The sequence below is a fragment of the Girardinichthys multiradiatus genome, chromosome Y (genome assembly GCF_021462225.1).
Source record: "Girardinichthys multiradiatus isolate DD_20200921_A chromosome Y, DD_fGirMul_XY1, whole genome shotgun sequence".
Lineage (NCBI taxonomy): Eukaryota > Metazoa > Chordata > Actinopteri > Cyprinodontiformes > Goodeidae > Girardinichthys > Girardinichthys multiradiatus.
Window position 1 is genome coordinate 24,543,882 of NC_061818.1, and position 144,179 is coordinate 24,688,060.

The 144,179-nt window shown below is 38.3% G+C and overlaps 4 protein-coding genes across 5 annotated transcripts; 2 read left to right on the forward strand and 2 right to left on the reverse strand.

Moving 5' to 3' along the window:
* Window positions 1–17,082: 17,082 nt before the first annotated feature.
* LOC124864779 (dexamethasone-induced Ras-related protein 1-like) lies at window positions 17,083–18,474 on the forward strand. Its single transcript, XM_047359686.1, has 2 exons — window positions 17,083–17,571; window positions 17,677–18,474. Exons 1-2 carry the CDS (start codon window positions 17,301–17,303, stop codon window positions 18,195–18,197), a joined length of 792 nt encoding a protein of 263 aa, XP_047215642.1. The 5' UTR covers window positions 17,083–17,300; the 3' UTR covers window positions 18,198–18,474.
* An 86-nt stretch (window positions 18,475–18,560) lies between these two features.
* Window positions 18,561–20,764, reverse strand: LOC124864677 (mediator of RNA polymerase II transcription subunit 9-like). Its single transcript, XM_047359549.1, has 2 exons — window positions 20,622–20,764; window positions 18,561–19,232 (listed from the first exon to the last, which is right to left on the reverse strand). Exons 1-2 carry the CDS (start codon window positions 20,699–20,701, stop codon window positions 19,007–19,009), a joined length of 306 nt encoding a protein of 101 aa, XP_047215505.1. The 5' UTR covers window positions 20,702–20,764; the 3' UTR covers window positions 18,561–19,006.
* Window positions 20,765–35,522: 14,758 nt separating this feature from the next.
* LOC124863754 (ubiquitin carboxyl-terminal hydrolase 22) lies at window positions 35,523–78,342 on the forward strand. Of its 2 annotated transcripts, XM_047358221.1 has the most exons (14): window positions 35,523–35,983; window positions 36,743–36,775; window positions 53,064–53,196; window positions 57,707–57,820; window positions 57,926–58,027; window positions 61,027–61,193; window positions 63,144–63,303; window positions 64,592–64,697; window positions 65,616–65,774; window positions 66,597–66,723; window positions 67,213–67,304; window positions 68,111–68,173; window positions 76,331–76,480; window positions 76,568–78,342. In XM_047358221.1, the coding sequence occupies exons 1-14, from the start codon at window positions 35,864–35,866 to the stop codon at window positions 76,608–76,610; spliced, it is 1,569 nt and encodes a 522-aa protein (XP_047214177.1). In that variant the 5' UTR covers window positions 35,523–35,863; the 3' UTR covers window positions 76,611–78,342. The 2 variants fall into 2 exon arrangements, with proteins under 2 accessions (XP_047214177.1, XP_047214178.1); XM_047358222.1 differs by lacking the exon at window positions 36,743–36,775.
* A 3,571-nt stretch (window positions 78,343–81,913) lies between these two features.
* Window positions 81,914–87,185, reverse strand: LOC124864632 (somatostatin receptor type 2-like). The gene is made up of 2 exons (XM_047359482.1): window positions 86,824–87,185; window positions 81,914–85,374 (listed from the first exon to the last, which is right to left on the reverse strand). The coding sequence occupies exon 2, from the start codon at window positions 85,335–85,337 to the stop codon at window positions 84,225–84,227; it is 1,113 nt and encodes a 370-aa protein (XP_047215438.1). The 5' UTR covers window positions 85,338–85,374; window positions 86,824–87,185; the 3' UTR covers window positions 81,914–84,224.
* Window positions 87,186–144,179: the final 56,994 nt, after the last annotated feature.

A 144,179-nucleotide genomic window follows, 5' to 3' on the forward strand; every position in this document is an offset into this window, starting at 1 on the left:
CCCAAGGTCACAGTCAGGGCTACTGTATGGTGGATGCACAGAGTTGCTTTAAGGGGATGATGATCACTATCCTGCTCTGTAAACATAAACATCGCTAGGTAAATTAAGATATAAAAGATGGACTTAAGCCAGCAGCTGCATGAAGCAGGGTGAAAACAAGGTCTTCGGCTCCCAGGTTCAGGTGGGAGCTCAGGTAATAAAGTGCAATGAGGGTCAGGTACTGCGTGTGCATGAGTTCATTTAGAGATGTGTTTTGTTCAATGCTGTACGGTCGCCGGCTCTCACATCTTTGTCTAGTCTCACATTACAGAACATTAGATTTTACATCACAGACCCCCTTGGAGCCATATTGCCACTCAGGCACCCAAAACAGTCTGTACCAATTAGACATAATTTACTCGGTGCAGAGACCAGGCTACCAGGCAGCCAGTATTGACAAAGTCTGTCTCTGCCAGTGCACTCTGTGTGCGCCTTTTGTTGGTAATGGCTGTATCTGAGCAGTTAGGAAATGACACACAGATAGTAGAACATTGCCTTCTATTTTTAGCAATAGGAACATGAGAGGACATTCTATTCTAGTAAGTCCAAAATGGAAAATAACTAATTTTAGCTCGTTTCCCAAGCTAACCTACACTGATGGCACCTGTAGTAACACTGCATTTTTTTCCTGAAACACATATTAAATCTGTATGTGTTCAGTCCTTGCTCCCTGCATTGTCCTTGAATTTATCAGCAGGCCAAGATAAATAGATGACCAAGAGAAGGAGAGAGATGCATAGATGACCTTGTCTTTTTATCCCGCAGCCCAGTCTCTCTTTCATCGTTTGGCTCCAATATTTTGCAATCACCTCCTGTTTATTCATGTAAAATAACTTTAGAAAAGTTTCTTTACGTGTTCATGCATTGTTGTAGATAGGTATCAACTCCCACATGACCATGCATAGGACTAAACAGTTATTAAATTTCAATTCATTTAATTTGGTTTATTAGTCTAGCACTAATTTACATTAAATGTGATTGTGGAGCATTTATGAGACAGGTCCAGTTCATATGGAATTACAATCTGTTTCATGCAGTGCAGCCAGATTGAGTGGTTAATAAAATGCATTTTTAAAACGTTGTATATCTTGAGCATGGGTCTACAACCTTTACAATCCATTATAATATTAAATAATGACAAGACATCTCTAACCCAATGAAAAGAAAAATAGATCTACAAATATTACTGGTACTTTTAGTATCATTCTGTTGTGGAAATTAAATCATTTATTCACAGAAAACACTGTTAAAACCTGTACATCACCGGAGCAGGTGCTAGAAAGACAAGTTATGCCTTGTTAGAAAGGTGAGTGTCTATAGTTTGTTATGATATGAGACATGTGGGGGTGCTGCACAAAGAAAGGTGTTTTTTGTACCATTTTGTGCACAGAGTCAGCCATGTCTGAGGGACCTTTAAATGTCATTGCGTGTGTTTAAATTGCTTTAAAACATTAAAAGTATTTGTGCCAAAATAATTTTAGGAATTGTTTTGTGAACATTAAAGCCTACTCTTGCGAGGGATTTAGGAAAAAAAAAACTTGGCGGTGTTTGACCGAGTTTCAGAGATGGTGAAAAATGGGCCTTCATATCGGTACTGGTATGCTCTGGCCTAGGGGTTAAGCCTAAAATTATCCATACCTCTAGCAGATTAAGGTATAAAGTAATTTAACATTACTTTAATGTTACTTTAATATTTTGGAGTTGCCCAGCCAAAGTCCATATTTGAATCTGTCAGAGAATCTGTGTAGGGAGCTAAACATTATGGTAATGGCAAGGAGGCCTTTTAACTTTAAAGACTTGGGGTTCAATACACAGGACAAAAATACCAGTGGAAACATGCAGAAAGATGAACAGCAATTATAAAAATGTGTCCAGTTTGGGTGGTAAATGACTCATATGCAGAGCAAATAAAAGTAAGAAGTTTTAATAGAAAACAACACAAATGAAAAGAACTTACAGAACTCAAGCAGAACTAGCAGGAGGAACTGGAAACATGGAGAAATCAGGAAGAGAGCAGAGAAACAGACCGAATGGCAGAAAAACGTGCCAATGAGGAACAAAGAGAATCGGTAAATATATTTATACTGAGGCAGGGGTAGAGAAATGAGAAGCAAATAGAATAGCTAATCAGAGGGAAGGAATTGCAGCTGAGGGAAAGAGAAGGCAGAGCAGTCAGAGGAAATTTAGAGCAGCTGAGACAGAAGGAAAGAGCAGGGCAGGAAAGAGGAGTAAAGACAAATAACATGAATGGAGCTGAACAAAAAAGAAAGGAGTAAAAAAGAAGAAACCCGAGGGAAAATACCAAACTGAGATCTAACAGGAAACAATCTAAATGTGAAAGAATCACAAGAAAACACAAAAGAATGAACTCAAGAAATACACCTAACAATAATGAACACAAGGAATGAATAAATATGGCAAAACTCAAATGGCAAAAATAGAAGTGTATGGCAAGATATATAGAATATAACAAGATAAATACTGAAAAACATGAACACAAATACCTGTAGTGGTATCATAGATTAGATCCAGCTTTAATACTTAATAGAGTTCAATTTGCAAAATCTTTAAACCAAGAGAGGGACACAAAGATTAATTAGAGGAAGACGAGTGCTTGTTTATGTAAAAAACAGGAGATGAACAGATGATTTACAAATTCAGCTATGATACATGTGACATATGTGCTACTTTCGGGGGCTTTGCTGGGGAGGCTGTTGTCAATTATACAGAATTTTATGCAGTGCTGTAACACAAGACACACCTTTAAGCCTGAGGAGGGCTGTTGGCAGAGTGATGGGCAGAAAAGATGGGGCTGGTATCCAAATCGCCTACTTGAACTGGTTCATTTGGATAGCAGGATTATTGGTGTGAGTCTCTTCAGAACGATGTTTTTAGAGACCAACTGATTGTCAAACAAATTGTTATAAAACCAACAAGTTTAATCTCAAAGAGCTATTAGCTGAAAGCTTGGGAACCAGTGGATTTTCCTTAAATCTGGGTTCATTTCTAAGCATGAGACTTTGTCTTGTATCTTCTGCTTGTCTTCTATCCTTATTTATTGATCACACACTGCAGAATATGCTATCATAAGGAAGGAATAGACAGGAAATCATTAAAAAAGCAACCTAAAGTCTAAAGAAAAAAAAAGAAGCTTGAGATATTAGAATCACTACATCTCTAAAAACTAAAATGATTGCACAGTAAAACATTGAAAACTACTGTTTTAAAGAAATAAAACGTTTTACACATGAACAGCTTGCTATGTTGATGCAACACTTGTCTATCAAAATTATATCAGCTGTTATCAGCTTGAAGCCCTCCTGAAGCATATTAAGCAAAAAGACAAAAGCTTTTGCTTTTCATGACATGTGTTTTTAAAGATTGGTCCTTTAACCAAATTGATTTTGTCACAAGAAAAGGAAACCTTTGATCACAGTTATTTTTTTTTTGTTCTTTTTTTCTAGAAAAGGTCAAGTGCTTTGTTTTCAGTTTAAACCAGTCATTAATAGTTCACATCTGCTCTATATACAGGTCCTTCTCAAAATATTAGCATATTGTGATAAAGTTCATTATTTTCCATAATGTAATGATGAAAATTTAACATTCATATATTTTAGATTCATTGCACACTAACTGAAATATTTCAGGTCTTTTATTGTCTTAATACGGATGATTTTGGCATACAGCTCATGAAAACCCAAAATTCCTATCTCACAAAATTAGCATATTTCATCCGACCAATTAAAGAAAAGTGTTTTTAATACAAAAAACATCAACCTTCAAATAATCATGTACAGTTATGCATTCAATACTTGGTCGGGAATCCTTTTGCAGAAATGACTGCTTCAATGCGGCGTGGCATGGAGGCAATCAGCCTGTGGCACTGCTGAGGTCTTATGGAGGCCCAGGATGCTTCGATAGCGGCCTTTAGCTCATCCAGAGTGTTGGGTCTTGAGTCTCTCAACGTTCTCTTCACAATATCCCACAGATTCTCTATGGGGTTCAGGTCAGGAGAGTTGGCAGGCCAATTGAGCACAGTGATACCATGGTCAGTAAACCATTTACCAGTGGTTTTGGCACTGTGAGCAGGTGCCAGGTCGTGATGAAAAATGAAATCTTCATCTCCATAAAGCTTTTCAGCAGATGGAAGCATGAAGTGCTCCAAAATCTCCTGATAGCTAGCTGCATTGACCCTGCCCTTGATAAAACACAGTGGACCAACACCAGCAGCTGACAGGGCACCCCAGACCATCACTGACTGTGGGTACTTGACACTGGACTTCTGGCATTTTGGCATTTCCTTCTCCCCAGTCTTCCTCCAGACTCTAGCACCTTGATTTCCGAATGACATGCAGAATTTGCTTTCATCCGAAAAAAGTACTTTGGACCACTGAGCAACAGTCTGCTGCTTCTCTGTAGCCCAGGTCTGGGGAATGCGGCCCCTGTAGCCCATTTCCTGCACACGCCTGTGCACGGTGGCTCTGGATGTTTCTACTCCAGACTCAGTCCACTGCTTCCGCAGGTCCCCCAAGGTCTGGAATCGGCCCTTCTCCACAATCTTCCTCAGTGTCCGGTCACCTCTTCTCGTTGTGCAGCGTTTTCTGCCACACTTTTTCCTTCCCACAGACTTCCCACTGAGGTGCCTTGATACAGCACTCTGGGAACAGCCTATTCGTTCAGAAATTTCTTTCTGTGTCTTACCCTCTTGCTTGAGGGTGTCAATAGTGGCCTTCTGGACAGCAGTCAGGTCGGCAGTCTTACCCATGATTGGGGTTTTGAGTGATGAACCAGGCTGGGAGTTTTAAAGGCCTCAGGAATCTTTTGCAGGTGTTTAGAGTTAACTTGTTGATTCAGATGATTAGGTTCATAGCTCGTTTAGAGACCCTTTTAATGATATGCTAATTTTGTGAGATAGGAATTTTGGGTTTTCATGAGCTGTATGCCAAAATCATCCGTATTAAGACAATAAAAGACCTGAAATATTTCAGTTAGTGTGCAATGAATCTAAAATATATGAATGTTAAATTTTCATCATGACATTATGGAAAATAATGAACTTTATCACAATATGCTAATATTTTGAGAAGGACCTGTATTTACTGCACAAAAAGCTTTTTTTAAAAAAAATAATACATGGTGTTCAATTTCTGGTTTGATTTTATACATCAATGTCCCTTGGAAACATCCATCAGTTTTATAACTCAGCGGGTTTTTTTTTTGTTACATTTCCAAACAAAACCTTTTAAAAATAAGTCTTTATGTAAATAAGAAATTGCAGCATCTTTCTTTGGTGAAACTAATGATGAATCATTACTGAAAAAGATAGCTGCATTAACGTTAACTGCCTCTCTTATATAAACAAGTATTTTGATATCCTTGTGATGCTTTCCTATTTAGACATTTGATAAATCAGAGACACAGACACACTCTGCAGATGTCAGCAGTCATTTCAAAGGCTCAGTCATGTTTCCAGCATGAGGACCACCAGTGTAGCAACCATGCCTGTGCATGTGTTCTATGTAATTATTTGAATGTAGCATGCATATATGCCTTTTTAGCTGAACAGCAGGGATATCTGTGTTGGCTGCTGTGTAGCAACTACCTCAGCGGTTTGCAAAATTAGAATCAATCAGGGTTAGAATGGGCACCAGTTACACAACATCAAGGTAAACAAAAACAGAAAGGATGGCCCAGTACAGGCAGGGTGTGATATTCATCTTGTGTTATAAAATATTCCTTCTGCTATGTGACTCATGTCATCTAGGGAGACATTCTCCCATACATGGAGCATGAAACAGTTAAGATTATTATTAATTTAGTCAGAGAAAGAATGTTTTCAGATTTACTACTTTTCATTTTATTAAATGTTATTAAATTTGATCATTTCAGGGTGTATTACCAATAAGCGTCACCCCCCACAAAAACCACGCTGATCAACAGTATAGTCCAGAGAGTAATGACAGAAAAAACTGAGGCCTAAATAGGAAGGAAAGATTGCAGAAGGCAAGGATCAAGTTACCCCAATAACCAGAATTCATACTGTCTTCATGAAATACAGTAATTATAAAAATAGTAATGGAAGGAAGGTAAAACATCCTGAAAACCAACGTGGCAGACTAACTGAAAGACAATAGATCTCGACACTCAGGCAGGGAAAGCAAACATGGTAAATAAAGTTGTCTGGTCAGATGACACCAGAATGTTATTTTTAAGCCTACATCCAAAATGTGAAGAAAAGTGTGAAACTTACCTTGCACATTACCCTGAACACACCATCTCCATGGTCAAACATGGTAGTGGCAGCATCATGCAGCACCAACTGCCAAACATTACAGTCTCTGTACATTCCCCAAAAGACTTGTTATTGTAACTAAGACAAAAGGTGATCCTACAAAGCATTGACTCAGTGAAACTGAAGGAACACCACAATTTTCAGATTTGTATCTGTGAAATTGTTCACAATTATGCACTGTTTTCTTTTTTATTGGTTTGGTTTGGTTACACAGATTTCCAGTTTGTGGCTGTAACATGACATGATATAAAAGCAGTTTAGGGGTGTTAATATTTATCCATGCATAAATACTATACCAACTTTTTCAGGTACATTATCTGTAATTTCCCAGTTGAAGATCTGACATGATCATAGAACATTATCTGGAATATGGTAAACCATGACTAGGCTCTCATCAGTATTAATCACAGCAAGATGTATGTGATAAACCATGATGCAGCCCTGACGCACAACATTTGGTGACCCATAAACAGCTAATTCAGTGTTAGACGGGAATAATTTTAAATGCCATTTGGTCTCTGATGTAATCAGTGACCACGCTTTGCATTTCGTGACACACAATCCATCCAAAACTAATTCAATAGCCAACTGAATATGCTGTTAATTTGAAAGTATTTGACATCCACTTATTCCATAAAGAAACCCAAGAGTATCAAAGGCTGCCATAACAAGTAGATTTAAACATGTAAAAAAAAAAAATAAAAAAAATGTATGTATTTTTCTTTGTTACAGTGTTTTCTTTGGAGTCTCTTATTTCAGAGTTTCAAATGTTTGCTTCCAGTGAGAGATTTATTTTTCTGGATGCAGTTTTTGACTTTTGCCTAAATGAAAAGCAGTTGAGTCTTGACACATTGTGCAATTCAGTCTGTTTTTCACATTATAGGAGCTCAAACAATTTTTGGGGTTGTAAGTAATTCTTGTGCAAATGTCAAAGGATGAAGAAGGTGCCACCGGGACTTAACTTTTTTAACAGATTTTTTTATAAATTTTTGGTAACAAAAGCCTGTTCACATTTGTGCTTGTCAAAACAAAATAAAAATATTTTTTCCTTTTGCTTCCTTCTTTTCCCATTTGTTGGCCAAACCATTGGTGTTACGTAAACAGAGCTGCAAAGGGCAGCAGCTCATTGACGTCTATAGTTGAGCTTTTATAAGATCACTCAGTTGTCGCCATATTTACTGATGGCACTACTCAATGAAGTACGCAGAGTTGAAGGTGACTGTTCCCACTTTCACAAGTGAGCTAAATGCTTAGTGGAAATAAATTAGAGCAATTTTCCAATAGCATTTTACTGAGTGTCTTTGTCTGCAGACTTGCATTCAGCTGTGTATTAATTTCATGGTCCATTTGTTACTGTTTTTGACAGTGCATTTCAGGACAATGTCTTATCCAAACTTACCCTGCTCACGCAGTCTTGCTTTCTCTTACTCTCATCTTTTGCTTGTTGTAAAAGAAACACATCATCCATTTTCTCCACTAAAAAAAGTAATAGGTTACGATGGCCCAATATCTATGCACACCACCCTTTTTTAAATTTTTATTTGTGAAAATGAAACACTTAGCAAAATGTTTTCCACTTCATCATAATTCACTACATGGTGTTGGTCTATCTCATAAAATCTCCATTAAACAAATTTGTGGATTAATTTTGTAAAATGTGAACAAGATCAAAGAGAATGAATACCTGGTTTAATGTGCACCCTAAACGCCAAACTTACTTTGCTGCAGGCTAAAACTTACAATCTCAAAGGAACCTTCACAAAATCACTGGACATCATCAAAACACAATCTGACAACTGGACAGCCCAAACAGATAGGTGGCTAGGTAGATTTATGACCAAAATACCACTGTGCACATAAAAAAGTCTATTTTGTCTAAATGTTTTTAAGGAAGGGAACATGAATATTGATCTGACTGATATCTTTCCAGCGGAGACTCTGGGCCTGGATAATGAGATGAATTTGATCAGACTGCTTGTAAGTCCATTATGAAAATAACCACCTGGCAAAAACAATTCCTAGTCAAAAAGGTCAATTGAGGCAAACCCTGTGAACTGCTGTTTGTTCAGTGCAAGTGAGGTTGGTAACCCCAGATTATCCTAAAGGGGGTTTGAAAACTAAGGGCTCAAACATATAATGTTGTCTGTAACAATCTTCTACCATAAGAACAATAAAAGATAGTCTTATGGAGATGTTTTTTCTCACATATTTACAACTTCATGCACCATGCGTAAAACCACGCTCATTTCATAGATAAAAAAACACAGCTGACATATTGTCAGACTACCAAAACACACAGGTGTTTGGCAAACTGAAGCCTGGCTACAGACATTGAGCTGATTGGCTCTGACTTTTTAGGCTTTTGTCCTGGAAATCAAAGAATCATGCTTCATTCATCGGATTCTCTGCAGCGTAACTCTCCCTGACACGCAACAGACTGAGAGCACACGCCATGTAAACACACCACGGAGCGGCCTTGTCTGATTTCTCCAGGATCTCAGTGAAAACAGGCAGGCCCTATCTCTCTATATTCAACTACTTTACTCTGACTGTAGATTTCAAAGCTGAAAGTTTAGACTTACAGTGTAGAACATAGTCAGATTTTTTCAGAATGTTCTTTTTTTTGACAATACAAACACATGACCAAGGTTATTGGTCAGATAACCTCTCATTACTTTATTATCTTTTTTATCAAAACATATGCTTGTAGACGCAAGTGTAAGAAAAATGTATCAATATTTTTTTAAAGAAAGGTTTTAGCAACTATTTTTACAAAGGAAGAATCTGTCCATTGTGGACATTTGACTTTTCTTTCTGCAAAGGACTTCCCAGTTCTGTTACTAGCTACCTAGTGCTAATAGTTCTTTGTATACCAAGTATTTATTTCACAATATTTAGTTCAGGGGAAAGTGATAACAATAGAAAACTTTTATTATATTCATGAAAACATGCACCAAAATAGCACTTCACCAGCATACATGAACAGTCAAATGAACTTATTCCATAAAACACACAGTTGCTCTCAAAACTGCGAGGCTTCTGAGATATAAAGCAAATGGGATCATGATATATAGTTTCAAAATTTTGTCCATCTTTATTGTGAAACCTCTTTTACAATTCCAATGAAAAACAGATAAACCAGCTAGAAGAAAGGTAAAAAATAAATAGGTGCAGCAATCTGTTGCATAAGTATGCACACCCTCAAACTAGTGCTTTGATGAACCACCTTTTTACTTAATTTCAACAATCAATCATCTTGTGCACATAGTGAATCTGATTAGCCAGAAATAAGCTTAACTGTAAATTTAGACTCTTCCTGACAGTTGCACATTTGTTTCCTTTAGCTAAAGGTGTTATTTGCAGAGACAAAGACAATTTTATATAAATGTAAACACATGCACAGTAAATATACAGGTCCTTCTCAAAATATTAGCATATTGTGATAAAGTTCATTATTTTCCATAATGTCATGATGAAAATTTAACATTCATATATTTTAGATTCATTGCACACTAACTGAAATATTTCAGGTCTTTTATTGTCTTAATACGGATGATTTTGGCATACAGCTCATGAAAACCCAAAATTCCTATCTCACAAAATTAGCACATCATTAAAGGGTCTCTAAACGAGCTATGAACCTAATCATCTGAATCAACGAGTTAACTCTAAACACCTGTAAAAGATTCCTGAGGCCTTTAAAACTCCCAGCCTGGTTCATCCCTCAAAACCCCAATCATGGGTAAGACTGCCGACCTGACTGCTGTCCAGAAGGCCACTATTGACACCCTCAAGCAAGAGGGTAAGACACAGAAAGAAATTTCTGAACGAATAGGTTGTTCCCAGAGTGCTGTATCAAGGCACCTCAGTGGGAAGTCTGTGGGAAGGAAAAAGTGTGGCAGAAAACGCTGCACAACGAGAAGAGGTGACCGGACCCTGAGGAAGATTGTGGAGAAGGGCCGATTCCAGACCTTGGGGGACCTGCGGAAGCAGTGGACTGAGTCTGGAGTAGAAACATCCAGAGCCACCGTGCACAGGCGTGTGCAGGAAATGGGCTACAGGTGCCGCATTCCCCAGGTCAAGCCACTTTTGAACCAGAAACAGCAGCCTGACCTGGGCTACAGAGAAGCAGCACTGGACTGTTGCTCAGTGGTCCAAAGTACTTTTTTCGGATGAAAGCAAATTCTGCATGTCATTCGGAAATCTAGGTGCCAGAGTCTGGAGGAAGACTGGGGAGAAGGAAATGCCAAAATGCCAGAAGTCCAGTGTCAAGTACCCACAGTCAGTGATGGTCTGGGGTGCCGTGTCAGCTGCTGTTGTTGGTCCACTGTGTTTTATCAAGGGCAGGGTCAATGCAGCTAGCTATCAGTAGATTTTGGAGCACTTCATGCTTCCATCTGCTGAAAAGCTTTATGGAGATGAAGATTTCATTTTTCAGCACGACCTGGCACCTGCTCACAGTGCCAAAACCACTGGTAAAAGGTTTACTGACCATGGTATCACTGTGCTCAATTGGCCTGCCAACTCTCCTGACCTGAACCCCATAGAGAATCTGTGGGATATTGTGAAGAGAACGTTGAGAGACTCAAGACCCAACACTCTGGATGAGCTAAAGGCCGCTATCGAAGCATCCTGGGCCTCCATAAGACCTCAGCAGTGCCACAGGCTGATTGCCTCCATGCCACGCCGCATTGAAGCTGTCATTTCTGCAAAAGGATTCCCGACCAAGTATTGAATGCATAACTGTACATGATCATTTGAAGGTTGACGTTTTTTGTATTAAAAACACTTTTCTTTTATTGGTCGGAAGAAATATGCTAATTTTGTGAGATAGTAATTTTGGACTTTCATGAGCTGTATGCCAAAATCATCCTTATTAAGACAATAAAAGACCTGAAATATTTCAGTTAGTGTGCAATGAATCTAAAATATATGAATGTTAAATTTTCATCATTACATTATGGAAAATAATGAACTTTATCACAATATGCTAATATTTTGAGAAGGACCTGTAAATGTATCTGTCAGGAGATCAGCATAAAACAGCAAATGGTATATGGCCTGTACGTGTATAGCGCTTTATTAAATCAGAGGACTGCTTTACACTACAATCAGTTATCCACCCATTCATGCACACTTTCAGATATCGACACTAGTAAGCTACACCGTATCCACAGCTGCCCTGGGGCAGACTGACAGAAGTGAGGCCGCCATACAGTCGGTGGCACTGAGCCAAAAATCTCCTGTTTTCTTTGTATGTCTGGACAAATGAGTATGGCTGTTAAACAGAAGTCTTGTCTTTCAAAAAACATCCAGGACTGGCTAAGGTTTTCAAAAACCATATGAGATGAAATGAAAATAGAACCCTATTGAAACCTAAGCTTTACACAAAAACAACAGTGAACATAACCAAAAGAGCACCGTACCCACAGCAAAACATGATGGTGGCAGCATCATGATGTGGGGTTACTTGTTTCAGATTGAATTTAAATTTTTGTCAAGGCAGATTATCGTATGAACAGCTTCAAATGCCAATCCTTAAAAATCCTTAAACCTTCGGGTGTTGACAAGAAAGTTAAGAATGAAGAGGAATTCTGTTTTTCAACATTCCAGGATGTCTTATCATACATTCAGGTGAAAAAGGAAGAAAATTTCAAGTTTTAGAACAGTTTAGCTAGATTCCAAAGAAAAATGTAACAGAAAATTAGTGGGTTCTCTAAATCAATCTGATCAATTTCAAAATCTTTTGAAAAGCAGAGGGGGTAAATATTTTCAAGTCAGGTGAAGGAAGTGAGGAAAGCTAGCACCCCAGTAAAAAAGAAGATTGGATGCTGTTTTTGAATCAAAATGTAATTCAACTACTGGTTAGTATGTGAGCACTTATGCAGCCAGGGTATTGCACCTTTGATGTTTTTTCTTTCTTCCTGAAAGATTTGTTTGTTTTTCAACTGAGCTGTGCAAAATAAATGTAACAATGTATGTGGGAAACGTTTTGAAATGATTTATTGTTTAATTTTTTACACCAACCTGGCATTTTAAAAGTTGCTCTATGTTCAGTCATATTCAACAAATTAGAATAAGGGTTCAAATTAGGCTCATTTGTTAGATTAAAGTACCTTTTGTGAATAACAACCTTTAAGCACCTATTAAACATACTTTTCATTTTAGCCCACGTTTCAGTGTTAAACATTTTCTTTTTATTTGTATGAAATAATATTCGAATGTTTAATGCTATGTTTTATTTAGCTGTAAGCAGAAAATCTTCATAATTAACAGACATAAAGGCTTGAAAACATCGGTCTGTGTGTAATTAATCGATATAATGTGTTTCACTGAGTGAAATGAGTTACTAAAATAAATGAACCTCTCAATACTATTCTAATGTATTTATCATGACTGTACAGCCATATGAATAAATGCTCCTACCTGCTGTTTAGACTTGTCACTAACTGATTGTGTGTTTAATATCTTGCAAATGTCCGACATTGAAAATAAGAGCTGCCTTCATCAGGAACAAAGATGATGACCTGATGTCAGAAAAGTAGCTTTTATGACATCAGGTAGTAGTCTGAGTTCTGCAGCCTTTCTCCATTTAACTTAAAAGCAAATTGTGTCACTGTTGTTTGTTAGACAGACAATGCAAAGATATGTTTTAATATCTTCCTTTAGATTTCCACTCTCCAAAAACATGAGTGTTTAGTTAATTGGTCTCTCTTAATTGCCCTGTGTGCATGGACTGGTGACCTGTCCAGGGTGAACCCTGCCTCTTTACAGGTCAACAGCCCATTGCAGAGACACACAGTGAAGATATGTGCTGAAGGAGAGTAATGCAAAAGAAGTGTAAGATTATCTTTAGAAGGATACATTACTTTTTAAAAAGTCAAAATATTTGAAACCTTGTGACATTTTTATCCCCCAGTGCCACCACTACCTGGGGACATGTGGTTTTGGTGAGAGGCTGTGAAAGGGGTAACTTGAACAAAACAAAAGCAAACAAAACATGTTTCCACATCAGCTATGAAGCATTTTGTCCTCCATATGAACTTCATAATGTTGTCTTTCAGGGCTTATCTGTCCTCCTTGCTAATTGGTAAAAGCAAACATTGCTGAGAAGGAAATTAGTATAAGGTGTATAATTGTTCATGGCGTAAGTGTGCTGCCACCGGTGTGTTTACTCTGCTGGCCCACGTTGCCAGGATGGCATGTGTGCAGAAGCCCATATATTTACAAAAGCAGGCTGAAACTAGCTAAGGCACAAAAACATGTTCTAAGAGCCTGAGCATGAGGACACAGTATGCTACAGTCTGTCATTGTATACCATGTGAGGCATGTAAGTCTTTGCAGATAAAATCCAGATTTGATAAATGCATAAAAAGCGTTCTACCACCCTTTATCTAGGCTAATACTAAGCATATGTAAAACTTTGATTCGAGGCAAATGGAAGGCACATTTCTGTTTCTAGAAATAAGCCCCTGTAACATTTTTATGGAAACAGCATCATGCTAATTGTGTTTTTCTGCACGTGATATGTTTTATGCAACTCTGGGAAAAAATTGTCCTGAATTTAAACCAATAGTCAGGGATGTAGCACAGATTCACTCCACCCTGCTTGCACAAATCCATCGCCGAGACTTTGAACAACCCTGGCTTAGGTGTACACCTATCCGATTTCAACCTGTTGCCCCACAGAAGGCTAACAAAGGTCACTGGTGTTGGCCAGTATAAGGTTTCACAAAATATGACGATGTAAACACAAAGCATTGTGGATAAAGATCTTTGTTTTCTTATTTTTGGAGCGGTTACAGGATATTTGTAGAGAAGCTGATATGAAACTGGTGCTGAATATTTATGATGAACAATATCAATGTTTTGAACCTGGTTGACATTTGTATTGCTTCAATATAATAAAATAATGACGTAGGTTTGTAAACGCAGCAGGTTGACCTACAAATTACTCTGACAATTGCTTGCAACACATGGCATCTTTTGCTAAATTAAAAACATGTTGGCTGTTGTCTTGACCTGTTACAGTTCCCGATCAGCAGCCTCAGATCATCCTGTTCATGGTGTTGTACATTGCTCTTTTAGTCAAACTGATTTGTTGGTGTTAAAGAACCTTTCAACAGTACTTATATCCCTGGGTTGTTTTCACTTTTAATTACATAACAGCTGCAAACCTAACTATTTCATCAGGATTTCAAATGATGTTATATGAGATGTTTTTTCAGCCTCTAACAAATTTTTCTTTAAGATGCCTTCAGGTTTAGCCCTTCTCTTATTAACCGTGACACAAACTTTGCTGAAGGAAATTATCCTCACTGCTTGATGCTACCACCAGCATGCTTCACTGTGGGGGTTGCTTTGTTCTGGGTGATGTGCAGTGTTAATTTTCCACCACACATAGCTTTTTGCATGTGGGCCAAAATGTTCAACGTGGCTTGTGGAAAATTGAATGAATTTTTACTGACAAATTACACACAGATTAGCTCTATTTTCTCTATTTACTGTAAGAAATGAATTGTGCTTCTGGGGCGAGATGTCCTTCACATTTACATTTACTGCACATTTATAAAAGCAATAGAGAAAATGTTCAGGGGACATTTTTTATCTGGTGCTCATGCGCCATCCTTCTAATGCTGCCCTGGGCAACTGCCATACGGTCCATATATATAAAGAACCTATGCAAACCACAAGTTTCAGATTTATTTTTGTAAAAATTAAATTACCTATATTGTTGCTTCCACTTCACAATTTTACTCAGCTATGTGTTGGTTCATCATATGAAACCCTAACAAAATATACTGACATCTTATGTTTAAAATTTCGAAGGGTGTGAATACTTTTGTGATACACTTTATCTAAAATGTTGTCCTATGCCATATGTTGAAGCTGGGTACATCAGATGGTGGAAATCACACTATGTGATGAGCTAAATCTTACTAAAAAGAAGAACTGCGTTCTAGAAGAACAACACTTAAATCATATTGAAGACTTTCCCGTTTACCATCAATCGTTCTCTTCTCCACACTGATTCACAGGTGAGAAGATAGGTGAAAGGTGATGAGTGTTTAAACTGGGCAAAGTGGATGAGTTGAGTCTGAGTCACAAATGGCAGGATCTATCTTGGGCTACCTTAATTAATAGGCCATATGAGAAAGTCGATACAGATTGGATTGAATGCCGTGCAGGCAGTAGTTACAGCCAGCTAGACTTCTCCTTAGATTTTTTTTTTCCGCACTTTTACCCACTTTGATGTTTGCTACCACTGTGCATGCATTCTGACATTTTGTCCAAGCAGTACAAATGATGAAAGTGATAACAAAAGGGATGTGATGAATAATTGGGGTTGTATTAAGGCTCCTGAAATACTTCCTTAAGCCTGCTACATTGCTTGTATTTTGTTCCAGTTCTTTTAAAACGGGCAATATGGCTTTTTGCTCAGGGTGGTGGTACACCAAAAGCCGATGCCAAAAAGGGTAAAAAATGTCAATCAGTTATACTGAGAGGTTTTCTTTTACTTATTTGCATGTTCAGTCCATGGTAATGTAGGAATGGGTACACCTTCTGTGATGTGCACAGTGTAAGTATTCTAAGAAACTATTGCTGTGGATTATGATGCCGAATTGGTGTCTGATTGGCAGCTTTTCATTCAGAACTATAAAAAAGAGGCCATTTTTATGTTCTTTCAGAAAGATTTGACCATCTGTAGTTTAACATTTTACATATTCAAACTGGTCAGACTTCAGTTGGATAATTCTACATTTACCAAAGAGTTGTTAAAACACAGTTTGAGATTTACAACACCTTCTGTCTATGTGCATAAAAATACCATTTTAAATGTTTTTTGGCAGAAGGACCAGATTAGAAAAAGACAAGAGTGAAAAACACAATACATAGACCGAACAAACCTGTCCTGAATTACTTAATAGTGATTATGGAGGCTTTAAATTTACTGATAAATTTAAATCAGCTAATGTCAATATGTTTTAGCTCCTAATATTGCTGGTAAGCTAATTTTTTTATATCCTCTAAATATTTTTCAGCTCCTTACTCGTCACCAAGCAGCTTTTCAGTCATACCGGAAACCCAGGAAGTACAGTATTAAGCTTGAATGCTGGTTCAGTTCTTGATTTTCTTTCAGCTTTTTAAAGATACACTGTCTGTAATTTATGTGTTGTATGTTTACATGAAAATTAAGGGCACACCATATTTTGCTTGGTATAACTTCCTGTCTCATAAAATTGTAAAACAATACTTGACAGGTGAATAACCATAATTAAAATACCAGTGAAAAGGTGGCCCTTGAAGTACATAATCCACTAAACATTGAATGAGTTTACCTTCATAATCCTCTCAAGGCTGGCTTTTTCCACCAGTTTTTTTCTTCCACTCAACTTTCCATTTATACGTCTGGATATTGCCTTATCTGAAAAGCTAGATTCTTTAATAATACCCTGTTTGTCAGTGACTATTTGCTGGACAACTGTCAAGTCAGCAGACTTACCCATGATTGTGTTAGTCTTAACATATATAACATTTCTATCATTTTTAGAATTGGTCTTAACGTTTTAATTTTCTGAACAAAAATAAATAGTAAATAAAATCGTAAACATTTAAAAGAAACAAATGGAGTAAACAGTTTTTTTTTCCTAATTAAGTGACAAGCATATGAAAATATAGGCATGCATCTGACCGGTTTGTTTTTTGATATGGACTTGGAAGAACTGACGCACAATCCCGGCTTCACTAGAAATTCTGATTGCAGATCTCTACTCCTGCTCCCCTGTGGCGCTGCAGGGTGACGCATGACGCAATGGAGGCGCGGCGATCTTCCCCAATAAATTCTCAGCCAGCAGCCCTCACAGCTTCAGACAGGGCGCGATCAGAGCTTTCCCTTCACTCCTTGGATTTAAAACTACCCTCACACTGACAAGGCACCGCCGAAAACCTGGTGCAACTTGCTGCAGTTATGATTAAGAAAATGTCCTCATCCGAGAATGACTTCGACATTCCGGCCAAGAACTGCCACAGGATGGTGATTCTTGGCTCCACCAAAGTTGGGAAGACGGCCATCATCTCTCGGTTCCTCAACGAGAGGTTTGATGACCAGTACACACCCACTATTGAAGACTTTCATAGAAAGTTCTACAGCATCAGAGGAGATGTTTACCAGCTGGACATCCTTGATACATCTGGAAACCACCCGTTCCCTGCAATGAGGAGACTTTCAATCCTCACTGGTAAGTTTAGCTTCGAATCAAAGCCCAAATTACGCGCATCGGTGGCTCCAATCTAATTTTCTCTTCTCGATGTAATATTAAACATGTTTTCTCTTGTTTTAACAGGTGATGTTTTCATCCTGGTGTTCAGTCTGGACAACAGAGACTCCTTCCAAGAAGTGCAGCGGCTGAAACGCCAAATCCATGAAACCAAGTCCTGCCTACGCAACAAAACTAAGGAGAAAGTGGACGTTCCGCTCGTCATCTGCGGCAACAAGTGCGACCGGGACTTTTACAGGGAGGTGCAGGACGAAGAGATAGAGAAGCTGGTCGGAGAAGAGCACTGTGCGTACTTTGAGATCTCTGCAAAAAAGAACACCAATGTCGATCAGATGTTTCAGACTCTCTTTACCATGGCCAAGCTGCCCAACGAGATGAGTCCCGACCGACACTGCAAGGTTTCCGTGCAGTACTACGACGTTTTGCACAGAAAGTCCTTCAGGAACAGGAGGTGCAAGGATGGGAACGCGTACGGGATAGTGGCACCATGTGCGCGCAGGCCGAGTGTGCACAGTGACTTAATGTACATCAAAGAGAAAGCGATAGGTGGCAGTCAGGCCAAAGAAAAAGGCTGCGTTATTTGCTGACACCATCTTTGCAAAAGGGACTACCCAGAGCTGTTGCAGCCTACAAATCAGCCGGCCTGCAGAAAACGAGACCAAAAAGAAATGGAACCAAATAGGGGCGCTGCGGTAGATGCTCTGAAAATGCTGTAAATGTGATTCTACATTGTCTCTTCAAGAGCAGCATTAAAAGGAAGAAATGTTTAAATTTTGCCATCATTCTCAGTTAGAATGGCACTTTGAATGTTTGTGTTGCAGAATGAACAAAATGAATGTGTATTTATCATGTCCTCATTGAGATTTTGCATAAAGAAAAAAATAAAACACTTGATACTTTCATAACATCGGTTTCGCTTGTGAATAATTTCAAGCATAACACTCATGGTATGTGTTTCATCATCTTTTTATTTTATCTAAAAACCATTAATATAAAAACGACAATATGTTCAAGAGAGAATTTCTATTTGTTTCAAAACAAGTCTGCTGCCTTTATTAACATATAGGCACCTTTTTTTTTTTTTTCAAATTTGACCTGTTAAGTTTGTGACATCAGTGGATTGATTCCAAAACAATATAGAAACACATACATGGCTGCATATTCTACTAAAAACAACATCTAGGTAAGGTTTTGAAAAGAAATTTAATACAAGAAAATAAGATACAAAAGAGCAACAAACAAAATGTACAAATTCAAACACGCACAAAACAATTCATGATCCTGAAAAACATCTTGCATTGCTGGAAAAATCCTGTCTATACCATGTCCTTGACCAGCATGACCTTTTTTTTTTTTTCCTTTTTCCGCTGGTCAGTCTAGTGCTCATCCACCCTTATCATGATGCTTTGGGTACATCAAACATGCACAAGCTTTTGTATTTCTGCAGCAGTTGGTTCTTGGTGCGCACCTGTTCTCTCAGAGTGGCGAGTTGCTGCTGCTGCTCCTGTGGACTGCTGTCTATCCCAGGCATGTTGGAGATTTGCTCCCGAGCTTTCTGGATCTTTGTTTTCAGTTTCGTCAGCTCTTGATGAACATCCTGGCCGTCCTTGTCCTTATCCATGCTTAAACAGATAAAGACAAAAGTAAAAATAATAAATACATAAATAAATATTCTGTTGTGTACTTAACCACATCCTCATGAGCAATTCTTGGGGGGATAACATCTAAACATCTGTCCACAGAGCTCTATGCGGAAACTAGACTACATCTGGTCTAAAAATTAACATTTTGTTGAGGTATCAATAAACCTGTGGACATAGCCTGGATCTCTAGGCGCTGCCAACTTATTAAAACATATAAAATAATATTATAGGACTAAGAATCATAAATCTTTGGGGTAGATAACTTCTTGCATTTACTTGGCTAATTTGTCAGCTCAAAGGTACTACCAGAAAATGAGAGTCAGGGCTATTGTCTGTATCTTAAGCACATTGGAAGAAATCATATTATGTCTTTTGTTTTTATCTGTGTCAAAGTAGAATGTATTGGAAATAAACACATTACACAATTTGAATTTATTTTATTAGCCAATATAATAGTTTCAGTTTGTTTTAATTGCTTGATCTCATGTTACTCATGAACCAGCTGGTTTAAAAAAGAAAAAAAAAGACACCTGATCGGTAAACCAGTTCAAGAAGTCTTCTTTGGACATCTGATCAAGCTGAATCAAGATGAATTGCAGCCTTTTCAGTCTCACCCATAGACTTTGAAAAGCAAGTGTGATAGAAAAAGTCAATTCATGATCTGACACTGGAATAATTAGTAACATTGTGATTGGAAACTGAAATAAAAATGTACATTTTCAAACTAATATACATTCAATAAATTAATTAGATTCAAAATAAATACAGCAATAAATATTAGCTGATTTCATCATGCATACACGCTCTGAATAGCAGTAATATGCTGTTCAATTATGCGTGCTGTTTAATGCAGCAGATAGATAACAGGTCATCTTAAGAGGCAATAACATATTCAGCTGAAGTTGATCACAAACTGCAATGCCGGACACAGCAGCTGTAGTCACATAACCTGGTGATTCACTACCTGACGTCTATGTTTGCAATGGACCCAAAGCAGCGGTTATATGCCGGGAAACTTAATTGCAGCAATCCACTACAAACGTTTATATTTTCCTGTGCAGCCTAATAATATCGTCGTTACACCGTAGAAGTTGCGGTTTTCAATGGTTTGTTTTGTATGTTAGACGATCAGGACTAAAACGCTTGGATTAAAACAAACGGTCCAAATTAAGCCAGAAATATTCAAAACTAAATGAGCTCTATGACGGTACTCAAGTGTAAAATCGCGTCTATGCATTAGTTGTCCTTTATGCGCTACATTTCCAACTGAGAGGCGAGTTATATGTTAGCTTTAGCTGACAGGTCACCAATATGCTCCATGACGCCGCCTAAAAGGGGCTGAACAAGAACACATGTATACATACTTACCATTTTATTATATCATGAACTAAAGGCAAAAGAGAGGAGTCTTCGCTGTCTTTCTCAAGCTTCGGTTGAGACACCGCCATTGCTCTTCGTGGTTACGGCGCAGCATTTTTACGTCACACGCCGGTCTGCTCAGATTAGTGATGAGAATTCCGTCTCTTTTTTAAGATCCTGATCATTTGGCTCAGCTCACAAACGGTTCTTTCGGCTGCTAACGGCTCTACTTCTGGTGTGTTTGAATGTGTCAAATCTTACATAAAAAATTATACGTAGATATATAATTACTGAAAGCAAACATGGTAAACGCTATATATTTTGATCCAATGATTTTCAAAACGAGCTTTATATATTACACAAGGGTTATGAGCCATACATCAAAAGGTGAAACAATTTACCGTTTGTTTATTATAATCTGTCCTAGGAAATAATAAAGATCAAACTAATTTACCGTCAAAGCAGAATTTAGTATATTTATTCAGACAATAATTTAAATAAATCTGGTTTTTTAAAGCTGGTTTTAAATGACTCCGTTTGTGATTGTGGTTTGTTGCCTTCATTGTATGCAAACTCAGAAGCAAGGTGTCAAGCACCAGTTTTCACTAATAAAATCGTCTAAAACACAAAAACTAACAGATCAGAAAAATTTAGGTCTGGAGATGTTTGCTAAAACGTGCAGGAGTACAATGGTTTCCTGTGCTCTGATTTAATATCCAAACCTAAGTTTAGTGATCAGAGGATAAAAGCTAATTACATCTGCTAAACGGAACCCATGGAGGTATCTTTATTATGTGCTCCACATTTTGTTTTGGAGTTGACACAAAAAGTAGATTTTCACCAAGCTATCTTTGCATTTCTTTAAGGTTGGGTTATAATGTGAGCATTATCCAAGACCTTAAGTGTAAAAAATGACTAGCAACATTTATTAATATAATTTTTTTCTTTTTGAAAGTCTTTAAATAAATAGCTCCACCTGGGACCCTTGAACACAAACATACTATTTTAAAGACTGATAAAATATTATGTATAAAGAAATTTTTTTAAATCAGTTTTGAATGTGAAGTTTTGTTTTCACCTTTCATAATGAATGTTCCTGAATTTACTAAATGTAGTACCCCTTCTCTGTTTTAGTGAATAAAGTCTCTACTCAAATGTAATGTTTTGTGCCATTTCACATTTTTAAAAACATATTGCTCTCTTTAGTTTACAAGGCATTCGAAAGACTTGACGAACACAAAACAATAAAAAGTAAATAATCCTGTTTAATTTTAAACTGCTATTTAAATTTTTTTGTCACATTAACCTTCTTTTAAAGGATAGCCAATGTTTCACCTGAAATAAATAGGCCAATAACTATTATTGAACTGTGAATGAGAAGTGGAACATCAATGCCCCATAATTTGCTCCCTGGCAACCTTATGTACTTGTACCTAAAGCCAGTGAACAATGTTTACATGTTTGTCACATGGCATACATATAGAGTGAAACAAAGGAGTCTGTGTAAACATTAGCATGTGTTAAAAGGGCAAATATGGTCTAATGGATGGCACTACAACGTACTATATGTGTGTTCTAGAGATAATTGAAGTGATGTATTTAGGTCATGCTTCTGTGTCAGAGAGCACCTCTGTTGATTTCTTCTTTGCACTGTTTTCCTGAATGGTAATCAAATGAGTTTTAAAAACTGACCCTACCATGTGCAAACACAGTAGATGATACAGTGGCTTGTAAAAGTATTCACACCCCTTGAACTTTTCCAGATATTGTCACATTACAACCACAAACATATTGGAATTGTATGTGAAAGACCAACACAAAGTGGTATACAATTGTGAAGTGGAATGAAAATTATACATGATTTCTTTTTTTTTCTTTTCACAAATAAAAAACTGAAAAGGGTATTGTGCAAAATATTAAGCCCCCCTGAGTCAATACTTTGTGGAACCACCTATTACTGCAATTACAGCTGCAAGTCTTTTATGCTATGTCTCTACCAGCTTTGCTCATCTAGTGACTGAAAGTTTTGCCCATTCTTCTTTGCAAAACAGCTCAAGCTCAGTCAGATTAGATGGAGAGTGTTTGTGAACAGCAGCTTTCAGATCTCACCACGGATTCTCGATTGGGTTTAGGTCTGGACTTTGACTGGGCCATTCTAACACATAAATATGTTTTGTTTTAAACCATTCCATTGTAGCCCTGGCTTTATGTTTAGGGTCGTTGTCCTGCTGGAAGGTGAACCTCCGCCCCAGTCTCAAGTCTTTGCCAGACTCCAACAGGTTTTCTTCCAAGATTGCCTTGTATTTGGCTCCATCCATCTTCCCATCAACTCTGACCACCTTCCCTGTCCCTGCTGAAAAGAAGCACCCCTAGAGCATGATGCTGCCACCACCATGTTTAACAGTGGGGATGGTGTGTTCAGAGTGATGTGCAGTGTTAGTTCTCCGCCAAACATAGCATTTTGCATTTTGGCTAAAAAGTTCAATTTTAGTCTCGTCTGACCAAAGCGCCTTCTTCCATGTTTGCTGTGTCCCCAACATGGTTTGTGGCAAACTGCAAACTGGACTTCTTATGGTTTTCTTTTAACAATGACTTTCTTCTTGCCATTCCTCCATAAAGACCACATTTGTGCAGCGCATGACAGTAATTGTCCTGTGGACAGATTCCTCCACCTGAGCTGTTGATCTCTGCAGTTCATCCAGAGTCACCATGGGCCTCTTGGCTGCATCTCTGATCCGTTTAGGTGGGCAGCCTTGTCTTGGTAGGCTTACAGTTATGCTATACTCTTTCCATTTCTGGATGATGGATTGAACAGTGCTTTGTGAGATGCTCAAAGCTTGGGAAATATTTTCATAGCCTAAGCTTGCTTTAAACTTGTCCACAAATTTATACCTGACCTGTCTGGTGTGTTCCTTGGACTTCATGATGGTGTTTGCTCCCCAATACTCTTAACTGACCTCTGAGGCCATCACAGCGCAGCTGTATTTGTACTGAGATTAGATTACACACAGGTGGACTCTATTTAGTTGTTAGCAATCAGGCAACTTCTGATGGCAATTGGTTGCACTCAGAGAAAAGGGGGCTGATTACTTTTGCAACCCACACTTTCAGTTTTTTATTTGTAAAAAATTTTTAAATCATGTATAATTTTCAGTCCACTTCGCCATTATAAACAACTTTGTGTTGGTCTTTCACATAAAACTCCAATAAAATATATTTATGTTTGTGGTTGTGATGTGACAATATGTGGAAAGGTTCAAGGGGTATGAATACTTTTACAAGCCACTGTATCTCTATATGGAGTCATCACACTAATAGGAAAAGAAATATGGCACATTTACAATGCAACTTTTAGTTATCAGGCTCCTCTCCTGTGTAACTAACTCCCAGTTTCAGTCCGTAAGGCAGTCACACTGTCTACTTTCAAAACAAGAATTAAAACTTTCCTTTTTAGTAAAGCTCATTGTTATACTGGCATAGATTATCCTGAGCTTTCTCTGTAGTTATGCTGCTATGGGCTTAGGCTGCTGGAGGACATTATAACCGCTTTCCTTTACTCTGCTACACTCTTATTACTCTCCAATTTTACATTATTTGCTGGGTTTTCAGCTTTTAACTTTATGTCGTCTCTCTGGCTGGTGTTCTGTTTAGCTGTGACATCGTCCTGAAAGGGGTCAACGGCTGAGCTACTGCAGGTGCAATCAACTTCGTGTTCTCCTTCTTTAGATGATACATTTGGCCCTGTCTCTCTCCTAGACATAGCTACTGGCTGAGATTTTACTGCAACTAACTTTATATGCTGTCTTTCATCCCATAGACCTTAAAACTCTATCAGAGTTTATCTGCTTAACTGTGTTTTTCTCCTAGATGAAGCCACTAAAGGCGCCACTACTGCCATGAACCTTGTACTTTTCTTTAACATAGAACATTCCCCTGAATCAGGGCTTCTGTGTCTTTATGTGTATGCTCAGTCTTCTACACCCCAAGACCCCAGTCGGTCATGGCAGATGACTACTCACACTGCAGGTTCTCCTGGGGGCTTCTTCCTGTTAAAGGGAAGTTTTCCCTTCTGCTATCTCTACATGAATGCTCGGTATGAGGGATTGCTGCAAATTAACAACACAATGCAAGTGACTGTTAACTGTCGCTACATGCTCATTCAGAAATGAATGCTGCAAGTCAGCGACTCTAATCAATCTGCTTGGTTAGATAGAAAATGTTTTAAGCAGTTTAAATAATAAAATGAAGTTGACTGCATTGTTTGGTAATGGTCATTTGGAATGTATGTGCTTGACTTGGAATCTGTTTGTATGATTTTAATTATAAAGTGCATGTGATGACGTGTTATATAAATAAACTGAACTGAATTAAACTGAACTGAATCACAAGTATTACCCCAGTCTTGTCTATTTTTAATCTGTTTTCACTGACCTACATTCCTCAGGTGACCATTCTTATGGCATTAAAATTCTGTTCTTTGAAGGCTATTGGTTTCACTGGACTTTATTTAAGGGCATCAGAGCGCCTTTGGTAAGACAAATGCATTGTGTTCCAATTTGTATCACACAGATTCCTTACTGACACCCACTGAGCACCCAAGACTGGTATTAGTCCCCACAAAAGAAAGGCTACCATCATCACAATCACTGTAAACATCTAGTTTAGTTAGACTACATTCCAGAATTGTATATGTGACTAATTAAAATAAATACTGATCATGCCACCTGGTGAAATGGGTATTAGTGATATAGCAAAGCAAAAATTAAGAGTTCACAGTAATTTTTAGTATAAGTGTGTAAAATACTGCTCAAACTACTTTGAAATTACTGAACTTACTACTTTGAAAGATTTTATAGGGTCTTCTAGATTTGAACATAGCTATACATACTGCCCAAGATTTTTAGTCATTAGAACTTTTTATACAGTTCTGTAAAAAACATTTGCCCCCTTACAGATCTCTTCTGTTTTTGCTGTTTTTGTCATACTTAAATTTTTTTGTATCATCAACCAAAATTTAATTTGAAACAAAATACCAAAGTAGAAACAAATGCATTTTTCAAATTTGGATTTCATTATCAAGAAAACAAAATACCCAAAATAACATGGCTGTAGTTGAAAAAGCAATTGCAAACGTCTGGAGGTATGACCCTTCCAGCTACATTCACATGGAGACTAAAATTTTGCCCATTCTTCTTTGCAAAGTAGCTCCGGTTCAGTCAGATTGCATGGAGAGCATATGTGAAAAATGTTGTCCAAATTCTCAGTTGGACTATAGTCTGGACTTTGACTGGGCCATTGAAACACATGAAAATGCTTCAATTGTTGCTCAGGTTGAATGTTTGAGACACTTCTCTCAAGTCTTTTGCAGCCTCTAAGACTTTATCTTTCAGGATTGTCTCCAATCATGTTCTCATCAACTGTGACCAGTTTCCCTAAATTTACTGAGGAAAACCGTCCTAGTCTGTTCGGTGTGCTATGCAGAGTTACATTTTCTTCACATGCAGCATTTTGCTTGTAGGTCAAATAATTCTTTTTTGATCTCATCTGACCAAAGTACCCTTTCCCACATGTTCACAATCTTTACAACATGTCATGTGGCAAACTGCAAAACAGACATTTGGCACAATATTATTTATTGTGCCAACAGCAGGCTTTGCTCCTCTGTCCAGTTTGGTTTTCTCCACCTTTTTTTCTCCATTTTGTTTTGGTCAACTTCCAATGGAAGCTGTGCCTGATTTTATTTTGAGGCATTGGATTAAAAAGGGGCTCAATACATACACGACAGACCAAACGTTTGGACACACCTTCTCATTCAAAGAGTTGTCTTTATTTTGACTATGAATATTGTAGCTTCACACTGAAGGCATCAAAACTATGAATTAACACACGTGGAAATATATACTGAACAAAAAAGTGTGAAACAACTGAAAATATGTCTTATATTCTAGGTTCTTCAAAGTAGCCACCTTTTGCTTTGATTACTGCTCCGCACACTCTTGACATTCTGTTGATGAGCTTCAAGAGGTCGTCACCTGAAATGGTTTTCACTTCACAGGTGTGCCCTGTCAGGTTTAATAAGTGGGATTTCAAGCCTTATAAATGGGGTTGGGACCATCAGTTGTGTTGTGCAGGAGGTGGATATAGTACACAGCTGATAGTCCTACTGAATAGACTGTTAGAATTTGTATTATGGCAAGAAAAAAGCAGCTAAGTAAAGAAAAACGAGTGGCCATCATTACTTTAAGAAATGAAGGTCAGTCAGTCCGAACAATTGGGAAAACTTTGAAAGTGTCCCCAAGTGCAGTCGAAAAAACCATCAAGTGCTACAAAGAAACTGGCTCACATGAGGACCGCCCCAGGAAAGGAAGACCAAGAGTCACCTCTGCTGTGGACGATAAGTTCATCCGAGTCACCAGCCTCAGAAATCGCAGGTTAACAGCAGCTCAGATTAGAGAACAGGTCAATGCCACACAGAGTTCTAGCAGCAGACACATCTCTAGAACAACTGTTAAGAGGAGACTGTGTGAATCAGGCCTTCGTGGTAAAATAGCTGCTAGGAAACCACTGCTGAGGACAGGCAACAAGCAGAAGAGACTTGTTTGGGCTAAATAACACAAGGAATGGACATTAGACCAGTGGAAATCTGTGCTTTGGTCTGATGAGTCCATGTTTGAGATCTTTGATTCCAACCACCGTGTCTTTGTGCGGCGCAGAAGAGGTGAACGGATGGACTCTACATGGCTGGTTCCCACCATGAAGCATGGAGGAGGAGGTGTGATGGTGTGGGGGTGCTTTGCTGGTGACACTGTTGGGGATTTATTCAAAATTGAAGGCATACTGAACCAGCATGGCTACCACAGCATCTTGCAGCGGCATGCTATTCCATCTGGTTTGCGTTTAGTTGGACCATCATTTTTCAACAGGACAATGACCCCAAACACACCTCCAGGCTGTGTAAGGGCTATTTGACCAAGAAGGAGAGTGATGGGGTGCTGTGCCAGATGACCTGGCCTCCACAGTCACCGGACCTGAACCCAATCGAGATGGTTTGGGGTGAGCTGGACCGCAGAGTGAAGGCAAAAGGGCCAACAAGTGCTAAGCATCTCTGAGAACTCCTTCAAGACTGTTGGAAAACCATTTCAGGTGACTACCTCTTGAAGCTCATCAACAGAATGCCAAGAGTGTGCGTAGCAGTAATCAAAGCAAAAGGTGGCTACTTTGAAGAACCTAGAATATAAGACATATTTTCAGTTGTTTCACACTTTTTTGTTCAGTATATAATTCCACATGTTAATTCATAGTTTTGATGCCTTCAGTGTGAAGCTACAATATTCATAGTCATGAAAATAAAGAAAACTCTTTGAATAAGAAGGTTTGTCCAAATATTTGGTCTGTACTGTATGCCCATTACATTTTTTCTTTAATGTTGTGAAATGTTTAAAACATTTTCTTTTTTCAATCAAATGCTACTTTTTGTTGGTTGTATAAATGATAATGATGCAGCAGAAGTTCCCTTATGAACACACATTGCCATAATTTATGTCATATTTATAATGAATATTGCTGTAGTTTCTTAAAACCCTTTTTGAAAATCATACTTTCCATGATTCCTTTTCATTTATGTTTCGGCCCCTGACAGAATTTCCTATACTTGAGTGGAAATTAAGCATCTTCCTGGAAAACCGCTCACATGCACCCCAGGCCTTATGACTAACTAGGGAGTTTTAGATAACGTTTTGGCCTGGGTGACGTTGGGAGACTTCCATTTAAACCCATCCACAGCACTCCCCAAGTGACTTGGCTTGACCTGCCCACCCCTTGCAATGACGTGAAAGAGCAGCTGACAGTTTCCAACAGATGGATCATAACCCAGCAACTCTGGCTCAGATCCAACAAGATGCAGATGTCCTGTCTGACGATATGCCTGCTAAACTTAGCACACATCTCCATATGAAAGACACAGCTAATTACTGATGTTATAAGCTATTAAAATCAATGTTTAAATTTAGTTTTTGGGATTATTTCAAGGATATTTATTCTATGTGACAAATTAGACACAAGAAAGCAATTTGGAAACATTTGATTACAGATAAGAGATTAATATTCCTTTGTGTGAATACCCACTTTTATAGAATATTTTAGGCTTTATTATTTAACAATGTTCTCCACTAATTCACATTAGTGTTCCTTTAGACACAACATGTATGTACTGAAAGACAATAACGAATCAAGAGAAGGGATTCACTCTTTTCATTATTGTCTCCTTCATTTGACCTGCACTTTTTCCCATATACCTCTATTTATCCATTCACTGTTTGTGATCACTGCAGTCTGTTGAGGCACCCCTAAATATGTCCAGTTCAGGCAAATGGAGTTTTGATGAAAATTCATTCTGGAAAAACTCACCTCCATCCCCTGGCCCTCCTATGACTCCACCATGCGTCTCCCCTCCATCCAATCAGCATCAGATCCACACGTGTCTTCAATCAATCATCCTCCAAGGCTTCGCTTTTCAGGACCTCCTGTCATGGATTCCCCACTCTTCAGCTGAGCTTCAACCCTCCTCCGCCCCACCTCCACCATCTCCCTTCCATACTCCTCCCAGCTTCCTCACCTTCTTAGGCCTCCACTCCACCACCAGTATCGGGTCCCAAGGGGGGGAAGACTCATATAATTCTAAGCCTCAGACGTTCATTCAAGCTCATGTCATTTTCAGCATTCATGTCTTCCTCTGGTGTCCGAGCCCCAAAGATTAATCGCCATCTTTGTGTTTCTCATTGTGAGTCTTTTCAGTTTGAATTAGCTTTGCAGCTGTCCTGCAAAGGCCTAAGAGGTTTGTTTAGGAACATTAGTGAACAAACAGTGTTAGGACGACCAGGGAACACAGCAGACAGGTCAAGAATAAAGTGTGTGAATAGCTTTAAAGGAGAGTCAAGTTATAAAACGATACACCATGTTTAAAGCATCTTACGGACAACTGTTCAATCCATTATCTGAAAGTGGAAAGACTATGGCATACCTACAAACCTTCCAAGATATGGCTGTTCAAACTGAACTAAGAAGAAGCAAAGTATTTAGAGAAACACCCAAGAGGCTCAGGGTAACTTTGGAAAAGCTGTGGAGATCCAAAACGCAAAAGGGATGTTCCGTTGACAATATAACCATTAGTTTTGCACTCAACAAAACTGGCATTTATGGAAGAGTGGCCAGAAGTAAGTCATTGTTGAAAGAAAGCCACAAAACCATGGTGGTTGAATGAGGTTCTTCTGAGAAGATGCATTTTCTAGGAGGAAGGCGATTGGAGTGCCAGAAAGCTCTAAACATGTGGAGATGTAGGCAGGTTTTAAAGGAATATTCTCCCCATTACCCAGAGGCATAAGGGGATAGAAGTAAAGTTCTGTCACAGTTCTGTTGGGAGACAGAAGCAATGTTTTGAAATGGGACAGAAGCAGAGTTCTAAGGAAGTGTTTCTTCCCCAGGGAGAAACATTTGACTTTTTAACTTTATGGTAATAAGTGTGAAACTACAAGCACCGAGTGCATTAATCAATGGGATAAAGAATTACATTTTTCCAACACTGGGATTGTATAGCCCCAAAATATCAAAATTCATTAATTCTAGTCTCTAGTACAAAATTTCTTTACTTTCCTTTATTAAGCCACTACAATTTACTTTGTATGTTCTTTTTTTTATCACTGCAAACTTTGAGTTGTCTTGTTGCTGAAATGTGCTATATAAATAAACTTGGCTTGCTTTACAAGAAATCTCTTTAGCGTTTTGCTGCAATCCATACAGAGGACACAGCAAACATGCTGAACTAGTTGCTCTAGTCAGATGTGACTAAAATGTAACTTTTTGACCCACATAACACCATGCCCATGGAAAAATGTGGTTGTAGCAGCATCAAACTGTGGGTGTGGTTTTCTTCAGCAGGGACAGGAAGGCAGATCAGAGTTGATAGGAAGATGAATGGAGATGAACACAGGGAAAACCTGGAAGAAAACCTGTTAGAGGCTGCGAACGACTTAGGACTGGAGCTAAAGTTTACTTTCCAGCAGGTTAATGGGTCCTAAAAATATAGCCTGAGCCACATTAGAAAGATTTAGATCAAAGTTAATCTATGTATTAGAATAGATCAGTCAGAGTTCAGACCTAAATCCAAATGTAAATTGGTTGGAAGAATTGAAAGTTGTTGCTCACAGAGACTTTCTATCCATTCCTAATGAGCATGAATTGTTTTACATAACAGAATGGACTAAAGGTTTGGTCTTTAGATATTCAGAGCTGGTAAAAAACTACCCTAAAGAATCACCCCAAAAGACAGTTGTAACTTAGTCAAAGAAAACCACCATTGTCCTTCCACATCACAATTACACACCATTTTGTGTTGATCTATACATAAACTCTTAATGAAATATATTGAGGTTACTGATGTAATGTGACTATATGTGAAAAGTTTCAACTGGTAAGGACACATTGCAAACATTGTATTTCCAATATAAGAATTTCCAGTATTTTTAGAATGTAGATGTGTTTAAATGGACACATTCCACTCTAAATGAAACTCTTTTGTTCATATACAGTCAAACATTTATTAAGTTTTTTGGTTCAAAACTTTGTTTATCTCTTGTGTTTCACTTAACTCTTCTTTGTAAGACATATCCACCAGTCTATGAAGAAAATCTTTCCCAGAAATATCTTAGACAGGAACAGATTTGTCTCCATCCAATCAGTACTGAGGTGTGTAATTCCAGACAAGCAAAAATGACTGACTAGAGGGTTTTAGTCTGTAATCCTTCCTGGAAAAACACAATGAAAAACATTACATATAAGATTCATCAGGTTTTCCAGTTCATTCAACGTTCTCCTAACCCCTAACACAAACCCCAACCTCAAGCTCTGGTTTCTTCTTACACAGTAAAAAAGCATGTTTCCCTCAGAGCAAAATTTTGTTAACAGACGTGAAGCAAGACAATGTCAACTTCAATCCAAACAATGTACAACTGTGTGTGTAAAGATGTGGAGGTTGATGAAAACATTTTTATTTAGGTTAGAGTTGCAGAACACAGAGGTTTGAAAGTATAACATGTTTAATGAAGTTTCGTGGAATTAATATGGACAATGAATAGCCTATATAAATGTGAGCATGAGCATACAGTAATAGAAGGGATGCATAAAAAGTCACGTGTCCAAGCAAAACAAAGTAGCTTTTCAGCTTGTTGCTCCAAACGGTCAGATATTTACGAACTATAAAGAATTGTCATTAAATAACATTTAAATGCTTTTTTTTATTATTTACTATGCTTTTTCTTATGAGGGTTTAGAATTTAAACTATGCTTACACTGCCCCCAAGTAAAAAAAACCTAGAAATATTATAAAATGTATGGCAATTTTTCCTTTTCTATTCTTTTCTTTTCTTTTCTACTCTTTTCTTTTCTTTAAACCAAATTGTCACTCTTTGACATGAGCATTAAAGGCATAATTGTGAAAGAGTATGGGATAGTTGAGAATTAAATGCAGGCCATCTGTTTCCAGTAGGATGTCATCGTCAGTATTCCTAGTTTAGCCTATTTAAATCAATACAAACTGTCATATTCCCCAGGAGACTGTTATAAACCCAAACTCAGCTAAGTTGTGAACAGTAATCTATTCACTATTGCAGCTAAATATCATATAATCTACAGTAAATTCAGGTTCACTCAAACTTAGCACTTCTTCACCACAAGACTTCAGAATTAAGGTTTAAGTGCTGGTTTCATGCAAGTTATTGTTGAGACAGATATTACTGCTATTTGGGATTAACTTGTCCACACTTACAGTACAGACCAAACGTTTGGACACACCTTCTCATTCAAAGAGTTGTCTTTATTTTCATGACTATGAATATTGTAGCTTCACACTGAAAGCATCAAAACTATGAATTAACACATGTGGAATTATATACTGAACAAAAAAGAGTGAAACAACTGAAAATATGTCTTATATTCTAGGTTCTTCAAAGTAGCCACCTTTTGCTTTGATTTCTGCTCTGCACACTCTTGGCATTCTGTTGATGAGCTTCAAGAAGTAGTCACCTGAAATGGTTTTCACTTCACAGGTGTGCCTTGTCAGGTTTAATAAGTGGGATTTCAAGCCTTATAAATGGGGTTGGGACCATCAGTTGTGTTGTGCAGGAGGTGGATACAGTACACAGCTGATAGTCCTACTGAATTGACTGTTAGAATTTGTATTATGGCAAGAAAAAAGCAGCTAAGTGAAGAAAAACAAGTGGCCATCATTACTTTAAGAAATGAAAGTCAGTCAGTTCGAACAATTGGGAAAACTTTGAAAGTGTCCCGAAGTGCAGTCGCAAAAACCATCAAGCGCTACAAAGAAACTGGCTCACATGAGGACCGCCCCAGGAAAGGAAGACCAAGAGTCACCTCTGCTGTGGATGATAAGTTAATCCGAGTCACCAGCATCAGAAATCGCAGGTTAACAGCAGCTCATATTAGAGAACAGGTCAATGCTACACAGAGTTCTAGCAGCAGACACATCTCTAGAACAACTGTTAAGAGGAGACTGTGTGAATCAGCCCTTCATGTTAAAATAGCTGCTAGGAAACCACTGCTGAGGACAGGCAACAAGCAGAAGAGACTTGTTTGGGCTAAAGAACACAAGGAATGGACATTAGACCAGTGGAAATCTGTGCTTTGGTCTGATGAGTCCAAGTTTGAGATCTTTGGTTCCAACCACCGTGTCTTTGCCTGGTTCCCACCGTGAAGCATGGAGGACGAGGTGTGATGGTGTGGGGGTGCTTTGCTGGTGACACTGTTGGGGATTTATTCAAAATTGAAGGCATACTGAACCAGCATGGCTACCACAGCATCTTGCAGCGGCATGCTATTCCATCTAGTTTGCGTTTAGTTGGACCATCGTTTATTTTTCAACAGGACAATGACCCCAAACACACCTCCAGGCTGTGTAAGGGCTATTTGACCAAGAAGGAGAGTGATGGGGTGCTGCGCCAGATGACCTGGCCTCCACAGTCACCGGACCTGAACCCAATCGAGATGGTTTGGGGTGAGCTGGACCGCAGAGTGAAGGCAAAAGGGCCAACAAGTGCTAAGCATCTCTGGGAACTCCTTCAAGACTGTTGGAAAACCATTTCAGGTGACGACCTCTTGAAGCTCATCAACAGAATGCCAAGAGTGTGCGGAGCAGTAATCAAAGCAAAAGGTGGCTACTTTGAAGAACCTAGAATATAAGACATATTTTCAGTTGTTTCACACTTTTTTGTTCAGTATATAATTCCACATGTGTTAATTCAAAGTTTTGATGCCTTCAGTGTGAAGCTACAATATTCATAGTCATGAAAATAAAAAAAAATCTTTGAATGAGAAGGTGTCCAAACTAATGGTCTGTACTGTATTTCAAAATAAAACGATCCTGACCTAAGTTATGTCATTTATGCCTCATTATAGCGACCATACAGCAAACCTCCACTAGGTGTCAGGCCTGAATTAGCTAATCTAAGCGTTTTACCTCCAGCAGGGTATGCGGGTTCTGTGTTTGTTTTCTTTAAATTTGTGCCTCTCAAAGGTTTGATATCCAGTTTTTACATATCAGAAAAGCAGAATGCATTCATAAGCTGGTATTTCTGCCCAAAGGACCTGTTAATGTTGAACTTGTTCATTAATGAAAAATAACATCTCTATCCAGGGTTTATTCAATGAAACATAGGTTTTGACAGGGTAACTATAATTATATAGGGTTACATCTTAAAAATGACAATTGGTTAGACTAAATAGTCTATGTGTAAAATAAAGGAAGAGTCTTTTGGAGCTACAAAACATAATTATTCAGAGTAAAAGATGTACACAGTGGAGTACCTAGCATTCCTGTGAGTAGTGGTATGTGTGTGAGTGATTTTGCATAACACCTCTTACACATTTTACAAGCTCTGGTGTCTTTTTCCATGTACAATATTGGGATTTTATCTTAATTTGACGGTTTATTATCAAGAAAGAAATAAACAAACAAGTAAGGACATTTAAGGTTTCAAGGATGTGGGGTGTTTTTTTCTATTAGATTTGGCCTGCAAATATTGCCCCAATAACAATTGTAATTAAATGACTAAAGCTAAAACATTTAATAAACGAAAGCAAATAATGAATTAAAATAATGTATAAATTAAAAAAAAAAAAATATATATATATATATATATATATGTAAGTTACCACTTACATTTTATTTGTCACTAAAAGTCAGCAGTAAAAAAAACTTATCAAAAGAATGAATCAATAAGCAGTTTATTTAATCAATTGTTTATGTGTATTTATTAATCACAAATAAATGTTTCACAGAAGGGAGAGCCATTGTATTCAGATCTGTTTAAAATTGCCACAGCAAATATATCCCGTAACTTAACAACACAAGCAATAAAAAAGCAATTTAAATAAAAATTAAATAAAACAGGGGGCAAAAATATAATTTGAGTTACACTTATCCTATATATCATGTAACGTGTCTTACACGTCTGGCTACATTTGAATGCCTGGTTTGTAAGTTGTGCAAAATGTACAAAACAAATACAACTAATATGAAGAAACCACACTCTATTGTTAGATTTAATGAGATAATGATTAATCTGCGGTACGACTCTTACATTAGATGGAGCACACACTTTTACTCGTGGAAGCACTTTATACCATTCAAGAATAACAGTTACAAATTCCTGATTGTCCATATACACCCGGTTGTCCTGAATGGGAGGTGTGTTATTTCTCCCGACGACAACATCATTGATACAATTCCAAACTCTAAAAGACGGGACACACTGGGCCAGAAACCCAGCGCACCCAACGTGCATCAAACTTGGACGTTGTGACGTCACCTCTTTGTGTTGACAAATCATGATCCACATGGGCGGGCATTGTAAAGCTATAGTTGAGAGTTAGCAGGCTAACTAATCGTGAGTGTGGAAGTCGAGCTAAAAAGGAAAACACAACTGTCAAATGAGCAAGGATAATAGGGGTCTCAGAGGACTCGGGATTCTGTTAGGTGGCTACATGAACCGATTTAGAGTTAGCTGAAAACGACCGAGTTTATCAGATGCCTGAGGAGCATTTTGGATACTACGGCGATTGTCCCGTTTCCAAACGGAAACCGTTTCTGGACACAGACTAGGTGCTAGGTAGCCTAGCTGAGTGAAGAACCCAGGAGACTCTTCATTGTCACCTCAAACTCCATCCTGAATGTTTTGTCTGTCATGAGTCCGGCCGGGTGCTCCCATGTGAACGGTTATAAGGTGGATAATTGGAAACAAAACCTCCGAGTCATTTACCAATGCTTTGTTTGGAGTGGAACTGCTGAGACCAGGAGACGCAAGGTAAAAAAAATAAAATAAAAGTAAAACACACAGGAACTGCAACGTTTGCCACTGAAACGGAAAGGGGGTATATTTTATTTGGCACAGACACGCGTAGAACCGTGGTGTCCCGCATGAAGCACAGGTCACAGCTGAACAGAATTACGGTCTAACTGGGACTGTTCAAGTACCTAGCTCTACTGTTAGCCACCGGTAAGTTAGCTGCTATGGGTCTGAACTGCGGGTGCCGGTTGATAGTTTGCAGCATTAGAACTTAAAAGTCTTCAGTTTTCCTTTGTGTGCTACAACTGAATCGTTTTTAATTTCATTGAGTGGTGATGTTTGTTCTATAAGTAAACTTGGGGTTTAAACAATTGTGGCCACGGGCTAACATTACCTCACCAAATATGAACCCATTGTGTCCCCCTCTTCGTCTTCCCCACACACAAGTAGAGTGGAGTTCTCCCTCTGGTCGGCGTGGGTCAGAGCTCTTTCTACCCTGTCCCTCCTTCATTTTCCTCTATTAGAATGAAGGAGGAACCTTCAGTTGATTACCTTAGTCTCAGTTTGTTTCTGAACCCGTTGGCCTTCACCACTCCCTGTAGCTCTCGACATTATGATGTCACTTCATCAGCATTTCTCTTCTTGTCATTTGAAATATAACTTGTTTTCATTTGGAATCCCGTCGTTGTATTTATTGTAGTGATTTGTTGATTGTTACACCACAACCGTGCTTCTCTTATGAGTGTTGTACATTTTTATGTCGTTGTGATAAATCAGGTGCTTCAGAGCGATGCAGGATGGACATATCTGGTGAGTTGAGGCTGCTATCCCCCTCATCTTCACTGACATGATGCAGGTAGAGCAGATGCATATGAGCAGGCTTGCTCTCTCTCTTCCGAAGCTTACCCACCTTATTCAGTGCCTCTTCACTGAAAGGGAAAAAAATAGGTGTAACCCAATGTAAGCAGGAGGCAGGTAATGTAGGTATCTTGGCAATAATCTCGAGAGTTGTGTGCCAAAAACATTATGTATGAAAGAGCATTTAAAAAAAAGTTTAAATGATATCAAGATTGTGTACGTAGGTTAAAACATAAGCTGAGGTATCTTTAAAAAAATTTTTTATTGTGATGGAATATGTATATAAAAAAGGGAAATAAAAATAATTTTTTTTGTAAATATGTATATATACATTGTTTTTACAAAAGAAAAACACACGGTTGAATAAATGAAAATATGCACGGTATTGATTTGCATATTTGCACTGATATGCATATGAGTGCATATTTATCAGAGAGACAGCCTGAGGGAAGAAACACTCTGTGGTGGCTGGTTTTTGCAAATAGCACTCTGTGGTGCTGACCTGAAGGTAGAAGTCTTAACAGTTTGTGTCCAGGGTGTGTGCGGTCTGCAGAGATGTTAGCAGCTCTCTGCTTGACCCTAGACCTGTACAAGTCCTGGATGGAATGAAGGTCAGCCCTAAAGATCCTCTCTACAGATTTAATTGTTCATTGCAGTTTGGACCTGTCCTGTTCTGTCGGTGAGTTAAACCAGACAATAATGGACGAACACAGGAAAGACTGAAAATAATGGTTGTGTAGAAGATAGCCAGCAGCTACTCTGGATGGTTATACTTCTTGAGTTGCCTCAGGAAGTACAGTGTCTTTTTGTGAAGACCATCTCAGGTTCCAAGAAAGAGTGGTTAGTAGGAAGTGGAAGTGAGACACAGTGCTGTTGAGGATATTGGGGGGAGGCAGTGTGCGGGGTGTTCACTTGACGTCCACCGTCATCTCTACTGTATTGAGCAGGTTAAGCTCCAGGTGGTTCTGACTGCACCAATGGACCAGCTGATCCACATCCTGTCAACAGTGATGTCTTGTGAACTTCAGCAGTTTCACAGACGGTTTGGTTGGTGCAGGATGTCTGGGTTGATGGTGTTTAAGGCCAATCTGAGGTCCACAAACATGATCCTGTTTGAGGTGATGCAGGATGAGGTATAGTCCAAAATTGGGGTGTCCTCCTGTAGTTAGTAATGATTTTCAGACCTTTCCAAGCTGCTGTTCGGTCATCAGCTGAGAAGCTGTTTTTTAATCTTTTCACTGTGGCTTCGCTTAGAGAAAGGCTTCATTTGATGATGTTTTGGATATTGCTGTGAGACACACAAAAAACACATTTTGATGAATGTTCTGCATTTTAAGTGGTTAGAATAAATGTCAGTTAATTTACTTACAACTGTCCCTCTTTTCAGGATTATTTGCATTTCTTACCGTTGAATATTATACTTTCCCTATTAAAATCGCTGGCAAGAAAATGTAGAAATTCAGCCTGCATTTCTTGTAAAATGAAAACAAACAATTAAATTCAGAAATTACATTTTTACTACTTTAATTGAATCCAAACCTTCCATGGTAGCGTTGCACAGTAATGGAAGCTCATGGGATTCTGATATTTGTAAATATTACGATAAATCAATCTTTTTCTCATCCCTGTGTATTTCATCTTTGCTTCCAGTGCTCCCTGTGAAGTGTAATCATTTAGTGCAGTGAGAGTCCAGCTGGCTGAATATTACAGTGGCATGCAAAGTGTGGATTTAGGCCACCTCTAGAATAATCAACAATTATTGCATTGAGGGTCTGTCTTTGCAATATCAGTTATGTGTACATTTATAATGCGTTACAATGTATTTGCAATCTTGTGCCGCCATAATGGTAAATGGACTGAACTTATATAGTGCCTTTCCAGTCATACAGACCACTCAAAGTGCTTTACACTAGAGCCACATTCACCCAATCGCACTCATTAATGCTCACACATTCATACACCGTTACGCAGATCGGTAGGCAACTTGAGGTTAAGTGCCTTGCCCAGTGGCACATCGACATATGACAGGAGGAAGGTGGAATTGAACCCACAACCTGATTGCAAGACAACTACTCTTCCTACTGGGCCACAGTCGCCTCAATCAGCAAGCTAATTTAAGACATGGTAATGTATTAAACCCAATGAATTTTGATATATTGATTGAAAACATTAACAGACCATTGGATTGATTTTAGTTTGTCAAACATTTCAGTAATAGACTGAGAATTGAAAAAAAAAGAAGAAAAGCTAAAATATATTCAAGGTATTTTCTCTTGTCATAGAAAGTTTACAATACGGCAACCCATAACGGTGACTGTGTGACAGTGTAGAAATAGAGTGCAGACCAAGAGGGAACTCTTGGTCTGCACTCAAAGTGCACTCAGAGTGCAGTAGAGGGGCTAGGGACGTACAGGTTACACGATACGGTTGGAGATGCTCTCTTAAGAGCAGAGTCTTTAAGAGTTCCTTGAAGATAGACTGGTGTGAACCTTTTTTGGTACCCCTTGATAGGTCATTCCACCGTTGTGGAACGACACATCTAGGGAGTCTGGATTCTCTTGAGTGCAATGTAGGCACCTCTGACCGACGACCAGACAAGACAGGCTGGAAGACCAGTTAGGAGGGCATTACAGTAGTCAAGGCAGGAGACATAGACTGCACCAGAAGCTGGGTGGTGTGTTAGCTTAGGTATAGCCTGAATTTTCTTGTTTAACAATGCGAAGTGCCATGATCGAGCGACAGAGGCAAACACAGCTTTTAAATGTCTGCTGGTCCTCAATCATGACATCCAAGTTTCTAGCTACCTTTGATGGAGCAAAAGATGGTGATTCAGTTTTCATGCAGGTATTGTGGTGTGCAAGTACAGTTGGTTTAGCGGGGAAATTAAGCAGGTTAGTTAGTTTTAGTTATGTGCATTTTGTGCAGATTGTTATCCCTTTTTATTTTTTGCGCTTTATCGAGTAACACATGTATAACAACTTGATATTGGCATGTTAATTACTTAGGCTCTCTGCTCAGGGAGCTAGACTACAGTCAGCTGCTTAAGCTTTTAAACAGTGCTACCTTACTAAGAGCGATGGGTGGATTTCCTTTGTTTCCACACGACGACTGTCCAAGTGAAACACAACATTACACAACAACCGTTGCGGGAGAAGCAGTATTGCAGCAAACTTTAGTCATACTTCCACTTTCTCTTGCATCTCATTATGAGGACTTCTATCTGCAGGAACAGTAAAACTGAAAATGGCAGCGGTTGTGAAACTAACTTTTCAAAACCTTGGTGTACCCTGATACAGGTAATGGGCTACTACCTAATCTTGTGGTTTTTAGGGCAAATTATCATCATGTTCTGCTTCCTGTGCACGTCACTCAGCCCACACTTCACTCTTTTATTTTTTGATTACATGCTAAGCATGCGTGTCTAGCCTTTTTAGTCTGGGTAATATGTGGATGTAAATATTTAGGGATTCTTGGGATTTAATTTTTTTTGGAAACATGAATCCTTACATTAACTGATTTCCAGACAGCTGTCAAGATTCTCAAGGTCATCTTAACTTAAAATTCCATAACAGAGGATCAAAGCTCAAATGGATGAACAGACCGTATTTGCTGTACTCTCTTTGGCCTTCCTGTTATCTCCTGAAAATAAAGTGTGTTTATTAGAAGACTTGGATCCAATTCTTCAGCTTCGGACTCTACTGTTACCAGGTGGCGTCAATCAACCTGAAATGTAGCAGGTTTTTCCATTAAATTTCTATCGCAAACTTTGGTGAGACATGTTTTGCTCAACAAAAAAACACCTCTGCACATTCTCCAATGTCTATACATGCTTGTCCTTGCAGGCTCGCTGGTGCCTGTGGTCCATGAGTGAGAGGCATGGTGTACTCTCGACAGTTTGCTAGTCCATCACAGGATGCGCTAGGGTTCATATTTTGCTCCATCAAAGGTAGCCAGTTCATGAAATTTGTGATTGCATTTTTCAGACTATTTCAAATAAGCACTAGTTTTTAACTTAACTAGATGCTAAATAAAAAAAAAGAAAGCCACACTGTAAGTTTTGCATGTGCTTTATTAGCAACATATGTTTGCTGAGATAAAATGAGACTACTATCATATAGGAAGACATTGAAGTTGGGTCTGTTTGAATCCCATGTGACAGAATCAGGAGTCTTCTGCTTCACACCCTCTCGCTGAGCCTCTTAGCTGATGTGATATTCAGAGCAGCAGTCGTGCTGCATGCAGGCAGTTGTTCTCGAGAATCGAGGCATTGATTTATTTCAGCCTTGAGCTTCAGTTTTCTGGTATCTTCTTATAAATGCATACACCAAACCTGCATCTGTGCTTTCTGCCAAATGTGAGAGGAATGGATTACAGTGGCATGAAGTGTTATGATCACAGTCTGTTATTGAAAAAACGAGCTTATCGCCGAGTTGCTCACTCCTTATTCACCATTCAACAATGGCACAAATGAAAAGCGGCTAAAATTTAGAGCTGCTTTCTCCACGGTGGGATTTTAAAATACTCTTTCAGTGATTTGTCATTTTATTACCTTGTACCTTAAATTGCAGTTTTTCCATGTATTTGTTTTTTTTTTTCTCGTTTAATTAGTTTTTTCTCTGAAAGTTTGTTCTCAGCTGCTGCTGTCTCTCCCCAAGCTAAAATCAATTTCCAAGCAATGTGCAAGAGCTAATCTGTCACCTGCTCTGTGTTCACAGTCAAAAGCCTGCTTGGGTGACATGGATTCACTGGAAACCTAAAGTAACTGAAGGGTTTTATTTCTTGGCCTCTGAGTGCATTAAACCTGAAGTTTTCATTGTAAACTACAAACTCTGTGCTTGGGTTTATCATTATTGAAAGGAAATCACTGCATGGTGTCAAAATGTTGAATATTACAGGCTTGAACGATTAGATCTGAATTGATTCAAAGCTGATTGTAATGCTTACATAATTTTGGGTTGTGCTTCATTATGTTTTATTCTGCTCCCTGAAGTTAAATGGCATGGCCTATCAGACAGTCAAAGGTCTCAACTTAGTCATACCTGATTGATAGAGAGCCTACACACCCATGGTTTACCACAGATGGGTAAGGAGAAGAAGAAAAATCCAATAACCATTTTGTCCTTCAGTCCTACCTTTTTTTTTTTTTCTTTGATGCCATTCATTTGTAAAACTAGTGTATCTCAGAGTACAGGCATCTAATATTGTGTTGAGATTGCTGGGCTTTTGGACAGAAATGTTTTTCTACCAAAGCAAAAGAGTTATTTCTACTTTAACATTTGAACAATTCAGAACATTATGACTGCAAACCTCCATGTATTTTTATAAATTGTAAAGTGGAAGAAACATTCAGTTTTCAATGTGTAGAATCACTTTTCTTCTTCTTTTGTTGCAATTATAGATGTGAGTCTTTTGGAGTATATCTCCACCAGCTTTGCACCTTTAGTGACAAAATAGCGTAGCATAAAAGCATGGATAAACAAGAAAATTTTAAGTCTTGCTAGAGATTTGGACTTTGATTGGGCCATTTTCTGATTATTCCACTGTAGCTCTCTATATGTTCATGGATTGTTTCATTCAAGACTGCCCAGTATTTAACTCCAACCATCTTCCCTTCAACTCTGACGAGCCCTATTGTGAAAAAGCATACCCACACCATAATGCTACTACCACTGTTGTTTATGGTGATGTGAAGGATAGATTTGTGGGCTACATGGCTAATGGTTGTCCTGCCAACAGAATGTCTCACCTGAGCTCTGAATCTCTGCAGCTCCTTCAGAGGTACCATGGACCTCTGGGCTGTTTCTCTGATTTAGACTCTCCTTGCTAGGCCAGTATGTTTAGGTGGACACCATGCCAAGCACACGAGGCCTTCACAGAACAGCTGCATTTATACAGATATTGAACTACACACAGATTAATCTTAGGAACGGAGTTCTGAAGGCTGCTGGTTGCATTGAATTTTATTCAGGGATTGAAGGGAACTGAAGATGTATGCACCCCACACAAATAATCTACAGTTTTCCTTCTACTTCACAATCATATGCTAATAAGTAGTGTCAAATAACATAAAATCATAATTGAATAATAGAAGTTTCTGGTAGTGACATGACAAAATATGGAAAAAGTGAGAGGGGTACGAATATTTTAGGAAGCGTATGTAGACCTTACTGCTTTCGGAAGGATCAGCTGTATTAACTGTTTTGGCCAATGATGCTGTCAAATTAAAGATGCACTTAAATCATAGGTATTGCGTTGGCCTGTATATGTATGAAACAAAATGAAAGTGGGTTAACTGGTATTGGCAGTATTTAATGTCATATCTAGCTTTGAAGAATTTGCTGTCACTTTGATTAAAGCAGTGAGGTTTATGATTATAGACCTCTCTGAACTAGAAAGGAAAACATCTCCACCCCCAACCCTCAAGTGCTCACCAAGATGCAAGGCACAGCAGGAATTGTTAGGTGTAGAAAATGAATATTTTCTTAAGGATAAAACATTTATGTTGCTCCTTCCCCTTTTACTTTCACTTGGCGCACAATTCTTAAATATAAATGCGACGAGGCATGATTTAATCCACAGAGTGGTTGGTTTTGCTGCTGTGAGCAGATCTTTGTCAGATCCGTCTCCATCACATTGCAGGCCTCCTGCTCTGTGACTCATCCGCATACATTTGGAGCAGCGAGATGTATTCCTATAGACTGTTCATGCTGTTTGCTTGTTCCTCTTTTGCCTTCGCTCCCACATCGCTGCTTCCTCCTTTATTTTTTTACCCCCTGCTTTCATTTTTTTTTTTCATTGTCAACCTAGTTAAAGCCATGATTCATTTTGCTTCCTCAATATCTTATTGCAGATTTGAATGCGGAAAAAAATAAATGTTCATACGGCTCACGTTTTAGTAAATATATTGTAGCCACAAAATGAAAAAAGGCTATTCCTAAATGTAAAAGATAGGTTTGTGTATGCTATTCTTTTGTTTCTCTCATGTCTATGCCTTGTAGACAACACTCTGTAGTTGTAGTGACACTCCTGTCTTGTCTGATGTGGCTTTTGGTTCGTCAGTCCTAACTGTGGTGAAATGACTCAGTCTAAACTAATGTAAAGTCCTCCAGGGGTAAACGGTGTTCTGATAAGTCACCTTGTGCTGTCCCGATTGCCTCCCAGTTCTTCAGCTCCAGATATTCCAGCATAATATGGATCTATATTCAGCAGAGTCTTGCAGTTTTAAGTTACTTTGTTTTCTGTGACTGTTGGTTCTGTTTGTTTCAGTTTTATTATGTTAAAGTCCTTTTAGAAAGGATAATAATGGACATGTCACTAAATAATTGTTTTTATTGGTTGGTATTTTGCAATGAGCATCTTTTCATGAGTCCCAGAATAAGATACGTGTCTAACTGAAAAGGCGAGCATAAGCATCTTTATCTAAGGCAGTCAAACCTGCCCAACATCTGTTTGTTTTGTTTTTTGTTCTCTTTGCTTCCCCCAACTTAAAATAATCCTCCTGATTCGATTGTTCATCCATCTTTGGAAAGGCATCGTTGCTACAAAACATGGCGGTCATGGTTTGAGCCGGTCCAAGGCAGCCATCCAGCCCCCCTCAGTACTACCATCTGGCTAATGAGCTGTCCATCACTTCTCGGTGGCTGTCCAAGCCCAGAACCTAATGGCAATCAATCTTTTAGTGTGGACACTCCGTTATTCCATACTGGTAAAGCATCGAATGCAAGTGACAGTCTTTATATAAGCCTTAATGTTAAGAAATTGTTCTGTCTCTGTGGAAAAATGAGAATAGATGGCAGCAGACTATTGAAAGATAATTAATTAAATATGTCTGCTTTTTCACTTTTACCCGCATTGTAGGTGGCCAATAGCCCAATCGTGCCTTTACACTGTAGTGCTCATAGATGTTGTAGAAGGTAATGGCTAACGCTTGGTTGATCCTAATTGGTACCATGGGGATAAACATAGGATCTTATTCGGGCCAATTGCACCTTTGTTGTAGGTCACCTCAGCAGTCCATCTTTTATTTGTGCGGCTGAATTGGTGTAATTGGTGGTAGCTCACCAAGGTGTAGACATATGGGAGTTGTTGTTTGCTGTAGATTTTGTCATTATTTTGTTTTTGACAGTCATTTTATTTACAACCTTCTCAAGCGTGCCAATTAATGAACCAAGCGCAGCTGGGCATGATGCTGCTGTGTGATAGGGCTTTGAGAAGTGACCTTTTTAAGGCAACGTGGCTGATTTTAAAGCACATATTTGCCATGTATTTCATAAGATCTCCTTACAATACAAAATACTAACTAAATGCCAGCTTGCAGCATAAACAATTTTTATTGCTTTACTTTTGAAAGATTCGGTTTGCAGCTGCTCCTTTATCTTTTTTGAAAGTTTAATTCGATATAGCCAATTCATTTGTAATTGCGTGACTATTTATTTAATTTAATTTTGGCTATATAGTTACACATCTATCATGTAAATCAGCTGCATACACCTCCTGGCCTGCTATATTTTATACTCTTCACAATGCCTTGCAAAATTACTCACGTCTTCTCGTGTTACAACCACAAACTAATTAAATTTTTTTTGTGGGGATTTTATGTGATACACCTACTCAAACTAGCACATGTTTTTTGCAGGTAAAATTCTAAAAAAATATTAATGCAATCTAGAAACTTTTTTTGTTTTTGCCTGTTCTTTCCATAACAGATTGTATGGAGTGCTTCCTTGAACATTAGTTTAGGTTTTTGACAAAGTTCCTTAATTAAATTTAGGTCTGGGATTTACTGGTTTTCACAAAAACCATTCCATTTTAGCTCTGTCTGCATGTTAGCATCATAGTCCTGTTGGAAGGTGAACCTCAGCTCCCATCTTATGTTTTTCTGCAGCCTCTAGGCTTTCTTCTGGGATTGCCTAGCTTCACCTTCCCAGCTGAAGAAAAGCATCTCCACAAGATGATGCTGCCACCATCGAGCTTCACTATTAGGATGGTGGGTTCAGAATTATGTACATTATTAGCTTTCTTCATCATAAAAAAGTTTTGCATGTAGGCAAAAAATTTTAATTTTAAGAGTTCCTTGCACTGGGTCCTATTCAGTGGTATCAGATTAGAAGGGGCTGAATACATATAAATAAAAGAAAATCCCTGTAAAATATATCGGAATTTGTGGTTTGAATTTGAGAAAATGTAAAAACGTCATTGAGAATGAATAGTTGTGCAAGGCAGTGTATACGACTTCAAACCCTTTTGCGTCGAGAACCATTATTAATTCATTCATTCATCTTTTCCAAGAGTTACCGAGAAGCTTTACTTTATAGGTGGATGTTTAGGGTTTAGCTATAATGTCCTTATAGCACTGTGTGATGATATGAGGATAACACACTCCAGAAAATCCCTCACGTCTCCCAACTCTCAGATTCGTTTGGATGATGTGGAAATGCGTTCTCCCATAAAGCCACACACATTGTCAACAGAGATCACAACGAGCAGATGGAAGGCAGACACACAAAAAAAAGGAATTGTATTGAATATTTGTGTCAAGGGCATTTTGCTGGCAGTGTATATTGAAGACATTTTGTGAGGGGAGGAAAGAGGGGTACAATCCTGGTAAGGCACTGGCACAAACTGTCCCCATGGGGTCAGCTGGCTGCATGGAGCATCACCACCAGATTCCCCGTTCTTTTGTTAATAATGAACATAGATTCAAAGAGTGCTGTGTGTGCTGGATGTCATATTTATGCTTGGACACTCCCAACAAACATCTTACCGTGTGGACTTTTTTGTGGAAAGATTTTGTAAGTGTTTGTAGGCCTGTTAACCCATGCATGCAACATTTCAACTGGATGCATTGTTAATTTAGTTAAAGGTTGAGTTTGCGTGTTTTTGCGTACATTCAGAGGGTTTTAAATGCTGGGCCAAGTGGTGAGTCACTGTTCTCATATAGCAATGCGCTCCAGCCTGTATTGACTCTTTCCTCCTCTCCACCCCTCCTGTCTGTGTTTTTTGCAGCAGCTGGAACGTGCGCAGTAGATCCAGACCTTCGTTCACAATATAACTGTCATTTGCTCTCCTCCTTAGTTTCAGCGCATCACATTACTGCCTACATGAATGCTTTAAGTTGAATACAAAGAGGAGGGTGTGCCTGTATTTAAAATGCAGGCAAGAGCAAAAAAAATCCAATAGTCAGGCATTAAGGGTGCTTTTAAATAAATGGATACGATGCTGAATTTAGAACATTGGATGATTTATAGATTTGCACCCACATCGTCTTAGCCAAGATCACTCATAACCTCATTAGACCTTTATTCTTTTTTAATGTAACTGAATGATATAATCATTCAAATAATGCATCTCTTATTGTGATGCTCCAGCAATTAACACCTCTGAGTCTCTATACAGTGCCATGCAAAAGCATTCACACCCTTTGAGCTTTTTGTTGTTTTGCTTTGGTACAACAACAAACTTCAATGTATTTTATTGGAAATAAACATGGTAGACCAACACAAAGTAATGCATAATTGTGAAGTGAAAGGAATATTTAGAATACTTGTGAAAAGTGTACCATGCTGTTAAATCCTCTTCCCCATTTTCTCTTATACCCTTAAATAAAATCCAGTATACCGAGTACTTCATGGACAAGTGGTAATGGCAAGTCACTGTTAAGTTACGGCCATAAGACGTCCCAGTTGCAGCTTGCCCCAAAGGCTTATAAGGGGCATAACAAATGTGTGGAAGAGGCTCTGGTCAGATTGGCCTACAGGCGCGACACTGTGCACATCACCTTAAACATGCTATCACCCTGGTGATATATGGTGGTGGCAGAATCGTCCTTTGAGGATGCTGTTCTTTGACAGGGACAGAAATTCTCTTTAAGAAAAGCACAAGAATAAAAATCACAGTGACGTAAAACCCAATAAAATATAACATTTGTGGTAACATGGCACAAAATGCTGAAGTGTTATGGTCTGCAAGAGCATTCTGTAAGTTTATTTTTCTGATCTTGAAGCAAGCTATATGGCCACAAAGAGAGCATTTCGAGTGGGATGCAGAATAACAGAGTATGTACAGTAGTTTGCTACGTTTGTGACGTTGTCAGTAATCTGAGCCAGCGGCTGATCAATGGACAGTCTAATAGAACATTTAAAGGCCCCCGACACAGGAGAGGCAAGACTGCTGAAACTCAGGAAGAGAGAGCCTCTGAACCATTGTCTGGGGGAGAAGGCAGAGAGATTTTCTGCTCTCTGAAGAGGTGAAAAGGCAGAGGATGGTGAGAAAGAGGGCTAGGCGTGATACTCACTGGCTTTGTTGTTTTTGTGTTGGACTTGTGGTGCATCAAAGGGAAAAGGGATGAGCAGCACTGCTGGTTTGGTAGGATGTGCTTAGAGAGGCAGTTGAAAGCACCCATTTATGATTTTGCGGTTTTTAATTTTTTCAGATGAATGCATGATTAATAAATATTTTGATATCATTCATGCAATTCAGTTTTTTTTTTTTTACTGTGTATTTGTTTTTAAAGACCAAGTGACATTTTTATTAATTCTCTCTGGTTCTTTTAAAAAAAGAAATTCAAAGCTGTCTGGCACTCCAACCAATTTCAATAAAACAGAGCTTAGTGTTCATGAATCTAAATATCCCCTTGACTGCAGTGCCATCACAATCCAAGCCTCCTACTGCTCAGCCAACATACAGACTTGATTGGGAGTTTTTCCTGCCAGTCTCAGTGAATCCAATAGTGTCCTAACACGTAGTTTGGTGAGCCGTTATCTTCGATGCCATCAACTGAGTTGCAGCATTCGTTTTAGACTGCTCTCATGCAGGCAATTATTTAAAATAATTGTGCAGCAATTGACTGTGTCATATTCTGCTGAACACACTTCTGTTTGTACATTAAATTTTACAACAGCGTTTCTCCGGAGGTTTGACGTAGTGAAGAGCAGCCATGAATTTTGACACATCCAAGTGAAGTAGAGCAACCGTGTGAATGGGTAGCCAAGCACATTAATTTGTTGAGAGAAATATGATAAACCGTAATTAAACAAACAGTCCAAACTTTCTTCTGCCGTAGGTTCAGCAATGTTACCTGCATTTATCATTTTGTCCACAGCGTCGCAGCCAAAAAAAAAATAAACCTGGTTTAACACTTTCAGATAGAACTCTTCACTCATGTTGGTTACTCTGATGAACTGATAACGTTGGTAATGTTGTTTCTCATGTGTTCTCAAGGTTTTAGGAAGATCTAGATACAGAGGGGAAATCTCTTTTTAATCTTTTCAACGTAAAATAAGGGAAAACAAACAAACTTTTGTTTGGTAAAGCATGAAAATGTTGCTTAAAGGGCAAAGTAGTTCAGCCAGTCTTACCTAGGTGAGTTAGTAGTAGCCTGTTTACACTACACACTGCCCACATCAGATCTCTATTAGTTTGACAACACTCTGGAAATCCCCAGAGAGATTCCCACACTTTATCTTTCAGATATTCAGAGAGCTAATATCACACTAACAAAAGTGTACTTGTTTTGATTAATTTACGTTGTAAAATGTCTGCATAACCTAACATTAGCTTTCCTCATTGGAGTGATGTAGAGTAAATGGATTCATCTTCTGTTCACATAAAACGTTTTTGCATTTGCACTTTGGCTATATGATACAGGAAAACTATGTGACTTTGATAAGGATGTGATAACAAAATCTGTTACAATACATCCACATCTTTGCTTCTAACATCTTCAGCCAATAGGCTGAATATTACTCAGGCATAAAAAGCTTGAATCCATGACTGATTTTGGTGGCGCTCTTTACTTCATCCGTCCAGAATATTGACTGCTTTAGTGGAGTCACCTCAGGTCACTGGGTAGTCCTTGTACATGGAAGGGCTGCTGTCTTTCTCCTTGTTTTTGCACTCTGAGTGGCTCTGAAGTTGGCTCAAAGAAGGCTAAAACACATTTCACATGTGCACAAGAAAAACCCATTTGGTTGTCTGGAAATACTTCTTAGCACAATAAACCAGGTTGTCGTTTTTCAGAAAGCAGTGCCGGCCATCACTTTTTAAACTATAGTGGGCAAGCTATGACTGGCCTGTTTACTGGCTGATTGCAGGCTCTATTTGAACAGATAGCATGACTAATTACCCAGCTATTATAGGCTCTTTATATTCGTGATATTTTTTTTATAAAGAGTAGAACAACAAACATGTAGAATATTCCACATATTTACCATTAAAACAAGTTGATTCATTTTGTGTATGTTTACTTGGTGTTCTTGCTTAGGTCTATGAAGATCTGTCAAGATAATGATAAATAATAAAGGTAATATTATTAGTTATTAAAAAATAACTATCAATCATTTATTTTGTTTTAAATACAATTTTGTATTAGTATTACTAAGTCAATACTCCCACACCACAGAACACATACACAAACAACACGAACATAGAAATAAACATTGGTAGTTAAGATCATCCCAGTTGTACTTATAGGACCAATAGGATATGGTAAAATGACTAACATCGACTGACACTAATCTTAGTATTGTGCTTATTGATCGCGCTATTATCAATGTTTGCTATATTCTACATCTTTAATTTGCTTTTCATTGAAAAACTGGTTTTGGTGTGCTCTTGTAACATTAGCAAATAAAGATTTGGAGAAATAATGACGTAGAGCCTGGGCTAACAGAAAATAGTCAATTTAACATATACAAGATATTTTTTTTACCCAGATTTTAGTATCAAATCTAAACTCAAGAGTACAAAAACTGCCATATTATTTAATAAAGATACATGAAACCAAAATGGAAAAGTTTGTGAAAAACCAAGTTACCCTTAAAAACCCTAGAAAATAAAATTAAAGAAATTGTGGAGATGATATTTCTAATGTTCAGAATACAATGTTCCTACATTCCGGATTAATACAAAAATGTATCGTCTTAATAATAAAGGATTTATATTAAAATGAGACAAGAATTGTTCTCCAGAACAACCCAAAGTCTCTGTGTACCACTGATCTACTAATACAACAAAATCCTCTAGTCATGAGATGGAAGCATTGGTACAAATAAAACTCAACAGAAATACATCGTATCTTCTTTAAAAGACAGATTATACCTTGCTTACATTTTTGCACAACTCAAATCATACAACTCTGAAGTCTGTTTAAGTGTCAGTTTGAAATAACAGTTGACACATTGCTGTAGAAAATACAATTTCCTTTCTATAATCTCCAGACATCTCTTCTGCATTTGTATGTTATTGTGAAAGATGATTATTTGGCTGTGTTGGTAAACTTTCTGAAGTCACTAAGATGGAAAAAAAATCATTTCAAATGGGGTGAAAAATATCCCAAAACATTGGAGTTGGGTCTTTAGTTCTTTATCCCGGGAACAGGAAATTCTTGGTAAAATTTGTTTTCCAAAACATATACAGCTGATATTTTAGATATATTGAGGTTTTTGCTAATACGGATCATTATGTGTTTTATGAATGCCAATTGCTAATAGCCTATCTTAGAGGCATGTCCTGTGTACAATTACATGCCCACAGAGCAGGATGAAGAGGATGACTGTTTTTCTTTTATACCAAGGTTTGATGCTTAGTTGGTGTTTAGTTACACTATTGTATCGCTAGACAAAAGTGAACAATATGTAGACAAGACTGTACAGGTTCACTGAGTTCATGTTAAAAAGCTTCAGATATTTTGGAGTGTGCAAAATCATGTTAAGCTGAAGTTTCACTTGGTTTATTAGAAATGGGTAATTGATGAATTGCTGCTTTCTGAAGATTTTTTCTTTCCTTTTTATCCATCTTTACCTGCTTTACACCTACTTTCCTTCAGTTCTAATCGTCTTTATGCTACCCCTATAAAGCTAAGGCTGGCTCTACCTCTATGATCCTTAATTTAAAGTGACCTTTTTTTATCTTCAGGGGTCTCTTTATTTGGCTTGCTCAATGCAGAGCAAACATTTTACCTTTCCAAACAGTTTAATACATTTTTATATTATCACACGCCGTGTTAAAATTGTTGGTTAAGATATTAAAAGCTGTTTACTGCATCAATAAGACTTTAGCAATGTATTTCTATCTACTGATCGTTTGAGTAGTTTTCCCAATGGGATCCTTTATCTGTTAGATGGATGGGTGGGTGCTTAGGCAGGCTAGCCAAACAACTGAAATGTTTTTTTAAAATATTCTACAGTTGATGTACAGATTGTAAGATGGATAAAAACTAGCATCACACTTGATGTAGCTAGCATCGTGAGACAGCCTCTTACCTGAGCAATGAAAGGGTCCATCTGTGGCTTACATTTGGATCTAACTTATCTGCCATCCACCATATCAGTACAGTTTCAAATGATATGTACAAGTTATACATTAATAGCATACATCAAATATGTCATGAGAACCTACATGTACTCCAGGGGCTCAATATGTGGCTTTATTAGTCGAAGGTTCCGCATGCACAGTGCATGTAGGGGGCATAGCTTCAACAGCCCTGCCAGTAAACTGTGTGTTATGTGTATGATATTGAGAAATACATTCATCATGTACTCAAGGGTACTTGCATGAAATCAGCGTTTACATCTAGGTTATGATCAATACAATGAATATATCCCAAATCCATATAAAACAAATTTTAAGAGAAACTTTAGGTAAGGTTGTTCAGTCTTCTACAACATTTGCACATGCTGTATTTACAGTTTTACCGCTGAATGTAATGGGAACTGGTGGACCTTGGACCGGCTGTTTGCCTACTTGCCAGTAGTGTTAAGCGTTCGGATGCAGTTTTGCAGATTGCTTCACAGATATAAGCCAAACCAATTACACACACACACACACACTGCCGATGCCTGTGTGCCTCAGACAAATCTTGCGCGTCTCTTCCAGTGCTCCTGCCAAGCAGTAAATCCAATCACTGACTGTGTGTGTGTGTGTGTGTGTGTGTGTGTTAGGGAGTGAAAGATTCTTTGTGGAAATATGTTGTTTTTCGACTGTATTTGATTTGTCGACAGGCAGAGCAGTCATCAGTCTGCTTTCATGTCAGGTTTATTCAAGCAATGTGTTCTCTGAAGTGTTTACGGGAGCAACTGGAAGATAGAAATCTGTTTCAGCTGGCAAAGAGTTCCTCTCTGTATACTTCCCACTCACCACGAGTGTTCTGTTATCTCCTTCGCTCTGTCTCACTAGCTTTTCTCCCTTGTCCTCACCAAAACCCCCATCCTCCCTGTTTTTTTTATTTTATTTTCTATTACAGGCCAAGTCGTGCATCTGTCACATGTGTGGCGCCCACTTGAACCGACTCCACTCTTGTCTCTACTGCGTCTTTTTCGGCTGTTTTACAAAGAAACACATTCACGAACACGCAAAAAACAAAAGACACAATCTAGGTAAGTAGCCCATTGTTTCAGACATAGTATTGCAACACATATTTTTGAAGCATTTGTCCTGATCTAGTCCATCTGCTAAATAGAGATTTAATTGATCCAGTTCAATGTTATGAATGCTTAATAATTTAGTTGGTTCCACTAAACTCTGAGTGAAGCTGTGTTTGTTCCTTAGCAACCTTATAATGTCTCCAGGTGGTCTGCATATAGACGTACAGGTGCAAAAGTGTATTTCAGTAATTCGATTCAAAAAGTGAAATGTTTTATCGAGATGCATTGATATATTTCATGGCTTCAGTTCCTATTAATTTTGATGTTTACCAGCCCAAATTCAGTTTCTCAGAAAATCAGAACATCACGTGACCAGTAGATTTTTATTTATTTTTTAATACAGAAATGTTATGTTATGGCCATGGGTAAGAATGCTAACTTGACATATTTCCGGTAGGCTGTGAATACCACCTTCCACAATGATGGTAAGATACGACAGTTCATTAGCCATGTTTACATGGACCTAAGTATTTGGGGTATAAAAGGCCGAAAAGGAATAAAAAAAAAAGCGTAATGTAAATGTGCCAGTTGGAATATTCTGATTGGATTCGCCTCGATTGAAATATAATTGTATTCCGAATTAGAGGGGTGGTTTATGCCAATTATCAATTCGAACAGCGGGCACGTAAACACTTGTTTGGATTATGTCCTTCTGATTATGGCACACTGACCTGACTGAGCATGTGCCCTATGTCAACGCAACACATTTCTGCCCTTAGTAGCAGGACGAATAATCACATGGAAGCAACTGGTCTGTTGCCACATTAAGCCCATAGCTTAATTATGGAAAACAATAAAGCATCAACTGCTCTCAGAACCTGGTCTGACTCCATTCTGGATGCTCAGAACACTCAAAACTAACACACTATCGCGTTTTTTTGTGTGTTTTTTTTTACAGCACAGGCGGAAGTATAACTTATTGTCCTGCAGTTGGTTTAGGGAAATCCGACAACTCTGCGCATGCCAAAGTGCTTCTATTCAGAGTAAAGAGTGATGCTTGTAAACACACATCATGATCGGATTTTTTAATTTTGTGCCCATATAAATAGCATAATCTGATTTAATTATTTGAATCTGATCATGAAACTTTGTGAATGTAAACATAGCTACTCTTAAAGAAGTTGGATGTTGTAGATGAGTGCTGTATCCAAGCGTGTTAATGAAAAGGCGGGAGGAAGGGAAAAAAGTTTGTATTAAAAAGGATTACGAGCAGCAAGGGTAACCATAACCTTGAGAGAATTGTGAAGCAAAGGCCTTTTGAGAGTTTGTGGAAAATTTCCAAGACATCAACTTTGGCTGTAGTCACCTCACAGACGTATCCAGTACGTAGACTATAACTGTTGAACTCCTTGTGTTGTCCCACTTATGAACCAAAAACATAGGAAGCATATATCTTTGGCTTAGTTTTAAGAGAAAAAGGACTGAACTTTTGCTCACCAAGTCCTCTCTTCTGACCAAAGTAACTCTTGCGTTTTGTTTGGAAATCAAGGTCCTCAAGAGGACAGAATCCAAGTTGCTTGAGGTCGAGAGTTAAGTTTTCATAGTCAGTGATAATTTAGGGAGCCATGTCATGTGCTGGTGTTGGTCCATCAAGTTTTGTTAAGTCCAAAGTCTGTGCTTGTTTTGGCAGGAGCCTTGCCTGACGTTAAACCCGATAAAGAATCTAAGGGGTATTGTCAAGAGGAAGATGAGAGACACCAGATCCACCAATGCGTACAAACTGAAGGCTGCTATTAATGGCACCCGGGCACCTCAGCAGAGCCGCAGGCTGATTGCTAGTGTAGTACACGGACATACCTTTTTGTAAAGTGACTACTTTATTAAACTTCCTTTTCATGGTCCTAAGTTAGTATTCTGATTTTATGAGAAAAACAAAACTTCAACAAAATGGGTCAGAAATGTCACTTTTAATGAAGAAGATAAAATGATAACTATTCTGTTTCAAAACTGATAAAAAAATAACAGAAATGGGCAATCATATATTTTACAACAGTAATAATAGTTTTTGTGCAAATCTGTGCTAACTAATTTAATAGTATCACTGTGATATTCACTACAGTGAGCCTTTTTTCCACTGCACACCTTTTCAAGACAAAAACAATAAGGTGCAACCTGCGTAAAGTTCTCTTCTCGCATCCCCCCACCCCATAATGCCGCGACGCCGCACCCCACAGTTTGAGAATGAATGCCTTAGACACTCGTGGTTAAAGTTAAGTGGTACTCACGAAGAGGTGGCCAGTACAAAAGTCCTGATTTGCATCTATTAATCTAATGTGTTTAATTTGGAAACATATTAAAACTGCATTAGCACCACAAGTTAAAAATATTTTTATTCCCACTTTAGATTTGTTGTAGCGTCTTTTGAGAAGGACTTAATGCACATTTGATATTGCAAAGTTGTGCTGACCTTTACTCACTTTGCTTGCATGTTAGTTTAAAGTAGGTATTTTTTTCCTTATTTGGAATACAAAACACTCAAATTAATTGACATATCTTCAGTGTGTAATTATTCCAGTTATGGTTTCTTGAATTAAACACAGTCAAAACTGAGGTCTTACTATGTATTTACTTTGGTATATGTTTGGTATATGTAAACCTTTGTGTTGTAATCCTTTGTTTTTTTGGTTGGTTTTTGAGATATTGCTTTTATCATGTCTTGTTACCATATTATATGGTGTAATCATAAAATCTTATTGTCTTAACCCTCATTTGTTTTCAAAATTAGATTTAATGACAATTTAAATAGAACAGAATTTTACTTAAATAACCCTTACAAGATGCTAAAAAATATAATTCCCAGTTTAATTTTAGGAAACTCTTCTGCTTCTAAACATTTAGGGCGTCAACCAACTCTCACTGGATGACATTGCAGTTTTATTGCGACTGCTAAAGTCAGTGAAGTGCTCAAGTTACTAGACCTCATGTTAATACAGCAGGCGATTAGTGAAACCAAACAAATCCTTTCAAAGGCCTTGCTTCATTCGAACATGCTAATTACTTAAAAAAGATGCTAATGTGCAAGATTTAGATGATACCCTGATGTAGACAAATTAACACATAGGGGCGATACTCTTACTTTGTTGTCTTAATGGCTTGAAATGAATGAATGGAGTTCAACAGTTTGGTTTAGCATATATACCCAAGTGAACGGCTACAGTGTTAATTAGCTTGGAGCTACACGGAGCTGCTCTGACATCGGCCCTCTGCTCAGTTCTGCTTCAAATCAAATTAATCCAAACTCCCCTGTGTGCTAAACGGCCTGATGGCAAGCTTCACTCTGTGCTCCTCTTATGCTTTCTCAACCGATTTGTGCTAAACAGTCTCGCTTTTAGATCTTACTAGATCTTCGTTTCCTTCCCTGTCATTTTCATTTGCTGTTCTAGTGCTTCACTCAGGTGAGGAAAAGTGATCAATTTCTGTCTATATCAGTGAAGTTCTGGTGTTCACCGCCACTTCACTGTGTTGAATTTTTTTCCTTTCCTAAATGTAAACGTTATACTACTGAAAGGTTTCTGAATAATGCTGAAGCTTACTTTCTTAGTGTGGGTAGCGCCAAGCACAGAAACGCGTCCAGTTCAACTAAAAATAGGTTGTCACGGCAACAGAGCTGCGGTATTGTTGCTGTGGACTTGGAGGGTGGAAGATAGTGGTGTATGTGTTAGTACATGGGTGGGTGAGGTGAAACAAGTATGCCTATACAATCACTGCTTTGATTGTATCTCTCCTACTTACTCAGTTCATTTAACAGTATAATCACAAATAGAGATTCTGATGGTAAAACATTTCAGAATTGTTTTGGTCACTATTAAATATTTCAAACTGTAATTTATTAAGTTTCAAAAGTTGATGTATTTAATGCATTTGAAGAGTGGTGAACTGCCTTGAACATAAGATTTTCCCTGATTCGTTCTTCGTTGAATTCTCTTTTAAAATAACTGATAAAGTGTACATTCAAATATAGGATGAAATCAAGTAAAATCAGCAATATAGCACGCTGCAACTATCTCTGGGAAGCAGATTACTGAACTGAAAATAAATTACAAAATATATTCAACCCCCCCGCCCCACTCCAAGAAGATTTGACAAAATGAATAATACATAAAATAAGAATATTGTCATGAATAATAAGATCACATGATCTAAGTGCAGCTAATAAAATATGCTATGACTTTAAAAGTGTGATAAAATTGTATTCAATAAATTTGAGTCACTTTCTGTATTGGCTAATTGCTAATAGAAACGGGTGGGGAAGGGGGGTCCTACTCTTTGATTTAAAAAAAAAAAAACAACAAAAAAACTGGTATTTCATTCAAAGAAGCTTCATTGAATTGGGACTGATTGTTAGCAGTTTTGAAACTTTGATCTTTGAAAAACGGTGGTATTCTTTAGAGAGACAGTTTCTCCTGCAAAAATATATTAGTAATACTCTGTAATTAAACTTACATTTTTTCCCTCCTTCCAGCAATAGACTTATTATATGGTGGAATATACTGTTTTGTGTGTCAAGACTATATATACGACAAAGACATGGAACAGATTGCCAAAGAGGAACAGAGGAAAGCCTGGAAATTGCAAGGTATAGCATTCTGCTTCCTGTCAGGAAAAAATTACGGCAGCATTTTAAGCTGCTTCGTCTGACATCTCGCCGCTGTCACATTTTCATTTATTTTTTATCCAACAGGCATTGGGGAGAAATACACGACGTGGGAGCCGACCAAGAGAGAGTTAGAGTTATTAAGACACAATCCAAAGCGAAGGAAAATCACTACAAACTGTACCATAGGTAGGCAATAGAGTGCACTTTTCAGCCTGTATGTCTTAATCAGAACAGTTTTTCATCTTCTGACAGTTGTGGGTGTTTGTACTTTTGTGCAAGCGTGCTTGGGGTTAGTCGTGCATTTAAGTACAATACTCAAGGTCAGCTGCACAGAGCAGCCCCACAGGCAGAGCACAGCAAGATGTAGAGCGCACTGTTCAGAGCAAGATAGATGCACAACATAAGCTTGGTTGTGTCTCTCTCTCTGCTCTTTTTGTTGTCTGTTTGTACCTTTTGTCTCGGTTATTCATCAGATCTTCAGACAGATTAACTGGTCAGCCTGACTGACTGATAGATTGTGTGGTTGCCTGCCAGGACCAGTGTAAAGTGTTTAATCTCTTACTGAGCGCCCTCTCCCAGTACCAAACCTTCCTCAGTTTGGATTGTACCCAGGAGCTGGCTGTGTTCCACCTGTTCAACTGGCCATCAGACTCTAAATGAATTTGTTCACAGCTTTGTGGTCTTCTCCAGGATTCACACAGTGTGCTGGCTTGCACGTCTAAACCAAAACATTGGCCTTAAATCTCAAGTGATTTATTAATAAATTCAAGAAATATTCAAACGCACTTAAAATGCAAATGTCCATCTAGGTGACATCCACGTAACGGATAAAAGGTTGGTATATAATAGACTTGGCAATGGAAAACAGTGCCTTGCAAAAGTATTCATATCAAATTCCACTTTTTGTCACATTACAACTGCAAAGGTTTTTATTAGGATGTCATGAGATGGACCAACACAAAGTTGTGCAGAAATATGCAATTGAAAAATATTTTTGCAAATATAAAAAGTGTTGTGGATTTGTCTTCAGCCTCTCTGAGTCGGTACTTTGTAAAGCCACCGTTAGATTATCTTGACTAATACGTGGCAGATGGTCACACCAGAGTTTTTTGTCCATCAGAGTAAAGAGGGCTCAATAAGAGTTGCCGTATATCAGGAAAACATGCGATGTTTGTAAATGTCAGGAAAACGAAATGACTTGCAATAAATAAACTTGTAATTCAGCTTCATTGCAAACATACCCCCCAGATAGTGAGGTGTTTCTCCAGCTCCTGGAAAAAAGGAAGTTCATTGTTTGCATCTCTGTGACAAGATCTGCTGTTTTGGTAATGAAACGACTTGTAGTTTCTTAATAACTTTAACAGAACATCTAAAGGCCCTCTTAAAACATGTTTCTGCTGCAATAAAAAAAAAAATCAAGGACTAGCATAGATTACTTATATAACTAGCTATTTTTAGTGCAATCCAAGCAGTTTTTTGCTTATAGTGATATAAACAGTTTTGTTTGTAGGAAAATATGAAAACTGATAATCTCTTTCCCTCTACCCCACAAGTATGCTCTACATGGGAACTAAAGTTGGTTCTAATAAAATCCTATTTATATACATTGAATTTTTAAAAAAAAGAATTAAAATAAAATAAAAAAAAAAGCTGTGTGAATATTTTTGTGCAAGACACAGTATGATTAGTTACAAACTATATAGTACCGTACTAAATTGGCTGCTTGAGTGATCTTTTACAGAGATGAACATCTCTACAGCAATGCCGTAAGTAAGGCCTTTACACCAAAGAGGCATTATATTAAACTCAGTCAGTCATTTTCTACCGCTTATTCCATAGTGGGTCACGGGGTAGCTGGTGCCTATCTCCAGCAGTCTATGGGCGAGAGGCAGGGTACACCCTGGACAGGTCGCCAGTCCATCGCAGGGCAACACACAAACAACCATGCACACACTCATTCATACACCTAAGGGCAATTTAGAGCTACCAATTAACCTAACAGGCATGTCTTTGGACTGTGGGAGGAAGCCGGAGTACCCGGTGAGAACCCACACATGCACGGGGAGAACATGCAAACTCCATGCAGAAAGACCCCCGGTCGGGAATCGAACCCAGGACCTTCTTGCTGCAAGGCAACAGTGCTACCAACTGCGCCACCGTGCAGCCATTATATTAAACTAAATTCCTAATATTGAGTCAATCTTTTGTAATCAGATGAGATCTGACCAGAACATCTGGGCTTGTCCTCTATTGTCTTCCAGCAAAATCCTAACTATAATCTCCTCGTCCTATGAGTTGGCATTTCTGCATATTAAACCAGCTTCTAACAAAAGCTTGTAGGTGGCATTAAATTGGTATTTTTGGAGTTTGGAGGCTCTCTGCACTTTTTAGACTCCTGAGATTGATCTTTGAGACTTTAGTAACCACAGCTCACCACTGCTCTGCTCAGATGAGTTCTAAAGCTGTTGGGGACTTCTATTCCACTGTGGGTTTATAAGTGGGACCTCAAACATGTATATGTTGGTGATAAATTAAAATCTATTTAAATCTAAACCTGGAGCAGTGTTACTCAAGTTGCCCATCAGGGGTCCTAATGAACGGCAAATGTGGGTTCCTACGCATACTTGAAAGGTCTAGAAAAGTATCCATTTTTATTTTTCCAAGTCTGGATAAGTATAGAAAAAGTTTGGAATTCCTGTGTTCCTTCTTTTAATATCAAGAAGCTTGTACAAAATGTTTTCAAAAGCATTATTTCACCACATTTTTGGCCTCTAGACCTTCATATGTCAGGGTTTTAAACTGGCTTTTCAGTTTTAAATGCCATATCATCTTCTAATATTGAGAGTTTTTACAAATAAGGGGTCACAGATCACAAATTGCTTTATAGATTATGTATTCAGTAAAACTAATCCAGTTGACATTTAATAAATCTAATAGTTGTAGATTTGTCATAGAGCTGATCTCCATGGACCCAGATGCCAAAATAGCTGTGAAATGGTCGCTTACCACACCGTCAACTTGATCGCCAGCCTCCCCATCATGTTTTTCCTAATACTGCCCAATTAAAAAAAAAAAAAAAAATCTTAGATTAAAATCTCTTCTTCGCCAGCAGTATGAAATAGAATGTGTGCAACTTCCCCACCATGTTGTTCTCACTCTTCTCTCACTGTCTTCTTGTCCTGCAGGTTTACGAGGGCTAATAAACCTGGGCAACACATGTTTCATGAACTGTATCGTCCAGGCTCTGACACACACACCGCTGCTGCGAGACTTTTTTCTCTCCGACAGACACAAGTGCGAGATGCAATCAAACTCTTGCCTGGTGTGTGAAATGTCGCAGCTTTTTCAGGAGGTATGATGCACAGCTTGTTTTTAGGATGTTTTATTATTATTTTTTTTTTTTTACTTGAATTTCAGTAAGTAAAGAACATGTTTTTTTATTGACAAGCAGCCATAATCTGGGACTTTTAATAACTGCAGTGCAGATTTTTTTTCCCTTTAAATATAATCCACTGCAAAAGACTGAGTCACAAAACCCAGAGAGGGGGAAGAGGAGAAAGGAATGCACACAGTCACTGAAATGAATGGAAATTAACCTCTGTTAATAACAGATTTGTAATTAAATGTCAAGTAATTTTTTCCAGTAATTTTACCAAACATTTTCTATTTGATATCTACCTTTTGATGTTATAATCTAAAAGCGTTACAGAACGGGTTGCTGGACTGCTCCCACACGGCCTCACTGCCTTCCTACATCCTCTCTCTTTGCATCTGACATAGAGGCCCACAGATGGCAATGGCGCTCTAAAGTATTATGAGTCTATTTACCACCCCCAACCCAACACCTTTAGCAACACAGACTAGCCGATCTCTGTCGTGTCTCAGTTGGCTGATCTGTTAGGATACATATGAGAAAGGTGGGGATGGAAAGCAGTCTTAAGTTCAAATTGTATTGTTTATATCACAAATCAAAGCTAAATGTTGTTGTGTGACTAGGTAGTCATAAATGTAAACCGATTGGACACATTGAGATTTTGCTTGCTTTAACTCTTTTAGGTTTTTAAACGTCTTTGCTGTCATTTACTACTGTCAAACTGCAGACAAAGGAGAAGACTCTGAAAGATCCATAAAGTTGTCATATTTTCCTCTTTATAACTCAGTCCTAATTCAAAGATTACAGAGAACGTAGCTGCATCACAACATCTAAAAATGAAAATCTTTCCTGGGATTACTCCTAGCGTTTTTCTTATTAGTTCTGTATCCTTCTTTCCCACATATCATCCTAATGTGGCTCACCAGTCACTCCACTTCCAAAACCCTTATGCCGTTTAGATAATATTTAATGATTCTTTCTCCTGTCTGATCATGGTGGATATGTGGCCCTAACAGAGGGTGCCCTTACTTTGCATTTGCATAAGTGAAATGAAATCTTCTGTGCAAATAACTTACATCTAATAGCGCAGGAGCATGATATTTGTGTTATTTATTGTGTCCATTAATAAATTATTAATTACAATAACAAATCAAGCAATGATACCGATGGTTAGATAAAGCAGATAGTACCATCTCCCTGATTTTTTTTTTTTTTAATATACAGTGCCCAATAAACAACATCCTCAGTGTGAAACATGGTGATGGCACCATCATGATGTGGAGATGTTTTTCTTCACCAGGTATGGGCAAACTGGTCAGAGTTGATGGGAAGAGGATGCAAAAGACCTGATACTGGGCCAGAGTTTCCCCTTCCAGCATCAACCAACACTAGATACACAGCTGGAGCTAAAACTGATCGCTTTAAATCAAAGCATATTCATGTATAATAATAGACCAGAGGGAATTCATTTACTCATAGTACCAAATAGCAGCAACTTGCAGCTGGACAGGACCAGGCGCTCCCTCCTCCATGCCTCCATGTTATGGTTTTAACAATTAAGGCGCTCACACGCTCCGGACATCAATACCGCTGGAATTACTTCATTTTGTTATTGACGGTTCAATGATACGGGGCCTGGTTAGGGACCTCTACCCTAAAACATGTTTTTACAAGCGACTTCTCAAGGCAATTGGTCGAACCGGATTTTATTTTGCGTTATCTAAGTAAAGGAGGTGACTAATGCCTGCCACACGTTTTAAAACCATGCCTCCTTCTCCTTACACTTCAGTTGTATGCTAGTTGATGTAGCTCTACTGCATTAAAATCCATTAACGTACACAGAAGTTTGAAGTTGTAACATGACAACATGTGATAAAGCTCAAGAGGTACTTTTGCAAAGCACTGTACATCTTTTCTTCATGTCCTCAGTTCTACTCGGGCCACCGTTCGCCCCACATTCCCTTCCGGCTGCTGCACCTGGTGTGGACTCATGCACGTCACCTCGCGGGATACGAGCAGCAGGATGCCCACGAGTTCCTTATTGCAGCATTGGATGTTTTACATCGGCACTGCAAAGGAGACATGATAAGTAAGCTTTGTCCGAATCCCTGGGATCCTTCTTACAATAGAATATTATTCTCAGTTGTTAGGTGAACATCCTGAAACACTTCTTTCAGAGAACGGTTTGCATAGAAAATTGTATAGAAGCGGTCTTAAAGTGAAAATAAACCCCATGTAAAAGCATAACCCCGGTCCCCTAGACAGATTTTGAAAAATGCCACCCAAGTGGGCAGCGCCAAGAGACACTGAGGGGCACGGCCAAGTGTAGGAGGGTTTAGCAAGGGTGTGGTCAGGAGGATGAGGGAAAGTGGCAGCTTTCATATTGAAATATGGAGAGTGAGTAGAGCGACACTGGTAGTTTTGCCACCGATACGTATTTTGAGGTGGATGATTTTTCACTCCTTCATAACCAGAGGTTAAGGGAGGCTTTGTGGAGCCCTGAGGTCCTGAACCTTATCAGTTCGAGCCGCTGGCTGAAGGCGCTGACTCAGTGATGCCCAAGCTTGCGCTGCCAAGACAGTGGAGGACAGAGTGGGTCCAGTTTCTGAGTGGAAAAGTAATTTTAGCAGCATTATTGCTAATATTCATAGCAGTAACAAACTTTCAGAAAGTTTACTTGTAGATGTAAATTCACATGTAAATGTATATTACATATTTATATTTTCTCAAGTAAAGGATATGATCAGCGGTATAAAGCATAAAACGCTATGATCAGTGCTCACAGTTCCAATTCCTGACTCACTATGGGGGCATGTCTGAGTGTGATGGGTTTTATACCCAAACTGAGGGTAGACATGTACCAAGCTTTACTGTTTCAACCAATAGAAAAATTCAACAGCAGTTGCCACCGTTCAACCCAAAGAGGGCAGCACTGAGACAGTTTCAGGACAAATATTGCAGAATTAAACAAATTAATCTATAATGTAAAAGATTGTACAGTAACATAAAGATAGCACCATTAAGGTCCAATTTATACAGTTTATCTGCAAAAAAAGTTGATTTGGGGTTTAGTTCCTCTTTAAGTGTAAGAGAGGTTGTACCTGATACTGTTGGAAACATACATAAGGAGACTAACTATGGTAAATCCCAAGGGAAACGGGTAGTAAGCAGTATGAGGAATGTAAATACTCCCTGCTGCAGTGTGGTGACGGTCTCACGCACCTACAGACCCAGCAGTAAGGCTTTTCCAGGTTGGCTAGAGAGAACCTTAGCAAAGCGATACTACTACAGGTGAATGGTAAAGTGAGAAAGAAAACCACCTGGTTTTTCAGATTTGCCCTGTGAGTGTGTTTACATCATTTGTCTGTTTTCTGCAGGAGATGACAACGGAAAGAAGGCCAACAATCCAAATCACTGTAACTGTATCATTGACCAAATCTTCACGGGGGGCCTGCAATCTGATGTTACCTGTCAGGTTTGCCAGTAAGTTTCTTTGTGGCTTGTAACAAAGGCTTGTCATTCCCTTGTATTATCTCATCCATCCACCTTTACCTAGCTTTCACCCACGGGTTGGTCAAAATGGAGGCAGCCCGTTTTCACATGGTGTTTAACCATGTATCTCTCCTTTTCCTATTCAAAGAGCCCGGTCCCTGCAGAGCTACTTTAATGGGGGTTGTCTAGACAGCAGCACGACTGAAGCACTGCCCGCCTGCCCCCTAGAGCTGTCCTGTCGCATTAATGCATACACGCTGCACTGAACTGCAAAGCACCTTGCCCAAACTAGCGGGCAAACCGTGCCCATTGTGATGTTTTCTGCATTGTCTGTTTGAACCGTTTCTAAGGAGGGTTGCTGCTTAAAGACTACAAGCGGTGAACGATTAAGGAAAAGAATGCATCTGTCCTTTGAACAAAGGAGGGAGCCTAATGGTGCCAGGTTACTGCAGGGTGGGATTCCCATCACCATAAATGCTTTCCCATTTGATATATTGGCCTCCCACTGGTACCTTTTTGGTTAATCTAATTAGCTCTTCTCTTCTCTCACACTATATATATATGCATACTCACATTGGAATCATCCATTGTGGGCTACAGTCCATCACTGTCATTGGGTTGAAAGACTAAAAACTTTAAAAGGACAGCTTTCTTTGTAACCCTACCTTGTGAGATCAGCATGGATATTATGCACATGCATGGTTTCCATCCCCCAGCAGAATAAAACAAAAGCATGATCCAAATCTAGAGAAGATGGCTGAGTTTAAATTTGTAAGTTGTAGCGTATGTCATCATCCTTTCATCACCTGCAATAAGTGACAAACTGAAAACCACGCTCCATTTGTTATACATTGTCTTGGACTAACCTCTCTTTCTGTTATTTTTTTCTTTTTTTTCTTTTCTTCATAGTGGAGTTTCAACAACGATAGATCCATTTTGGGACATCAGTCTGGATTTGCCAGGCTCATCCACGCCTTTCTGGGCTCTTAGCCCCGGAGGGGACGGCAGCACAGTCAACGGCGAGAGCCACCTGTCAGGATCCACCACACTCACAGACTGCCTACGCAGGTACAACCTCCTCTTCACCACGCAATTCTAATTCTCCTGTTTTTATTTGTGGTGAAAGGGAGAACATCCTTTAAGAGCAAGGATTCAGAACTACTAACCCTGTCCAAAACTGTGCAGCATATTTTTCTTATTTGTCAAACCGGAAATTGTTAAAAACCCTGAAAGGCCAGATTAGTGTATCTATACCACCGATTTATAGTGCTGCTATTGGTTTTTTCTCTATTCTGTTGAACTGGAACACTAATCCTGTTTAGGCACTGTTGGGTAGAGAAAAACAACATGTTTGTTACCCTATTTTATTGCCTTTTTAAGTAGTAGCCAAGCAAATTTCATTTGGCCCACGCTTGCACAAAAGGTCACATATGGTGTCTGCTCAGTCACAACAACCCTGTTATGCTTGGATCTCACCTTCTCCCATCACCAGGTTGACAGAGCAGGTGTGACCTGTCAAATCTCCTCCGCAGCTGCTTCGTTCTTGCAATTTCTTTTTCACTTTTCCTCATCTTGTTTCATTTCCCTGCTTCCCTACCTCATTCCTTTTCCCCTGTGCCCTCAATCTCTACCTCTCCATTTGCCTCACCCCCAATTCTTTTTTTTTTCTCTCTCCTTCAGTTTTTTTTCTCACTGCAGCACCTCACACACCCCTACTTGCTGCAGCAAGTCTCTTAAAGGTACAGAGCAGGCTGAAGCTGTTGAGCTTATTAAACTGAAATGCAACCAAACCTACGGGCTGATTAATGATTAAAGCCACAGATTCTTTTTGTGAGATCTGTAACTACGCAGATTTACAGTTTGTTGCATGTTCTTTCCTCTGGTCTGCAGGTTCACGCGGCCTGAGCATCTTGGAAGTAGTGCCAAAATCAAGTGTGGTGGTTGCCATAGTTACCAGGAGTCCACCAAACAGCTGACAATGAAAAAGCTCCCTATTGTAGCGTGTTTTCATCTCAAAGTGAGTCAGTAAGGATGTGCTGCCAGGTTATTATTGTAATGCAATTGGTCTTTACTCCAAAACAGAGGCCTTATTATGGACTGTGCATTTTAAGGTTTTATTCTTTCATTTATACATGTAGTTCAGTCTTTGTGTGGATCTGTTCATCATTCCATGTAGCTGTTGTTGCTTTACCTCCTACTGTTTTAGTGCTTTCATGTTCTGTCCCAGGACACCCATGAATCTAATGACTCCTCTTCCACTGCCCATGTTTTATTTATTATATGGCACAGGAGACATATAATATATTTATGATAATCACTGGAACATGCTGTTAATGGATTGCCTTTAAATAAGTCCAAGGCTGTTATTAGCTTGCCCTTACTGTGTAACGTCAGGGTTGAAAACATACAAGTCCTCTTATAGGCTGTATTGTAAATTATTACTTTAATTTTAATCTTGCTTTCTTTCCCCTTTTCTCTCTCATCATTTCTGTCTGGCCTTCTCCAGCGGTTTGAGCACTCTGCTAAATTGCGGAGGAAGATTACTACATATGTTTCCTTCCCTTTAGAGTTGGACATGACGCCCTTTATGGCATCCAGGTGAGGCTCCAGTGGAAACCTGAACTGCTTTGTTTTTACTAGAGCTGTACCAGTGAACTGCTTTGACTAATGAAGGATCTGATGTTTTGTTTTTATTTACTTTTCTTTTTATGCATTAAAACCAACTCCCGCTATTTTTGCAGAAAGTCTATACTTATTTAAGTCTGGATATGTATTGAAAAAAACATAACTAAGTAAAAATCTAATATCAATTGACATAAGTAGCTTAAAGAATCAATATAATTCAATGCTAAATATACATAAAAGATGTACTTATTGTGAAGCAGTTTTGATGTTAATATTTCTTATATATAAGCTGACTATTTCTGTATTTTCAGAAAAGAGATATCTCCAGCCAATTGGATAAATAGTTAACACAACAAAACAACCTTTAGATTTGAAGTTTGACATAAATAACAGGGTGTTCTTGGAGGGACACATGGTTGTAAAACAACTAAACGTCAAAGCTATATGAAATGTGTACATGTGTTAGAGAGAATAACATTTCAGTCTATAATTTCTGCTTGCTTACATTTGGTAATACTGATGGAAATAAATATATCATTAATCATACTGGAGCCTTACACTGGAAAAATACAAATAACTAAAACACGCTAAATCACTTTTAAGTATTTGTACCTGTAATGCTTAAAAAATTGAGTTATTTAAAAATTGAGTCTGGAAGTTTGAACTTGAAAGTGTGTTGAGCTTATTCTTGCTATCATAAATTTCACTGTTGCACCACCTAGTGGGAAAGTAAATGTTTACTTGTAAATGTAACATTGTTTTCCTTCTATCATCCACAGTAAAGAGAGCAGAATGAATGGGCAGTATCAACAGTCAATTGACGTATTAAACAACGACAATAAGTGAGTAGCCGTGATTTAGCATATGAGAGAAAACGGATTTATAAACGCTTTATTTTCAGCAGTTCCAAAGCACCACTGTGATCTCAAAGAAACTTTAACTTGAGCACAGCAGCACATGCTAAAGACCTGGAGCGGCCAACTGTGACTTCCTCTAATTAAATCAGGCTGTGGTCTATTAAAAGCTGCTTAGTTTTCCTCATCCATGGCAGCTACAATAGCGTCTATATGCAGGACATTTACTGGGAGGTGTACTTGTTAATAAAAATGCCAGAGTGCTGCATGGTGGGCACAAACTGAGATATGCAAATGGTTTTATTTGTCTTTTAAAATCACCTCAATTGAACAGCATAGACTATTGGGGAGATTTTGTTGACAATGGCAAAATAAAGAAAATTAAAAGAAGAAATTAGAATAATTTGATTCATGACAGACGGAGTGATATCTATTGATTTTGATGATTGTTGCTTACAGCTAATAAAAACCTGAAATTTAGTTTAATAAGACCAATAAGAGTAGATTTTTAATCATGAAATTCAATTCAATTAAAAAATACTTTATTAATCCCAAAGGGAAATTAAATGTTGTAGCTCATATTATGTAGGTTTCTTCAAAGAGCCGTTGTAGATGCTGATGGCTGTGAGCAGGAAGGATCTCCTGTAGCGCTCTGTCTTACAGCAGATCTGAAGAAGCCTCTGACTGAAGACACACTGTTGTTGTAGAACAGTCTCATGAAGAGGAAGCTCAGGGTTCTCCATAATGTTCTTCATTTTATGAAGAATCCGTCTTTCCACAATGATCTCCAGAGGTTCCAGAGGAGTCCCCAGAACAGAGCCAGCCTTCTTTATCAGCTTGTTGAGCTTTTTTAAGTCCCTGGCTCTGATGCTGCTTCCCCAGCAGATGATGGTAGAAGAGATCACACTTTCCACAACACTTATAGAAGATATGCAGCATCTTGCTGCAAACACCAAAGGACCTAAGCTTCCTCAAGAAGTACAGTCTGCTCTGTCCCTTCTTGTAGATGGCTTCACAGTTGCATCTCCACTCTGGTCTGTTGTCCAGGTGAACACCGAGGTATTTATACTCCTCCACCACCTCCACTTCTTCTCCCATGATAGAAATAGTTTTTGACTTATTCCTGTTTCTCTTAAAATCTACAATCATCTCCTTTGTTTTAGTCACGTTCAAAATGAGATGATTGTTTCCACACCATGCCACAAAGCGGTCCACCACCTTCCTGTACTCTGCTTCTTGTCCATCTCTGATCCACCCCACAACTGCAGAATCATCCGAATATTTCTGCAGATGACAGCAGTCTGTCTTGTACTGGAAGTCTGAGGTGTACAGAGTGAAGAGGAATGGTGAGAGTACAGTCCCCTGTGGTGCTCCTGTGCTGCTGACTACCTGGTTAGACTCACAACCCTTCAGTCTCACAAACTGTGGTCTGTTTGTCAGGTAGTCTTTGATCCAGGAGATTGTTGAGGCCTCCACCTGAGTCTTCTGGAGTTTCTGACAAAGCAAATCAGGTTGGATTGTATTAAATGCACTGGAGAAATCAAAGAACATGATCCTCACAGTGCTGCTGGCTTTGTCCAGATGACAGTGGGTTTGTTGAAGCAGGTGTATGATGGCATCTTCAACTCCAACTCCACAGCGATAAGCAAACTGAAGGGGTTGTAAACCTACTAAAAAGTATGTCAGCATACGCTACAGTATTTTCACTTGGTACTTCGTTGGGCTCCTTTTGGATAAATTACTGCATCAATGCTGTGTTGCATGGGGGACGATCAGCCTGTGGCTCTGCTGAGGTGTTAAGGCAGCCCAGGTTGCTTTAAGAACTGCCTTCAGCTCAGAATCAGCTTTATTGCCAAGTTTGTACATACAAACAAGGAATTTGACTCCGGTACACTTTGCTCTCTGGGTTTTTAAATATATTTATGCATATATCTTTATCTCCTTAAATATACATATATACAAAGGTGCATTTGCAACATCTGTATGCTGTTGTTTTATACTCTATTAAATGTTCATCAGAGAAACAGCCTGGTGGAAGAAACTGTCTTTGTGGCGGCTGGTTTTAGTAAACAGTGCTCTGTAGCGACGGCCTGAAGGTAAAACTCTAAACAGTTTATGTGCAGGGTGTGTGGGGTCTGCAGAGATTTTAGCAGCTCTTTTCTTGACCCTAGACCTGTATAAGTCCTGGATGGAGGGAAGGTCAGCTCTGATTATTCATTGCAGTCTGGACCTGTCCTGTTTTGTGGATGAGCCAAACCACACTGAGATGGATGAAGACAGGACAGACTGAAAGATGGCAGTGTAGAAGATGACCAACAGCTCCTGTGGAAGGTTGAACTTCTTGAGTTGCCTCAGGAAGTACAGTCTCTGCTGGGCCTTCTTTCGAACAGTGTCTATGTGTGAAGACCATCTCAGGTCCTCAGAGATGGTGGTTCCTAAGAACCTGAAGTGGTCAACGGCCGATACAGTGTTGTTGAGGATGGTGAGGGGGGTGTATGGGGGTGGTGTTCTCTGAAAGTCCACCACCATTTCCACAGTCTTGAGTGAGTTGATTTCCAGGTAGTTCTGACAACACCAGTGTATCAGCTGATCCACCTGCTGTCTGTATGCAGACTCATCACTGTCCTGGATCAGTCCAATAACAGTGGTGTCATCAGCAAACTTCAGGAGTTTCACGGACGAGTCCGATGAGGTGCAGTCATTTGTGTACAGGGAGAAGAGGAGTGGGGACAGAACACATCCCTGGGGGGCACCAGTACTTATTGATCTGGATCGGGAGAAGATGCTCCCCAGTCTCACCTGCTGCTGTCGGTCCGTCAGGAAGCTGTTGATCCTCTGACAGGTGGAGGCTGGGACATTGAGCTGGGTGAGCTTCTGGTGGAGGATGTCTGGTATGATGGTGTTGAAGGCCAAGCTGAAGTCTACAAACAGGATTCTGGCGTACCTCCCTGGGTGGTCGAGGTGTTGCAGGATGAAGTGTATACCTAAGTTAACAGCATCATCTGCCGACCTGTTTGCTCGGTAAGCAAATTGCAGGGCGTCCAGCAGGGGGCCTGTGATGTCTTTCAGGTGCTTCAACACCAGCTGCTCAAAGGATTTCATGACCACAGACGTCAGGGCTACAGGCCTGTAGTCATTTAATCCTAGGATGGTGGGTTTCTTGGGAACTGGGATGATGGTGGATCGTTTGTGGCAGGAGGAGACCTCACACGTCTCCAGTGACTTGTTGAAGATCCGTGTGAAGATCGGAGCGAGTTGATTTGCACAGGCTTTCAGACATGATGGGGAGATGTTATCAGGTCCTCCAGCTTTCTTTGTTTTCATGCGCTGAAAGAGCCTGTTTACCTCTTCCTCTGAGATCTTTAGTGCAGGCAGAGGATCTGAAGGTAGGGGGTTGGTTGTTTTATGGGAAGAACTTGTTCCTGAATGGGATGTGTAGGAGATGATTTGAGGTGCGAATGGCTTCTTGTCATGTCTGCAGTAGAAGCCATTCAGACTGTTTGCCAGGCGAGGACTCTGTTCAGGATGGGTGGAGGGGCTTCTGTAGGCAGTCAGGTTTCTCAGACCGGTCCATACAGCCGAAGCATCACCAGTAGAAAGGCTGTTCTTAAGCTTCTCACTGTAGCTTCTCTTGGCTGCTTTGATCTCCTTTGTTATTTTGTTTCTGGCCTGCCTGTACCGCGTCCAATCTCCACTGCTGTGTTTCTTCCTTGTCCTTGTGCAGGTTCCTGAAATGTGGAGTAAAGCTTGTTTGCCTTGTTGGGTTTGGTGTCTCATCTTCCTCTTGACAATACGCCTGTTGTAATTATTATTATGATTATATTATTTTATATTTAAATAAATAATAATTGGGTCTGTTAAGTGTTGTCCAGTGAATACCACCCCAATAAGGTCGTGGTATTAGGACAATAAAGAAAACGGTGAATCAAGCTCTGGTATTACTAAACAGCAAAACTCTGCATATAAATGGAATAAATTCACACAATTTCTTAACATTTATCAACAAAAATAATTCAACTCAAGAGCAAACATATTTCAGTTAGCAAACGTTTTACTTGAACAATTCAACTAAAATTACCAAGCAAAATGAAAGAATAAGAAATACCAAAGAACTACATGCTATATGAACACGGGAATCAAAGATGGTTAAAAACTATGACCAATAATGTGATGCAACATTACCATTCAATGTTATTTATGTTTGAGAATTGAGGATTTTCTGGAGGAATCTGGAAATGAGGTTAAGTTAGTCTTCAAACTACAGGGGTTGGACAATGAAACTGAAACACCTGGTTTTAGACCACAATAATTTATTAGTATGGTGTAGGGCCTCCTTTTGCAGCCAATACAGCGTCAATTCGTTTTGGGAATGACATATACAAGTCCTGCACAGTGGTCAGAGGGATTTTAAGCCATTCTTCTTGCAGGATGGTGACCAGGTCACTACGTGATACTGGTGGAGGAAAACGTTTCCTGATTCGCTCCTCCAAAACACCCCAAAGTGGCTCAATAATATTTAGATCTGGTGACTGTGCAGGCCATGGGAGATGTTCAACTTCACTTTCATGTTCATCAAACCAATCTTTCACCAGTCTTGCTGTGTGTATTGGTGCATTGTCATCTTGATACACGGCACCACCTTCAGGATACAATGTTTGAACCATTGGACGCACATGGTCCTCAAGAATGGTTCGGTAGTCCTTGGCAGTGATGCGTTTCATTGTCCAACCCCTGTAGTTTAGAACAGTATCTTCCAACCACCAATCACAATGCAAGATCAGATAAAACATTATTTCAATAAAATAATATTTCAAAGAATGATTTGCTGAATAAAACCAAAACGTCTTGATGATGAATTCTCAATCGTGTTTAATTTGCTGCCCTTATTTAGTACAATAATATTTAAATAAATATTAAGGAAAATTTCATATTGAAGGAAATATTACTTTGAATAAGAACCAACAACCTTCCTGGATAAATGATTCTAAATGGTGTTTAATTAGCTATCACATTTGGTAAAATAATATTTAGGGAAATATTTCCTAGATTTGATACTAACAACCTTTCTGGATCAATGATCTTTAACTAGCCCTCACCTGAGTCACGTGTAACCGCTAACTTGACAGGCGCTAGCAGTTAGTGGTTTCAGCTAACGAAGGAAAGCCTATAGCTTCCTTAAAGTCAGACATGTACCTTAAAATACCATTAATACAAGGATCAAAATGTATAAGCATTGATAGCATGTTATGGCCTATCTGTGTTTAGAACCATCCTTTAAATAAAGTTGCCTTAACTTTAAAACGCAACACAGAACACATAATTAGCTCCAATGTTGAGGTGTCTGTACACCTTAGCTGGACGGCTAGTCCGCTATCACTTAGATAACTGAGTTTTCTCAACACAACAAAAGCAAACATCATGAAATAAACATTACTGAGATTATTTCTTCCTAAACTAATTTCTCTGCTCAGAACACCACCTCTTACGTGATCCGTTCTGAAGAAAAGATTCCAAAGGGAGCTGGTTTTGGGTTGCGAAGTTTCCGGTCATCCATGTGTGGACTGAATTGTACACAAAGGCACATCGTGGCTACTTCAGTGGCCCTGGACGTGCACGCAGTCAGGCATGCGATGCTGCAGTCCTAATGCCTCCTGCTCCAGGCCATGAGAAATCTGCTTCAATTAGATTTGCTAGGGCTTTCTGGTTGCTTCTGTGTGACTTTAAGACAAGTCAAGCATGTCTTAATTACCCCCTTTTTATAAATGAATGCTAGATACTCGAACAGCAGATCATTACTTAACTTTGTTGCCCAGGATTGGCGAGGACTCGGCTGCTGGATTGTAGTCAGTTTGGATCTAGGGACTCTTAGAAGTAGACGTTGTATACTCTCCTACGAGAGGAGGCCTTCACCTGGCACTCAGTTCTCTCCGTTAGCTGTTGCTGCAGCTGGATTGAGAGCGAGCAGAAGGGGGAACGTGTTTTTGAGTCAGAGATTCCAGCTCTGACTCCTCCTCTTCCTGGGCTGAGCTGGAAGTAGGTTAATGTGATTTATTTTGAGTTCCAGAAAATTTTATACTGACCTTTGAACAGTACAAATCAAGAGTTCATGTTGTAACCCATGGCTGGGGTCCCAACACCCCATAGGTTCTGAGGAATTTTCTTTCTTTTTTCCAGTCAAAACCACTGATCCCATGGTCATTAAAGCAGGTGTTGGTAGTTTTGGCAACTTGGAAAAATGCAATCAGAGCTCTAAAGTTCCCATGGCTTTGGACTTGCGGTAGAAAGTTCACACTGGACCTCAGGCAGCTTAGATTCAGTGCCTCTGGGACCTTGATTTCAAAATGAAATGCTAAACTAACTTGCACTTAAAAAGAGGACTGGACCACCAAGCATCAGTCCAGTCTTTGTTCTCTCTAGCACAGGTAAGACATTTCTAACATCTCTTTTTCAGGAGTGGGTTGACACAGTAAGCATGATCAATGTAGCCCATGTCCTGGATATATCTGTGTAGTGGTTCTTTGACCCCAGCCTCTGCCCCTGCCATGTCAAACTCTTGAAAGATTTTTTTCTTCGCGGTCCTTTCAAGATGGCAGTTATTCCTATTGCTTGGGCACCTTTTTCTTCTACTAAATCTTCTATCAATATTCTCAAATACAGTAATCTGTCAACAGCCAGCTTCTTTAGCAATTACCTTTTAATGGCTTACCATTCTTGTTGACTGTGTCAGTGATGGTCAGCTGGAAAACTGTCAAGTCCCCGTGTTGGCCATAACATTTCTGTATTAACACAGTTTGCTGGTTAGAAATAATACTATATTTTTTTTAAGCCAAATTTGGAGTTTTTATTTAACCACATTTATTAAAATTAACTATAATAATCAATTGATTGTTAGGAATATTTGGTTTTGGGGTGAAATTTATGGAAAATGGAAAAAGCTCATGCTGCAGTGATATTTTATAATGAAAGTATATAATATTGCATGGATGATTTCCTCATTTCCAAAAATTTATTGAAGAAAATCCAACAACAGAGGTGGGTATACCACAATAAACAATGTCAATTCAATTCAAATTCAAAAATACTTTATTAATCCCAAAGGGAAATTAAATGTGTCTAGATAACATGTCATGTGCCCTTGAGCATCAACTACAGTTTGACAACAACGTCTCCTGCTAGTTAATTTGTTGCCTGCTGAGCCATGGCATCCCTATCTTCTTGAAGGGTGACCCTCAGGTCATTGAGCTTCTTGGGTACAGAGTTATGAGCCTCTAGATGGCGACTCAGCTGTCTAGAGGCTGACTCCCATAGAAAAACTATGGGATTCAGGTCTGGAGAGAGTGCAGGCCACGCTTACAGGTTACCCAGTCTCCCTTGTCCACCGTCCTTGTCCCTGGCCCATGCAAGATGATGATGCTTGTACCTGGTGGTGTGGTCAGATACCCTTGAAAGTCGTCAAGCACACAGACCACAATCATGGAAACCGTTTTGAATGGTCTGATGTGACACTTCGGTGCCTCTTACCTCCCTTAAATGTGCCTAGGGTTGATTGGCATTCTTCATCCGGTCCACAGGGCACTGTTTACAATGAAGCAGTCATCGGTTTGGGATGTGGCCAAAGGATGCCTACTTCTATGCCTTTCTGTATCTTCCAGTCTCTCTGTATTTCTGTTACAATCCACTGATGACACTCTGACTCTTGCTCAGTGGCCACTTCAGTCTAAGAACATCCTGTTTAAAGTTAGGTGTTGTCTTAATGTCAAAATGTGAACAGGAAGATGGGGAGTACTGTTTAAATACGAATTCTGAATGAACCAGGAAATTCATTCATGGATCAAACACCTAATAAGATGCTGTTAGGTTCCTTCTTAGAGAACAGCAAGTTATGCAAAAAGTACTGACACTGAACAGCTGGACACGTGCATTTAAAAGTTAATAGAAGGTCACATTAAGTTCACCTGTAAAGGTTATAGTTAATTTTAGGTTACATTACACTGCTATTTGCCTGAAAGCAGAATAGTAGTGTGTTACTCTGTGTGTAAGGAAAAGAAGTAATGACTTTCTTATTTTTATTGCATTAGTGAAATACTTTTTAATGATAATAAAATGTATTCACATGCATATCATTTATCATCTTTTTATTTTCAGGTATTCCTTGTTTTCAGTGGTCAACCACCAAGGCACATTAGAGAGTGGCCACTACACTAGCTTCATCCGTCAACACAAAGACCAGTGGTTCAAATGCGACGATGCCATAATCACCAAGGCCAGCATTAAGGATGTACTTGATAGCGAGGGGTAAGAACTGAAGCTAGACCTTAGCAGAACACAAAAAAAAACCCACAATGATTAAAATCTAAATCTAATCTTCTTTTTCCATCTCAGGTATCTCCTATTTTATCATAAACAGTTCCTTGAGTATGAATAGCTTCTGTGACCACTGATCATGAAGAACCAATGCTTCAAAGGGGAGAGAGCGAAGAGACAAGGGGTTGGGTTGAAACGCAAACACACAAACCTACCTGAAACCTTCTAACTACCAGTCAGGTCCTTCACTGAGAGGGTTTAAAAAAGACATGATAAATCATGAAAATAAAAAAATTAAAAAAGCACTGAGCTACTACTTGGCATCTACTTGATAACTGAATGAAAAGGATCGCTGGTGGAAGAGTCGGGCATTGCCTGTTCTGATGCGGGCACAGGGAAGAGGCCCTAGATCCCTCAGTCTCTGTTCCCCTTCCTGCTGCAGGGATAGTGTGATACTGGGCACACCTGGGATTTTCTTACAGTATTCTGACCCCTGCTCCCCCCTCCATTTCTCTCCCATGGTGCTCTCATTTGAACTGACCAAGCATTTAACTTGCTCATAATGAGGACAGTATGTTGTCATATATGCATATGGGACTGAATGCGAAAAAAAAAAAAGTCATTTACAAACCAGTGTATTGCAACCTTTGTAAGGATCCATTTGAAGGTTTGGTTATGATGCTTATCATTTGTGACTTTAGCTTTTAAATACTGTAAGAATCCTAGTATCCATCTATTTTTTAAGAGCAGAGAAAACATGGGAGATCTTAGAAACGCTGCCTTTGCCAGTCGCTGGAGAAGCGCTGCCATGGAAACTAAACAGATCTAGACTTGAGTGTTCTCATGTTCATTTATTTACTGTGTTGATTTTGTTTTCATTATAAAGTCTGGTTGAGGGCAGGGAATAACTATTTTTTTAGCAACTCGTTAAATTTGTAGTTTTTGTTAACCTTTGTTTTCAGTGTAATTTTTTTCTACTTTTTCAGTATAGTCACATGTTCCTTGCTGTTCTGGTATCTGAAATGTTTTTTTTGGACGTATTATGCTTTCATTCTCGTGGAATTGTGGGTATAATGATGGCATTGATTTATCGGCTCAACTTTGTGATGTTTAAACATGCTAAATCAGAACGTTCATGTGGCATTCGGAAAGCGATTTTGATATGCGATATCTTTAAATCTGAACCTTTTGTGCAAAACAAAAAAAAAAAAACTAATTAACACCACACTGCATGCAACCAGGCATTTTGTGATCATGTGTGAATAATTGCCGTGGATTGCGGCTCAGAGATTGCTCCTGAACAATAATGAACGGAATGGTCCAAGATAAGATGCGCACATAAATGGGCACAACTTGACCACAGCCTGGCCTTTAAATCATCAGTGTTGAACTTCTTTGTTTCTACCGTGGCTGGTGGAGACCACTGTTTGTCACGTCGTTTCCCTCTGTAGATCAGTAAAAGACATGATTCTGTCAGACTCGGGATAATGCACATAATCCATGTCAGGGTAACTGAAAGTGTTTGTATAAAATGTACAAAATTTAAAATATTGCCTCGTGGAAAAAATAAAAAATGAGGGCACTTACCTGAGTTGTAAAAAGAAAAAGATTCCTAATTGTTTTTCTGCTATGTAATTAAAATCAAACCTGCATATCTTTTTTGGCAAGTGGAATATAATGGATTTATGAAAAGTAAAGTTCAACACGTCATGTGTAATGGTCACAGTGGTTTTGATGCATTGTGGTGCAGTTTCAGGCCATCCGAAGGCATTCAGGGAAACAGCTGAAACAAAAAGAGGAGAGAACTTCATTGTGTGTTTCAGTGATTAAACTCAGAACAAAACTGGAATGTTTATTTGGTGTGCTGTCTTTTGTTTCATTTTTCCTCTGAGGGACTAGATGCTGCACTGTAGTACATCTGAGCCAAATCTGTATAGTTTTCCATTGTCAGCTGTGCAGGTTTTGTATCATCTTTGAGCTATTATCCTAGAAGGGGAAAGGATTCAGAAAAACGTATTTAATTTGCTGGCATACAGTTCTATAATATAAAGATGTGGTTTCTGGTCTTTGAACAACTTTTATGCACATGATTATGGTGCCACCCTGTGTCCTTATTCAGAAGCACAATACAGCATACAAAGGAAATAAAATCACATTCTGGGCTATAAAAAACGTATTCCTTTTATGAGTGAGCTTTACAGAAAAAAATGTTTTTGTACTGTTATTCTTGAAAGCTCCATATTTCTGAAGTAAAGGCAGTTTGACCAGAGTTGATAGCTGATGTTAGGCTCGTACTGCAGTTGTGATTTGTAAAAAAGAAAGTGATGTGGAGAAATCAAACATTTATTTGATGTAACCATACCTCACCATTAATTAAAGGGTGTTTTAACTAATTAAATTGGCTCTTAAATTTGATATATAGTGCTTTTTATTACCTTATTCAAGTAAACTTCTACCACTTCTAAGTCAACACAACTGGCCTTGGCTCATCAACCTTTTTTATTATAAATAAGCAGAAGCTTTAGAAACAAAATATAATCACAGTTATACAAACTTGATACAGAAACAGTTGCCATGATAACCACACTGAGCAGAGAAAATACCAAGAAATTAGGCTACACAATGCATCCTTAAAGAAACTGTCATCTATTTAACACTGCAAGATGAAGGGCATAAGGAGCTAATGCCACTTTAAATTCAAATCTGCTACTGTGATGCAAGCTGTTTGCTTTGTACTGCTTTACATTTTGTACCACCCATTAACACAGAATAGACACCATTTTCTATTATCACCATTTTCACATTTATGGTTCCATTCCACGATGGTTAAAGTACATGCATTTATTTCTTCTCTACAACTTCTATATGCAAAATGCCTGGGCTTGTTATGCTAATATATCAATAAACTTTGTTGCGCAATAAACGGGTCACAACTGCTATAGAAAAATGGGACACAAGGTGGAAACCTTGTAATGTCAGTATAAACAACTAGAGCGAATTTTATTTACTGTGTTTAATCCTAACGCCGAACACTAATAAAGTGCTGAACTTTTCATAATTGTGGGCTAATTAAAATTATGTCATATAAAAACACCCCTAAAGCTGAGGTGAAGGACAGCCTGTAGTTTTAGGTGGCCAACACATAATGAACATTTGACCTTGTGACACTGTCATAAATGTTTATAGCCAACATTTGTTTATTACACTTGTTTTTCTGCATCCTGGACAGAATTTGGTAAAGGTCTTACAGCCGCTGTAGCCCGAGACCCCAAAAGACCTAACACAGTATCCTTTCAGTTTCCAGGCAAACATAACCTTTGATTTTTTATTTTTTTTTGCAGATAAACTGTAAGCCCCAACTCTGACCAAACCCTGGAACCCCAGGCAGGGATGCCTATTGAATCACTGATGTCCTGCACGAGACCCTAATTATTTGCTTTAGACATATTTTTGTTGTTTTTACAAATAGGATGAAGAATTAATCAATCTAAACTGTCTTCAATTAATCTAATTAATGTAGAATAATTTACTCCTGGATTTAATATTCTAAAGACTGTGGTTTTCCTTTCTTTTCTCTATGGTAGAAATGCTGAAAAAGCAAAGAATAGGCTTTTTCTTATATATTAACAAACAGAATAATCACCCATATGAAAAGCTTTGAATGCTCCAAGCACATCAGATATAACAGTGAACCTTAGGAATGTGCTCTATTCTGCCTTCTTTGTTTTTGGTGGATTTCAGTCACTGTATATCACCACATACACACCTGGTATACAGGACCTTCTCAAAATATTAGCATATTGTGATAAAGTTCATTATTTTCCATAATGTCATGATGAAAATTTAACATTCATATATTTTAGATTCATTGCACACTAACTGAAATATTTCAGGTCTTTTATTGTCTTAATACGGATGATTTTGGCATACAGCTCATGAAAACCCAAAATTCCTATCTCACAAAATTAGCATATTTCATCCGACCAATAAAAGAAAAGTGTTTTTAATACAAAAAACGTCAACCTTCAAATAATCATGTACAGTTATGCACTCAATACTTGGTCTGGAATCCTTTGGCAGAAATGACTGCTTCAATGCGGCGTGGCATGGAGGCAATCAGCCTGTGGTACCGCTGAGGTCTTATGGAGGCCCAGGATGCTTCGATAGCGGCCTTTAGCTCATCCAGAGTGTTGGGTCTTGAGTCTCTCAACGTTCTCTTCACAATATCCCACAGATTCTCTATGGGGTTCAGGTCAGGAGAGTTGGCAGGCCAATTGAGCACAGTGATACCATGGTCAGTGAACCATTTACCAGTGGTTTTGGCACTGTGAGCAGGTGCCAGGTCGTGCTGAAAAATGAAATCTTCATCTCCATAAAGCTTTTCAGCAGATGGAAGCATGAAGTGCTCCAAAATCTCCTGATAGCTAGCTGCATTGACCCTGCCCTTGATAAAACACAGTGGACCAACACCAGCAGCTGACACGGTACCCCAGACCATCACTGACTGTGGGTACTTGACACTGGACTTCTGGCATTTTGGCATTTCCTTCTCCCCAGTCTTCCTCCAGACTCTGGCACCTTGATTTCCGAATGACATGCAGAATTTGCTTTCATCCGAAAAAAGTACTTTGGACCACTGAGCAACAGTCCAGTGCTGCTTCTCTGTAGCCCAGGTCAGGCGCTTCTGCCGCTGTTTCTGGTTCAAAAGTGGCTTGACCTGGGGAATGCGGCACCTGTAGCCCATTTCCTGCACACGCCTGTGCACGGTGGCTCTGGATGTTTCTACTCCAGACTCAGTCCACTGCTTCCGCAGGTCCCCCAAGGTCTGGAATCTTCCTCAGGGTCCGGTCACCTCTTCTCGTTGTGCAGCGTTTTCTGCCACACTTTTTCCTTCCCACAGACTTCCCACTGAGGTGCCTTGATACAGCACTCTGGGAACAGCCTATTCGTTCAGAAATTTCTTTCTGTGTCTTACCCTCTTGCTTGAGGGTGTCAATAGTGGCCTTCTGGACAGCAGTCAGGTCGGCAGTCTTACCCATGATTGGGGTTTTGAGTGATGAACCAGGCTGGGAGTTTTAAAGGCCTCAGGAATCTTTTGCAGGTGTTTAGAGTTAACTCGTTGATTCAGATGATTAGGTTGATAGCTCGTTTAGAGACCCTTTTAATGATATGCTAATTTTGTGAGATAGGAATTTTGGGTTTTCATGAGCTGTATGCCAAAATCATCCGTATTAAGACAATAAAAGACCTGAAATATTTCAGTTAGTGTGCAATGAATCTAAAATATATGAATGTTAAATTTTCATCATGACATTATGGAAAATAATGAACTTTATCACAATATGCTAATATTTTGAGAAGGGCCTGTAGTAACTAATATTTTGGGCCTTTTTTATGTTTGCATGAATGAAGACAACCAGCTTCCCCACGACTAACACCGGAAGAAGCGGTAGAAAATGACTGACTGACTGAATGAAGACATTTCTAGAAAATATGTCATACTTTCAAGAAGCTTCTTCTGTGTAGCCGTTCTCTAATGTTATAATTTACACGTGTAAAAGAAAGTTGTGTGGTTAGGGAACCAAAAACAGCTTAAACCCAAGGGCCCACTTCCTCCGAAATACTGCCCTGGTGTCTCAACCGCACCAGTATCGTTGTCATTACCTGTATGTTCCACAAGTAGCTGTGACTACACTTAGTGCTAATAGTTTTAATTTTTCCATTCCTAATGACTTTTTTTTTAGAAGTGTTCCATGTTTGCCAACAAAAAGCAATCACTTACTTGAAATATGTCTAATTTTTTACCCTGTAATTTACAACAAATCTTTAACATTTTGTACAGCTTTAATTAACAGCATGAGTTTATTACACATTTTTATTATGATTTACAATTTGTTGCTTAGGCTAAGAAAAATAAAACACTTAAAATGAAATGTTCAAATGAAAACAGCTTATTTTAGTTGTGCCATGCTAGCTTCGGGCCACAATGCATTATGACTTACTTTAATAGATGTAGTGTTTAGCATCTGTATACTACTTCAACTGCATCATGTGATTTCTTGTGCTCTCTACAGTGGTTGAAAACATACAATTAAAGATGCCAGCACCACTCAAGACACCTAGTGTACTCTGCTAATTAGCTTACTAGCTAGCAAGCCAGCAACTCACTTTTTTGGACAATGGTGACAGTAGGTCATGCTTATGTCGCAATGTGGCTGTGACTGCATTTTCAGTGTACCAGAAAATAAATTATTCACATATATTCAAATATCATCACAATATTAGCAACACATAATTGCAAAATAGGTGTGGTACTGACATCACAACCCATACGTATGAGGTGACAATCTTTGATGGTTATTTCAACTTTTTCTGTTGCTTTATTGTATAAACAGGAAATCCTACATTGCAAAGACAGTAATCTGGCTGTTGAGTCAGACAGGTTGTAAGGGTGATGTGTGAACTGCTGTGGAGCAGCACTGAGATGGTGATAAAGGAACACTACAGCCTCTTGAGGATAAGTGTTCTAGCTCTTCACAAATTCACATCACTCACTCACCCAGTGCCAATGAGGGTGATAGTGGTTGCAGCCTCTCAAATGGCACAAAAAGTAATATTATGTCTGTTTTTTCTTAAGTGAGTCAAAGTATTTCACAAACATGAGGCTTTTTTTGTTTTAACTTTGCAGAAAAAACATAAAAAAAACAATGCACAAACAATCTCTGAAGCTCAAGCAGGCTCTGGCAGATGGGTGCCCAGCAAAGACAAGTCCAATCATCATTCATTAAACATTATCTGGACAGGTTTCAAGCGCTGACATAACGCAAACAAACTCACAAAACAACCCAGGATTCATGCTGAATAATTTAGAGTCACATAATCTAACATTTTTTTAAAAGGCGTAATTTACATGATTAAACTGTACTGTAATAGATTTAATTATACACAAGCAGTGATGCAAAACAGTATCCCACAGAAACATTTCCTTGTTTAACACTGTGCTGTGTGTTGCTGGACTACAGCTTTATTGGACTATTGCCTCAATAATGCATGGAACAAAATATTACACAGACTTACATTTAGTACATTGAATCACAAGTGAACTGCTCCCACAAATAAAACATTTCAAAAGAAAATAGAGACAAGAGCACGGAAGCTTATTACATTCTGCTACAGATGGACATTTTATATTTAAACACTGCTAAGTTTAGAATTGAGAGCTGCATGACAACTGTTAGTCATAGTTTTTTTTATACAATCTTTGTGTCCATTATATGCATAATTATTTACAGAAATGTTTACTTCCCAGATAACCATAACCTGCAGCTCAAACAACTGCATGTTCCTTTACAGCCCTGTGCTGTTTCAAACATTGCTGGGAAACTTGACACAGGTCCTCTGTTGTAAACAACATATATAATCCCAAGTCTCCAGGGAAAATCCACATCACCCAGGGGACCATTTGCAAGTGGGTGTTGTTGTTTATGTTCCCTCAGGTCCACTACATAAAGTATTTAGAGGTGTCAGTCACATTTATCTTACAGCCTATTGAGGAGATTTGTATGAACTTGCGATTTTTTTGTCATGGTTTTCTATCACTCTGAGAAACCTAACAAAAACATGAGAATTTCAAACTAATATGCTGCCTGATCTTTCTCAATTTAAGGAAACCTAATTATAGGGGCCTTTCTGGAGAGACCTTTAGGTGGTTGGTAAAGCCTATTACAGCTTCCTCTCAGATGCTGGTCTGCAGGTCGCCATTGAGCAAAGTACTCTGGGTCTCTGTTGGGTCATTCATCATGCGAGATTTGTCCTGCCGACTGTCACTGCGCTCAACCTCATCCAGCCCTCCTACCTTCTTAAGGCACAGAACGTTCTGGAAACTCTTCTTGAAGTTCTCCGATAAGAAGGCGTAGAGGATAGGGTTGGCACAGCTGTTGGCGTATCCTAGAACCACCACAAAGGCAAAAGTGCTCCTTAGAATGGGGGTGGTGCTGATGCTGCCCGTCACTGAGGTTACGTTGAAAACGTAGAAAGGCAGCCAGCAGAAAACGAATACCGCCACAACAATGGAAACCATACGGGTTACCTTCCGTTCTGATCGCTTCCTTTTGGAGGAGCCTACTCGGATGCCTGAAGACTTCACCTTGATGATGATGAGCAGGTAGCAGAGGCAGATGACCATGAGAGGAAGGAAGAAGCCCAAAATGAAGGTGTAGAACATGAAGACTGTGTAGTAGGTCTCTTGAGGTTCTGGCCAAACAATGGTGCAGAAGCAGCCATTGTGTTTTGTAATCACACCGCTGTAGATGACAATGGGCAGGTTGACCAGCAGCGACACTCCCCACACGGCTAAATTTATAGTCTTGGCAATACGCGGTTTGCGCCACTTTGTTGACTTTATAGGATGAACCACTGCCAAGTAGCGGTCAATGCTCATTACCATCAGGCAAAAGATGGAAGTGAACTGGTTCAGGGAATCGACAGTCATAACAACCCTGCAGAGCACAGGCCCAAAGGGCCAGTGGACCAGTGCCAACTGGATAGCGATGAATGGCAGACCGAGCATAAAAAGCACATCTGCCACTGCCAGGTTGAGGATGTAGATGTTGGTGACTGTCTTCATCTTGGCGTAGCGCAGAATAACGTAGATGACGAGGGCGTTCCCACAAAGACCCACAGCGCAAACCAGAAAGTACAGACAGGTGATGACCACGGTACTGGTCCTGTTGAAGCTGTGGTCTGTGTAGCTCCTGTTGATAATGGACTCATTTCCCTGCATGAAGCTGTCATACATGAAGTGCTCAGATACATTAGGAGGGGACGATGGTAACATCCAGGGCTCCATGATCTCTCCCTGTCTAAAGCTGATTATGGCATCCCACCTGCATGCACAAAAAATTATTTTGATATTGATTGCATCCCAGCAGGTTATAATATTCATCCACTATTAAAAACAATCCCTTTTCCTTTCTGCACAAAGATCACTCACTGACAGATGCTGTGTCTTTCTAGTTGACCTGAACTCAATGACTCAATATCAAATGACATATTGCAACAACATACGCAAGAGTGACATCGTTCAATACTGTCAGTGTAGCATTTTGAGTTATTGTAGTATGTTTATTTTTTCTGGTCACACATAAGGATAGCCCTTTCTGGAGGGAATTTATTGATTTCACATCTTGATCAACTGTCTTGAGAGCAGGCCTGACAGTGGTGAAAAAGAACCTAATCAGAACCAGACCTTTCTGTATTCGATGAAGTCCCTCAGCTCTCGAGGGAAATAATTCCACCCCCAACGCAGTAACAAACTCCCCAGGAGGAAATGATCAGATGTGACAAGTTACTCTAAATTTCCTCTCAGATTTTGTGTTTTCAATTTATTATGGCCTGGACATGGATGTAAATTAATCCCAACCTAAGTAATTGAAAGGAGTGAATCAGAGCACTGCCAAGCTGCTTTGCTACAGTCAGATCAAAGTGCTTCTCACTGCCAGTACATAAGAGGCAAACAGGATCTGACAACTTAGTTCGGTGCCAATAACATAAGTGCTTTTATTTAGCCAATTTTTGTTTTTTGTGTGTGTTTGTAGCATGCAGGACAGAGTGGTCAATGTTTGCTGAACACACATCCTAATGCTCAAATGGATGTTTGACCTCAGAGACAACTCAATGCCCATTTTGAGAGACAGGTTGACTAAAAATAAATTTGGATAAAATATTGTTTTCTATGCACAGAATAACATAAATAATAATTCAGCAATAAACAGAAGCAGAATACAAATTAAAAATAAATCTGTCAAAAGCACATTATTTTCTCTGGTACGTCACAAATGAAGTAACAGTAAGAAACAAGGATTTAAAAGTTCAAAAAGGTATGTTTGAAGGAATGTGCAGAATAATCATCATCTGAGTTAGGCGAAAATGTTACTTGCTATCTTAAGAAATTGTGATGATATATCAAGACGCCGTTAACTTGCATTTGACCATACGGGTAAAATCTAATTTCGATAAAATTATGCACATGTGCAATACAATCTAACTGAACTCGAGCTAAAGGAGCCAGGTCATGTCAATCAATAACGATGTTGAGAAACTCTGCACACATCAGCCGGCCATTCAGTTTGGCTTGTACGAAATGAACCCACATGTGTAAATACATAGAAAGGTTTTTGTTTTAAACGTCATCATGTGTAAAGATTTAACTCTGAAAATTATTGAGTGAAATGTCTCTGCATGTAATGTGTTTTTGGGGATAAAAAAAAACATGACTGTGAACCTTATTGACCTATTACAATGTATGCAAATGACCAAAAAAATAAACATCTTACCTGTAGTTGGGTTTAATCGCACCGGTCAGAAAATGTGCGCCACTTTTTCAGAGCTTAATTATCTCCAATATATCTTCACATTTAGGTATTCCTCAGAACTGTTTCACTGATTTCGAGAAGGCATATCTCTCGACAGCAATCCCATAATGAGTTGCGCAAAGAGCTCGAGCCGAAAATGAGACGACGAAGCTCCGATGCGCTCCTGGCGTGGTGCGCTCCGTGACTGTCTCCAGCTGGAGGACGCGGAGATGTTAGAGGACGCACAGGAGCAACGCTGAGGCTGTGCTGTTGAGACATACCCCTGAACCTCTGAACCAGGAGAGCGGTTTTACTGTAAACGGATAGCCCACTTTTGCATCAGGCAGGAGATTCACAGTGATTGCGGCCATTAATGGTATCTGTAGCGCTTTGACGCACGCATTGGGAAACCTTTCACCACATGACCAGAAGAGAGTTCAAAATTTGACATGTCAATTAAGTCAACAGCATTGATGGAAAAAACCTATTAGATTGTTTCAGGTCATAGAAAGCTAAGGGCATGTCCTTTGGTTACTTGTGGATCAAGACGAAGCGCATTCCCTAAGGTTTTCTGTAATACAAATCCCGCAATCCTTTCTGAGCACAATCCTGCATTTGTTGAACTAACAGGAAAATAAATATGGCTTATAATAAAAACGGTGCTATACAAAGGTATACCCCTGTATCTTTTCACATTTTGTCACGTTAAAATGTAATACTTCAATGTAGTTTAGTAGTAGTTTCTATGATAGCCTAACACAGTCTAGTAGTGGAAATAAAATCTTATGGCTTTCGAGATGTTTTGCAAAGAACATCTTAAAAATTTTGCTTGCCCTTGTTTCTAGTCCCCTTTAATCTGATACCCCTTAGGAAAACACAAAAGGACACAAAAGGGTATTTCTATTCTATTCAAAGAACTGGTGCAAAGCATTGCAAGAATTAACTACTTGGTCTGAGTGTAATTTAATCTAAGTAAAAATACAGCTCAGTTTTGAAGGTGTCCAAGGTTTGTTAGAGAAGCATCGACAAACAAGCTGCATCATGAAGACCAAGAAACAAACTAAGCAAGTCAAAAATAAAGTTGTGGAGAAGTTTATAATACAAAACAACTGCAAACCTAACATGATATGACTGTGCAACTAAACTTAATGGCCAGGCAAGTAGAACATTAGTCAGAGAAGCTGCCAAGAGGCTAATGGAAACTCTGGAGGAGCTGTTGAGATCCACAGAACAGTGAAAATCTGTGAACAGGATAACTATAAGTTTTACACTCCACAAATCTGACCTTTATGGACAAGTGCATGAAGAAAGAAACCTCTAATAAGTCCTGTTTACCTCAAACCTTGTAGGAGATACAGCAAGCACGTGGAAGAAGGTCCTCTGATCAGATGAAAACAAAAGTAACTTGTAAAAGCCTAAAAAGGCCTAAACACACAATATCTGTTGTGAAGATTGTAGGGGCTGGAGCATGCTGTGGGGATGCTTTTCTTCAGCAGGGACTGTGAAGCTGGCCAGAGTAATGCTTGAAAAAGAAAACCCTGTTAGTGGCTTCAAAGAAATTGAGACTGAGGTGGAGGTTCACCCTCCAGCTTGACAACAACACATTCAGCCAGTGCTATGGAATGATTCAGATTGAAGCATACTCATGTATTAAAACGATCCAGTCAAAGTCCAGACCTTTATCTAATAATAATTAAAAAAAATCTCTAGCTAGACTTCAAAACTCCTATTCACAGAAGAATTTAAACATCTCAATCCCTAGATATGCAAAGCTGGAGACAAACCCCAAAAGACTACAAGAGTACAATTGCATGAAGCATTTTTCATGTTTTCATTTGTAACTCATTAAACCATGTTTCATTTCCTTCCAACTCATTAAGCACTACTTTTTATTTGGTCCATCACAAAATAAAATCCTTTGAGGTTTGTGGATGTAATGTGAGAAAATGTAAACAACTTTGGCAGATATGAACACTTTTGCAAGGTCAGTGTCTCATTAAATGTTAATAGGACAGTTCTGGTTGGGAAAGGTTTGGCTGGGGGAAAAAGTTGTTTATTAGTGATGTACAAGATTTAAAGAAAGTATACAGTTGTACACAGCTTTCTCAGTATTTCTGTGTTTATTATTTGCATCTCTACTAAAAAGACTTTATTTATTATAAAGCTTTGCTTGACCTTTAGCTGCTTTAGCCTTCAAAAAGTGAACCTGAATGGCCTCAGCTGAACTGATTGACTCAATCACTTAATAATAGTTTACCTCTTCACCTTTAAACAGACCTCTGATGCCCTCTGGGTATTCTGTATTGCAAAGCACAGCCCAATAATCTTTACTGAATTTGACAGAATCTGAGTTGACAGTCCCCTAAATGACTTCAGAATTCATCTGACTGCTAAATAGTAGTGACCCAGTGCCATTAAAAGCCACGCGTGACTATGCCATGTCATTGCCACCAAGGGTTCTACATTGTAGTTATGTTGTTTGGATCATGAGCCACAGGCTTTCTTCAGACTTCTCTTTCTGTCTTTATTATACAAACCGATGTTAGTTTTCCGCTGATTTTGCGGGGCTGGGTCAGATGTGGCATTTTCGGTTCTGTTTCAATGTTTGGTTGGCACCTCTTGGTAAAAGCCACGTAGGTATTTAAGCTAAGGCGGGTAAGTATATCTACTGCCTGAAAAGTGTTCTTCACTTTTCTAAATGGTGTGTATTATTTACAACAGAATGCATCACAATCCGTCCTATTCTTTCCCCAGTGTATTTAACAATGGACTTGGTCACTGAAAATAATTTTGCTTTTGTCTCTGGTTTTCTTAATTTATTTTATTGTATAAAAAAATCTAACAATTCGCATCATATTATATGATATTTTGAAACATGGATTCTATCATTAATCCACTGCAGTATCCATCCATCCATCCATCCATCCATCCATCCATCCATCCATCCATCCATTAAGCATGGTGTCACCAATCTGGCAAAAATATTTGAGGCTATTTATCCCAGATCTATCGTGTTTGTCGAACTTAGTCTTACAATATTAAGTGTGTTTTTTTCTTTTGTCGCATGTTTCTAATTTAGCTTGTGTGTAATTTAATGTCAGATAATGCCTGCAGCAGAGGGAAAATGATCTGTGTTGTGTTGACGCACATCTGCTTGTCTTGATTTTTAGAATTCACATGAGCCCACTAAACATGACTCATGCCTACAAAATTATTTAGTCAAATTGGATAAAAGCAAAAAGAAAAAAAGAAAACCTTCACAGCTGCCACAACAGACAGAAACATTGGAATATAGTGTTAGCTTCACTTTGTACAGTCAAAATAATGGTAGCAGGTGAAAAGTTCAAGCAATTGAATGTAGCTGTGATTTATCAATGTTTTTTTTTATTCCCGCATACAAAATCAACGACCAGTTTACTTGATTTTATGTAAAATACAATATGGGCAAGCTGATGAGTTTTGAAAAGCTTTTTAACAGCTGGTACCAAAATGACCTTCAGGTAAAAAATTTGTGACCATTCTCAGAGCGTACAAAATGCACATAAAATGCATTACATGATGTCTGGGGTAGAATATTGAATCACGTTGCTCAGCTCTCTGCCCTGTAATTAGTATGGAATGATCAAGTGCCTCTGATTTGGGCCTCGAATTGAAAGGATTGATTAGACATCCGGTTGGGCAAAATTGACAGACAATTAGCAGCCCAACGCAGATACAAAGTATTTTATGAATACTGCCAAAGCTTTCTTTGATGTTTCTGTAATGATTTGGTTTGGAACAAACAAACAAAGCTAGCGGTTCAGAAAAGATGGATGTGGCACTGGCACAGTGAAAAAAAAAAGATTAAATTTACTCCAGTGGCTTCAAGGGATGTGTTATTTTGTTCATTCTCAGATTCAATAAGAAAGAAACTCTTGCCTCTCTGGTTGTTTTCAAAATCAGCAAATCAAAATAATAGAAATCTGTACATATATTACAAAGTAATTATTTTGTAATAAAACTATTTACAAATTTTCCTCAGCATGAGTTAAATTTAATTTCACAGTTGTCAGAGATGAACTCAAATTCTCATTATTTGCCTTCTAGAGAAACATGACAGCAGAAATGACAGACTAATGAATGGTGTTCTGTTCTTTACCTGTTGTTTAATATATTTTGTACATCAGTTCAGAAAGAACAATTGTATGTGACAGCTTTTCTCTGATATTCTGATTAATCCCTTTCAAATCAAGCATTTTATGTGACCACACTGACAAAAATCCATCTTGTTTCTTCATTGTGACTCTCATCAGCCAAGGCAGTCTCAGTCAAAAGCCTCAGCCAAGTCGTGTTGTCTGCTCTATCCGTATTCTTTAGACACTGCTGTTCGTTTACATAAAATGAGTCTGGCTACTGTGATAAAGCTTGCTCTTGCTGACTCCACCTCTCAGGGGCACAGTTTCCTGGAGGATGCTAATCTCTCCACATTTTTTTGTTTTATCGATTAATGCATTCAAGGATTGAGAATTAGAAAATGTGCTATCTGACTGCTAGGTCTGCTTAACTCAGTTTAAGTTTTAAGGATCTTGGATGTTTGGTAAAATAGCAAGATTTTACTTTTATGAGGACCACTGTATTTTAGGCCTCTGATTGCATTTACTATCTAAGGTGGTGGTGGAACTAGACTGTTATTCACGGAGTGGCCAAAGTTTTATCAGGGGGCTCGGTATAGTAATAAAGGAAAGTATTCTGTTTCTCTACCATGCTACCTAAAGAACATGGCTTCTTGACAATCCATTCTCTACTTGGCATTGCCATGTGCATCTATAGTCTTCTCTCAGTTACCAGGTCATGCTTTGCAATTTGATCCAAAATGGCCGAAATATTAAATATTACCCACATTGTCAGCAATGATTCCTGATGAACCCATCTGCGCAATGAGTTGCAGTTAAAAGTAGCACCTCTCCATTTTTTATGTTGCATTGATTTTCCTGAACTGCCATTTTCTACTTGCATTTAGTAGAAAACAAATCAACAGTATTGATTTGCTTTCTTTAAGGGAAGGTGCTATATAAGTAAAGTTTACTTACTGGCTGAACTGCTGTAGTTCTTATGTTAAACTGTGGACGATGCTGCAGATAAAATCTGTCTGTATTCAACAACTCCTAATACACCTCTGACTAAAACGATTAGCCGTATAAGTGGAACTTTTTATCTGTTTTTACAAGTGCATCAAACAAGCTGATTCCCTCTGTTTTATTCATACGTGCATATGCTGGTAAAGCCGTATGAGCTTTCAGACTCTATCGCTGCTCTTTCAGTTTGGTGTGCGCCACTCGCAAACTGTTAAAAATGGGGATGGGCACAGCCACACCCCCTCAAACAGCCCGCAGGGTCTGCATATCGCAGCATCTTGCCCATGGATAGAAACCACGATCATCAATGAAAACTGTTGTTGTCTTTTACTTCATCTTTCAACCCTAGTTATCATCTTAACAGGCCACTGCTAAGATGGCCTGTTAACGATGGCCTCGCCTCCACACAGTCTTCTCTTATTTTTTTTTGTTTTATACAATTTTTTTTTTAACCTTTGTGTGTATCTGCATGCTTCTATTTGCCTTTTGCTTTGCTGCTGACACACCTGAAGTTCCATACAGTGGGACATTAAAGGATATTTCCATTCTATGTTAACCACTTTTTGATGGATCTTCAAAGTTTTTAGGGGTATTTTAGAGTTCTGGGTAGAAGTTTACATACACTTGTTATTGGTATGGGGGCAGGGATTCATTTAAACCATTCTTTCTTTCTTTAGAGTAGAATGATGTTAAAACAAAAAAAATTCAGTGGGATCAAAATTCTACATACCCTATGAAGCTGCGTCTTGCCAAGTGGAGGTGTTTGATAAGTGCCCTATGGGCAGTTGCCCATAGTGGTATTAGAAAGAAGGCATAAAGCCATGGTGTTAAAAAGTGTACCCTGAACAGGTTTTTCTATTGTTTTTCTTGCTTATCAGTCATTTAGGTGTTGGTGGCCCTGAGTGTAAATCTAGTATAATCTAGTATAAATAGGGAAACACAACAGGGCAAACAGACCTGTTACTAAGCAAAGTAAACTGCAAGTTTAGCATAACTTTGGCTACAGCTGGAAGGAGTACTACAGGGATGGCCCTATGTAGCTAGTTTTAAAGGTCAGATTTAAGCTGTTTTGGTATTTTCTGTGGAACAGGGATGGATCTTCGGGTTTCTCGATGAAACGGTGGTGACTCGATAAACGCTTTGTGATGAACAAAGCTGAAGGTTTTGTTTGCTGCCTCTTGACTGGAGTTGTTTGTGTTGACTTGCTATGTTGGATAATGCTTGTTTACATGAGAATTAAGTAAAGTCCATCAGATGAACTTGGGCTAGAGTATTTAATTTAAAGAAAGAATTGCCGGTTTGGTACTGTTGACCATTCCTTTTCAAAAACTTACCTTATTATGCCTCATATTGTAAAACCCCAATTGTAAAATCGTAAATTGTATTCCAAAATGTCACCATCAGAACTGCTTTTGGGAAGGATAAATCAGGTTACATCAAGTTTCTGCTATTTTCTTCCCAAAGCTCTGATCACAAACTTGTCGAAAATGTGTTGACTACTCTTAAAAGCCGTGTCACTACCAGAAAACCAACCAGTTTTGGGAACTTTAGCATTTCTAATTGCAAAGTACTCAAATATGCAGCCAGTCTTATGCCTGGAACCACAAAAAGTTTGACATTTTTCTGCGACTTGCTAAGGGGCGTTTAATCAAATATTACATGGGGTGTATGTGTACGCATAGCCTGTATGTATAATTCTGACCCAGTGTGAAATAGAGAAATTCCGTAACACATTTATAGGACTGAACCAAACTATTGCATTTAAAATTCAATTCATCAGTAAAAGTCCGTAATGACACTCATACCTATAAGTGCACATAAACTTATGACTTGAGGTATATATGTGTGCTTTTTCACTGTCATTACCCTGACATTAGTTCCTGGATTGTCCTATAAATTTCATATTGCTGTCGTTTACATTTCTCAGGCAAGTGGTTCTATGTTCACTACAAAAATGTCTGCATCAAAATGAATCACTTTTGTTATTTTGAGCACTTGACAGATAATGAGATTACAAAGTAATTTCAAATGTGTCATAAAAATGCTCCAATCATGTTTGGCAGCATGCAAATTTCAAATTAATCTGTATGGTTTCACATTTTCACCCTAAATTCAATTAAATTTGAAACTGTGGATGTAATAAAACTGGCACTAATCTGCAATGAGATTCAAGTTTGGTAACACATCCACATAGCAGATGTTCTATCTCTTTTTACAGAATACCTGACAGCTGGTCAGTTCCTGGTTTGGCTAAAACTGCTCAGGAAGCCTCAAAGGCTTGTCAAAACCTGTCATCCTGCATACAATAGAGCTGTTTTATCTGCTTTCATTACTTTTTACTGATGTTGAGGTGTTAAACAATTGTCTGCTTCAGAGTCATCAATTGTTTGCTGCAGATTGTGCCACCAGACTTCCAATGGCTCTCGACTTCAGTTCAAACATTTTTCATTCCCTTTTTGAAACAATGGCAAGCAGGGTTTTTCTTCTTACAACTTCAAAAACTCCTTGGAGATCAGAAAATCTAAAGACATTATATAAAAATGTTTATGGTGCCTTTTAGATGTTTTTTTTCTCTCTTCTCGTGTTCCTGTTTCTCTCAAAATAAACATCACTGTGTGTTTTTATTTTTATGTCAAGTTTTGCAGTTTTAAACACATTTTGTCTTCCAGAGGAACACAACTCTTTATTACACAGGAAGATTATAGATACTCCATACTATTTTCATACTACAGCCCTCAAAGCTGTTTCTGAGCTTGGCAGACAATTTCCAATGTTGGGACCATACAGCCATGGGTTTCAACACTAAAACTCCGGTACATACTTTCCTGGAACTTTTCAAAATAAAGTGCATTAACCTTCTTCCAGCACAGCCAGGAAAGGGGGTAACTGCGGACTTCCTGTGGCGCCAATACCCAAATAAAAGCCCCCACCTTTTCACAAGTCTTTCTCTTCCATACGGCCTTCCAGAGGGACCTGTCAGGAGGGAAACACAGCGTGCTGAATGTCTTTTGCTGGCAAAAAGACATAAATTCAACTGGATCCAAGGAAGCCATACGATCATATGCAAAGTTAAGTAGAATGAAATACTGTCTGTGTATCCGGTATTTTCATTCATGAACGGGGAAATTAAAGTGTAAGAGTTGCTTACATTTTCTCTTCGAGGCCCCACAGAAGCAAACGGTGTTCGAGAGAAGCCCCGGTGGAGAAGCTGTTTCGACAAGCCGAGTCTGGAGGAAAGACTACGGCCCGCAACCGTGTTTACGGTAACGAACAGCTGGTCACCTTCTGATCGGGAGAGACTGAGGAAGTTAGCGGGAAGCTAACTCTTTGTTCACGACGGATATCTTCTTCAAACTTCGCCCTTGGACAATATTCCCTCAACAGTTTCAGAGGTTGGGTTTGGGCAGATTAACAGTTAGGATTAAATGATCTAAACGTTTTCATGTTATGAAGTTTGTTTTGTGGAACTCGGCTATCTTGGTGCTAGCATGCTACCTGTAGCACACAGGCCGGTTCGTGTTCTTTGTATGTTTTAAAGCTAAGATAAACTTTATTTAAAGGGTGGTTTTAACCAGAACATTGCTCATAACGCGCTGTCAGCGCTTATGCATTTTAACCCTGGTATTTTAAAGGTATGTGTTGATTCTGGCGCTAAGCTATCTCTAGCTTAGCACTTTAGCTAGCTTCTTTGTTAGCCCAACGGCCAGCCGGTAAGAACACGTGTGCTAGCATTAAGGCTAGTCAACAGAAAGGTTGTTAGTTTTCAAGCTAGTGAATAATAGTCCCTGAACATCATTTGCTATAGTTGATAACTAAGTAAACACAATTAAGCCCCATTTCTCCAGAAAGATTTGGCTCTTTTCCAAAATACTCAATATTTCTTCAAATATTATTTTAATAAATAAAGGCAGCTAATTAGACACCGTTGAGAATTAGTCATCCAGGAGGTTGGTTTTATTCAGCAGATCATTATTTAAAACATTATTTTATTAAAATAATATTTAATCTGATCTTGCATTGTGAATGGTTGTCTAAAGGTTTGCTGATTATTGTCTTAAGTTGGTTCCAAGACTAACTTAACTTCACTTCCAGATTCTTCAAGATAATCCTTGGTTCTCAAACATAAACATTGCATGGTAATGTTGCATCACTCTTTTTGGTCATGGTTTTCAACCATCTTTAATCAACTTGTTTATATTGTACATTGTCCATTAGTCTTCATTATTCTTTAATTCTGCTTGGTAGTTTAGTTGGATTGTTTTAGCATAGTAAAGAGTTTGTTGATTGAAATATGTTTGACTTTGAGTTGACTTATTTTTGTTAATAAATTCTTGTATTTTAAGAAATTGTGTGAATTTATTCCATGTGTGCAGAGTTTATGCTGTTCAATAATGTCAGAGCTCGTCTCACACCTTTCTATTCTGTCCTAATACCATCGCCTTAATGGGGCTGGTATTCACAGGACAACCCATAACAGACCGGAATATTATTTGGTAAAATATTAAAATATTAAATAATATTCTCAGATTCATATTTACAACACCAACATGGTTTAATGATTACTAGTTTACTTAGGTTTAGGGCAATAATCATTTATTTTTCAAATGTATATACCATTTTCTAATAAGGTTTTCTAAAAGTTTACTTGAAATTGTTTTCAACTTCTGTCCAAACTACGAATTAGAAGAAGTTTTACTTTTCAGTCACAGCTGTGAGACTGTCTGACTCAAACTCTGTGCCCATCTTTTTTGGATTATTATCTGGTTGTTTTATAATGTCTACATAGGATGGCTTTACATTAAAATAAATAGTGACAGGGTGTCCTGCTGTGATTGCAGAGAATTAACATGAACTGAAAATTATCATTCATGTAACAATAAGTTTAAAATTGCTGTATTTTACCACACTTAAGTGTTGTCATGTAGAAATTAGTGACATCTAGTGGTAAATCTGCACAATGCAACCAACTGAATACTTAATTTTGTTTTGTCCTTTTTCATTCTCTTAACATTACATAAAATTGGAGCATGCATCACCCCCTAAAAGGACCAGCTTTAAGCTAGTGTTTAATTTTCCCATCGTGTTGTAACAATGCAGTGGGCTGCTATTATCTGTTTAGAAAAACTGCTCATCAATCAGTGAAACCAAATGTATGAATATTTGAGCACGTTACAAAAGTATTGATGCAACATAAACTTTTTCACAATTCGATCCACAACAACCACAATCTTTAATGCCTTTTAGGAAATATTAGGAGACAGACCAACACAAAGTGGCCAATATGAGATTAGATTGATTAGTTAGCATCTATGAATGTTAATTTTCAAGTCCTACAGATTCAGAGGTGAATGAAGGTCTAGACTGGGTCATTTTGATTCATGGATATGCTTTGATCTACATCAAATTGTAGTTCTAGATGTTTGTTTGAGATAGTTGTTCTGAGGTAATCTGGAAGGTGTATGTTTTAGCACCTCTTTAAACATGTTTTGTCCAATGTGGCTAAGGAGTGGGATGTGACCCAGTCCAGTTCAGTAAGAGGTGGCACAATGAGACCCAGGGCTAAGAGTAAGGTATGTTTTATCTCAGACTGTTTTGGGTCACCAGAACCACTACTTCCTCTGGAGAATTCTTAATTCCCAGTTTTCCCCAAAGTTAAATCATGTATTTATTCCAAATTATGTGCATAAGCTGTGGTTGTACCCTGATTGTTGTGTTAACCCTCTGAATTGGCATTGGCTACAGCTGAAAGAGAAGCCTTTTGCTGTCCTTTGTTAAGGAGGTATTTGCGTATTAAAAATTTAAGAGGAGTGTAGTTGGTGAAAGATTCACTGAAGGAGGAGTATTCCTAGTAATGTGCTGTCTCTTTAAAACGACTGCTGATTCATTGTGATCTGTTGACTGGCTGAAGAACGCCTATACCAAAACGTGTCGGAATGTTGTTGGGTTTTAAGATCATTGCATGTTGATGAAGGCACTTTAATATTTTCAAGATTAGTATGCTGTTAAACGTTTGATATTACAAGCTAAAACCTGAATGTTAATTTTCCAATCTTTTAAGAATTCCCTTTAAGTAGTAGACTTTACATTTGGCTTGTTTCTTTAATTAACAAATCAGCGACAACATTTTGTTGTCACTACTAACAGTTTATATATTGATTTCATAAGTGACAAGATCCATCATAATCACTCAGTTTACATTTGAAGTATTGATATTGTAATGATGAGAATAAATATATTTTCACAATATATTACTCTCGTTCCTTTCAATATATGTGCAATTTGGGCTCCCTGAAAAGCATATTAACTATTTAAACAGCAATTATAAGATTTGTGACTGGTAAAAATATGTATTTTATTTAATGAAACTGATATGATTTAATTAATACTTGTGCTTCTCATGCATCACCTGGAACCCAACCTACTTTCAAATTTCTTCAAAACTGTTAAATAGATGTCTTCTGTAGGCAGCTGGACTGGATTTTATTCAAGGGAGAGCAGAGTAAAGGGGTATGGGTTGTGCTCTACTTGTGTTGGTCTATCACAGAAACCCAAATGAATACATTGAAGTTTGTGGTTGTAATGTAACAAAATGTGGCAAAGATCAAGGGATATTAATATTTTTGTATGGCACTGTACGTAACGTTTCTATTATTGATCCGTATACATGAAGCCTTTTGGAAGCTTAGTTACATTTATTGACAAAAACACTTAGGTTTTAAGTTAATCACCCAAAATGAGTTTTTCAATTTGGACCTAATTTAGAACATTTTGGACCAGAGATCATTTTGTAAATTATTTAATTTGCAGGGATCTGGCATGTCTAGAATGGCACCAGGTTTTTTTGTCTGTGAGTTCATTATATTGCCAATTATAGCAATGGTTTGAAACCTGAATTTCCAGAATAATGTTGTAGTATACCAGCTTTAGACTGAATCATATTTCTCAGTGGCTAATCCTGTGTGACTGATCCTTGTATTCAATAGAAGAACAGACCATGTTTGCTTTCATATTGTGACAAAAAGTGCAAAAACAAATGTTTTATTTTTGAAAGGTCTTTGAAAGACTTTGAAAGAATTTGTTGTATTTTTCTTTCCCTTCACAGTCATCTAAAAATCACAGAAAAACTCCTATTTGGAATATCACTTAACTATGTTTCGTTTTACTTTCAACAGTGTTCAGTTATTCCTTTAGATCCTCCTTTAACCTGACATTGCTGTTATTAAACATGCAACTTGTAGTTTGACTTATCCAATTTAAGCTTTGAATCATCCTTCAACGCTAACACAAATATTGTTCTCCCCTGAACTGCACGTCGTCATAAAAGCAGGGAGGTGCAGCTTGTGGTCAACAAGTCCAACTTTCTAATCTTATGAAACCAATTGGTTTTCAGTCTTCTCTTCAGAGCCCAGATGACAGATAATGAAGCTCATGGAGCAGAGCAGCTGCTGGATAAGATCTCTTAGGTGGTCTCTGCTTGAATAAGCTGTCAGTAATACTGACTGCCACAGGTCTGGAAAAACTCCCCTCTCAAACTCATAATTAGGAAGACAAAAGCCCCTCTCATTTCCGAGGGAAAGTGTTTTTTTTTTTAATTTATGCTGGTCATATGCTGCTGCTTATATGTGATAATTCATATACTCTCAATATCATACTAATTCTATAGTTTTTTGTTCCTTGAAAGAATAATGTTTATACTGTTCCGCTCTGGCGTTTGAGTTTGGAATATATTGTGCAATTAACCTGATTAATAGACAGTGTACATGTGCTTGTGTCTGTGTCTGTGCACCTAATGTATTAACTTTCAGACTAGCAAAATACGGACAGCTCTGTCTGCAGCTCTTTCCTGAGGTGTTAACAGAATGCATAACTATCTGTACAACACATATCTCTTACGTACTGAGCCCTACTGAAAGACCTACTGACATTTGCAGTAAATTAAGCCTTAGTTTTATTTTCATAAAATCACTGTGAGTTCAACATGTCAGTTTAATTACCATACCTAATATTTACCCGGAACATCTAACACCTGAATGTTAACAGGTTTTAGAAAAACACAACCTACTGTTATGAATTTCTATAGCATACACATATACAGGGGTTGGACAATGAAACTGAAACACCTGGTTTTAGACCACAATAATTTATTAGTATGATGTAGGGCCTCCTTTTGCGGCCAATACAGCGTCAATTCGTCTTGGGAATGACATATACAAGTCCTGCACAGTGGTCAGAGGGATTTTAAGCCATTCTTCTTGCAGGATAGTGGCCAGGTCACTACGTGATACTGGTGGAGGAAAACGTTTCCTGACTCGCTCCTCCAAAACACCCCAAAGTGGCTCAATAATATTTAGATCTGGTGACTGTGCAGGCCATGGGAGATGTTCAACTTCACTTTCATGTTCATCAAACCAATCTTTCACCAGTCTTGCTGTGTGTATTGGTGCATTGTCATCCTGATACACAGCACCACCTTCAGGATACAATGTTTGAACCATTGGATGCACATGGTCCTCAAGAATAGTTCAGTAGTCCTTGGCAGTGACGCGCCCATCTAGCACAAGTATTGGGCCAAGGGAATGCCATGATATGGCAGCCCAAACCATCACTGATCCACCCCCATGCTTCACTCTGGGCATGCAACAGTCTGGGTGGTACGCTTCTTTGGGGCTTCTCCACACCGTAACTCTCCTTGTAAGTAGGTTAAAAATATGTTTTAAGAAAAACAGTTTTTAACAATATCAGTTGTTACATGATTGTTAGCTAACAACTCATTTTAAATAACACTGAACTGAACCATGTTTGTAATGTATTATAATACATTTATATCATATTTATATATTATATAATTACATAAATGCTAGCTGGTTGTTTGGGAAGCATGCCCAAAAACAGTATTTCCTGTCAAATCATCATGAACCTAAAAGTGTGACATTTCTAAAAGCTATTGGTATAACTGGAGTTGTTTGTTTTGGTTTGGTGAGATTGAGACGGCCTTTGTTGATAAAAAAAAAGCTAAATAAAAAAACATTTTGGGTTGGTCTGGTGTGAAACAAAGATGGATATGTAGAAAAGCACCCAGTGCTGTCTCTTAAGCATAATAAGGGTATTGTGATGCTGTGGGCCTGTTTCTCTTACAAAAGCCAATGAAGGATTTTTACCCTCCTTGTGGCCTCTCAGACTTGCATTGTGCTTTATATCTAAGTCTTTTAAGCATCACTGTTCTGTGATGCAAATATAAGGAGACCTTCATCCTTTATAAGTAACCGATGAGATTCAGTTGGGCTCTTATGAAGCTGTTATGTAGATGGTCTGATTTAAACTGAAGAGGCAAGGACAAACCTGCAATTAGATTGAATCAGACGTGACAGATCAGGATGAAAACTGATCATCTTTTAACTCTCTATTTTATGATGTTTTCTTAATGAAATATTGTGCTAATTATTTGTATTTGGCACTTTTGAAATAGTACAATGCACATCCTTCCCAGTGCATTACGAATGCTGAAACGCCATAACGTAGTCGAGCAGACAGCGTACATAATTACACTATAGGGGAAAGTAATGATGGTGTTTTTAAATTGGTAGAGGATGAAATGTGATCTGATGTAGGTGGTTTTCTATGCAGGCTGCCTGAGATGACCTGTTTATAGCTGTGGCTTCTTTATGATCCCAGTATTCAGTTACTGGCCTGGCAGGGATCCCACCGAGAGTGCAAAAGTGCATTAATATGCAAACCTCTCCAGCTTCCCTCCCCATTAAGAGAAGTGAGCAGTATGCAAAGGTCTGTGTGACTCATACTCCTGAACAAAAGTCCAGAGTAATCTGTCTTTTCTTTACACGTTTCTTCTAAAGAGCCATACTTTTTAGTTATCTCTTAAAGCAGTGACAGTCTCTCATAGTCAGCGCAGTGCCCGATTATTTTTTAGAGGAACGTTTTTGTTATTTACTCACTTAACTTTGGAGCTTAAATAGTTTAGGCTGAAAAAGACTTCTAAACTCATAATATGAGGAAAAACATCACCCCTGTACAATGCTGCCTCCAGTGTGATTCACATGGACAATGGTACATTCAGGGTGACGTGAGGGCTTTCTGCCACACAATACATTGTATGTAGGTCAAGAAGTAAAATTCTTCTCTCACCCGACCAGAGCACCTTCTTTTTGCTGTGTCCCCTGCATGGCTTGTGACAAACTGATAGTTAACATGTATTTTTTTAGTCCATGACTGTCTCATTTTTATCCTGGTCTCCCACCTGCTGGATCTCCAGAGTTACCCAAGAGTTTCTCTGGGAATATTAACTGTTTCCCTGATTAATGCTCTTCTTGCCAAACTGTTTTTGTGGTCTTTGTAGGTGTGCAGCTGTGCCATACTTTTCCATTTTCAGCTGATGTTTTAAACAGTGCTGTGCTATTTTAAAAGGCTGTGATATTGTTTTATAACTCAATTCTGCTTTAAACTACTTTTTATCTTCATCCCTCACCTGTCTGATGTGTTCCAAACCACTGAAGGCTTCCCAGGACATCTGTATTGACATTGAGACTAAATTGCACACAGACAGACTGAATAAAGAGTCCTCAGCAAAAATGAGCACCACACTATTCCTATTTTTATTTGTCACATTTTAGAAAACATTTTATCCTTTTCCTCCTACTTCCTAATTCTGCATAAAATACACTTAAGTTAGGGGTTATAATGTGACAATGCGAAAGAGTTGAATAATTTTGCGAAGGCACTGTTATCCAACCAGCTGCACACTAACCACCAAAGGCAATTTAACCTAACACACATGGTCTTGGACTGTAGGGGGAAGCTTGAAGAGCCAGAGAATAATAAAACATAGATGCACATTGAGGTCATGCCAACTCCCCACAGAAAGGCCACAGAGAATTGGAACACAAGTGACCTTCTAGCTTTGGAGGAAACCTTGATGACTACTTTTCGGACAAGTATCCAACACATAAAAGTAAATAAAAATATTAACAATGATGCTTGTGTATAGCTTAAAAGCAGATATATTAACTCATGTAAATTTGAAAGGATTAATCTGCTATTTGAAGTTGTCTCTGGTTTTGACAGAGGTGGATTTCAAAGCGGAAGTCCAACTTGACAGCTTGAGTATCTGCAAATTGAGCTGACAAGTAGGTGCGATGGTTGGGTGAGAGCGGTGCAGGCAGGTAAGGCTGATTGATGTGACAAGGTTACAGTGTTGACGGACCTGAGAGACACGGAGAACAACGGGAGTAACAGGTAAGTATTTCTGACTGATTAACCACAGAATCCTCTTGAGTTTTAGGGTCTGGTCTAAGTGTTATTCCAAACATACATAAACCCTTTTACAGATACTGAGAGCAGGGAAAAACAGACAACAGGAAAGAGTAAAAAAGAGGAAAGAGGAACCAAAAGGAAACGGTCTAGATAAACCTCACTTCAGCAGAGGAATGTAAAGAGGTCACCTCAGTGCTTCTCTGACTGTATCTGAAGACATACAAATGATCTTGATCTGTCAGCAGAGAGAGAAGTCCGAGCTGCATTCAGAGCTTGATTCTCTCCCATCTGTGAATGTCTAATAATTGACATGCCATCACAGAGCTTTCTGCTGCTCTGGTTGTTGGTTGTGATCTCACTTTTGTAGGATGTCAAAATGCCTAAATAACTGCCTGAATGATCAACAATAAGGCTGTCAGACAATGGTTGCATGGCAGAATTTTAATTCAAAGTGCTGCTCACTTCAATGAAATCTCCATTTATAAAATGTTGTGAGGATGTTGTAATGTTACCAAATGATTGACATGTCTCTGCTCCAGGTCTTAAATAAATCCTCTTTGACATGAAACTGGCAGCTTAACAAACAGATTGTTGATGCCATGTGGCAGAATCATAAAAGCTGCATGTTCTGCCTCTGTAGAAAGTTAATTAAAATATGCAAGAGTGATTACAGTTTGCTATGATCTTATTATTGGAACCTTACATCTAAGAAGTAGGTATGGGCCAGTAACCAGTATTACGGTATACAAAAATTATAAAAATGAATTTTTCCATCATACCATTACTTTGGTTTAAAGTCCTTTTAATGAGATGGATTTTGTGGCTTACCTTGCAAAGGCAAGGTAACCGAGGCAAGTTTGTTTGTATAGCACTATCCATCCATAGAGTAATTCAAAGAGCTTCATGGGAAGAACAAAGGAACAGAGATTAATTATAAATACCCTGAGACATAACCATATAAAAGAAAGAAATTGTAAAATCACAAAGTTTAAACAACCATTAGGTCTTTTTGGGTAAGACATTCATTCATTGTTTTCATTGTTTACAGTCCAGATTTAAAGGGGGCAACAGCTTCGGCAGATCTCAAGTTTTCAGGCAGTTGGTTCCAAAGTGGAGGAGCATAGTAACAAAATGCTGCCTTCCCTTGTTTAGCTCTGAGACTGGAAACACAGAGTAAATAGGTGTCTGATGGCCTTAGGGGTCTAGATGATTTATATCTCACTGGCAACTCTGAAATGTATTTAGAACTCAGACCATTCAGTGCTTCGTGGACCATCAACAAATTTTATGTTCTGTCCTTTTTTTTATCAGGGAGTTGGTGCACACACTTAAGGACTGGTGTGATGTGATCCATATTCCTGGTGTTGATTAGGACTCTGGTAGCTGCATTTTGGATGAGCTGCAGCTTCCCGATTATTATTTTTGTTTTTTTTTACAGATACCTGTTTGGAGGAGATAGATACATCTGCAGACTATAAGTGGAAGGTTTGAAAGTTTAGGCGTTTGGTTTAAACAAACATTGTTTGGTTCGTTCAGTGGGCCCTTTTTTCCCTTCTGTTTTTCCATTTTCCCTCTTTTTCCTTACATTCCGCAGTTGCAAGGCAGGACAAAAACACAGAGATAATGCATTCTTCAGTCATGAAGTTAGTGATTCAGAATTATATTTAAAACAAATATACGTAGAAAAGTAGCTAATCATGTAAACTGTGAGGACAAGATATACGCCCATGGTTAGATGCTCATCCAATAACGTGTTTTGCTTTACTTTGGTTTACGCATTCCCTTCACTTGAATACACCTTCCTTTGTCGCAGGTGTACCACCTATGGTGTTTGGACACCATTATGATAATGCAACTACTGAAAATAGTATTAATAAATTTTTCTGTGTTTTCTTTTGATAAGAAACCATTTATTCTGGCAATGCTTTTAAGGTGGTAGCAGACTGATTTATTGACATAATTAATTTGGCTCTTAAAACTCAGGCTTGAGTCCATAATAACATCTAGAATTTTTGCTTGTTCTATTGCCTTTAGGCCTACACTGTCTAATTTAGTTTTAATTTCCAATCTTGCATTTTTGGAACCAACAACAATTACTTCTGTTATATCTGCATTAAGTTGGTAGAAATTCTGATCCATCTACTCATGAATATTTAGGACAGAATGAATCAGTGGTTGTAGTGGACTGTGGTATGACACAGAGATATAAAATGAACTGTCATTAGCATATATATATTGGAGGGGATGTTGTGGTTTTGTGATTATCCCTAATCTAGTGGGGTAATACAGGTCCTTCTCAAAAAATTAGCATATTGTGATAAAGTTCATTCTTTTCCATAATGTCGTGATGAAAATTTAACATTCATATATTTTAGATTCATTGCACACTAACTGAAATATTTCAGGTCTTTTATTGTCTTAATATGGATGATTTTGGCATACAGCTCATGAAAACCCAAAATTCCTATCTCACAAAATTAGCATATTTCATCCGACCAATAAAAGAAAAGTGTTTTTAATACAAAAAACGTCAACCTTCAAATAATCATGTACAGTTATGCACTCAATACTTGGTCGGGAATCCTTTGGCAGAAATGACTGCTTCAATGCGGCGTGGCATGGAGGCAATCAGCCTGTGGCTCTGCTGAGGTCTTATGGAGGCCCAGGATGCTTCGATAGCGGCCTTTAGCTCATCCAGAGTGTTGGGTCTTGAGTCTCTCAACGTTCTCTTCACAATATCCCACAGATTCTCTATGGGGTTCAGGTCAGGAGAGTTGGCAGGCCAATTGAGCACAGTGATACCATGGTCAGTAAACCATTTACCAGTGGTTTTGGCACTTTGAGCAGGTGCCAGGTTGTGCTGAAAAATGAAATCTTCATCTCCATAAAGCTTTTCAGCAGATGGAAGCATGAAGTGCTCCAAAATCTCCTGATAGCTAGCTGCATTGACCCTGCCCTTGATAAAACACAGTGGACCAACACCAGCAGCTGACACGGCACCCCAGACCATCACTGACTGTGGGTACTTGACACTGGACTTCTGGCATTTTGGCATTTCCTTCTCCCCAGTTGTCCTCCAGACTCTGGCACCTTGATTTCTGAATGACATGCAGAATTTGCTTTCATCCGAAAAAAGTACTTTGGACCACTGAGCAACAGTCCAGTGCTGCTTCTCTGTAGCCCAGGTCAGGCGCTTCTGCCGCTGTTTCTGGTTCAAAAGTGGCTTGACCTGGGGAATGCAGCACCTGTAGCCCATTTCCTGCACACGCCTGTGCACGGTGGCTCTGGATGTTTCTACTCCAGACTCAGTCCACTGCTTCCGCAGGTCCCCCAAGGTCTGGAATCGGCCCTTCTCCACAATCTTCCTCAGGGTCCGGTCACCTCTTCTCGTTGTGCAGCGTTTTCTGCCACACTTTTTCCTTCCCACAGACTTCCCACTGAGGTGCCTTGATACAGCACTCTGGGAACAGCCTATTCGTTCAGAAATGTCTTTCTGTGTCTTACCCTCTTGCTTGAGGGTGTCAATAGTGGCCTTCTGGACAGCAGTCAGGTCGGCAGTCTTACCCATGATTGGGGTTTTGAGTGATGAACCAGGCTGGGAGTTTTAAAGGCCTCAGGAATCTTTTGCAGGTGTTTAGAGTTAACTCGTTGATTCAGATGATTAGGTTCATAGCTCGTTTAGAGACCCTTTTAATGATATGCTAATTTTGTGAGATAGGAATTTTGGGTTTTCATGAGCTGTATGCCAAAATCATCCGTATTAAGACAATAAAAGACCTGAAATATTTCAGTTAGTGTGCAATGAATCTAAAATATATGAATGTTAAATTTTCATCATGACATTATGGAAAATAATGAACTTTATCACAATATGCACATTTTTTGAGAAGGACCTGTATAGAGTAATCCTGGCCTGTCTCTTTTTTGGTTAGCATCTATTTCAACATAAAAATAAATAAATGTTATTGACAACATTATTTGAACTATAATCATGAATATCATATATAATTTCAGCAGCAGTAGGAATAATTGTTGCTTCTCCTTTTCAAACAATAACAGTGCTACCATGTTATTTTTACTCAAGGTTGTCATACTGTGATAATCTCATACTGGAATTTGTGTTTTTTAAAGTTCTTGATAATGAACAAAGTTTGTGTTTGTTATCCTAAGAAATGCACGATATCCTGCTGTATTTATAAAGTCTGTTTAAAACACTTTGAAAAATTGTAATCACAGCAAAAGGAAGCTGAGAGAGTTTAAAAAGGCAAAGAAGCATTTTAATAGTCAACCCAAATCCCAAAAAGCATTATCCACACAAACAAAAACACTGTGCTGCAAGCAGCCCAAACCAGCAGAGTGATAAAGCACACAGCACACGTGGGAGATGTTGCTTCCAAAAGGGCCCTACACTGTTAGTGCCGCAAGCTCTCAGCTGCTAAAAAAGACAAAGAACATTGATATACTGGGGCAATATCAACTAAAAGCACCTTGTGGCTCATGAGCAATGACTAACACACCGGACAGCAACAGCTTTAAACAAAAGGTCACCTTACAATTGAACAGCAGAACAGAAATTGCAACATAGTGAAACACATACTTAGATTAATCATGCACACTGGTTACATAAGAAATACTCTTAAAATTCGAACTGTAAAAGTTAAGAAATAAAGGAAAGTAGGCAACACACATGCATGGACATGGAATAGTTATCTCTGTGATTTATAATTATTTTTCCTGCGCTTGTGTTTAGTGTGAGATTGTCTGCAGCAGACACCACACAGAGGGGCTGACGATGTTATCAATGAAACCTTAACGTCTGATTTGGATCAGGCCTGTTTGGTGAGCAAGTTTGTTTATAAAGCAGAGGCAAACCAGACCCAATGTGAAAGGTGAACCTTAAAACTTGCCTCAGGGCACATAGGGGACAAAATGAATGGAAAGGGCAAAAGCAAAGCAAACAACGTAAACCAGCAACGTTCTTGCCAACTGCAGTGGGTTGGTAGCAGGGATAGCGGTGGCAGATTTTCCAGCAAAAATCCAAGGACATCAAACCAAGGTGACATTTCTGGATAAGCTAGAGAGCAGTCAAAACGTGGTTATTAGAGACAAGATAAAGGGAAATGACCGGAGGAAACCCATTGTCAAGACGATGTGCAAAAATGACAGCAATCAGTTAAGGGGATGTCCAGTGGAGATAACAGGAGCTTTGGAGAATAACTACAATATTGTCTTATATTGGCCTTTTATAGTATTCAGACAAAAGAGTGATTGCCTGTTGCCTTTGTAGCAATCTGTCTGAACAAATCACAGAACTTTAAACACATATTCTGTTAAATAACGTTAAAAGTAATCCAATGTTTCTTTTAATTCCGGTACCCTTTAACTAATAATTTTAGCCTTTGGTTTGAGACACAATTTTCTGATGAAAAAAAGGATTTTAGGATTTTTCTATTTTTTGCTCCCATCTGTTACGTCCATAGCTTTAAGACAAAAAAGATAGCAACAAAAACAGATCAAGAATACATTATGTAAACTTGTAAATTTGTTTACTGGCTGGTTAAGGCTATTTGGTTTCTCTCAGATTTTCGTTATGTTGTTCAAAATTGTAGATTGTAGTTATTTGTGGGCCATTAAGCTTACACTGCAGTTTGGTGTTGATCTACAAGTTTGAATTTTGGATACTACATTGTTCAGAAACTTGTCTTGTCATTTGAGCCTTTTTAGATGTTTTCTTTAGAAAATAATTATGCAATGATCAATGGAAGTTTTGGTTTAGTTTGTCTCACGTTTAAATAAATATGTGTCTTTTGTAGAGGCAATGCAGGCACAAAAGAGAACAACAAACGGGTTCCTATCTGCTAAAGAAAATTATGCACTGGTCAATGTATGAAAGAAGATTTAAGATTTTATGTGCACTTCATTACATTGAAAACCTGCTTAAAGTATTTATATTTCTTAAACTTGTAGTTTATTGCACATGTAATTAAATGTTTCTTTTATGGCAGTGCCAAAACATCCCAGCACATTGTTGGCTTTTGTTTCAAGGGTAAAGCTAAATTCCGTGGTTAAGACACAAATAGCACGAAGATGTATGAATGTGTGGTCCCTCAAACAAAGGAAAACGGAACCAAAAATGTCTGTATTTACAATGAAGAGATAGTTTAAAGAAAAGATTCATTTCTATTTTTAGAAGTTCTTTATAATGTGATCATCATGGCATCCGATTGAACTTTGTTACCAAGACAATCAAATAAATAGATCATCGTCAACGACACAGAGCAAGCATATCAGCGTCCATGCAATGTCAAAGTAGAGCGTAAAACTTAAAGAAAATCGGAAAGGTGAATGTAAACCACCAAAATCATAGGAAGATTTTGTGTTCATAGATTCAAAATAAAATATCATTTCTTGCAAACACACTCAGACTTATATATTCACACCCTCAAGATTCCACCATACCCTTGCTGAATCTTTACTTATGTGTGTGTTGCTTACCCCTGCTGAGGTTTTTTTGTACTGTTTCAGACTCTATTCTGCTAAGAATAGAGTATGAAATATGATTTTTTTCCCCCTCCTATTTTACTTTACCTAAAAGTGTGATTTCATTACTTTTCATAGATTTTACCAGCAAAAACCAAACATTATTAGTAACTTGGACTTTAGCTGCTCTTACACCAATGACCCAGCTTTCTTAATTAGATTACTTAGTTCAACTTCAGTACCAGTAAAAGCAATATATTATTAGCACCTGAAAATGTTTAAAGCTGTTTTGTACCTGTGACTCAGCTTCACTAGTTAGAATTCAGTGGAATGATGAGACTTCTTAGCACAAGATGCTTTCATCTACATAGATGACTTAATGATATAATTACCTCTTTAGAAAGATTGGTTTAGAACCAGCTCTTACCAGTAAAACCCAAAGGACTATTAATGTTATCTGTATCATTGTAATATTGATCAGAGATTTTTAGATTTCTCAGAAGGATTCATAGATTTTTAGATTTCTTAGCATTTGATTTGTTTTTCTGTGTTCTTTGTGATTGTATTGTAATTGTATGTACAGCGCTTTGAGTGTCTCGTTACTGAAAAGCGCTATATAAATTACCTTACCTTACCTTACCTTACCTTACCTTACCTTACCTTACCTTACCTTACCTTACCTTACCTTACCTTACCTTACTCTACTCTACTCTACTCTACTCTACTCTACTCTACTCTACTCTACTCTACTCTACTCTACTCTACTCTACTCTACTCTACTCTACTCTACTCTACTCTACTCTACTCTTTAGGAAGGTTCAAATCACATTTATGTGTCACCACTTTTCTACAGGCACATCTTCATTTGTCAGTTTCATTCTTGTGCTGACTTTTTGTTACCTGAATGAGTAACGACTACACTACTGTATATTGTTCAAACCAATTATGTAACATTGGTATGTGGAAAGGTGGAGCCATATGTTCTTCCCACCTCATCTTTGTTGGAGATGTTTTAAAGTGGTTCTACAGCTCTTATCAGCTTATACATTATATAAGCTGTCTTGCAACAGGATTCACACCCCTTGAACTTTTTCACATTCAATTTTATAACTTTACTACATTTTATTTTATAACATCCACAAACTTCTAGTATATATTTTATTGTGAATGTGTGGGACCAACCAATACAGAATATCTTTGGTTCTAAATAGCCCATAGCCCAAGTATTGAACATCTCATGAGGCACTGTTCAATTCATTTTCCGTCATCTTAAATGGAAGGAGCATGGCCGTTCACCTAATCTGAAAGGAGAGCTTAATCAGAAGCAAAGTTGCTCAGTAAGATCTAAAGACGTAAATCCACAATCATGTAATCACAGACAACAAAGCTTGTTATAAAGCATGCTTTTCTTCAGTAGGATCAGATAATCTGATCAGATTAGATGGGAAGATAGATGGATGAACCTAAATATTGGGCAGCCTGTTAGAGGCTACAAAGAATTTTAGACTGGGCTGGAGCTTCTCCTTCCAGCAGGACAGCAACTCTAAAAAAACAGCCAGAGCTACAATGCATTGTTTAGATTAATGTTTATTCATGGGTTAGACTTATCCAGTCAAAATCAAAGTGGGAATTTTTGGTAGGACATTACAATTAATGCTTACAAATTACTTAATCCAATCTGACTGAGTTTGACCTATTTTAGAAAGAGGAATGCAGTTTCAATCTCTAGATGTCCAAATCTGGTAGAGATGAACCCTCTGCTGCTGTAACAGCATCAAATGGGGGCTAAGGGATACTGACTGCTGATTTTTAAATCTTTGAAAACCAGGGTTTCCCTACCATTATTTTACAGGGGTGCCAGGCCTGTCACCCATCATTGGTGAAGTCAAACTGATATAATCTCTTACGTTAAATTAAAAATGTTTCCTAAATTCAATGAATATTTATTCTATACTTTTCTTTAGTCTTCCATTTTATTTTAATTTTAAATAACCAACAGAACAGAGGCTGCAATTCTGGTTTTTGCATCTGACTATGAACACACTCCTAAATCTTGTGGAAGATGTTTACAGAATAGTAAAAGCTGCTATTGATGGCAGCGGTGGGTCCATCAACAAATTGGACCTGACAAATATAATGAGCTCCCCTGAAGAGTTCATTGCAATGATTTTTTTATTTCAAAAATAAACTCTCCACCCAGTTGTTCACTAAACACCCTTTTGGTCATATTTTAAACATTTCTTGGATCAGTAAACCAATAATGTTTCTGGTCTTGTAATACAGGTTAAACAGAGACCATGTGTAAAATAAATGTTCACCGCTTGCACTTTTTAGCACAATGTAATGGTTTTCAGTGTAAATTCAAACTATGGACAAGCTGTGTTCATGCTCCATACAACTGGTGGCAACAAAACAATTGTGACCAAATGATGTTGCCTTATAGGCTCAGTTACAGAGCTTAAGTTACACAATAGCTGTAAAAACCAAGAGTAGCTATTCATTCCCTGCATGCATAGGGAATATGCTGTATGTTGGAATGGGTATATAACAATATACTGCAGGGTAGACTTGTGTGTCTATGCATGTTTAATCTAAAACACATTGATTTGGCTACTTTTCTTTGTTTCTACAGTGTTTTTATATGAAAGCAAGGAAAGTTTATCCTATTATTTAGAAACTGTTTATCAGCCAAACTGCAAAAACATTGAGGGAGGGCAGAATAACCTTTGTTATATGTAATTACATGATTTTGTAATGACAACACTATAACTTTATAAGCAAGTGTGCTTCTAAAGGCTACACTACTAGCGGTGACATTAGTTGGCATTCACAGACATTAATTGCTCCTTCAGAAGCCATGCAGTTGCTTAAAAAAACAAATGCTTCTGACAGTTTTGACATATTTTGAAAATATGTTAGTCTTTAAAAATAATGACCATGAACAAACCTAACTGAACAACTTAAAAACAAAGCTTAATAAATGATTCTGAGTTGTCCAAATTTTTTATTGTACACATTTTCCTTTATAAGTCTAAAAGTCTTTAAGGAGAAATCTGTTTTCACCACTAACTGTAAATATGCTATATAAAGCATTTAATGGCATATACTTGCTATATACTCTCCAACAATGACTTGCAATGTTGTTAGGAATAAAAATAAATACTGAGGCTTACTTGTTGCTTAATGCCTGCCTAGCTAATTAGAACATATTCTTCCTGAACTGTTTGCTTGCATGCTGTTGCAGCCAAGTGAGAAAGTCACATTAACCAGTCATGATGTCAATCAGCTGCAATAATATTCATTGCATGATTTATTCATCATATTGCCCCTATAAAACAACCAATATTTAACAGATGTACAAGGTGCCAAGTGACAAATGAGTTCAAACTCTGATGGTTTATGGATTTAGGCTTTGAAAACTGTATCTACGGGGGATGCCTAATGTTTGCTCGGCAGCATAGACCACAGAACACACAGGCAGGGGCACAGATGGCTGTGTAAGGACAAACACTGCAAGTGGCAAACTAGGAGAGAGTGAGCAAAGGAAGAGGGGGGTGGGGGTCGGGGGGTTGCCTTCCTGTTGCAGCAGCAGCGTGTTCCCTTGTACAGCCTGAAATGGAGTGACAGAGATGGAGAGCTTAACAACCTTCCGCCTTTAATGAATGTTTAATATTGAACAGCTGACAGCTTTTGTTGAAACTAAAACTTGCTGTATGTTTGGGCAAGTATAGTTGAGCAGACTATGTTATTGGGTTCAGAAAAATGAGTCACCTGCAATTATATCAAACACAGCAGACTGCAAATAGGACACTATTTGCCTTTATGTTTAGTATTCACTGTGCCAAGCTATTGTCATATTTGCTGTCCCATGCTTAGAACATTGCAGATTAATGCAGAGTCTTTTCTGGCTCGCACTTTGGAAAACAACCTTTGAGAGAACAGCCTGCCCACTCTTTTCACACCAAATGTTCCCCAGTAAGACTCCCTTCGAATCACTGCCACATTACCCTAGTAAATAGCCACAGCCTGGTGCTTATGTTCACATTACTTTACGTGACGGCGCTCTGATGCCCTCAGTTGCCTCTGCTGAGGTGAACTGAACTGGATGAATCGGACTCGGAGAGGAAAAAAAAGGCAGACATGAGTCCTTCTGCCAAACAACCTGCTGTCTGCAGAAGAGATAATGTCAGTCAGGAGTTCCTATTGTGTGTTAACATGCTGACACACAGCGGATATTAAAGAGCAGAAGGAAATGAGATGCTCTGTTAATGTGCATCATTAGCTGGGAGACAGGAGGGTAGGTTATGACAGTTTTTCTAGAATTTGTTCTCAAGCTGAAGTAAAAGTTTGTAAGTAGGATTTTTTATAGGCAAAGATGGCCTAAACCAAGCTATGTAAGTTTAATAATGCCCTATACTTAAGCCTAATATACTCCCCTGGATAACAACAGTTAGGGATCACTTTAAATCATGCCAGCATGACCTCCTTTTCCTAGTTAATCTTCTGTATGATTACCCCACTGCTTTTGTGTATAGATTATGTGGAACCTGAGCATCAAAAGCAGTTCAGCTTCAAAAATCTGGGTGACCAAATATGCAGGGGATTTTTATCTTCTAAAGTCCTATAGTCCCTACAATTGTTTTTTTAAATGGTATGTCTGTAGCTATAGATTTTTATGCATTTAATGTGTTCCACAGTAAAAGCCAAACACACTCCTAAACTAATCCTGTGCCTGGATTGCTCAATAGCTGAGCAGCCGCAGCGGGTAGCATAATTGCTAAAGGACTGCATTTTCCTCAGTAAATAAATTTTTAATGGGGCTATTGATATAAAACTCACACCAGGTATTAACTAGAAGATGAGTAATATCACACATAAAAAGAAATTAAAACAGACTTCATTAGGATACATGTAATAAAGCAGAATCAACATAAAAAGTATTATACAAATATAGAAAAGAAGCTGCAAAAAAGCATAGAAAGCTAAGAAAATATCAGAAATCTGTCAGTTTTTAAAGAAACAGTTCCCTCCCCTTCAGTGCCAAATAATACCAGCTGGTTTAGTATTAACTAATGGCCCATAGAAAAGGTGTCTTATCAACCAAGTATTACGTGGCAAGCATGCCATTATGGCCAGTCACAAAAGCTTGCTCAAGAGCTTCACAGCATTATTGTTGCAAAACCTACTTCCATACAAACAGACACTCCTAACCATCTGAAAGGAGCCATAATCTGGAAGTGAAAAGAACATCATTTCAACATTAACCAGCCAACACCAGGTTCACTTCACAAGATTTCCAAAAGAGTAATCAAAAGAAAAGTCTGAAGAACTCACAGAGAATTTCAGGACGACCAATAATAGATACCGTTATCTGTTACCCAATAGATAATAATAGATACCTTTGTTTCAATGAAAACAAGTATTGGACTCAACAACAATGGCCTGCACAAGATTCCACTGCTGATGAGAAAGCATGCTGCATGTTTGCTGCAAAACATATGGACAAACTAATAAAATACCGGGACAGGGGTGCCCACCTCTAGTCCTTGAGAGCTATCATCCTGCAACCATTAGATGTATGCCTTCTCCAACACACCTGAATATAAAGAATGGCTCACTACCAGGCCTCTACAAAACTGAATGACCTGCTGATGAGGGCATTTAGATGTGTTGCGGCAGAAATGCATTTAAAAATTGCAGGAGAATAGCTTTCGTGGACTGGAGTTGGATACCTTTGAATGTAGTCTGGTCAGATGAGACCAATATTTAACTCTTTGGATGTCACTGAAAGCATTCCTCTGGAAGAGGAATAGCTCTGCACATATAAATGTAGACATTTACTGAGATGTTCTTTAAAGGAAAGTTAAGATAAAACAAGAGGGGTGATAATGATCCAAACCACATAAAAAAGGAAACTCTTAATTTCTATGAGAAAGAAAGGTAAACTGGGGGAATCGTCCAATCAATCTCCTGACTTGAATCACATTTAAATCTATGGAAAGAACTGAAGACCAGAATGCACGGAATGGGCCACCAGAAACAGATCTAAAGAACATTTGTGCAGAAGAATGGGTCAAAATCACACTTGAGCAATGCATGTGACTGCTTTATCCATACAGGGGACATTTTGAAATTGTCATTACCAAAAAAAGGTTTTTCTACTAAATTTCAGTACACATGTTCAATACTCCTTGTGCCATTCCACTTTATTAGTCATATGTTAATTATAGACTTATATGTGTTTCCAATAGCTGGAAGTAATTTCATTCAACAGGCACTTTAGAGAAGTAGTTAGAAAACAAGTATGTGTTCAAACTTATGGTCCCCACTGTAAATGACAGAGAGAAATGCATTTGAATGCATAACCATGTATTTGCAGGAGATTAGAGTTATTGGTTGACAGTAAATAAAATTGTATTATGAAGCCTAGTTTGTATGCTTTATGTGCGTTCATTCAGAGACAACATTTCTGGACTCAAAGTCAGCAAGAATCAACACTAACCTGGGACCAGTCTAATCACAGCAAGTGTCCAGAGTCATTTAAATCCAAACCTGCAAAGGCGATGCACTTTCACATCTTATCCTCATTCTTTTTATTTTTCCTGACTTTATGTGAAGCAATGATGCAAATTCATGAAGAAAGATGAAACAGCTTTGTTCCAAAAGCACAAAGCAGAAGGTTCAGAAACTGAAACAAAAACTGGACCTAATGTGACTTATTAGGGATTGCAGCTGTACTGGAGCCATACAGGCGTACAAAAATAAAGCTGATCTGACAAATCCCAAACAACTACAGTAAGTGCCAGCAGAAAAAAATAGCAACATTCGACATATAAACTATATGCTTTGTTTCTGATTTGTTGGGTTTTAGGTCTCAGAGGAATCCATATTAACTTTAGAGGAGCTACAGAGATACAAAGCTCAGGTGGGAAAATCTGGTGACAACTATTAGTTGCCACAAAACTTTATGGAGAAATAGCGAGAAGAATGTCATCACTAAGAGAAAGCTGTAAGGAGTCTTATTTATGGTTTGCCACAAGCCATTTAAGGGACACCACAAACATGTGGAAGAAGGTCCTCTGTTCAGGTAAGACAAAAAACAAAATTACTTAACTACATACAAAATGCTATGTAGCAAAATCTAACAACACATTATCCAGAACACGCCACCACTACTGTGAACAATATGGTGGCAACATCATGTTGAGGGGAGCCATCCTGGAAGAATACCGGTCAGAGGCTGCAAGAGGTTTACCTTCCAACAGGAGAAGAACACTAAACATACAGCTAGACCTACAATGGTATGGTTTGATCAATGTCTTTGGAGGTTAAAATAGGCCATGGAAGAGAAGTTGTGGCAATACTTCCAAATTTCTGCTCACTATCTGTTATGATTCTGGCCCGTCTGCCTGCTCTGCTCTCACTCATGCAATCAACTCATCTGCTTCACCTGTCTGCTGCTACGCTGCTGTGCAATCACCGTCATGCCACACACCTGTGGAGCTGCAGTTATATACAGCCATCTGACACGAAAACGGTGCCAGATTTTCGAAAACATTTGTGAGTAGTTATCCAGCATTCCTTCCTGACTGATCTTGTTCTCTGACCTTGCCTTGCCTCACGGATTTTGCCTTCTTGCCCCTTGTCTGACGGATGGGATTTCTGGATTTTGACTCTGTTTTCTGCCTTTGGTTTCATGCCTCTGCCTGCCCCTTTTCTGACGCCTCTAGCCCTGGAACTCAACTCTGTTTCTGTCCCTGGACTTACCCCCCAGCCAAGCCACTGGTTTATTCAGCCTGAGCCCGCCTGGCTCTCAGGTTCGCCTGGAATTATTGTCAAGAGGACAATCGCAACTCTCTGTGTTCCGGTCACAGCTGATTCCCCTGAGGATTTGGATCAGTCGGCTATCCGACTTCAGTCTGTTGGACTCTTCCTCGTTAACTATCTGGATCACATCCTCTTCTGGATTCTGCACCTCATTCCCAGACTGAGAAGGTTAATGGCTTTATCTAACTCTTTGCAAGTCCTGAGTTTTATTCAGCCACTAACTCGTCTCTCTGTCCTCAGTGATTCGTGGAAGCTGACTGCTGCTCTCCTGCTTTCTGATCCTGAGTTACAGAATAAACCTTTTAACTTTTCACTTTGTGTTTGGCTGAATTTGGGTTCTCTGTCTCAGGCCGTGATACTATCTAAATTGACTGAGCTTAAAAAATACTTAAATCTCTAGTTGTACAAAGCTGGGAGACGAATAATACAGACAAAAAATCCTGCTGTTTGAGGTGGTTTCAATAGTTACTGACTAAATTCAGATGAACACCATAGTTTTACGATATATATTCATAAAAAGAATAAAACATACCCTCCTTTTCACAACAGTGCAAAACGTTGTGTGGTTTCACTTAAAACCCAGTAAAGTATTTTTTTTTTCAACATCACAAAAAGTAAAATTGTTTTGTGAAAAAATTAGCTTTGAGACAGTAACTGCTGCTAAACCTTGGTAAATTCATTCTGTCACTTCTTAAAAAATTATATAAAATAGCTCTTCCCCTGCCACATCAGGAATGTGACGAGACCCATGTTGATGCCACGTTTTAATTAAAAATAGCCTTCTTTGTCACATATTATAAGCTCCGTCACCACTAACATATGCAGCCTGCTGAACAGTGTAGGGTCATTGAGATGGCAGACTCTTCCTGACGAAACATTTCAGTTCTTCCGAGTCTGCTTTGCACAAGCCTATCATTCACCTGGTTTTAACTCAAAAGAATTTTTATCTTACACAATTGATGGAGAGGGGGTTGTCATGGGTAATAATCCGTTGCTAAACTGCCACAGATGACTCATTGTCAAGATGAGGAGTGTTATTACATACAGCCTTGGGGGTATTACTGGGTATGATTTAGGAAAGTGATGTTCTGAATGTAAAAAGTTCAGATCTTTTCCTGAAGCAGAGCAGACGATCTAGGAAAACTTTCTACTTTTCTGCATAGTCCGTTTAATACGGTCTTCCGTCACTATCGTCATTATCTGTATCTTTATAATGGAACAATTTTTCAATTTGCAATAAATATTTTTAGAAAAAAATTCCTAGCAAGCTTTCTTAGAAAAGATTGAGTGATCTAATTTTGCTGTTATTTTTGTCAACTGATTGCAAAAAGAAAGAGCACGTTTTCTACTGTATAAATCGATGTTATTGTTTCTTGATAGAAAAAAAAGCTCCCATTTTTTTTTTTTTTGGTATTTGTTACATGTTTAGTGTGTTTTAGTGGGATGTTTTGACAGTCCTACACAAAGTAGCGCATAATTGTGAAGTGGGAGAAAAATAATAATGGATTTTAATCTTTTTTAAGAAAGCTTTGAAAAGTGAGCTGGGGTTTGTTTGCATTCAGTCCCCCCGAGTGAATAATTTGTAGACTTTCCTTTTGATGCAGCTGTGTTTTTTTTGGTATCTCTCTACCAGCTTTGCACATCTAGAGTTCAAAACTATTGAACCTTCTTCTTTGTAAAATATTGCATGGAGAACATCTGTGAACATTTATTTTAAATAGTGCCACTGATTCTCAATTGGATTAAGGTTTGTTGTTTGACTAGGCCATTCCAACACATAAACATGCTTTGATCTCTGTAGCTCTGGCTATAGTATAGGGTCTATGTCTGGCTGGAAGATGAACACCCACCCCAGCATCAAATCTTTAGCAGCCAACAGCTTTTCCTTCAGCATTGTCCTATATCTAGTTCTATCCAGATTATCTGTCCTTGTCAATAAACATCCCTCTCAGACTATTTGTTCATCAACTGCTACATATAACTTCTAACAAAACAAATTATTTGAAACTAAAGATTTGATCTATTTTCCAACAGTATGTTGTCTATGAATATATGTCATTATGCAGAACTGAACAATGTGAAAACCTACCATTTAAATCCGGCCTAAACAAAAAGCACATTTCATCCAAAGGAATGCTGTATAACTTGCTTTTATGCAATTGCATCGGCTTCAAAACTATTTTCCTGTCCCTTTGTTCGTGTAATCAGCCTTGCCCAGCTTGTCATGCATCTTCCAGCCCAACTCCTCTGTTATATTTCATTCATGATATTTTTTAACCTTGATTTTCAACTAGTAGCACAGAATAAGCTATTTATAAACTACAACAGTCCTTCATGTCATTAATGCAGGAACCTGCATAGATGAGGTTGAAAAGTGGCCTCAGTCTCCAAACGGAATTTAAAACGTTGTATGTTAAAATGGGTCAAAACAGCATTAAAATGAATATCAATTATCAAAGCACTTGCTGGAAAAATTACGCAAATGGTGATAATGAAATGCTAATCACTCAGTAAATACCAGTTGTCCAGCACAGCAGTAAGCCATATTCATTATGAAGAGATATCTATAGACTTATGCTAATTCCCTGTTTTCTCTGTTTTCTACTGAATATTAATATTAGTGACCTCTATGATATGTCCTGACAGCTCTCAAACATGTCATCCCCAATTAGGTTGAGCCCGCTGGGAGAAGGATTTCAATTTGCTGTCCTATTTATAGACATACATGTCTGTGTATGTCTAGGTCCATGTTTGTTTATGAAAACCAGACTCAGTTTAGTCTCAGGGGGCAGGAACAATTGTTCAGGATCTAAAGGTCCATCAGAACAAGGGCCAAATTAGGATTTTTTGGGCTTAACTGATTTCAAAGAAAATGTGTTGATTTGAACTGAGATTTCTAATTTAGGTAAGGAATTTGTATCGCACATTAACATCTAGTAAAAGCTAAAATTTCTGCTTATAATAAATAATTTCAAGCTTAATTTGAAATAATTTAAATAAATGTTCAATGTATGATTTATTATGCATTTTACTATGAATGTATTTTCAAACACCTAAATGAACAAATATATTTTAAATGAATAAGTTCCAAAATTAAATTACAGTTAATGTCAGAACAAAATGTCTAAACAAGCCAACAAAATGGTTGATCTTTACACATTTTATACAATTTTCCAAAAAGATATACATTACAACTTATGGGTTTTTAAACCTCTTCTCTTCTAGTTATGTATACATAGTTCTGGTTCAAGTGATTAAATAAACTTTATAATGTTTCTTTGTTTCATACAAACAGAATGCTGCATGGTATTTTCCACAGTAAGATGCGGCAATTATTGTGAATGGATAAACATGAACATTAAAACTTTTATCCAACTCTTGAAATTGCTTTTTATAAAGATGTTCTTTCCTGCATTGAGGACTGTAGGATGTCTCGTTGCAAAGGTATAGAGCATATTAGGAAAAACATCCTTCACTTTGGGCTTTTCTGTCCATGCTGAGAATCACCAAAAGGCCTACTTTCAATCAAATAGAAATTGTTTAATACACAGAATCAGGATTACTAAGGGTTTTCTTGTAAAGGTAAACAAAACAGTTCCTCCAAGGGATATAGCAGTCCCCTGTTATCAAGGATTTAGCTTAGCCTGTTACCATTTGATGAAATGATGTACTGTATACCATTTGTACCGCAAAAATCCCCTAAGCCTACCACTAGTTAGTGAATCATATGAATAAACTTGAACTTGTTGGGAATGATAATTGCAAAAACATCTTGACTCATGTATTTTTACAAGACCTTCCAAATGAAGTTATTTTATTTACTGTCCATCATGCTCAAGTGACCAAGATACACAGTCTTTAAAATTAAGTCACTTCCTATTTTCAGATTTAAGTGTTTCTGCACTTTAATAATACATTTCTGAAGATTCTGACAAGTTTGGCATAGAATTCAGAAATAATTTACATATTTCTATATATTTAGGCAAACTGGAACAGCGGACAAATGTTACCTCCTGCAAAATGTTAGCCCATTCATTACGATAACCATTAGTTTCCAAGAGACAAGGAGAAGATAAATATGTTTTCTTAAATGAGAACAACAATTTAAGACACATTAGATGCCTTCTTGCAGTTCTCGGCACAAAGAAGTATGAAACGTTATTAGCATAAATAAATATAAGAGGCGCAGGGAGATACTTTTTACAAGTGCCATTTGTGATGCAGATCTTCCTTTGACAATGATTGATAAATAGATGCGTGTGCAAAGGCACATCTCTCAAATTGTGGAAATTAATTTCCAATGAATGAATTCATGGTTGGTGGAATGTATGCAATCACTAGCAGATATAACCTAAAACAAAGCTACACTTAGCCATAACCACTTTGTATATATGTTGTTGGTATTATAGCTATTATCTTTTAAACCCTGAGTTGAATGTTATTGAGTAACTTTTAAAAAAGAAAGAAAACATCTCAAGAGTGGCCAAATAATTGATTAACTTGGGAAAACAGTAAAGTTGAAGAAGACATCTATGGCATTTTATTATCTGAATTCACAGATAATATTTCAGTCCACAGCAAAAACTCATTGATGACACCCCAGGCTATAATGAAGTTCTGCTTTCCTTTTCCTTATTTCATTTCCCACTTTTTGATGTGAAACGTATTTTTGTCATGATATCAATCCTGTGGAGTGCACTTGCAGTCAAAATGTCCCTTCACCAAAGTCCATTATGATTCTTATTACCATCATTCTAATGGTCTGATAAATTATATATTGAGGATTTTTCATACAATGCTCTGCATGGTCCAGCTCATTTCACTTCATGCTCTGAGAATAATTAGGTCCCAAATGAGGGCCAGAGGGCTTGATCAGAACACACCTGTTGAGAGGGATCATCTGTGTACTGGGCTCAGGCCTGTAGCTTCTGCACTGAGAGGGAGTGGTACTTTAATCATACAGCATTTAAAGCCACCAAATTCGTTTATGCTTCTGATAGTATTACATAAACGTAGAAAAACTAAGATAATCAGAACAATAAAAAGAAGGTTTGAGGTAAAACGAAACTAAAATCTACTTAAACCACTAATACTAAAGTACTTAAATCACAACAGTATAACAAAATGAATCGGTAAATTTAATAATGTAAAAGTACTATAAAGTCAAACTACAGATATAATTCGTTTAAGATGAGATTAAATAAAGGATAAATATTAACAGTCAAGCTTTAGTTTGCTTTTAAAAACATCAAATATCTAGACTGTCTCTAGATCTTCACAAATTCTGTTCCAAAATAAAAGGTCATGCATGTTTGTTCTTATTTTTGGTGCAGACCTTTTCAGAAGTCCTGAGGGATCTAGCTGGTAGAGTCTGATGAAAAAAAGGGACGAAGGCCATTAATTATTTAAGAAAGTCATTAAGAGGACATTGATAGGAGTTCTCCACAATGGGGATAGCCAATACAGACACCTGGAAATTAAAGTAATGTGTGCTCTCTTTCTCCTTTCGTCAGTATTCGTGCAGCTGAATTATAGAGTAGCTGCATAGGACCTGCTTTCTTTTTAGGAAGAACAGAAAGCAGAGCATTTTGCAAATGATGCTGTACATCTACAGTGTTTAAGACTCAGATTTGGACCAAAAGAGAAAGAGTCTGACTTTGGCAATGTTCTTTAAAAGTTAAAAATGCTCTTTGTAATATTTTTAATGTGATTTAAAATGTTGTGGCTATCTGTGTCAAAGACTGAACTTAGCTTCATTAATGTCAACATTTATGGTCTGTTCAGATCCATATTCCACCTCAGGTCCTTATTAATCTCAAACTATGCTGTCTCTGTTCTACAACTCCTTGCTGCTGAACATGTTGTGAAAATGTGTTGATATTTGTTCTCTCAGTGTGTAGCAACGCTAAATATTTTATCTGGTAATGTTTTCTACTGCTGGTGTTATTATTGATTACAAATTTGTTAGAGTCAGCTACATTATTTAATAGTGTTCTCTGGTGTTTACCACACCAGAGAACACTCAACATAATGTAAGGAAATTACCTCCAATCTAATCAGCGTTTGTTGCCTTGCTCTAATACAATAGTGGGCAGATAAACTGACCCAAACAGGTTACGTTTGAGTGAAAAAGCAAAAGAATGCAAATTTTTTTTCTTTCTCTGAAAGGTTAGCAGTTAACATTGTGTTCCTTGACACTCATTATTGGAAGCGGATGGAAGCTTGATGAGAATTACTTTCATTACAGCTTCTGTTGTGCCGTCTCCCCCACGGTCAATATAGGAGGAGCCATTACACAAACATTCTCTTAGCAAAACAAGGTGACAATGGACTGTGATTTGCTGTTTGGAAGAGAAAGGAAAATCAAAAGAGGAACAAGATAAGATTGCAACATAAAATTTTTGTTTTTGTGATTACTTTCTCTTTTCAAATTATTTCTCTTGTTAATTAATTTCCATTTTAACTGGGCGATACTCATTTTGTAGGTTGTGTCAATACATAGCAGAACTGTAATGAAACAATGATTTCAGAGCTAAAAAAATTATTAGATTTTTTGGCTATATTTTTACTGTCCCCCTGTCCCAGTCATCGGCATCAGGACTTAACAGAGAAACCATAGCTCGAAAATAAATATCCCACAGATAAAGAAAAAAAATGCAAACTTCACAAAAGAAAGAACCCTAGAAACACAGAAAACAAGGTTCAACTGGCTGGGAAGTGATTGTGTGTGCTGTGTCTGTTTATCAGTGTTTATGTAAATCGTTTTCCTTTTAGGAGAGAAAGGTTTTGCACACAGCTTGCACCTGTGCTTGTTGGCCTATTTCGAGACTTTAAAACTAAGATGTCGTTATTGTTACATCATGCCTTCCAGTTCCACATTGCAATAAATCATTGTTAAGTTTTATCGCCTGAAGTGACTGCACTGGGAGACAGCAACAGCAACGTAGAAAGAAAATCCAATCAACCTAATAAATTCATCATATTTAACAACCATAATACACCAAGAGCCACTTGAGGCAAACCTCTGCATATTAGAAATATTGTTTACGTCTGATTGTTGAATATGAAACCTTTTCCTACAGATTGTGGATAAAATTGCCATTTCACAGAGAGCTTTATATTTTGTACGGTAAATGTCAATGGGCCACCTCTGAGTGACATTTTCCTTTAATAAATCCCATCACATGTCTGTTCAAGGGCTCTCTGAGGTGATTTTTCACCTTTTCATGATGTACTGTATCTGTAAACGACTTTCTCTCATTATTAGTTCGCAAGAAAGCATGGGGATGGGGATGGGGATGGGGATGGGGATGGGGATGGGGATGGGGATGGGGATGGGGGGGGGGGGGGCTCTCTGAAGCGGAAACTGTTTACTTTCTTTGATTTATTTCCTTTTATTTCAGAATCTAATTTATTCTTATTTCTGTCTGTGCTGATAGACAGTTACTTGCAAAGAAAATCTTAAATAAAAATTTTAATAAGTTAAGGTGAAATCCTAATATGCAATTTCTTTTATTTATTCTTTAACATGTGTTTAATTTTTCAGAGATGCAAAACTCATACCTGTATGTTACATTTAAATGTGTTTTTGCTTAGTTAAACATTTCAAACTCAACAATTTGAGGACAGCATAGTGGAAAATAGCGAGACAATTTGGAAAGCAATCAAAGAGGTGGATGTTTTTTCTGGCACTTTCATCCTGAGCCAAATATAGAAATTAAAAAATAAATATGTAAAAATTACATTGTAACGTTGTGAATTCACAAATTTGACAAATTTCCCATCTGTTACAATTCTGAAGCTATGGTGGTAGCATGGAAATGTTTTTTGATGGTATACGAATACTGACATGAATCATTTAGGAATGCTAGTACTGAGTCCCATATTAAAGGTCATACAATCCATAATTAAAGTTTGGGCAGGACAGCTTTAATATGGCGCTCCAAAACTGAGATAACTTGGTTAACAAAGCTAATGTATTAAATGCGCATAGCTTAGCTTTTCTAGTTTTTATAGATATGCCTGACTTGACACATACAGCTATTGTCCTCAATAAACTTGCACCTTGCTCCTGCTGTCTTCATGCGTAGCATATTGCTGATGTGCTAGGCTAAAGCTAGCATGTCAACCCTCTCCACACCACTGACGATGCCACCGCTCAAGTCCACATGTCGCCACTAGGTGGCACTGTGAGCCACCTGTCATACGATCTTTGGTCATGCCGAGTTCTGCCCTGGCTAGAATCATTAAAGATTTGTGTGAAATCTGACCTTCCCGATGGAAGCTGCACTCACTTGGTTGTTAGTGGGCGATGCTAAAGTGATGTCATCAATTGAATGTGCCAACATGTTCAGCATTTATCCATGATGAGGGAGATAAAGCGGTTAAAGTTTCCAAGGGGTTGCTGTTGATTCACATTTCAATGTAATCCCTTAGGGCTGTTTGGGGTTGACAAAGATAAACATCTTGAAGCTTGCATGAGTGAGAGATTAAAAGGAGGACATCCAAGAGTGAGACATATGACTTCCTGTTCTAAGTGGGCAGGAATAAAGTGAGGTCATAAGTTGACCATACCAATGTGTTCAGTATTTGTCCTTGATGATGCATACCAAATTTGAAGTGGATCTGATGAAGTATGAGAGAGATGAAGCGGTTGAAATTTCCAAGGGGGTGCAGTTGATCCAAATGTGATCCAATAGAGCTGTTCAGGGGTTGACAAAGACAAACCATGTTGAGTTTGAAGTAAATGGGATCATGCATTTTAGAGCCAAACTTAAGGCCATGGCGTGACATCGCACTTCGCCTAACACCGCCACGGCCAAACCCTCCACCCAAACATGGCAGTAGTGGAGACCAACTGACACCATCATATTATCTATCTCTAGGGATAGAGTCATGTTGATTGAGCCAAAGGGATCAAATATGGACTATCCAAAGTGAAGCATTACACTTCCTGTTCTCAGGGGGCGGGGGTTTGGTGATGTCAGCATTTGACCATCGAATATTGTTCAGGGCACCATATGGATCAATCCCAGAAGGTTTTGTGTCTCTGCGACTTTCCTTGTCGCAGCTATAACAAGTTTGTCTTTTATGATGAGAAGTCACATTTTGAGGCCTGGCCACACCCACACGCTTTCATGTTGCAACAAGTTCTTGATAACGTTTGATCCCCAATGCCTTGTGAGTGTACTGTGTGATTTTGAAGTCTCTAAGGCAAAAGCTGTAAGAGAAGTTTGCTCAGATACGATGTACGTAAACCAGAAAAATGGTGGCTTTGATCCAAAATGGTTGACTTCCTGTTTGGTTTGGGCAACGGTGCGGAATATATCTATATCTATATCTATATAGATATAGATATAGATATATAATATTCTGACAAAACTTATGATCATTTTCAATAACTTGGGTTTTACCTTCACCCGGCCCACTCTAGGGAATCTAAGCACAGCTGGGAAAGAAGGCCACTTCATTAGGGTTGCAAAACATCCATTAAAATGTATAATCATCTGGTATTTGATAATCGAACTGTGCATCCCATTTCAAGATCAATACTGGATGTGGTTTATCCTTTATTCCTGAATTGTCTTCAACGCAGCATCATCTGGTTTACTTTTTGTATAAAAACATGAGTTAGTTTTTGGGTTAAGGTCTGAGATGCTAATGATTGGGTCAAATGTTTAGGATTTGATTCAATCTTGTGGATGGCATAATGGCTCATGTATTCACAACTGATACATAGTCAAATTACAGGTGTGAGTGGCATGATTCAAGTGTTCGATAAGTAAACTAAATGCTAACAAGTCATAATATGAAGGTTTTGTGGCTGTGGTTGCCTGCCAGCCTGGGACAAGAGAAACATCCCTGAGAACCCAACCAAATGATTTTTCTGATTGATCACATGAGATTTCATAAGGTTCTCCCTATTTTTTAGCAAACAAATGTATAAATATATACAGGGGTTGGACAATGAAACTGAAACACCTGGTTTTAGACCACAATAATTCATTAGTATGGTGTAGGGGCTCCTTTTGTGGCCAATACAGCGTCAATCTGTCTTGGGAATGACATATACAAGTCCTGCACAGTGGTCAGAGGGATTTTAAGCCATTCTTCTTGCAGGATAGTGGCCAGGTCACTACGTGATACTGGCGGAGGAAAACGTTTCCTGACTCGCTCCTCCAAAACACCCCAAAGTGGCATGTTTCACGTTATCCACAGCCCAAGATTTGCGCTCCTTGCACCATTGAAACCGACATTTGGCATTGGCATGAGTGACCAAAGGTTTGGCTATAGCAGCCCGGCCGTGTATATTGACCCTGTGGAGCTCCCGATGGACAGTTCTGGTGGAAACAGGAGAGTTGAGGTGCACATTTAATTCTGCTGTGATTTGGGCAGCCGTGGTTTTATGTTTTTTGGATACAATCCGGGTTAGCACCCGAACATCCCTTTCAGACAGCTTCCTCTTGCGTCCACAGTTAATCCTGTTGGATGTGGTTCGTCCTTCTTGGTGGTATGCTGACATTACCATGGATACCGTGGCTCTTGATACATCACAAAGACTTGCTGTCTTGGTCACAGATGCGCCAGCAAGACGTGCACCAACAATTTGTCCTCTTTTGAACTCTGGTATGTCACCCATAATATTGTGTGGATTTTAATATTTTGAGCAAAACTGTGCTCTTACCCTGCTAATTGAACCTTCACTCTCTGCTCTTACTGGTGCAATGTGCAATCAATGAAGACTGGCTACCACGCTGGTCCAATTTAGCCATGAAACCTCCCACACTAAAATGACAGGTGTTTCAGTTTCATTGTCCAACCCCTGTATATGTACCTCAATGTAACAAATTTTACAATGTTTACAGGAAGGTGGTATTCATTTTTCAGTGAGGTATTGGAAGCAGTGAACCACCACTTACGGTCACAATAGGATGTGTTTATTAAGTATAATTAAGGCTTATGTTGGATACATGAACATTTATTAAATACATATATTAAATTTAGAGCAAAAGTTGCTTCTATAAAACAATTTGAAACGTATGTAACTCTAAGAGGGGCTTTACATTTAGGTGCCATGTGAAGAAAATATAATTGTTAGAGAAAATCCAGATTCGTTCCATCGGCAAATGTATCTGTGGGGTTTATAACAGTGCTGTAAGATATTAGGAAATTATGCCACAGCAATATTTAAGTTGAATATTGCCGTCAAGATATAATTTACTATAAATCCACATTTTTCTCGTCCTTCTCTTTCTCAGATTTTAAGCAACTTTGGCACTACTATTTCTGCCATGTGTGAGCAGCTCCATATGGTTTCCAACTGCCTGAAAATATTATTAACATGCAAAGTGTATATAATAGCAGTTAAATATTGCTTTCCAAACATGGTTTTGCAATATTAGTGCTGGATACACTAGTTTTGTGATGACGAAATATTTACCATATATTCTGCAGCCTTTATAACATAGTTTTGCAAGTCATGCACATGAAAAGAGGTCATGATCCTTAAAAATTAGCCATACAAAGATGCCTCATGACTCACTGGGGGTGCGGCTAATCTCAGACAGTAAACCAAAAGCAGGTGTCTGGATTTTAGTGTTGTTTGGGCAAAAATTGCTAAATAACCACACTGACCCAGAACTCCATCTGTTCCACTTGCAAGATTGCTGTGATGATGCGTTTAGCCCTGGTTATCATAATGAAACCATGCAGGGATGTTTTGTTTTCCTACTAACATTAGACAAAACGAAGCAGGAGGCAGACTGGAACAAAGGGGCAACATGTGGCCCAAACTCAGCATGTTACACAGACTGTTTACACTGCATTGTGCTTTTCCATTTTTATCTTTTCATTTTACTTCAGCCTAGATACCAGCAAAATATTATTTTTCTCTGTATTTGTTTCTGTGTGATGTGGCCTTTTTGCTCTTGCAGATTATTTTTAGTACAATGTGAAAAACATAAGAAAACTCTCTTCCAGCTATGCTTATGAGGGTGTGCATGTCTTCGTGTATCAACTTGCAATTACCTGGCTCTAATCTCAAATGTCAGGCAAGAATAGAGGCTTTACAAAGGCTGGCATCATAATGAACCTCTCCTCATTAGCTGCTGTTAAATACCACAGGTCTGACCTGTTGATCTTTATTCTTTCTGTGAATGACTTAAGAGCAGAGCCAGCTGCTCTGACAAGCTGTATTTAATCAGAGCAATGCTTTAAAGTAAACGTCAAAGCCGGGATGCAAACATGCAAAGTCATAAAGTAAAAGTAATGTTTACTCACATTATCAAAAAAAGATGATCAAAAAAACTGAAAATCATAATAATTGGAACTAAAAATAAATCGCTAATGAGAATCTTGCCATCAGATAAAGTGAAAATGACTTTAATCTGGTAAATTCAGACTAATGACAAAGATCAGCAGAGATAAAGAATTTTATGTTTATAGAAATATGTTTTTAGCCATGTCACATAATGACAACTTGTTGAGAATTTGTAAAGTTAAAGGAGATATTTTTTTTTTTTATTGCCAAACCATGATCTTCCTTTACGATTTATTGTTAATTCACAAAGATGCAAAACACAGGGACAAAAAAGGACTGAAAAAGGTGTCTACTCAGTTTAGTGATTGCTCTATCTCTCTTTTTCCCTTATCAGTATGCAAATTCCTTTTGTATTATGCACAACAGCCCTTTCATTTGCCCATGTGCTGTTACACATTCCTTTGGGTATTTTTCTGTTAACATAATTTAGCCCTTTGCCAGTTCTGTTGGGCCATTTCCTTTTCCTTGTGCACACAGCACAATTTTTTCATAACCTTTTCCTTCAACGTGTGTTCTCAAAAATTTTTTTAACCTTCCATATGAAGTTATAAAACATTAAATATGTTTTCTTAACCATCTGGCTAATTTAAGTTGAACTCTTCAAAGATTTGGGAAAATACGTTTCTAACTCCAGCACACTAGGCTCTGGGGTCCTTCAAGCTTGTTTGCTCAGTCTATTGCTGTTCATGCTGTGAATAGACGACACACCTTGTCACTAAAGCTGCAAATTATGGGACAGCAGTGGGACTCATTCGTGTGAAAGATGAATCATTTCACAAGGAGGAAGTTTAACTGCTAGAGGTCTCAATGTGGACACATTTCATCATCAGCAGCTGTGCAGTAGAGAGGGAGGATAATATGAAGTTCCTCAGAGATGGCAGATCTCTCACCTCACCTATTCAAGACCACCACTGGAATCAAGAAACAGGCCAAGTAGGGACTTCACCTTCAGAATAAAGTGAAATAGATATCAGCTCCCTATCAGCATCCTGACAACTTTCTACAGAATGTGGTATTCAAGTAGACAAGAGCGTCATCTGGTCTGGAATGGTGAGAACAGATGAGAATATCTTGAGTGTCGTTGCCTTCTATTCAGTATCAGTCAGGACTCTGAACATTGTCATCACACATTCTACTTGAACATTTTGAAAAACTGCCATCAGGCAAAAGCTAACAGATTAAAAATAGAGCCACGAGACTGCTTTGCAGTTTTCTGCCTCAGGCTGTTAGAAACGTTAAGTTTATATTAATGCTTACCTTTTCTTAACTGTTTTTACCTCGTGTTTTGTTGTCATCATTATTTAGTGTCCAAACTTTTCTGTATTTATTAATGCATTTTTTGAATTTAATTTGAGGCGATCAGATATGATTCCGATTTTTACCACCTTAATGTTAAGGTTGCTGTTTTTGTAATCAAAGATAAATTTAAGATAGTAGAATTTTTGGTTGACAATTATTTTGTGTGTTAATAAAGCTGACCAATTAAACTAGTTGTCAAAGATCATCATTAATGCGGTACATTAACTAAGACCCACTTTGCCATTTTTTAGGAGAAGTAAATAAAATGCATGCAAAAGCCACACTCACCCTTTGTCGTACATACAGAAGATCCAGATACATGCACTAACAAAACAGCTTTCTTGTTAAGACAGCCTTCTTTCAAACTGCTTGAAAATGGGAAGGTGCAGGGTCATAGTAGAATCTCCCAATTTTACCTAGAATATTTGTGGCTATATCAGCGACTGCCTGCAGTCTGCAGTTTCTTTCTGTTTCACTAAATTAGTTGCAATTCAGTTTTATCAACAGAGTCTTCAAAATGCCGAAATAGGTAGTAGTAGTTTGAGACAACCATCAGGCAGAAAAAACCAGCACAGCTTGTTTAGTGTTCCAGGTTTTATCGTTAAAATCAATGAAACACATAAGACAGGAATGAGAAAAAAGAAGGAGTAAAAGGCAGATGGTGGTTTTGGCTGATGGATAGTGACTTGAATCAATCCTCAAAGGGCTGCAAAGACTGTAATCATTTTCAGCTTACAGTTTGGGAAGTCTGTGTTATTCTGAACCTCATTTTTGAAACCGGGGTTCTAGAGTAATCTTAGTTGATCTGTGTCCCTTTCCTGCAAATTTCAGCACATCCGAGAGATGTTCTTCAGGTTTCTTTCGTAGACATTTCACACTTTTGTTGCTGAGTGATCTTTGGTGGTGTCAGTAATGATGGCCATCGATGTGGCTTGGCTACACATGCTGAGATGTGTGATTAGCGCCCACACAACAACAACACTTCCATCAAAATACCACTATCTGCATTTACTCCCACCAAATCCAGAGCTTTAGATGTGACTGTTGATAAAACAGCAAATAAACACCCTGAGCAAGACAGAGACACAACAAATAACCCAGGATAATGCCACTATAACTTACGATAAGCACGGCAATATCTTGCGGTCATGCTTAGATCTGGAAATATTGATTCGAGGGAAAAAAACAAATCTGAAGAAACACTTTTCAGTTATTTTCTTTGAGCAGACGGTTTGAAGAGGGACACAGCAGATCTATCAAGGAGATTTGTTCCATCTGGGGGCGCAAATCTCACAGTGAGAGAGATATATGAGATTAAATTGGTCCGGATCCCTGTTCTTTTACAGCACTATATCAGAGAGGAGAGAAATGTCTTCACATGACTTGATGCAGAATCATCTGAAGATAAATTAAATTTCAGTCCTGACAGTTTTATTTTCCATGCAACACAAAAAGAAATCGAAAGGCTCATTTTTTAAAATTTCTTTTCAAAACATCTTTTGAAGTGGGACTCTCGTTCTTCTGTTTGTAAAGGACTTGATAAATATGCAGTGAAAAACCAACTAGGCAATTAGATGATTATAGGCTCGGCAGGCGAATCTGCCTCAAAAATTCACAGATGGATGGCTGTTCTGTGTTACCAGCCTCCTGTGGAGTCAGTGCAGAGGTGGAAACTGTCACTGCAGAAGATGGTGAGATTAGAGAAGGGAACAAACTCGTCATGTCTGCTTTACACGCAACCCTCAGTATAGACTGATTAAGTATTTATGTTGCACTTCAGAACAGCAGCAACCTGTCAGTGTTTGCTTGTTATACTTTCTGCTCAGATATGTTTTAGCTATTTTACATACAGTGCAAACATGATTACCCCTGAAATGTTTCACAGTTTTTCCAATCTTATTAGGATTTTATGTAAAAGACCAACAAAAAGTAGCAAATAATTGTTAAGTGAAGGAAGGATACATGGTTTAAAAAGTATTTTAAAATAGAAATTCTCAAAAGTGGGACATTTTTGCAAAATAGCTCAAGCTCAGTCAGGCTGGATAAAGAACACAAAAGGATTACTCAAACAAATGAACATGATTTGAACTAAACTATTACACTATAGATCTGCTGGTATGTTCAGGGTCATTATCCTGCTTGAAGGTGAACCTCCACCCCAGGCTAAAGTCTTTGGCAGCTTCTAACAGATGTTTTTTTTTTGTTTGTTTTTTTTCCAGGTTTTCCCTGTATTTAGCACCATCCATCTTCTTATTACCTTTGACCAGCCTTCCTGTCTCTGATGAACAAAAGAATCCCCCCCGAAATGATGCTACCACCACCACAATTGACCGTGGAGATGGTATTTTCTGCATACAGGTACATGTAGAAAATTGAATTTTGTGAAAAAGTTTAATATTTTTTGTGATTTGTTTCTGAAAGTGAAACTCATATAAATTCACACACAGAGTGACATTTTTAAAGGCTTTATTTCTTATCATTTTGATGATTGTGGCTTACAGATATTGAAAACCCATATAGTGTTAAAAAATTAGAATATTTCATAAAATCAAATAAAAAGGATATTTTAAACAGAAATGTAAAGTTTCTAAAAAGTATATCCATTTCTATGCGCACAGTGCTTGTGTGGGCCTCCTTTTGCATGAATTACTGCATCAATGCAGCGTGGCATGGAGGTGATCAGCCTGTGGCTTTTCTTTCCACTCAACCTTCTAAAAGTATTCTTGGACACAGCCCTCTGTGAGCAGCTAGCTTCTTTAGCAATGATCTTTTTTGGCCTACCCTCCTTATGAAGGGTGTCAATAACTGTCCCCTGCACATCTGTCCAGTGAGCAGTTTTCCCCATAATTGTATAGCCTACTGACTCAGACTGAGAGACCATATAAAGGCTCAGGAAACCTTTGAATATGTATATATTACTCTATGCGTAATGAATGTATATAGTATATGAGTTTTACTTTCTGAAATCAGCAACAAAAAAATAAACTTGTTTAGGATTGTGTTGTGAGGAGTTCTTTTAAATATGCACCAGTGGGAAATTAAGCAAACATCCTGTATCCACATTCAGAAGATAGATTGGGCAGTGCTCTGTGAGATGTTTAAAGCTTGGGATATGGCTTTATAACCTAACTTCCCAACAATTATCTGTGACCTGCTTTGTGTGGTACTTGGTCTTCATGCAGCTGTTGGTTCACTAATGTTCACTAATGTTCTCTAATCAGATTAAATTACACACTGGAGTCTTCTGATCGTAACTGGTTGATTTTATTTAGGGGCATCAGAGTAAAGAAGGGCTGAAGATAAATGCACCCCACTGCACCATGTATCTTCTTCTTCCTAACTGTGTGCTTTTTTGTGTTGGTCTATTACATAAAATCTGTAAAAAAAAAAAAATACATTAAACTTTGTGGTTTTTATGTGGAAAAAAAAAATGTGAAAAGGTTCAAGGGGTGTGATTACTTTTGCAAGATGCTGTGATTTTTAATTATTCAGTAGCCGTCTTGATGACTGTCTTATTAAGTAATTTTTGATGGAAGTAAATGTATTTCAAAGGTTTACACAAGGACTAGGAGCCAACTCGTTCAGATGTGATTTATGAGTGTACATGTGGCAAAGGCACTAGATATAACTGTCAATCTAGAACAAATACTCTGCCGGTGGTAAAAATAACAAATATTTTAAATAGGTGTACTTTTTTTTAAATAGATTTCTGTGTTGGATGCAAACATCAGTGTCTGTGCGGTGTGGTGATGCCCCCTTCTGGATTTAAAATGGTTGTGCATCATTGTCTAAGCCGAATTCAATTCTTTGTTCAACAACAATTTCAGTATTCAAACAAGGTTTTTTTCTTATATTTTGTTTTTTGTACATGTTGCAGTACTTTTACTTCTGCATTCTCTCCATATGACCTACCTTTTTGGTAAAGCTCACCAGCGAGGTTTAAACAGAATTTCATTCATTCATTTGAAAGGAAATATGAAATGATATGCTTTCCAGACACTGAGTGGCAGTGTCAAAGTTATACACCTGTGTTTGTCTCAGATTACTAATGAACCCTACCTCATGTAGGTCACCAACTATTTCCATTCTTGGCTACACTTTTTTTTGTAGAAAAAAAAGAAACTAAACAACATGTGGAACAAAGAGTGTACTGTGTCTCCTGGAGATATTCGTCACCTGTGGTAACAGTATGATGTAGTGGAGCTGGGATTACAAGGGTTTAGGAATGCGAAGGGTGACAGCTCGGACAGAAAGGCTATTGTGAAGGGTAACACTTGAACTCCTAGGAGATATGAAAACTGATTGGAAATGGTTAATCGGAGGTTAAAAAAGGTTTAGCAAAAGTTCTCAGGTATGTGCTCTCTTGTTTCTGAATGGAAAGAAAGATGAAATGCAGACAATGATTTAACTGCAGTTGATCATGGAAAACTTTGAACAGCTAAATGTGGAAAAATGCAGATGGGTTTAATTTAATTTACAGTTACTTACAAAAGTATTAACACCCCTTGAACTTTTTCAATTTTTTAATGTACAAACCACAAACGTGAGTGTAATTTAGTCATTTGTGGTGTCTCACTACCCTGCTTTGCACATCTACAGGCTTAAATTTTTACCAGTGCTTTTTTGCTAAATAGTTATCTCTCACTCAGATTGCAAGCACAGGCTGTGTACTTAAATTTTCAGCCTTGGTTAGTTTTAAGTTTAGGCCATTGAGGCTGTATGTTTAGGGTTTTGATCCTGCTGAAAGTAAATTTCTTGCCCTAGGATCTAATCTTCTGCAGTCTCTAAAAAATAGGAGAAAATGAAAAGCCTCCCCTCAGCATGCCACCATCATGTTTCACAGAAGAGAAGGTGTGTTCAGTGTGTTAGCTTTTCACTAAGCAAATATTTTTATGTACAGGTCACAGGTAACATTTTAGTGATTTTTCTTCTACCAAAGCCGCTACTTTCACATGTGTGTTGTGTCCCCTGAATGTTCTGTGACAAATCTTAGCACGCTTCCATAAATGTTAAACTTGTGGATTATAAAACTAGCAGTTATTTGGCTAATAGATTCTTCCACCTGAGCTGTGGATCAATGTGGCTCCTCCAGAGCTAACATTGGTTTCTTGCCATCTTCTCTGGTTACTGTACGTCTTACCCTTCCTCATTCAATTACACACTACATTGATCAATCAGAAAAGCAGCCCATTAAATAACACTGAGGTTTGTGCTTGTTACATTACAAAATGTGAAAAAGGGGCATCAGTACTCTCTGAGAGAACTGTTTTTCTAACCTCTGTAATCAAATCTTTTACTTTGTTGTCTGTTTTACTTACTCTTTGTGTGTTCAGCAGTTATTAAAATCAACTAAGTCTGTACATCACTTTATGTTGACAAAACTTCTACAGTAAGAAATTGTGTTGCAATAAAGCTACATAATAATTCATTTAAAAAAGAAAAAGCTTTTTTATTTGGAGCCTTAAGGTTATAACATGTTCAGATGTGACAGCTTCTTTGGACAAAGTATTTCTGTAAAACTCACAGCAAAGCAATATGTTTTACCCTGAAAACTTTCAAATCTCCACCCTCACAGCTGTTTCACCAGACTTAGCTGTAACAGATCCAAGTGGAAACTAAAAAAAAAAAAAAAACACTGAATAGTATCGCTTTATTCTCAGTCCAAATGGGATGCATTATGGTGTTGCTCTTTTTTTTGTTGCACGTTTATACCCTCATATGTTTTAGCAGGCCAGCAGCTGGGAGTTTCAGCTCTCTCCTTATAAAAACAAGGAAAAACATGTAATAACATTTGGTGGGTTGGGAATATTTTTCTCACATGTGTAAGGTGTATGCAATGCAGAGCGGTAAGGGGAAGTGGCAAGAATAACTAGGAGGAATGGGGCCCTGTGGAATGCAGAAGAAACCACAGCTGAGAACGGCAAGTCAGTAAAATGGATAATTATGGTAATGGATGGAAGTGGTGCAACTCGAGGTGCAATAAAGTTCAAAATGTCAAGTTTGAAACTTGTACTTATCTATTATGCATACAAATGGAATAATTCAATTGAAATGGAACATAGCACCTAAAACTAATTCAACTTACTATCCTTTGGAGCAATTTTCTGTACCAACTGCAATGAATTGAAGCTACATTTGCATGTAATGCTACATTCTACAAAGATTTGCAATTACATTCAGGAAACAATAAAGCAATAAACAATAAAACAATATAGACTTGTACATATCAAATTTAAGATGCGATATAAACGGCATAAACAGTCCCTCCAACACAAAATTAAAGAATGGGGAAGAAAACCTAAAGGGAAATCAATGCACAACAGCTTTTTTTAGATATTGAAATATTTATGATAATCCTACTTCATTTAAAGGTGTCTCTACTAAAATAAACTTGCATTTCTCCTAGAACATCACTTTGTGTGAGGAATATACAAAAATAAGGAGAAAATGAATGGTGTACTAACGGTGTTTAGTTGTTGTCTGATGGATCAGATTAACTTAACTATTTTTCCATTACTGCTACAGTCATCAAGCATGTAAACTGTGTTCTTCTGTAAAATCAAGATATGTTTATTAAAAAAATGAGTTATTGAAGAGCGATGGCAATAGGTTTGAGATGCAAAACTCAGACCTGAAAGCATAATGCACTGGTCAAGAGGAAAGTAGTAACACAAAACTCTCCAGCTTCAGTTCTTCAAATGAAGATTTTTAAGGCAATTTGTCCAGTCACAAGGAGGAAGTCATGAAGAACGCTGTCTAAGGGCAGTAGATTGGCGGCTTCATGAGCTAGCAATCAGAGGTATGGACTGAAGTCGTGTGCCTTAGAATCGAGTCAGGCTCAAGTCACAGACTTAATGACTTAATTCAACTTGATGAAATCAGAACAATTTTGGACTTGCCTTGGACTTTCATGCCAGTGACTTGTGATTTAACTTTGACTTGATCCCTTTGACTTGAAAAGACTTGATATCTGCTAGAAAAAGCAACAATGGAACCATACCAGGCGTGTGATCTAGCCCGCTGTGTGACATTTTCAACAAGCATGCTTCATCTACCGTGCTGCTTACCTTATGAAAATGCACTAAGACAAAGAGTAACCTTGATGTTTTAGCTTCAGTCATAATGAAAGTGTTTTAGTCTTTATGAAAGTGTTTTATTCTTTCTTTAAAAATCAATAATAATAAAACAGCAAAAAGCAACCAATAGAGAATGTATTCTTTGTATTTAATATTTAGGTTTAATAAATATGTTACAAACACAATGCTTGCAATGCTTCACTGTTATAGTTTAAGGTTACTGACACAACAAGGAAAACAGACTACAAGGTGATCAAAATAAATACATTTAGGAAAACAGATGGGCTGAAAACTAAAGTAGAGCGGCAACAACATCTAACGTCCTACTGATATTTAAACTTACACAAAGACTAATTACTTAAAGCTAATAAAGGAACTAATGTATCCTTAACGTTATCCTTAAACCATTTTTTTCTTTGTGCTTGCCATTTTAATCCTAGAGCCTGGGAAGTCACAGATTCCAATGTGTACAAAGCAAGTATATGTGCTGTGAACCTAAACCACTAACAAAGTTGATGTATCCAAGCGGACAGATAGCAACACATCTGATGTTTCAAATATAGTCAGTCAGTCAGTCATTTTCTACCGCTTATTCCATAGTGGGTCGTGGGGGAGCTGGTGCCTATCTCCAGCAGTCTATGGGCGAGAGGCAGGGTACACCCTGGACAAGTTGCCAGTCCATCACAGGACAACACACAAACAACCAAGCACACACTCATTCATACACCTAAGGGCAATTTAGAGTGACCAATTAACCTAACAGGCATGTCTTTGGACTGTGGGAGGAAGCCAGAGTACCCAGTGAGAACCCACGCATGCACAGGGAGAACATGCAAACTCCATGCAGAAAGACCCCCGGCCGGGAATTGAACCCAGGACCTTCTTGCTGCAAGGCAACAGTGCCACCAACTGCACCACCGTACAACATGTTTCAAATATAATGCTGTAAAATAAGGTTTGAACTGTTGCAGCTGGTTAACATTGATTTTTTTGTTTTGTTTTGTTTAGAAAGTCAGTTATTTTTTTTATTATGGATCATTTTGCTCGTAATTTTCTAAATTTACTGGATTTTCTTTTGTTTTAGTTAATATTTACTCTAAAAACCAACATCAGCACTGATTTTCAGACGATTTTCCCTTCCTCTTGCTGGTTGTTCTGGCATACACCTTTTAAAATCAATTAAAAGTATCAATAATTTTGTTACTCTGATTAGATGACAATTTTGGCCATATGAATTGTTTAAGACTGAAAATTAAACATTTAGGACTTCGATGCGACTCCAGACTTGCATCCCTTGACTTTGGGCTCGACTTAGGACTTTCATGCCTCCGTTTTCCTCAAAACTCTGTGGTATTTAAAAAAAAATTGTGACAACATGTGGATTAGGTGTCCATTAAAGTATTATTCTTGTTGCAATGGGCTAATATTACTTAAATGTGAATTTAAAAAAATGTATTGTTAATGAACTTTATTTTCAAACATCACATTAAAACAACATTGTACAAATCCACAACTTAATAGCCAGTACATTTTAAATTCAATCATTATCTAGAAGTATATAAGTAAGTTAAGCCAAATTCTGATAAGTCAAAAAACTGTTTGACTGGAGCTTTTCTGAAATGTAAAGAAAGCAGGGCTGCAGCCATTGTCATAGAGTCGCATCAGCTGTCAATTAAAAAATGCATCAGCGTCCAACATCATTACCAATCTGTGCACCATGATGGTAGCAAAATAAAACATAACAAGAAAAGGATTTTGTTGTATTGCCTGCATAAGTAGACTATACAGAATATAATGGAAAGTATGTCACGGAAAAGATAATGCAGCTTCAACAGAGACTGAAATGGTTTATAACTGGGTGAGGCTAGTAAGAGGTGAACTGTGAGGGATTTTTATGAAGTTTGCCAAAGCTATTTTTCAATTTTACATGGAGGGGAGCACAATGTGAAGCGACAATGTAAAAGTGTGTCACACAAGAAATGCACAGCTGAAAAAGCCGCCTGCTGATCTACGGACTCATTTTTACTCAAACCCAGAGATGACTGCCAGATAGACAAAGTAACAGCAGCCGAGGTTACCCGTGTTAAAGTTAAAAAGCTTGTAAAGTTTTTTTCAAAGTTGTGCTAATTCATTGTTTTGCACTAACAGGCAAAGCAGAGATTGGTGAACGTAATGTGAGATCTTTGTTAAATTCAAATTTATGACGTCATCATAGTGCTGGTAATGTGTCTTACGTCCCGCAGAAGCATCTTTGATGTCCCACATCGTTTTTTAATATCTGGTCACCCTAGGTGTGTGTTTTAAACTGCTGTTGACTCTATTTCGGGCTCTGTATGTGTTCCATAGATATTAGAAATTAATTCTGTATAATCATCTCTGCTTAGATAGATACACACATAGACACATAGATTATATGAAAATAATTCAGTTAGAACACAGCATGAGAACTACGTTTGTCTTGAGTGTGGCATTTCAGGATTTCATCTGTATTTAGTGCAACAAGCAGTTGCTTGTGTTTGGCTCCATGCTGCACTGTAGTTATTAAAGTAAGTAAGAAAGGATTCATTGTCACAGCCATTATCTAAACCCAGTCACATGGATCATCTTGTGCCAGAGAACCCAATTCATTTTTACCACTACATTCCTGAACTGTTTGGTAAGACCCATAGGGGTCCTTTTCCTCCCCTGCGCCCTCCTCCCTCCACCCACTCTTGTCTGGATTCCTGCTTCCATCTTCATTTGAGTAAAATTAGTTTAACTCAAAAAACCATGGCCTCAGAAGGCACTAGCTTTTACTTTCTGTGAGACCACTAACTTAAATCTAAACTAAACGTTAACCTTACTTTAAAATTAGGCTCCACCCTATAAGTGACAATTGACTCCTGTGACAATTTTCAGTAGGTTTTGTAATTACACAACCAGTTAAACATTTTATCAAAGCTATGAAGCACATAAGTAGCAAACAAAAAATGTGAAATAACGCAAAACACCTTTCATATTTTACTTTTTTCAAAGTAGCCTCCTGTTGATTACTGTTTTGCACACTCTTGGCATCTCTGGATGAGCTTCACGAGGTAGTCACCTGAAATAATTTTCTAACAGTCTTGAAGAAGTTCCCAAAGGTAGTAATACCAAACCATTGAGTATAGACTGAACTGGGATACAATACAATCCAAAAATGTGGGGGAGATTTAGATACATTTACAACTTAAAACAAACTGAGTTACTATGAAGATTCAGTTGATTATTTAATGCAGATTGTAAAAGTTATCTATCAAAGCCCAGCTAATTTCTGAAGTGGTTTATGTTACAGGTATCTCTTACTGTAAGCAAGCACGTGACGACAGTGGAAGGGACCACACTTATTTTAACGGGAAGAAACGTCCAGCAGAAGTGGTCACATCCACTACAACTGGCTGGAAGTTGAGAGGACAGGACAGACATGGAAAAAAGATAGAAGCATTGCCCCCTTTAGTCTTTTTAATGGAAAAGAAAAACAAAGACAATACAGAAAGTTAATGACAACAATAGCTCTGTGAGTAACCCCTTTCAGATCATAGTTTCACATCGCGCCCCCAAGAACTCCCTATAACGGATCACTTTGTGTTTTCACATCATATAAGTGAGTCTGCCGGGATGCGGGATGACAGGCGTTTCAAGCTTTCAGATCGTCCAGCTGGGGAAACGTTACACAGTTTACAATTCGCAGCATTCGTTTGCATAAGATATGTGGGATTTGTCCCTTGGACAAGATTTGCATATCTTATGCAAATTTGTCCACACTCAGTCCACACTCAGTGGACAAATTTGTCCACACTCAGTGCTCGGCTCTGTGTCACAATCCTTAAGCATGCCCACTGCCTAAATCCATTCAGTGCTTTAAATACAAGCAAAGTTCTGAGTGCCATCCTTATCATGTTATTTTCAGGATCAGATTCTTCTGATCAAGATTACATTTCATAATGGTTTGTGATTTATGACTACCTGCCAAGGTGGACCAAGGGCATAATATCGGATGATCGACTTCTGTCCCCCTTTTCTCTGTCACCAGATCGCTAGCTATAATAAACATATGTAGATCACGGAAGGAAAGAATAATCTGAATGGGGCAAAAGACTCAGCTAAACAACTGAGCTAGAAGAAAAAAGAAAAGCGCACAAAGTTAATGGCAGAAGTAGTCTCATCAGTAAATCTATCAAGTAAAGAGACAGTTAAATAGAGAAGGGTTGAGCCAGGGGTACTTTTTAATTTGAAAGAAGATCAAACAGAGTATATAAAATTAATGGCAGAAATGGCTCCATCAGTGACTCCATCCATGAAACCTACAACTAAACACTGAAGCAATGGCTGCTAAGCAATCGTTTGTTGGAAAAAAAAAAACAGTGAGAAGACAAAGTCATTAGCAGCAACATGGTGCATAGGTGGAGAGCATCTGTCATTGTTTTAGGAACCGATTTGACCCACATGCAGAAAACACTCAGGAGAATCTGAATAATTTAACAGGTTTATTTTGAGAAAAGATGTTGTCTGGTCTGTACCGGTTGGGTAATCTCGCCAACTATGAGAAAGAAAACAGAACGAGAGTAATGGCTTTACCTGAGAAACAGAAACTGACTGATACTGTGTCTTACTAGGTCTTGGAATGAGAATCGCCAAGAGGAAAGTAATGCGGGGAACGGGAAGCCTAATGTATAAGAGATGTCATATCTCTTGTACACAAAGCAGCAGCATATCAGCACCAGGTGTATTTTTTGTAAGTTGTGACCACATCTGTTTTACACATTTGTATCAGATAACTGAGTGAGTTTATGATTCATATCCCACTTTCGGGAACTCTGCCTCCTTTACTCCTTTATTTTTGTCTTTCAAAGAGCTAAAAGGTTTATCAGTGGACTTAACCTAATCTTATTAAGCTCAAGTCCTGTCTCACTTTGGTGAGGCTCAGCCAAACGCGAGAGGTAGGCTCGTGACTTCCCGGCTCTCACCTGGTGTTTATCTTGGCAGACTCCTCCTATGTATATGATTTGTTTTCCCATTCAGCCTTTTCTTATCACACATCGTCAGCCTGTTATGATAAGCAATGTCCCCACATGCCCAAAATACAAAAGAATATTTGTTGCATCACAAATTGCTGGGGACGTAGAGGAATTAATAGGTAAATATCTATTTTCTCAAGAAATAATTTCTGCATTTTTTAAATTTTATTTAACGTTTTCTTTAACATTGCCACTGCAATTAAAGCAGCATAAAAGTTTGAATTTTCCTTTACGTTTTTTTTTGTGCCAGTTTTAATAACTTCATTAAAGAGAAGATTGACAGTTTTCACATGCAGCTTCCTTGTAATATGAGAGTGACAGCCTATTCTTATAAACTAGCATTACAACACCACACAAATATAATGTGGTTACACACTGTAACCTGTAAGCCTTGAAACCACTGTACCTTCACTGTACCTTCTGATATCTCATTTTAACAATCAGTTTCTATCTTAAATTCATTTGTATAAACCACTATCATAAACCTCAGGTAAAACCTTTCTGTCCTGAGATCTGGACAGAAAATGCCTTATGTTTAATGAAAAATTTCTGTAAACTTGCACAACTGCAAGGGCATGATTTGGACTACAATGACTGATCTGTTGCACCTTTCTGTTTACATCAACCTCATGGAAACAGTGATCAGCTAAGTTCCCTTTGACTCCACAGGTGCTTCATTAACTCATTTTATAAACACCTGCTGGGAGTTTGAAGTATGTTGAACTCTGCCGCAGACCTATACTGGAACGCATTCTTCAGCGTTGGAATTAAGAACATGCTCTGTATACTGCTGTGAGCCGCTTGAGTTAAGACACATTCATCCTCATCACAAGCTCATTGATATGTCTTAAAATTTGTCCAACTTTATCTGCAAAAGATCTTGGATCAGCCATCTTGAACACCAGTCCTGACCTCCGATTTG

What these genes read in the sequence shown, in the direction of transcription:
- LOC124864779 (XM_047359686.1), top strand. Translation starts at nt 17,301, where the DNA reads ATGATTAAGAAAATGTCCTCATCCGAGAATGACTTCGACATTCCGGCC. An exon ending in GAGACTTTCAATCCTCACTG is followed by an intron (nt 17,572 to 17,676) that starts GTAAGTTTAGCT and finishes TTGTTTTAACAG; the next exon opens with GTGATGTTTTCATCCTGGTG.
- LOC124864677 (XM_047359549.1), bottom strand. Translation starts at nt 20,701, where the DNA reads ATGGCGGTGTCTCAACCGAAGCTTGAGAAAGACAGCGAAGACTCCTCT. An exon ending in GTTCATGATATAATAAAATG is followed by an intron (nt 19,233 to 20,621) that starts GTAAGTATGTAT and finishes TATCTGTTTAAG; the next exon opens with CATGGATAAGGACAAGGACG.
- LOC124863754 (XM_047358221.1), top strand. Translation starts at nt 35,864, where the DNA reads ATGAGTCCGGCCGGGTGCTCCCATGTGAACGGTTATAAGGTGGATAAT. An exon ending in GTTACCTGTCAGGTTTGCCA is followed by an intron (nt 64,698 to 65,615) that starts GTAAGTTTCTTT and finishes TTTTCTTCATAG; the next exon opens with TGGAGTTTCAACAACGATAG. An exon ending in CTCACAGACTGCCTACGCAG is followed by an intron (nt 65,775 to 66,596) that starts GTACAACCTCCT and finishes TCTGGTCTGCAG; the next exon opens with GTTCACGCGGCCTGAGCATC.
- LOC124864632 (XM_047359482.1), bottom strand. Translation starts at nt 85,337, where the DNA reads ATGGAGCCCTGGATGTTACCATCGTCCCCTCCTAATGTATCTGAGCAC.